General features: G+C 32.8%; 4 protein-coding genes across 4 annotated transcripts in view; 2 read left to right on the top strand and 2 right to left on the bottom strand.

Annotated features, from left to right (window-relative positions):
* Nucleotides 1-1,653, top strand: part of LOC129218761 (actin-binding LIM protein 3-like) — a 63,260-nt gene extending 61,607 nt beyond the window's left edge. The window contains exon 21 of the mRNA XM_054853085.1: nt 1,309-1,653. Within this exon, the coding sequence (XP_054709060.1) occupies nt 1,309-1,422 (114 nt within the window). The 3' untranslated portion in view covers nt 1,423-1,653. The remainder of the gene's footprint in view (nt 1-1,308) is intronic.
* Nucleotides 1,654-23,809: 22,156 nt separating this feature from the next.
* Nucleotides 23,810-24,925, bottom strand: LOC129218760 (uncharacterized). Its single transcript, XM_054853084.1, has one exon. It carries the CDS (start codon nt 24,923-24,925, stop codon nt 23,810-23,812), a length of 1,116 nt encoding a protein of 371 aa, XP_054709059.1.
* A 12,630-nt stretch (nt 24,926-37,555) lies between these two features.
* On the bottom strand, nt 37,556-54,518 carry LOC129219207 (NPC intracellular cholesterol transporter 2-like). The gene is made up of 4 exons (XM_054853532.1): nt 54,446-54,518; nt 53,016-53,126; nt 44,447-44,622; nt 37,556-37,639 (listed from the first exon to the last, which is right to left on the bottom strand). The coding sequence occupies exons 1-4, from the start codon at nt 54,516-54,518 to the stop codon at nt 37,556-37,558; spliced, it is 444 nt and encodes a 147-aa protein (XP_054709507.1).
* A 15,375-nt stretch (nt 54,519-69,893) lies between these two features.
* LOC129218068 (plasminogen activator inhibitor 1 RNA-binding protein-like) lies at nt 69,894-122,402 on the top strand. Its single transcript, XM_054852257.1, has 9 exons — nt 69,894-70,310; nt 90,858-90,999; nt 97,117-97,248; nt 100,572-100,643; nt 100,769-100,813; nt 106,591-106,644; nt 110,780-110,857; nt 115,952-116,177; nt 121,758-122,402. The coding sequence occupies exons 1-9, from the start codon at nt 70,070-70,072 to the stop codon at nt 122,055-122,057; spliced, it is 1,290 nt and encodes a 429-aa protein (XP_054708232.1). The 5' UTR covers nt 69,894-70,069; the 3' UTR covers nt 122,058-122,402.
* Nucleotides 122,403-144,179: the final 21,777 nt, after the last annotated feature.

The raw sequence follows: 144,179 nt of genomic DNA, 5'->3' as shown, positions 1-144,179 counted from the left end.
AGACATAAAGTACAGTTCTGTATGCACAGTATGTAATAATAATAATAAAATTCGGCACTATAATGCTAGTGTGTAGTAAAAAGTACTTTAAAAAGTTAAGATGATGATGACTGCGGCTGTGCAAGTGATCAGATCATTATCAATAATCTCTTGCATGTCAAGAATCTTCACCTTTTCTTTAATTGTATGAAACTTTCTCTTCCCAGCTTTAAATGAAGCAACCCGCTTAGGTGATATTGTATTTCATGAACTTTCATACAGTAAACTCATGGTTATCTTCCATCGGTGTATCCGCAGTCTTTCACACTTTCAAAAACTTTTCTTCTGGCGATAACTAACTAAATTTTGATAAATGCACACATTTTAACTTAACAAGTGAAAATTTGCCAATAAAGACATTCTTATTGATTTCTTCCCTCCCCCTTCTAGTGACATTAAACCTTTCAAGGTCACCAAAACCTGACTAGTTGATACCTGATTTTTAAATTGACAATAGCTGTACGTCTTTACTCCTTACTGATTTTAGACCTACCTTACTGATTTTTATATCTACTTTACTTAGTGTGCAAACAAGTGAACAAACCAGTCTTGAAAAAATTCTCTTTCCCTCTCCTTTGTGTGTTTGGGGTGACCTAGATATATCTCTTGCAATTTTTCTGCTTGCGCAATTTGCTCTCGTATGTGTAGTCTGTTTGCAATAATAAGCGAACATTTTCTAGTTTTACATAACAGTTATCTATTTAAATATAGTTTAAATAAATAAAACTGTTATTGATCTTTTATGCACTGTTTCCTTTTTAGATTAAACATTAAAAATTCAATATCATGGAACATTCTCTGCAAAGAACAAATTTAAAGCTTAGTTCTAATCCAAAAAAACTTCCAATACTATCAGAAAAATCTATAGTATTGCAGCCATGATACTATGGCATAATAAACATGTGTCACATTCACAGATGTAAGAACAACTAAATAACCATGAGTTATGCCTCTACTTGATTCTGACTAAACGCTTACTGTTATATTCATGTTTCATATGAATATTGTCATTTTTGAAATAATAACATACGTGAGATTTTTTACAGGATCTTGAGCAAAAGAAAAATTACTATCATTGGTTCTTTTATGGAATTAAAAAGTACCTGTTTTGCTGTTATATGTTAATTAAATGTTTTAAAAAGCAGTTTCAATCAGTTATTTGGGAGATGTGCTTTAATGTATCTATTTATGCCGGAACTGTTATTTTACTAAAATTAATTTCACATTAGACTTCAATATTATAATTGATATGCATGCATTTTCTTTCAGAGACATCTATCTAATGAAGAATTTCAGGCCTTATTTCATTTAACTCGTTTGCAATTTTATCGTCTACCTGAATGGAGGAGAAACGACCTGAAAAGAAGAGCAAGATTATTTTAATGATAAATTATCTGCATACAGTATTAAATAATTTTTTTAGCTTTTAATATTTATGAAAAATTATATATCATACATTAAATTTTATTCCTGAAATCAAATATCATCTGTACTAAATATTTGGAAACATTGATATTTTTCAGTTGAAATTCTATAATCTGAATACAATTTTTAAGTGTTCATTTTTTTCCTTAGCTTCAAGCACTTCAAATGTTTTCCAAGTTAATTTACAATGAACCTTAAGGCAAATAAAGTGTTCAAAAGTATTGATTTGAACTACAAAATGTATAGTGCATTTTTCATTTATCTAATACAATAATCAATATAACTTAAAAAGTGCTCTTTTGAGTTTCAAATGCACAAAAAGCAGTTTAATATAACAGTTTCTTGAATTAATCACATCTTGAACCTGCTAATTTATTGTGATATTTTTAAAAATATATTACTTAATTACTGTTTCATTGATGTATTATAATATGTATTGCAATTTGAATGATTTTATTAATACTGCATTAAATCTTTGTTTAATAAAATGCAGTGTGTTACCTACTTTGTAGTAAAATATGTTTGAATACACGTTTTAAAAACCGGTATAGAAGAGCTTCCTGCTAATATGAGAAAAGCAGTAAAGTGAATGATTTGAAGTCATGCACTAAAATAATTTTTAATGAAGTGAAAGAAAATAAACCTATAAAAATTTCTTTCAGAGCTTTCATTTTTAGAGAAAAAAAAGTATATGAATTCTCATATTCCCCTATAACGTGGAGTAAAGTTTTGTCTTGTGAGCCAAGGTGAACTTTAGTACAAAAACTATAAATTTGTAATGTAAATGTGAGTTTTTGCTGATATGCTCAGAAATGGTTTTGTGAATTACTTTCATATTTCACTAATATACTTTTTTTTTGGATTTGATGACTCACCAATGTAATTTCTTTTTTTAAAAAAAGTGTTCTATTTGACAAATAATTTTGTTAAATTAGAGTTGTATCTGAAGACATGCTAATATTAGTTTATCTACTCTACAAAGCACTACTTTTTCTGAAGACTTTTTCCTGAGCATTTGTTATCCTTTCATATCTAAAGCTTTTGATTATTTGAATACATTATTTTTAAATTTACATTTGTATTTGTGTATTTGTTGACTACTTTACATTATAATCATGTATGTATGTTTTAGTGTGTATTCTATTCATTTATATGTAAAGATTTTTAGTCATATATTTGCAATTTTTGCATATTTCTTTCATAAATGACTTTGAAAGTTTGTCTCTAAATGCAAACAGATGCTTCAGGGCTATGATAGAGAATCTTGATTAATGCAAAATGCTAATTCACATTGGCAAAGCTGTGTGTGAATGTGGGAATAAGAGCTGAAAGTATTTATATCAATTGTGTAATATTAGAAACAATATCAAATATAGGAAAAAATAATAAAAATATAAATATATGAAAAGTAATAACATCCAAAGTGAATGAAATACAGATTCAAGACTGCTACAAGAAATATGCTGTTCTGAAATAATTTAGGAGATAATGAAAACATTTTCAAATGTAATAAACTCCTAAAAGTGTTGAACTTGGATGGAGGAGTTTTTGGAAGGTTTAATGCATATAAAAAAATTTTATACACTAGAATCATTTTTTTCATGACCTTTTTTTTTTCAAGAGAACGGAAACCTTTTTCAGTTTACTTTTGCTTTTATGTCTGGATTTTTTCTTGTTTTCAGGTTCTACTTAGGGATAGTTTTTCATTCTGCCCCTATGTTTTTCATAAGGTAGTTCCAATTTTACACCTTTGGTATCAATATACTCCATGTCTTTATCATTTTAAACTAATGGAAATTCTCATTGCAGTCTCGAAACAGGTGCTTTCTATAGTATTCTGGCAATTTATTCGTTGTTTACCTTGTGCATTCATTTTAAGTAAATTTTAGCACAAGATAATTCACCCTTATTTTTTGCATATTTAATGGCATGCACAGGATTTTGTACTTTTTTGCAACACATTTGAAATCAGAGAAGTCATAACAATTCATATTTTTTGGACGCATTCAAAATTTTAACCAATCTGTTTGGTTATTTTCAGATTTTCAATCTAAATGTGTAATTACAGGGATGCCAACTGCTCCTCATTTTGCGGAGTTGAGCAAAAGCGGAGAATAGCAAAACTCTGCAGCTCCACAAAAAAGTTATTTTGCTCCACATTTCCCAGCCGAGCGTTTTCAAGCATGACAAAGTGTTTAATGCTGTTTTTTAAAATGGTTATCAAAGCACAAAAACAATTTTAGATAAGTGGGTTTAGTTTTTTTCATTGAATTTTATGCAAAATACTAAGCTCTTCTGCAAAATTTCAAAATGCTCCTCAAAATCACCACAGATGCTCCTCAAACTGTTTCTCCAAGGTTCACAACCCTGGCAATGATTAACTTATTCAACTCCTACTATGACCAATTCAATAAATTTTGAAACTGTTTATATAATGCATTGTACTTCGTGTCTGTAAATCTCCAAAATTCAGAGTCCTTCAAAATGATCATATGCAAGTGTACAAATTTTAAAATTGCTCACCATCTTGTAACAATATAATTTATACTGTAAAACCTGTCTATCACGGCTCCCTACTGGGACAAAAATATTGTTTGGTTTAAAGAGGTGTCAACACCACAGAGGGAGATGGAAAAAAATTTGAAATTAGTCTCATATTAATCTAATTATTATAGATTAATTACTTACACTTTTTTAAAAAAAACTTATTTTGTGATCAATGCTGTATTTTCTCAATTACAGAAAAATAGCAAAATGGAATAAGCTCAACATATGCTTTAATTCCAGGTTTAAAGGAAATCAAACAATTTAAAATGTTCAGAAAAAGTATGTTTGCAAAAAAAAAAGTAATTGAAGTTTGTTTCGAGTGGCTTTTGCTTATCATATTTTCGTAATACATTTTAAGTTCCTGTGTCCTCTGTGTTTTACTCATACTTCGTCATTTCTTTGCAGCGTAAAAATGTCTTAGCTCATTATATTTGAACATCACATAAGCTTCTAATCTTCATTTCTTCAGAAGATTCTTCTACTATCTAAGCATTAAATAGACTCCTTCTCTTTCAGTTTCCCAAAGTGTTATGCTTTCAACTATGTCCTCCATTCTTTTTTCCTTGAAAAGAAACTCAATTGCTGGGGTTAGGTATGCATCACTTCTCAATCATCTGCCTCATCCATCAGGATACGATAATGAGTGGTAGATGTGTCAATAATACATAAAAAGATATTGACAGTATTAACTATTCAAAATCTGTTGTAAGCTCTGAACACCTTTTGTCTCTGTTTTAAAAAATGGACATTTAATGGTTTAACTGCAGTAAATAGACGGGAATAAAAAAAAAAAGTCCGTAAGGATGAGTGTCCGTTAAAAAGGTGTCATTGTAAATATTTTTAATGCACTTGTTTACAAGACTTATTTTTTTTACTCTTTATATTTTCTACATTTAATGTAGTTATTCAGATTTAAAGTGACTTTTATTGCTATGTAGTAATTTTGAATTAAAATAAATCCATTTTTGATATTTTGAAATTGAATGAATATATATACATACATATGCTGTAAATCATTTGCAATACTTTTGATCATTGAAGTTTAAAATGAAATTTTCTATATCCACAATGATGGTCTCTATTTTTTACAGGAAACAATCTGTATTGGTCTTTTCATAGTGAAAGACACTACTTTCCTTATTTACAATTTTATCACTGCCCAAAAAATCTTCATAAGTAATTGACTTTTAAAACACATTTTTATAAGATATTTCTTCCATAAAAATAATTTTATGAAGCATTTTATCATACATATTTATCTAACAGAAAACATATTGTATATATATGAAATCATTTGCATGTGTTCATTATTGTAAAAGCTTTTAATGAGTAAAGGTAATCTTACATTCCTAAATGGCTGATTTTATTTTCCAGTTCCATTCCGTTAACATGTACCCTTTTTTCACATTTTAGAAAAATGTTTAGCTTGCTTTAGTTTTTTATGCACTTTTTTTTTCCCTTTTTTTTCAGAGTGGTTTTTAATGATCTGTTCTGCATTAGAAGCCCTAGTTTTGTTGATAAACTTTATTGTCACGAGGGTTGTTTTCTTCGTTTATAGTTCCTGGTTCATCCAGAAACATAGTGAGTGGACCACAACCTATAAGCCTTGGAAATAATTACCATGTTGCTACATGCTATGAAAGTCTTAGTTCTTATAATTATTTTATTTTTCATGTATTTTCATCAAAAAAATTAAATTTGTCATGCATTGTTGTTTCAATCAGAGAGCCTAAACAATTCAGTTACAAACTAAACAATTATTGTCCCTGTCTTTTATTAAAATTATATTTTTTACAGCGTGTGTTTATTTTAATCATGAGTTGTTCGGAACAGTGGTTCTCAACCTTTTCACTACTGAAGACCACTAGTTATCCTTTCAAATCTTAAGCTAACCACATACGATAGAAAAAATATTTTCAGAACAATATTAGGTGGAATGAGATGAAATAAAAACTGTTCTTCAAAAATTTTAATAACATTTATATAAATGCTATAGATTAATTTTCACTAGCTGTTTGTGGACCACAGGTTGAGAAACACTGGTTTAGAGAATATGATTGCAACACTAGAAGCAACTCCTAATTAGCTTTATGCATTGTATAAAAACAATGATCTTTTATCCTTAACATGTTTTGATGAGTGATCCAGTTAGCGTTTTGTACATACTCCTGTCTCTTAGTGATTTTTTTTTTTTTTTTTTCAAATTTTAATTATATTTATGTTTATTACAAAACTTGTCTTGGAAAATTGACTTGTTTGTGATGCAGTCTTCTTTGACACTGAAAACTCTTCTGTGTTGATATATATCAAACGCTTTTACTAAAATATTTTATTTCAAACCTATACATAAGGATAGTTTTTAGCTTTTTCAATTGTATCAGTTCTTTGAAGCTCAAAAATAATAAGAAAGGCATTGAAATTTTACTATACTTTTGAATAGAAAACACATTAAGTTAGCGGAAAAATGATGTATGCATAAAATTACGTTCAAAATTACGAAGAGTACAGCATAACCAAATTTGTGATAAAATGGTAAACAATATATATATGTGTATATAATATTCTCAGTACTGGTACACCAATCAGAATTAGTTGAATCCTGAATCATGATCAATATTATGTGAATGAGGAATTCATTTTTCAAAAAAAAAAAGCAGTACTGGAACAGCATTCTGGTACGAACACTAAATCACCCCTTATATACAGGGTGTCCAAACAGGGGTGCCCATCCCCCTCCCAAGTTCAATGGCGCAATTCCTCCCCCCCCCCCCCCCCACCAAAAAAAAATCTCCACCTTATTTCCCTTTTTTTAGCTCTCTTTTTTATTTCATTATTAAAAATATATATATATTTAGTTAATTTTTTTTAAATATTTATTTTATTTATTTATTTTCAATTATTATTATTAGTAGTATTGCTACGCCAATGACATACACACACGCACAAACTAAATAAATAAATATAAACAGAATAAAATAAAATAAATAACCTAAATTAAAAATAAATTAATCAATACATTTAAATAAATAAAATTTTAAAAAATCCCCTACCTCCCAAATTTTGATGGCGCAACTTGCGCCATAATCCCCCCTCCCCCTGTGGGCACCCCTAGTCCTAAATGGTCGTTTACAAACTTAACATGCTGGTCTGTCTTATGATGAACAAGATAACATAGTAACATACATTGGCAAACACAATGCTGGCACCAAGTCGGGCACTATCGGATGCGCAACACATCGCATATTTATTACACAAAGACGATTTTACACAAGATTTTAGTTTTTAAGGAAGAGTTAAAGCTGTTGTTGAAATTTTCTGTCTTTAGCTGTCATACACGCATTACAACGACAAAGTACCGACCGTCATAATAATGATCTATTCTGACAAGATTTCACCAATCCCTGCCTTGTCGTTGCAACCTGATTATGAGAGCTGGACACAAATTTTAGCAACTGCTTTACGCTTCCCTTAAAAACTAAAACTCTGTGTAAAACCATCTTTTTGTAATAGATATGCGACATGTTGTGCATCCGTTAGTGTCTGACTTTGTATGCATGTAGTGCACCAGCATTGTGTTTGCGAACACATGTTCCTATGTAAATCTTGTTTATCATGATTTGACAGACCAGCATGTTAAGTTTGTAAATGACCTTTTGGGACATCCTGTATATACATATATACAGTTGGCTCTCTGTTTAATGACTTTCATGGGACCACAAAAAATCGTCCTTAAATAGAATGCTTTTAACATTATGGTGGACCATCTGGGACCGTGAAAAGCCGTCCTTAAATAGAGAAAGTCGTTAAATAGAGCATCGTTAAACAGAGAGCCTTCTGTATGTATGTTTATATATGTATGTAAAATGTTTTTACTGTAGAATCATAAAGCGTTTTGTAACCAAGTTATACTTTTAAAAAAATTTTGTCACTTGGAGCATTTTAATCCTTCTAAATCAGTTAAATATTCATGCTTGTATTCATTCAAATTTGAAACTTTTTTCCCTCCGATATAATTATATATTTCATAGGAAAAAAGAGTTCTAAGGATTTTTTTTTTTTTTAAATACCTGTTCATGCTGAAAATCAAATTTTTTAAAATTCTGATGAAATGTTCTGTTTCTAAATAATTACTCGTGATTTTTCTCAACCAGCTGGTTGCATTGTGGCAGGGGGGGGGACATGAAATTCTTTTGTTTTATATGTCTGAACTTGGCTAGTATAAGACATCTAGTTTGCACGTTTGACTTCTCTTTTAGCCTAATTCATGTACATCACATTAACCAGTATATTTTCTGGTATTTAATCTATGAACCAAAATCGTTTTCTGTTTCATTGTTTGTTATTGTTTCAAAAAACTTAGCAATTTACAAAACATTATGTACAATCAAAAAGGTTTCAAACTTCTTGTTATTTTTGCTAATGATAAAAATGACATTGATAAAGTTAAATAAGTACTTATGTGCTTGAAAAGTAAGATAAGAAATAACTACATTTAATTGCACAAAATTGCAAATTTTGCAGATCTGTAATTTTGTGCAATTAAATGTTATTTCTTATTTTAACATTAATGACACAGAAAAACATGTTTGTACAGGATATATAATTTATCATTTAAAAAAATTAGGTTTAAATAGTTTTTAAAAATTATTATCATTTATCATCATTATCTAAGAATATTTATTACAGATGTTTGGTTGGTAGTTTATATAACATTCATTCTAGAATTACTTTCTTCGTTATGATACATTTTCTTACGCCAATGTGATAATTCTCTTCCTAGTGGATATGAATAATACTATGAAGTTTTATATAGCTTTATAATAGTATTTTAATAAATTTGTGATACTCTGAAACATTTTCTGACTGGCTTTTAGATAGATTAATTTTTTCACACTTTAACTAATATTTTGTGACATTTTTTGTAACACAAATGTTTTGCTAGCTCAACTGCATATATAAATACTTACTATTATAATATTCGCTCTCTAGTGGCTTTGATTAGCATTTTATTAACAGTAATTTTCTTGTTGATGTATTAGTTGTATAAAAATTTATCTTTTATATTCTAATGTTATTGAAATTGTATTCAGAATGTAAAGTTGTCCAATACTGAAAATTAAAAGTTGTTTCTAAAACTTGAGCATCTTTTCTTAATTATTGCATGTATGGAAAAATTCGTTCAGAAATAAAATATAAATAGTATTGGGTATTGAATAAGTTCTCGCTGTTTTCCAACAGATGACGTTACCGGAACTGATTGTGCCAGTTCCTGATAGAGACGCATCTATATACATTTACTATGAGCAAACTAGGAATTCAGTGTACAGTGTATCTTATTTCGTGGAAGTGAAAGCAACTTTTTTTTTCATAGCTTGAATATGTCAATGTTGTGCTAAAAAAGGAGTATTTTATACAAAAAAAAATGCTGTTAATGCTCTCAAAATTCTTGTGGTGACTTATGGCGATCATGCTTTGTCTGAAAAGACTTGAAGAGTTTGGTTTAGATACTTTAAAGCTACTGATTTTGGTCTTAAAGATAAAGAACGCCCTGATGCACCAAAAAGTTTGGAAAGGATTTAGCTTTTCAAACTACCTGAAACCATCACAGAAGATCGCTACTAACTACAATTTAAGTTATTAAGCCGAGCATTGAAGGAAAAACGGCCACTATACGAGCAGAGACACTACAAGGTCATTTTGCAGCATTACAAATCTCGGCCATTTTTTGTAATACCGGTAAAACCTACTCCACACACTATTCGCCAGACATTGCCCTACCAACTACCACTTGTTCCAGTCAATGACACATGACCTGGTTAAGCAGCACTTCCGTTCTTATGAAGATGCCGAAAATTGGATCGACTCTTAAATAGCTTCAAAAGACGATTCGTTTTTCTGACTTGGGATTCAAATGCTGCAAGAAAGATGCGCAAAAGTAGTGGCTAACGATGAACAATACTTTCAGCTACATGTTCTTTTATTTTTTATTTTTTTGAAAATAAAGCATTAATTTTCACTCATCGATTGGGACCGAAAAGTTATGAATGACATTTGTAATGGATTAAACCCTGTTGCGTATTATTTTCCGACTTCCTTTTTCCCCCCTAATACCAAGGTATGTTTGCTACCCTCTGAGTATAGTCTAAAAAATGCAGAACAAATACCTAAATCGTCTACTGTCTGTTAGCGACTAGCGACCGCCGCTACTCTAGAACTTTACTACAAGACCTCTATTTTCACAACCGGTAGTCTGTATTGCAAAAATGGTCAAAAGAAGATATGGAGTTATGAAAATTTTGAGCTAAAAAAAATGAAAAATACGAAATTTAACTATTTACGGGTGAATATCAGAAAAAGTGCCATTTTTGATCATGGACATTTTCGATTTTTAAAGGTACTCAGAAGTTAAAGTTAATAGGGTAGTTTAACTACATATCTGTTACAGGTTCTTTTAAAAATTAGGGGCAAGGTCAAAGTGAATTTTTAACCCCATTTTAGGGGGGGGGTGTATTTGACTGTTACAGATTTGACAAGTAAGGTAGGTGCGGGTAATAAGGCCTACCTAAGGGAGATTTGAAATAATATAAAAACTATTCATCCGAATCAACAAATTGGAATATTAATTAAGCATACAGATCAATTACTACAAGAAACTAACAAAAAATCACCAGTTTTGCAGAAAACATTCATGATATAGAACATTTTTTAAAACCCTGTCATCAGGCCTTATTATACTATGGTAGGATAATAAGGCCTAAGAACTTTAACGCTCTTAAATAACCAAAAAAACTTCTAACATTGATAATTAAGATCAATTGTAATATATATGCATTAATCATGCTTTAAAGTCTTCCAAATGACTAAAAAAATTATTTGTTTAACGACCATTAGGGCACTTAAAATCATCTTTGTCATAGACTGTCACACCGACGCATTCCTTATGATACCACTTGCCGAACTTTAGATATAGTCTCATTTCATTCATCTTATCCTTTCACAAGTGTGTTAAGTACCAAATAGCATCCTTTTCTTTAGTATCATTTCCTTAATTGAGGGTTTACGTCTTTTTTATTTTCTACTCTTTCTTGTTTCTGTCAAACAAGTCTTTGATGATTGGGTTTCTCTGAAAATTAATAGCTTTTCTTCTAACAATTGGTGTGTTTTTTTTTAAATAGTTGGGGGGGGGGGGGGGGGCTTTGGTGTAGGCATAAGCTCCTGAAGTGCAGTACTTTTGAATGGAGCGAGCCGTACATTGTCTTTTTCATCGTCCGAACCAGAACCGTAAACCATGAGGTAAAACTTTTCAGAAAGTCTGCTTGGGATACTACTATAACAACTGAAACAATTAGTAAATAGTCGTAACTACTCATAAACATCCATAATATATTGAGAAATATTTAAAATAAGGTGTAAAATGACAAACATTGTAACAAAAGCAAAGGAGTATAATAAGGGCTTCGGTCAAATTTGGTAGGCCTTATTAGCCGCTGACATCGTGTACATAGAAGTACACAAAAGTGAAATAATTGGTTTATATATATATAATTCAGACATCAAAGATCGATAGAAGCATTGACAACAGAAAACTGGAGCTCAAAACTATAGCTAAAAGTGTAATATTACAATAATTATTTAACATTCAGTTGGGCGATTTTTTATAATTCGTGTTGCACAACCGCTCCGCTCAAACGAATCGCGTCGCACTTGTCGCAACAAGTGAGTAACTTGTCGTGACCAGTATGAAGTGTCATCTAAGATTGTTAGCTACCTACGAATGCAACCTTGAGTGGATACGAACATATAAAATTGAATTTTTGTTGTTTAGGCCTTATTAGCAGACAGGCCTTAATACCCGCACCTACCTTATTCCAAATTTTTATACTTAATGGGCATGACACATTACATGTATAATTTATGTGACTAATATAATATAAATATGTAGTAAATATATGTAATTTTTACCAAAATTTTAATTTATATTGGTAGCCATTGAATTGTACTTTCATAAAGTCTCACGTTGAAAATTTCAATTGAAAAACATTTTTAGAAACTTAAATTATTAATAATAGATTGAGGAAAAAATAGTACACATAAGTTAATAATTTTTAGACTTAAAAAAAAATTATCTTAAAACAAGCTTAAAAAACAAAACCAATTCAAGACAGTCAGAGTTTGGAGAAGGGGGGCAGTGGCGTAGCTGGGGAGGGGCGGAGGGGGCGGTCCGCCCCGGGCGGCACTTTTTGAGGGGCGGCAATTTCTCACTTTTAATGCAAAAAAATTTAACGTGTTTTCCCAATAAGGAAATCATGCTTTTGATCTACTACTGGAAGCAAAAAAGAAAAGAAAAAGTCTTCGAATTGTAAGGTTTTAGTACGACTATGGAAGTACAATTACTCGAATACGAAACGTGTTTTTCTTGTGGACATCTCAGCATTATTGTCTGTTTTTTTTTTCCTTCCTTCTTCTGAACCTTTAGACGGAGAGAGGTGGTAATGTAAAGTCAAGGAACCATGTTTTTTTTTTGCTGTTAATTTTAACTATTACGGAGGAAACAATAAATTTCATAACCTTTCGTTAAATGATGAAGCTACCATTTGATATTAAGTAAGTTCCGGGGAAACCACCGTATTAAAAATAAAAGTATAATGATTAAAGAAAGTCTAAAGTGTATATTTAGGACATCGACTTCAAACTTTAAAATCCCCATCTCATCCAATGTCTCCAAAAATAGCTTAAGGTTGAGTATTTGAAACTTAAACTTCAGAAAAATTCTAAGGTAAAGAACCCAGATGTGCACGAAATCACATAACGTCATCACGGTTGGCTCCAAATTTCGTTTTTAGAGATTTCTGAGGGAAGACCACAAATTTTTTTTTCATCAGTGGTGAAGAGCTTAAAATGAGCAACATTTTTTTCAGGGTGGCGACAGATCAGGGAAGTCAGGGAACTTTATTAATCAGGGAAATATCAGGGAATTTTGAAAAAATAACAAAAAATCAGGGAAAATTGATTTTATGAAGGAAAAAAAATTTTTTTTTGCTTTACAAAATTAAGTATTTTAATTCCCTACGCATTTTCCGCCAATTATCTGCTCAAAAAAAAAGTAAAATTAATGAGGTGTGATTATACACTGCCGCATATTTGTGCATTTTTTTCCCTCAACGTCAAAGTATTGAATCTTACTTATTCATCACAGGATGAACTTCCTAAGATTGTTTCTGTGTCTGTTAGGTTGTTTATTTTACCTAGCTTAAAATTTCCTTTTACGCTTTCAATGCTACGTAAAATAAACAACCATACAGGCAAAGAGGAAGCCTTCATTAATGCCTTAGCTCCTTTGCCTTTATTCCATTGTCTCGAAGTAATTAGCATACTGTAATCAGAATTTCAAGAAGAAATCTTTGGTTTTTGAATTAATACTATAAAAGCTTAAAGATTATTACTTCTTCCTGTTTTTAATTTGATTGATAAAATTGAACTTTCAATAAAAAAAACTTTGTTTTTTGCCGTTATATTATTTTTTATCACCGCAGATTATAAAGGTTTTCTTTTCTTCGGACTTAAGTGATTCTTTTATTTTATAACCAAGTTGTATTCTTCTTTTATATATTTTGAAATTAACTAATTGCTTTTTTATTTCTTTTTTCCCCCCTTCCTTTATAAAGTTTGTTACAAAAGCGATGTAAGATTTTTTTTTCATTACATACTGAAATCATTTGAAATAGAGTTAACTAAGTAACTTAAGTAAATATCTTTATTTTTTATTGTTAAAATGCTGTATTCATTCATTAAAATCTATGTTCTTGATTAGTGAAAAGCTCCATATGAATGGATGTCGAATGGTTTCATCTGTTTTGCATAAATATGTCAATTAGTTATATAAGAATAACTACATTACTTCTATTATTTCACTATTGCTTGTTATTCTTGCAACAATTATTATACTGTTTGAAAATTTAGTTCAAAATAATTTCAATTACTTTTTAGTTTTATCATAAATACACATATGTTTTTAAGAGTGGTTTTAATAGTTTCTTAAAATTCTTATGCTAAGTGGTTTCTGGAAGTAAAGTATTTTTTTTTTTTTTTTAATTCTCTATAATCTTTCCATTGTAGAAAAATTTAATATACTATTTTGTAGGTTTTTTTTCCCCAAAAAAATGACTTGATATGTTTTTTTTTTAACCATTTTATTAAAAAAGTAGCATTTTTTAAAAATATACCTTTAGTTCAACAACTTTACACAACTTAAAACGTTTAAAATACTGCATTTTATACAAACATACTATGGATTTCAAGTAGGGCAAAGAAAGAAAACCATTATCAATGGTAACGTAAATCAGGGAAATTTGGTGAACTTAATCAGGGAAATCAGTTAAAAGTCAGGGAACTTTTTTTCACAGTTCCTGTCGCCACCCTGTTTTTTTAAAAAAAGTGGGAAACGAACCTCCGAACTCTCTCATAACTTTGTCCATCAAACAACGGCTGAAATCGTGTTTTTAGGACGTCATTTTCAAAAAGTTTCAAGGAGAGACATAAAAACTATCTGACTTCCAACATTTTTGGAAACATTTAGAAACTAATGCGTTTTTGATATTGCGTTTTTAAAACTTCGGCATCGAAAAATTTCCTAAGAGCTCCTGAACGTTCCCTATTTTCTTAAACGTCTTCAAAGATAGACTAAAATTGATTTCAAGTTTGAAAATATTTCGGGAGGAAAATTCAGTCTTTGTTGGAGTCAGGGGAGACCTTACACCTCAAGATACAGCCTATGTTTACTTGTTTTTCAATTTTGTTGAAAAGCTTTCCGGACAGCGCCCCCGAACCTTCCCCAATATCTTCACGTATCCAAAGATAGCCTAAAGTTGCTTTTTTTAACACTTCAGTTTCGGAAAACTTCCTTGAGAAGTCCCGACCCCATAACGTCACCAAAGAATGCATAAAACTAAGTTTAATTTTGAAAAAAAGAAAAGAAAAAAAAAGAAAGGAGTTCGAAGCATCTTTTCTACAAGCAATTCTAAAAATTGCTTTAAATTCCGAATTTTGATTTAACTTTTGGAATGTTTCGGTAAGGCTCTGAATTACTTTTTTTTCCGCCTTCTACAAGAAAAATAAAAAGGAAAAAAAAAGTTTTTTTCTTGTTTATTTTTAATACTAAAATAAATACTTACTAAACTTACTTAACTTACTTAATAAATACTTTTAATACTTACTAAAATAATTTTGACTATTTAATGTGTCGACTATTTCCCATCAAAAAGTGCGGCAAATTGATGAACCGCCCTGGGCGGCAGAAAGTGTAGCTACGCCACTGGGGGGAGGTAGATTTGCACAGGTTAACAGATTTACTTTTTTAAAACAAAATTTATCTTTTGGGGCAGTAGTTACGAACGAAGGTATGAATATTTATGCAAAAGAAAAGAGGGTGAAAAAGCAAAAAAAAATTTTGTTAAAGAACTCAAATTTTGTTGAGAAAATAGTGTTTCAGGAGAATATTTTAAGAAATTAAACTACTTTTCAATCATGAGATACAACAAATTCATTACACAAAGAAAGAATTGTGAAAAGCATCGGTAACACACGCATCAGTTCAGTAACAAATGGTTTCTACTCATGTGACCGACATGACGAATTGCCGAACTTTTGATCGCTGAACAATCGCTAATTACAGGTTCGAAAATTAAAAAGCATTATTATTTTCATCGCAGAAAAAATATTTGCAATTATGCAAAAATAGTTTGAGAAATTAATTTATTTCCTGCTTTAATTTGCGCTACCGACATGACGCTTCATTTGGTAGAAACCCCTCATAAAAGCTTCATCTTCAGGCAACATTAGAAGAAAAGAAAAATGATGGAAAGAAGACCAAAGATATGGACGGAAGAAAAAAAAAATCTGCGGAAAGATAAACGAATCAAAGAAAAGGCAACATTATAAAGATGCCAAAAAGCAACAGACAGAAAATAAGCGTCAAAAAAAAAAAAAAAAAAATCAAAGGAGCAAATGAGGGATTAGTCCAGTGAAGAGGATGACAATACTGCCTGCATTTACTGCAGTGAGCTTTACTCGGACTCCGAGGGTGGTGAGGGATGGATCCAATGCATCTAATGTCTACGTTAGGCTCATGAAAGCTGTTCTGGAGCCGAAGAGGAATATAACTATTTTACCTGCGACTTGTGTCAATAGGATTTATATTACAACAAAAAATTAAAGGTAAAGACAATAAAATTTACTGACAACTCATCAATATGTCCTTTTTTACTTATTCTAGTATGTTATGACAATAGTTAACATATGTCACTAAATAAAACTTAGATTTTGTTTCAACTTTTAAAATTTTTATTTTCCCATAGCAATAACATGTCTACCCGGTTTTACCCCACTAGTGGGGCAAAACCGGATAAAATGACTTTTTTTTACGAAACAATTTATAAAAAAAAACACTTATGGTTTTGAAACTGTGGTTGCATTAATAGATAAGTAGTGCATACTTTTGCAAAATTTTGTTCCTTTATGCTAAAAACTGATTTCTGAAAGCCTGCAAACCTTAGGGTCCCGGTTTCACCCCATTTTCCCCTACATCCGGCAGAAAAACAACGCAATAATTTACTTGTTTGTACCTGAATGCAGTGTTAAAAATTCTTTCAGGAATGACTAAAATAGAAATTCATAATGAAATTTAGGTAAAAAATGTTACATGAAAACAATAACTCCCGTTACTTTGTATTAAAAAGTGAAAGAGCAAAAAGTTCCCTTTTTTTAAAACATCGGCCAATTCCATCGGCTTTTCGATGTTTTTTAAGGCCGATGTTTTCTCCAAGTTCGGCACGCCGATGCCGATGGCAAAATAGGTGAACCATCGGCGCTGATGCATCGGTCGAGTCCTATAGTGTTTTTACGTATAACAGCATAACATTTGTATTATTCTTCAATAGCAATGAAAAATATAAATATTTTGTCTTTTTACTTCTACAACCTGTCATTCTTCTACAAGGGCGATAAGTCAAAATCTCATCTGCACGGCCTCTGAAAATTTCAAACTCGAATATTTCCTCGAGTTTTGATCGCAAATGTTTTGATCGATCATTTTTAAGTATGCATCTAGGATTAACAGTTGCGAAAATAGAGGTATTTGCTGGTTAAATGGGGACACGCTGTACACCAGACTAAACTCATGAGCAAAACTATAAGGCGTGTTAGAGAGGACAATAAGAAACAAGAATCATACAGGAACATATGAGTTAGTGAGAAGCAAAAAGATGCAAGTGGACATTTTCAAGTTTTGAGTAAAACGCGTTTTAAGTTCCGGTCCTAGGTATAGGTAGGCCTTCATTGAAAAGTTTTTCTTTCTCATGCTGTATACCAGGGCTACTACTAGTACTATCTTTTACCTCAAAGCAGAGATATTCACCTACCATTTATGCTGGTTATCTCCAAATTTTTATTGGCACTTACATCCCTTTTTATTCTCACTGACTCATATGGTCGCAAACGGCGGTACATGCACACAAAGCCAACAACTGGTGGAAGCAAAACAGGTCAAATTTGCTACCCAAAGAAGATATACACAGCATTTTCGTTTTTAAGAAAGGTTTAGAGCAGTTGTTAAAAGTTACGGCCTGTGGTAGCTCTAATACACACGTCGAAACAAAGGTGCAGCAATCGATGAAAAACTCAAAATGGCTCATTACGACAGTGAGTGCTTTGTCATTGCGACGCATGTATTACAGTTGCAGTCAAAATTTTTAAAAGGTCAAAAAACAAAGAAAAAGAAAATAAACAAGAGAAACAATTCCCAAAATCATCGCCTGAAGATTTTAACCTTAACTATTCTATTCAAGAGAATGACAAAGAGTCCATATACTCTATAACTTAGAAAGAGGACACAGATTTTGAAGTCCCAGAAAATCCCCAACTTCCAAGCACCTTCAGAGCCTGCTTACCGCAGGGGCATGTGGGGCACAGGCCCCTCCTCTTAGATTTCAGGGGGACCCAAAATCCCCTTAATTTATCATGTTAATTAAAAATAAATAATGATTTCACTCAGAATCTAGAGTGCAATGATATCATTGATAGTTTGCAAATGCCAAAATAAGAAAAAAATCCATTTGTTGATATAAATTCGCCTTAAAAATGTGATCACTTTGCAAATCAGAAAACCACTCGAAATTTAGTCTGTATTTATTATTAAAAGTTATATCATAGATCATTTTGGTATTAACCATTTACTGCAACGGGCAAAGTTTAACCACATTTATATATTTATTGTGTACTACTATACCTCTTCTACTTTTTAAATGTATATGTTACATTGTGATATGTAGTGTTCCTGCTAGGCCGTTTTTGAAGGGCGCAGCGCCCTGCCCTTTTCCATATCAGCAGAATGTGCCCTGCCCTTCTTTTAGATCGCAAAATGCGCCCTGCCCTTTTCAAAAATAAGAAATTGCACCTTTTGTTTTCAAAAAGATGCCTCAACCATCGTTTCGACCTGCCGCGATATTGGGGCAATTTTATTTGCCCAGCGATCGTCTGCAAAAACGCCCATGTCTTATCCTTGTTCCCAGAATTTCACCTTGAAAACGGCCCCATAAACAAAAGGGGAAGCAAATACCTAGGGGAAGAAGGGATGAGATTCTCAGAATTCAAACAGGCTTATCAGTAGGAAACAAAGGCATGTTCTTCCCTTCTACTGAGGGTTGGTTTTTGAAAGGTTGTGGGAAGGAGTGGGGTCTTCTGGGAAGGGAGAGATCATTGTTTCATTTCTTCCTATCCTTGATCTTTTGAGAATCAACAATGAGAGAGGGAATAGGACAATTTCCTAACAATTTCAGCCCTTTGTGTCCGTTTTTCGTCTGCACGTGGAAATTAGGCTTAGCTAATTTTAGCGCATTGCTAGTGATTGTGTAGCAATCTTTTCACATGTTTCTGGAAAGTTAACTTTCTGATTGTTTCCTAAGAAGAACATAGTACAAAGCTTACTGGGCTAAAATGCAAGGGTATTTTTTTAATATCTTGGATTTTTAACCCCATCCCCCCCCCCCAAAAAAAAAACCGTTTGAAATGGAAACCTCGCGTTGAGAGGACGTTCATTCAATTCTTTCCTTTTTGCTAAGTATTTTTATTATCTTTGTATATGTGTGTGTGATTCATATAACAGATTATTTAAAACACTTATTGACATAATAAAAAGCATACTTTTGACTTACTTGTGCTTTTTTCTAACTGAAATAATCTTGCACTGTTTCTTTTTCATTCATTAATATTATACAATTTATTTTTTTAAAAAATCACAAAATTAAAATGCTGAAATATTAAATTTTCACAAAAATTGTCTGAGATAAAAATCTTAGCTTGGCCCAAGCTGCTTATGCATTGCATTTAGGAGCGCATACATCTGCCAACACATTTGTGTTATGAGTTTGAACAACTCAGAGACTAGGAAATAGAGCTCAAATAAAATCTTTTTAGTTTTGCAACTTGCTACCACTGCTTTTTTGAAGCACTGCACACAGTATTTTAAGTTAATTATTCTATTTGAAGTGTACTATATTTAAAAAAGGAGAATTTACACTCATCACAATTTTGATGTCTACTAAAATATTTAATGGCACAATGCACATTACTAGGCAGTTTCTTTGGTAGGAAGGGGAGATACGTAATTAAATACTGTGCTTCTTAAATTAAAATTCAAAGGATTTTGAAATGCCTAGAATTTTTTTTTACTCTTATAAGTAGTTAAAATTGTGGCCTGAAAATTGTTGAAAAACATCCAAAGCCAAGTTTCAGCATTAGCTAAATGTTCCTATGGAGTGTGGAAAATGTGCTTAGGTCAGTTGGCATTTGTGGGGGGGGGGGGGTGAACTAACCCTATTTTGAAGACAAGTGCGTTTTCTGGATGAAATTATATTTAATACTAAAGTCAGTGGTGACAGCGATCAAAGGGGGGGGGGGGTCATGGTGCAGACTAGACTGTTTGAATTTTTGCAAGGTGTTTTGAGTGTTATTTATCCTCTTTTTTTTTGGGGGGGGGGGGGTTGAGCACTCAGTACTATTTGAGTGGTGCATCATTGGTCTTGGATGGAGGACACCGCGTTGAAATAGTGCCTTTTTTAAAAAAGTGCCCTTTTCAAAGGCCAGCACCCTGCCCTTTTTTTTCCTAGAGTGAACACTAGTGATATGAGGTATCACCAAATTTAGTATGGTTGTGTAAAAACGCAAGTATCGAAATATTTTACTGCTTCAACATATAAAAAAAGCTGGAATCGGGGGTGGGGGGTGGCACAAAATGATTCCGTGTCCAGTGTCTTCAAAAATCTTAGTGAGGCCCTCGGGGGCCCTGAAATAGAAATGTGCCCCATGTCCAATGTCAGGATGATCGGGTTCTGAGCACCTTTACTTCAAAAGTCTTCCTTATTAAAATTACAGGGGGAAAAAAGTCATGCCAACCCGATGTAGCCAAAGTCTTGTACCCAAATAATTACGAATGTATGGGAAAAACATACGAAAGGTTGAACGAACACGATACCTCTAATGTAAGGTAATCAATAAAGTTCTTGCCGTTTTTGATGATGGAACAAAAAATGGCTTTCAGAAAGTATGATCTATTGTTAGTCCTTAAAGTAATTTTCATCGGTATCAAGAACCTTATGCCTACGTGTCTCTAGCTGCAAAATTCCCTTGTGGTAAAATTCGTGGGTCTTGGATGCAAAAAAGTCCGTGATTGCTTTCCACAGTAGAACTTCATTCGTGAAAGATTTCCCCCGCAGATGATTGTCCACGGAGTGAAAGATGTGGTAATCTGTTGGTGCAAGGTCAGGTGAAAACGGTAGATGGCACAAAGTCTTCCAACCAAGTTGCCGAATATTAATCCATTATCACTCGTGCCACACGTGGACGCACGTTATCATGCAGGAAGAGTACTCTCTTGCGATTCACTGGTGATGGCTCCTTCATTTGTAATGCCTGTTGCACACCTTCGGATTGCTGTGTTTACAAGACATCAGTGATAGTTTGGGACACTGGAAACAGCTCATAGTGAACCAGTTGGCGAGTAGTCCACCAGACAAAGCATGATCTTACGTGGGTGCATAGATGATCTTTCGGTGTAAGGAGCCGTGTCCTTTGATGACAACCAATGTTTGGAACGCTTGGGAGTGTCATACAGAACCCACTTTTCATCACTGACAAGCACTCGATCGAGTATGGGTGCAGTACAGTGCCGAGAAAGCAACGGAATACAGGCTGCCACTCGTTGGTTCTTGTGAATTTCTGACTGCTTGTGCGGAACACACTTGCTTATCCTGTACGACCTTACCTAAGCGGTGTAGATGAAGTTTAATTGTTTTATCAGAAACTTGAAACTGTCTTGCAAGTTCTCTACATATTAGGCTACTGTCCTCATTAGTGGCCGACTCTAGGGCTCCATCATCCAAGGCTGGTGATCGTCCACTACGAGGCTCATCACAAAGAGACAAATCTCCAGATTTGAATTTTTGGAACTATTGCCTTGCTATACGTTCATTTACAGCACTATCCCCAAACGCGTGACACATTCGACAGGTTGATGCAGCTGTTGATAAGCTCATTTTGAAATTGTAAAGCAAAGAACCATCGAATGAGCTCCTTTGACACATCCATTTTTCTACTCTAATACATACGTCCCGCTAGCACTGACCTCGCTCGACAGGTGATTAAAACACGTGATACACGAATTTGCATACCTGACAGCTGCTTGAACCATGTGACACACTAATTTGTATACCATAAGATCAGGTATTTCAATGGCAAAGAAAAAACGGCAAGAACTTTATTAGTTACCTTATATATTAAGATCGGAGAGAGAGGCTGCGTTCCTCCCAGAAGATGTCATAAAGAAATTTCAGCCAAATGAAAACAGACTAATATCTGTTCGTTTAAAGGACATGATAGCTTTTATAAACGACATAAGGACAACTATTCTATTCAAGAGAATGACAGAGAGTCCATATACTCTACAAGTTAGGAAGAAGACACAGATTTTGGAGTCCAAGAAAATCCCTAACTTCCAAGCACCTTTTCTCCAAAAGACTTCCTTATTAAAGTTCCTGGGGGAAATACTCATGCCAACCCGATGTAGCCAAAGTCTTCTACCCAAATAATTACGAATGTTTGGGAAAAACATACGAATGTTTGACCAAACACGATAAAACAGCCTAATATCTGTTCGTTTAAAGGACCTGATAACTTTTACAAACGCCATAAAGAATTGAATCCGTATTTAATCTTTATATATTTCTCAATTCAAGCACATTTTTTATATCTCTATTACAGGAAGTTGAATCGTTATAAATAAAGATTTTAACACATGTTCCGATTCATTTCTTTCTGCGGGGTAAATCGGAAAACCGCCAAAAGATTATACTTACAAATACAAGGTGTTCAAAATGTTTTGTTTTTGCTTAAAATTGCAAGACTAAAACAAGGCCGAAGTTTGTAGCTAAAAAATCAACTTAATTTTTTGCTGTGTTCTATAAGTTGTAGAGTTTCGATTCACCCCGTTACGCTACAAAGATAAAATTCGAGTACTAGATTCAAGGTTCAGCGTTCTTAGCTCTCATTCTTCGATGCATAGCGTAATTTAGTTCGAAAATTGCTTGAAATTTAGAAGTTTTAAACGAAAAGAAAATTAAAGTCTTTCTTCCACCCATTGTTTTGAAAGGAATTAGGTTGCAGAAGTTGTTCATACCAGTCCTATTTAAAACTAAGGCATGAGAAATAAAAGCTGCAGTTCTGGATATTCATATGTATGAACTTATGGCGAAAAAAGAATTTGTATTACTCACAAAGAAAAAAAAGGGGGATGATTCTTTAACAAATCAAGCAAATTCAGGTTAAACGAAACAGATAACATGTGTTGAAACATTTGTCTGAACAATTGGACCGACCACGGAGAAGGAAACAGTTTCTTCGTTTACATCGGAAAGTTGAGCTGAAGGTAATTAGTTTGAAGTTAGTTTATTTCTGTTATATCTGCATTCGAAATTATTTTTTTACTGATTCTTTGTAAAAATGTTCATGTATAACTTTACCTGCGACTTTGATTTTTACTAATTAAGACTTAAAATTGTTGCAAATTAATAATTAATTTCAGATTGCCGAAAATGATTTCTGAAACTTTTGTCGCAACACTTATGTTACGACTTGTTGCGTGTTTTCTTACAAGTCCAATAACTTCAACCAATTTCATTTTTTCCATTTTATTCACAATCACAACACTACTATTATATACCACAACAAACAATACTACTAACACATATATACAACTATTTACAAATGTTGGGTTTAGTTTCCATAATTCCACTCGGATCCTTATTTGATCCGAGCCAACACATACGCGTCTTAACTACACGCAGTGTCCGTTTCATCTGATTGGAATTCCCCTTCGGATAGGGAAGATGCTCTTCAAATCCCCTGCGTAGGGATTATCCCTTTTCCTGTGGCTTAAGTTGCCACATCCTCCCGCCCCGAAATGAGGAATCCAGTCATGTATTGTTCTTAACAATACATGACGTATTAAAAATTTCAAAACCTTGAACATAAATTTCACAAATTAAATCACTTAATATATATTACCACTTTGAAAATACAACACTAACTATTTAACATTAAACTATTACTAAACAACAACAATATTAAATTTAACACAACCACACAACCATTTACTCACAATGTATTCATTCATTGGCTTCGATTTCCAAATTATACAACAGTTGAATTGGGCGTCTGATTATCCCAGAAGATGTTTTTAAAGTCACTGATCTTACCTTCTTGTCACGCCCCTTGTGAACTTCAATGACTCTTCCAAGCTTCCATAACTGCCTGTGTCGTTAATTTTGTTCTGTGATGGATATTCCTTCATATTGGCATTTTTTGGATTAGCTAATATTAGCGCAGTTTCCCTACATTCTACTTCCATTCTTATAAATTCCACTAAATCCGTAATGTCAAATAATTCGTTTGTTTTGCGAGTCCTATTGTAACTTAAATTTAATTCTTCTGGCAATTTCTGCAGAATTACTGGACATAATAAATTCCCGTACGTTCCTGTAGCAACGCCTAACGATTTTAGTGATCTTATTTGCACTTCTATTGCGTCATACATTTTTCGCAACCCTATTACATTAGCACATGATTTAACTGAATCTACAAGCAAAAGCTTATGCATATGAGATGACATTATTATGTCTGAGCGCCCAAACCGTTCCTTTAACAAGTTTATTGATTCATCGTAGTTTTGATCTGTCAGAGAAAAACCTGATACCGCACTACGCGCAACACCTCCCAAATACGATTTAAGATACGTAAATTTTTCCACCTTTGACAATGCGTCGTTATTATGAACCGCGACTTCAAAAGAATTCCAAAAATCTAGGAAATAACTACAATCTCCATAAAATGTTCGGATATTTAATTTCGGAAGTTTAACTACGTTTCTGGTTTCACTTCTGAACGACACATTATTAAGTGCCGCAGCCGCCGTTTGAACATTTTCCTCCGCATCAACAGTTACCTGTTCAATCCTCCTATTCATCTGAATTCCCACTCCCGCTCGTGGTCTATCACATAAAATGTCCAAGTGCCTTTCAATTTTAGATTTCATTTCGTTTACTTTATCTTTATATTCTTCACTCGTCTCTATATCTGCTAGCATATCCTCAATTTCAATTTTAGATTGTATTTCTTCATCACGAGTAATTACAGCTTTTAATTTTTCTAAGAGCTGAGATTTTAGGCTCAAAAGCTCATCAATCTTATCTTCCTTCGAATAATCATCCGAAGTGATTTCTATTTCTAATGTGGTCTCTATTTTTGTCAAATGTTTTGTTAAGGAAATTCTTAGCCCTTTACGGAGCTCTTTTAATCTAGCAAGATCCATGATAAATTTAAACAATATTAGCAATTTAAATTGGGAAAAAATGGGCCTACCTCAATCTCAGCGTATTCGTGTATCCAACTCGAATTTGTGGGAATCCAATGCTAAGTTTTGTCCTTTTGTGTCCAAAATTACTTATATAATCACGTCCGGGTCACCATAATTTTGTCGCAACACTTATGTTACGATTTGTTGCGTGTTTTCTTACAAGTCCAATAACTTCAACCAATTTCATTTTTTCCATTTTATTCACAATCACAACACTACTATTATGTACCACAACAAACAATACTACTAACACATATATACAACTATTTACAAATGTTGGGTTTAGTTTCCATAATTCCACTCGGATCCTTATTTGATCCGAGCCAACACATACGCGTCTGTACTACACGCAGTGTCCGTTTCATCTGATTGGAATTCCCCTTCGGATAGGGAAGATGCCCTTCAAATCCCCTGCGTAGGGATTATCCCTTTTCCTGTGGCTTAAGTTGCCACAACTTTATCAGTGTGTGAGTGTGTACAAGTAGCAGTAATTGACATTTTCTTTTGAATCGGAATGAACTTCTGACGTAGAACATGTAGTTATTAAAAATATTTTTTGATTTGGCATTTTAGAGCTATTTTTTGAAGAATAGAAAACTTATTAACAATGGTTCCAACGAAGAATTTTGAATTGCTTTATCGACAAAAAAGAAAGAAAAAGAAAACATTAACGTACTTGAAATTATTTCATGCACCTAAAAATCGAGAAAATTGTAGTGATTTTGATCGTATTTTTAGATTTTTTAATTTAAGAAATAAAAAATAAGTTATGAATAAGAAAAAATATGTAAATTTCTCGTGGACCTACTCTGACGGAGGATTGAACGGTTGATTTATAAAACGGTGTGATTCAAATAACGAGTTTTTCAAATTGAAAGCGTTTTATTTGCTACTCAAAAGTTAGAACCTCAGTGTTTTTTATCTTGATGCAAATGATTAACAAATAAAAAACTATTATTTTTATTTTTTTTTTTTACTTTTATTTGTTCATTTTTGTATTAAGTACTATTATTATCTTTTTTTTTTCTTTTTTTGGCAACGATTGAAAAGTAGAGCATTTCTTGCGAAATGAACTATATTTTAGTCGGAATAAGTTTTGCCATTAAATAAAAACTGTATAAACTGAGCCAATGTAAAAACTGAAAAAAAATATTTTTTTCAGCTTTAGAAATTTTATAGTTGATAAAGCGGTTGCTGCAATTCAAGTCTATGTTTTTTTTTTTTTTTTTGGTATATGCCCTCATTTGACTGGTTCACGATCTCATTACTTTTCATTTGCTAATTTGCGTACTGATAAACCATACCGCCTTATGTGAATGCAAACAATTGTCGAGTTAAGGTGTTTAAATTATGTGTAGGATGGCGGACTCAGCTTTTGCAAGCATCAATTCTACAACCGTGAAACTATAGTTAGCATTCGCCTATTTGGTCTTTCTTCCAGAAAGCAGTCCTTTGATTAAAAAGCTTTAAACATGTCTTTTTTTTTTTTTTTTGAGAACTAAGTTGTGTTTTGTTAAATAGTTATTCTTTTCGTAATGATGCAGATATTTTGAAAGAGTAACTAGTTTTTCGTTTTTCCAGCATCATGTTTTACACCCACGACTTTCGTTTCATTCAGTTTGAATGAACATGTCGCCTCAGACCAACAGTAGGATAGCTTAGTATTATTCCTGGGATTAGATGTCTTTGAGGCGACATGTGTCTGAGACCAAATGCCCCTGTCTCTAGGGGCAGCGTCACGTATCAGACAACTTCACTTTTGCGCGCACACTTGCTTTAAGGTGACGATGTGTGCTTCTTATACAATATTGTATCTAGACATTGTTTAATGCCCTAAAACAAGTGTGTTGAACATTAAAAACGAAAATGACCCTCAGAATTTTAGTCAAGCTTATTTTCAATTTAAGTATCTTGAATAAAAATTTGGCCTCATGGAAAGAAAAAATGAATTTGAACTTTAAAAAATATTGCAAATATTCAAAAAATTAAACATTCTAAATATAAAAAAAAAATCAAAATAGCGCTCTTACAAAGTTAGTCATCTTATGAAACTGATCACTATTATGGCCTTTACAGTTTTTGTACTTTTCACTCCTCCAAAATGAATTTCACTCCTCTAGAAAATATCAATTAGTATTTTCACACCTAGAAAAGAACTCTATAAATTTGCATTAGTATTTTACGAATTGAATATTTCCTATTTAGTTTGGATCAATTATTCAGTTAATTTCCTTTTCTTTCAGTCACCTTAAACTTACTATTAGATGTTTCCTTTTTGTTATGGTTTTGGAGCGCAGTATGATTGCTTTTGCATTACAGGTAAATAAAATGAAACAGTTTGTATCTGTGATTTAAATTGCACAAGGTAAAAATTATAAAACATGAAACCATTCTTTAACAATTATTTTTGTAACAGCAAGGGCTACTTTACTGTTAACATAATATGTTAGGGGTTTACAAATTATGTATTTATTATTATTTGAAATTATTACTGGACATAAGAAATCTTCTTCCATAATATTTGAAGATTTCTATTACATATTCAATCAAAATGATAATAATTAATTTTAATTATTCTTAAGGCATCATTAAATAAAAGATGCTTATAGTATTGCATTTCAAAATGTGAATATTTATAAGCATTTTTTCATGTGTTTTTTGCTTTAGAAATAAACCTTACGTTTTCTTTCCTGCACGTATAATTAGTGTTTAAATAACTTGTTATTTTTAACGTTCCCTTTCTTGTTATTTTTAAGTACGAAGTAATGTATTTTTTATTATCTTGCAACAAGAACAATCGTTCTTAAAAAAACTGGTCTGCGTTTAAAGTTAACTTTGCCTTGACGTCATACTCGGATACGTCATGTAATAGAATACAACGAATGAAATATCTAATGAGTAAACGTGGATGACCTATGTTTGACCGCCTGTCAAAAAGGACCATTGTATCATTATGTATCTGCAAATAACGTTTGCAGACAAAAATAACATTTTGTGCCGCAAATTAATAAGTTAAAAATTATGAAACTATTCTTCAAAAGTAATTTTAGAACGAAGAATTTAGTTTTTCCTTAATATGGAAAAGATAACGTATCGTGCAGTACAGTATGGCAAAATTATTTATGGTAATAATTAACTCTTGAAATTTATAGCCATGTATTAGGAAAAAAATGTTTTAAATTAGGGAGGATCATTACTAGAGGTGCAAAATTTCTGGAAATTTTGAGCCGGAGGAAAAATTGGGAAGAAGCTAAAAATTGATTTTTGCAAACTAAAAGGAAATTTCCGTGTTACATTTTCTCAGAAAACATAGCAATTGTAAAATATTTTAAAATATATATGAAACCCACATTGTTTTTTCTTTGTAACAGAAATATACACCTAACTTTTAAACCAGTTTTTAAAAAATTATCTAGTACCTTTTCGTTTTTCAAAAGAGCAAAAATTATTCTAAATTATTCTAATCATCATTCAACCGTTAATTTTGAATAAAATGTAATTTTTGTGAATATTTTAACGGTTTTTTTTGACTGAAATTGAAATTGTTTAAAAATTTGCTTTTGTAAAATGAGATTTTAAACGAAAAGTTTTTTTTTTTGGTCAGAGTTGCGTACATTTATACACTCTTTAACAAAAAACAAAATGTCACACCTATAAAGAGTTGACCGAATAAAACGAAATTTTACACAGGTAAGGACAGCATTGATACATGAAAGTGATTACAAAATGAGAGCAGAATGATCATTTATTATGAGAAAAATGCCAAATGAATGGAGTTTTAGTACCTTGGAAAAATCTCGGACGATGTCCCTCGTCATCTAGTTGCACATTTACTGTAAATGTGCTACTAATTGGATCAAACTCGTTGGCTGCCCAACTTACCATCCCACATATGCTCAATCTGTGACGAATCAAGGATAGAGAAGGTCATAATATGTTGGATTAAGATCTGTGAGACCCTTGTTGTGCCTGATCAATCGTTGACCTGTTGAAAAATACTGCCGTGGGATGGTAGAGCGCAGTATCTGCAGAAATGAGTATTTGAGATATTTGAAGAAACGCGTTTTCGATTCCTTACTAACAAACTGAGAAAACACGGAATTTGACGTTTTTCAAGCTTTCACAGGACACGAAATTAGCAGGTTTGTAAAATAAAGCTATAGTACAATAGATAACAAAAGAATAAAAAAAGGAAACATGAAAAATGTGCACTTATTGCGCTATACCTTCCACTGCAGAATGGTTCTGGGAGCCCTGCCATAAGAACCAATACACGTGACTGAAGCACGTCACTAACGTACCGCTGAGCTGTCAAATTATTGTGGATCAATATTAAGAGTCATTTTTTTAAAGCTGGACAAAGTGAATAGATGCCTGATAGTTGACACCTTCAATTTTCCTAAAACTTTCAAGATATTTTACTAGCATTGTGATAAGAAAAAGTGAAGCTTCTTTCCTCTCTAATTTGACTTGTTGGTCCTCGAGTGGAGGTCCAAGTTTAAGATCGTGAGAAAACAGAGCTAAATATATGACAATTCACATGCATCTTTTGTTATTTTTGAATTTATAATGATCATAAATCAATGCTATATTTTTGGGAGAGGATTGCAATTGAGTAAGAGATTGAGTTCATAATTACAGTAGAATTTGTGTATACACTACTCAGTAATAAACTTTTATAAATAAACAAATTTATTAAATAATGCTCAAAAGTAAAATTGCAAATATAACGTCAAACAAAAAAAAAAAAAAAAAAAAAAAAAAAAAAACAGGTTTGTTAAACAATAACAAAAGATGCGGTGAAATGTGCATAATGTTTATATCAGAGCAATTCCACGTCAACTGACAGGATTTTTCAAACTGTCCCCGCTCAATCATCCCCGAATGGGATGAAATTTTATAGAGGCGTAGAGATGTCTTTAAAACTAACCCGATGCCAATTTTCAGCTTCTGAGATCCGAATCCTGAGGATCTAGGTATCTCCAAAATATAGTGTTCCAAATGGCCGATCAGCTTTGTGAGAAGAATTGCCATGTTGTGGTCCAGCAGGTAACAGAAAATTTTATTGCACTGGAAGCATGAAATTTTTCGAGCTTAAAGTACAATTGGCTAATGATTCGTTCTAGTATTTATGTATGAGCACATAAGATTTTGAGTAGCACGCATATAAACTCCCGGAAAACCGCTCTTTTATACTGAAATCATCATTTTTGAGACCATTTAATTAAGTAAGATGAATAGATCTCTTTGTTTTCTGACGTGAGTCTAAAACTACACCACGTAGAGTATAATTACAGCTCTTGCTCAAAGTTATTGACTCAAGCATCTTAGAGTAATTGACCTAAAACTGTGATTCTTTTTGTTTCAAATCATCAACTTTGAGACCGCATTATTAAAAAAAGTTGATTAGTTGCCATGGGTTTCTAACACGGACCTTAAACTACACCATTCGGACTATAACTACAGCTGTGTCCCAAAGTTGTTGACCCGTCGCGAACAAAGTTATTGACCTATAAACTTGGCCATTTTTAAAAATCATCGACTTTGAGTCAGTTTAACTAACAACCAAGAGAAACGAAAGCTATTTTATATTTTTCTTAGTACTAGACTGTGGTGAGTAGTTAATCAAATACTTATTTCCGAGGGTTACTCTCGGCTTAAGCAGATATCTGGGCCTAAACAAGGAAAAAATTTTAAAAAAAGTAACAGTTTCAATTGACCTTTGCCTTCAAAGTCATGAGTGAGCCACCAAGGTATTTATGCTAGCATGTACCTAATATCAAGTAGTATCCACTAGGGATGTGTCGTTCTTGAATGAACTGGTCAAAAAGAACGAATCCCTAAAATAAACGGATTCGTTCGTTCACCTAAAAAATGAACAACCGTTCTTTTGAACGGTGAACAGTTTGGAACAATATATTGATGCATTTTATAAAATGTAACCTAAAGTACACTTTCAAAATTATTTTTTGTTTTATTTTCACCCGTGGCCATACTATACTTTGACACTATATGACCAAAAGTATTGGGACACCTTCAAAAATTCACATTTTATGAATTTCTTTAAGAATAAGAGACCAATTGTTCTGTATTTTTTCATACAAAAGGCATACTCCAGTTGCCATTTTCTAATAAAAACTAAATTCACTATTCATTTAGGGGCCAGCAACAAATTGAGAAAACAAAAATAGGTTTTTGATCATCCTTCATTGTAAACAGCTCGGAATGAGCAATAAATTTCAGAAATAAATTAACAAACTATGTAGAATTTATTTTTATATTTTTGTGGAAGTATCTCTCATACCCACGGAGATATAAGCATTTCTTTCAAAAATACAAATTTTATTTGAAGGTTTTTATCTCATATCACGCCGAGTTTTCCGACAAACGTTACTAAACTTTCAGAATATTTGACAGCATCATGAGAAACATAAAAATAAAATTTGAAGCTAAAACAGTGAAAATTTGATGCAATATGAACGTTTATTAATTGAATTTTTGCAGCGCACTCTCGAAAAATAGCAGTTTATAGCCTTCATAATCCAAAGCGCAAGTAGATCCTGCAACTCATAATAAAATTTCAGCTCAATTTCTTTAAAATTTAAAAAGTTATCAGTGATCTTTAATGAGCCGAATTTCAATAATTCTTGGATAGGCAAGGAATCGCAATGGGTCGTTTGCAAACTAGCAACGCTTTCCTGTTATCGTGCAGAGTATTTATGATAAAACGGATTATTTGCGAACGATCCCTCAAGATTCGTCGCCTATCCAAGAATTAATGAAATTCGGTTAGTTAGATCCCTGATAACTTTTTAATATTTAAAGATATCCAGCTGGAAATTTATCATGAGTTGCAGAATCTATCTGGGCTTTTGTTGTTGAAGGTTATAAATTGCTATCTTTCGCACATGCGCAGTGAAAAATTAATTACTTTAAAGCCTTCAGATTTCATTAAATGTTTAATCTTTGAATTTAAAATTTTATTATTAGGTTTTTCCAGTATCAAATATCCTGAAAGTTAACAAACGTTTAAGGGAAAACTCTGCGTGTTGTGGGCCGAAATCCTTCAAATAAAATTTGTATTTTTGAAAGAAATGCTTTTATTTTCATGAGTATAAGAGATACGTTCACAAAAATATAAAAATAAATTCTGCATAATTTGTTAACCTATTTCTGAAACGTATAGTTCATTCTCAGCTATTTTCAATGAAGGATGATCAAAAACCTATTTATGTTTGCTCAATTTGTTGCTGATCCCCTAAATGCATAGCAGATTCAATTTTTATTTTAAAATAATAGCTGGAGTATGCCTTTTATGTGAAAAAGATTACAGAGAAATTGGTCTCGTATTTCTCTAAAAAACCGAAAAAAATGTCAATTTTTGAAAGTTTCTCAATATTTTTGGTCATAATGCATTTCTATTCAGAATTAGCGCACTATTTCATGCTACTTCAGTTTTGTAAATTTTCTGACGTCACAAGCAGTTTATTTCCTTTTTTGTATAGTAAAATTTAATAACTTAATTGTGTGAAATTTTGAAATGGAACTTGCGATTTTTGGAATGGAAAACATATCTTACCATTCATAAACTGAGAATATCTTACAAAATGAAATATAATTACTTCACTCATCCAACCTGAATCAAGTTTGTTATATTCATTTTTCATAGGCATATTTTCTTACTTTTAGATAATTGTAGTTATTTTTCCTTCGAAGTATATATGTGATCTAATGAAGCATTGCGAAAGGAAGTGAGTATGTCGTGCAAAATGATCGTCTGCAACTTTTTGAAATGAACGAAGTCGTTCAAATGAACGAGCTGAATGAACGGATAAAAAGAATGAACGATGCTCTGATGAACGGATCATCAAAAAGAACGACATTGCCCACCTCTAGTATCCACATTTAAAAGAATTGGCTTGGTTCACTCATCGCTTTTGAAGCAAAGCAATCATATATTTAGCTCATTTTTTTCCACGACTCCTACTTTGACCCCTACTCAAGGACAAACAAATCAGTTTTTTAAAAAAAAGAAACTTCACTTTTTCTTATCATAGTACCACTAACACATCCTGAAATTTTTACGAAAATTGAAGACATCAACTATCAAATATGTCCAGCTTAAAAAAAAAAAGACTCTTAAGGGGAACTATGTATCGTATGCGATGGCACCTCGTAACATCTTCCCATCTGTAGGTGCTGTGTACCGCTTCAGGATTAGGTTTTTCACACTTCCGTTTCTAGTAGTGTTGCGTTCAACGGGAATGGATTGCAACCACATGGATTCAGATCGTCTTCAGCGAAAAATTCAGATTCAGTTTGGATAGTGATGACACTCGTGTTCTTGTGTGGAGGCCCCGTGGTGAGCGCCTAAGTATGGCCTTTACTTTTCAGTGGAACACCGCCCTAGAGTTATAGGGAGGGAGGGGTTCATCACGTAGGATACAATCACTCCTAACCCCTTAATCCACAACACATGAGCCATTTTTTATCAGGACAACAATAGGTCATGCATAGTAAGGGCGTCACCACTAAGCTTCCTCCACTACCATTATCTCTTTCTATGATCAACTCGATTTCCTGATTCGTTACTGATGGAGCCTATCTGAGATTACTTGGAAAAGTAAATTGAAAAGTCTACAAATTTGATCTAATTAATGGCACGTTTACAGTGAACGTGCAACGAGATGGCGTAGGACATCATAGGAGTACTAGACATTCATGCCTTATAGCTCGCCTGTATCACGTCGCGTATCTACTCTCGAGGTAGTTCAAAAAGGTACTAATACCTAAATTCAATCAGGATTTTTTCTTTAATAATTGACAATTTTGCTTTCATTTTGTAGTCACTTTTATTATTAATTTTTGAATCCTTTTGCCTATTTGACAAAAATATTTAAATGTCCCTTTTTTTTTGAGCAATCACGAGTTGTTTATTATCTCCTCACTTGATAAAAGTAGATGTTACTCTGATTTTAAAGATAGGGAAAGGTTGCCGTCAATGAACCACATAACAGTTTTTGTTTTTTAGAAAGGAAATCTAACTCAAATTTCACGTTAATTATAGGAACAATTTCTCAGTATATTTCTCTTTTAATAATAATATTCACTTTCGTGATAAATATACACAATAAAGAATGATAATTAAAACTAAATATTTTAGCATGTGGTGCATTCATAGCTACCGGTTGCTATGGATGGACCATCGAGTTTCCATCAATGGACCACATTCTCAAATTAAAAAATCAAGGCGTAACTTACAAATATTTATAACAGGTGATCAATAAACACTACAAAAAACAATAAGTTATAGAAAAAGAGATTTATTTTCTAAAATTTTTTATTTTCGGATTAGAGGAACATAAAAAAACCCCAGGACTCACACAACACACAGCTGTTGTTATCACATCTCGTCCACCACATGATATTTTCCAACCTGTGCAACACTGTTCTTAGATAATATCTTTTAAACCTCTTTTGAACTGTTGGTTTTTTTTTTTTTTTTTTTTAACCGATTTGAAAATTTTCGTCCGACGCAAGATCTCTAAAATGTCGGAGAATTTATTAACCATTTTATAACTGAAACCAGAAGCTTAAGTCTCAAACTACAAGAGAATATAGTACTAAGACTTTTTGTCTTAATTAAATCTGTGGGACAGGTTATTTTTCTCAGCCTCTTGAAAGGCCAATTCCCCCCAAATATAGTAATTCCAAAAACGTCTTCTCTAGTTTCAAAATATGATTCACTTATCATACCCCTATTTCGGAGGGCTTACCTCCTAAATTTCTAATAAGTGACTAAGGTAACAACAAGCCTGTTTTTATCTTTCATGCGACTGTTTAAAGTTGCTTTCAGGACTCTATATAGTCGGTAGACTTCGTTAAGGTCCATGCCATCATTTGTGTAAGCTACTGTTGCACATTACATGCTCTCACTTTTCCACTAGCCGTATTTTACTATTTTTTGCATTTTTCAGGAGCAACAAAAGTATTTGAAACTGTATTATTGTGCTTTAATTTTTTAATCAATTTTGTTTAAAAAAAATGGCTTGAAACTATAATAAAGTATAAGAGTTTTCATGAATTACTGAATTTTTTTTTCATTACCATAATTATTTTAAAACAGTTGAGCAATTTTCAAAGGTAATTGAGTTGTAGTTACAACAATATTTGTGATTTTCCATGAATGAATCACTTTCTCAGGTGGTCCATTTGTGAAAACACCTAGCGGTCCAATGATAGTAACTGCGTCATTTTGAATATTCTCATAGGTGTTACTGCTATGACGAATCATGAGAAAACATGAAGTATGGGAAATTGCACTTGAAAAGGCACTCTTTTAAGTCAATGTTCACATTTCATTGATAAGTGATATTTAAAGCTTGTTACAACTAAATGAAAATCTCAATAATTAGTAAGATAATGGTAGAAATCGTTTTTGACCGATTAAATATTTAGTTCCAACTTCATAAAAATAATGATAAAGCCGTATTTTGAAGAAAAACTCCATTGGGATAATTAAAACTATTCCTCAAAATCGCCGCACAGCTCTGCGTATGATATGTATTGGAAGCTTTTCCTGTAATTGAGGGATTAAAAATCTTTCGTTTTTGGTTATTTCTCTGCAATCCGTCAGGGAAATTTTTGCAGATTTTTTATTTATTTATTTATTTTTTTTTGTTTAAGCCTGATTGTTGAACATGCGTCACTTGACATAACTTTTATTTTCAAGACAGACCGTGCAAAGTTGGGCGACGGAGCTAGTAAATAATATAATTATGGCCTGCCTTCTACAGAAACAAACATTAAGTAGTGAAAAAAAGAAAGAAGAATGAAAAGGGAAAACTCAATACAAAAACTATATATTTGTTCCACAAGAAGTTCGTACGTGGAAAATATAAAAATAGTTTTGTTTTGTTACTATTATATTCATGCAGCGCTGAATGTATTTGTGTTTTAAATAATCAATTCCTAAAACAAATATAACTATTGAAGTACTTCGAGTATTCTGCAATGAAGTTTTCAAGATTAAAAATATGTTCCTCATGAACGATTGATTAGTGCATAAAAATAGTTGTACTTATGTGAAAAAAAAATGAGTTCTTACTCCAGAATAATATATTTTAGAATCTTTAACTATGTGGAAAAAAGTTTCATTCAAGTTTTGCAAGTTGTAACTGTTTATCTTACGCTTGTTTGTATAACGCGTCACGTGCGGGACAGTTTTGTTTTCAGAATTTTCTCCAACTAAAACTTGTTTAAAGTTCTAAAACTGTCATAACATAAGAGTACTGCAATAATTAGCTTCCGTAATAACATTCACACAAAATAAATGACTTTCCTTTTTATTCAAACTAAAAATATACATCTTTTGCGTCACGTGCGGGACACAAAAATGAAGGTTTTTTTTGTAAGTGTTAGTATAGTTATTAGGACGTATCTTAGGATCTAACGATCTAATAATACGAAAACAATAAAGTTAAGACTTACCTATGAACTTGACTTTAACAAATTCAATCGATTTTTTTATGCGAATCAGAGTTTCAAATTTGACGCTAAAAGGTAGCACGCTTACTCGCAACTGGACTCTTATCCTTAGAATAATGTGTTGCCATTCCAGAAAAAAGAAACTTTGATATCTTACTCAAAACATTAAATTTAACATTTTAACTTTTCAATAACACCAAAATTTTTCATGAATAAAAAGTTTTAAAATTTACCATCCAGTTACCTGTTTTCATGGAATGGCCCAAAAGATGTTTGAAATGTACGTTTTAGCGATTCTTAGTTTTTAGTAATCTTAATAATACAGGTCCTCGAACAATATTAAATGCAATTTTAAGACTACATTTTCTTTTGAAATTTTACAGAAAAAATGCTTTTTGTCCTTTTTATTCTTTTGCCCCCATCCCACCCCCCTTTTTTTTACATTTAACAATTTGAATGTTTCTCTCTCTCTCTCTCTCTCTCTCTCTCTGTCTCTTTTGCATCACTAAAATGGAGTTGGCAGTCCCTTCTTTTCCGAAAATTCGGGACTGTAACAATATTTTTAATGAAAATCATTTTGAGTGAAATGACTGTGTAATTAATTTGATTAAAAAGAATAGATGAAAAATGATACCAAAAGCTTTGCTCTAAAATATTATTTAAATGAAAAAATTAAAAAAAAATAATACACTAATTGTCTTAATAATTTGAGCGTTATTATTTATGTTGTTTTTCACTTTATCCACATGCTTAAATTTGTATAGAGAAAAAAATGGTTATATCTGCTGCATTTCTCCCCTAAATGCAGATTTGAATAAATCAGTTATCCAAAAATAACAAGATAGTTGCATATAAGTACCCTATTTATAGTTCATATTTATAACTGATGCTGTGGTCGTAATTATGTGTGTCTACAAATAAAAAAGTATATATATTTTTATGTATAAGATATTATAATCATTTCTCAACTTAAAAAAAATATTTGAAGAGGAGTCACACAAATATTGTATTTATTTCACAAATAATACAACTGTTTCATGGTTGAGAAAAAATTAACTTTTTAAACTTTTGCTTGATGTTTCGATTATTTTCTTTTGTTTAAACAATTTTAACAGGGATAAGTACACATACAACGTCTTTGTTGCTTGCATCCTTAAGTTGCCATTTCACATCAGCCCGAACCTATATGGGAAACAAAAAGCAATTTATTATGCAATATTGCAACAAAATATTAAAATAACAGAGAATTTTTAGTATCACTGGAGCGGAAAAGAAAGTCAGTCATCTTCATAATATAGTAACTTCTTCTTAACTTTATGTGATGTTTTTTAGGGCTCGACCGATGGCATTTTTTGGCCGATGGGCCGATGCCGATTGTTGGCCGGTTGTTCAAAGATGGCCGATGGCCGATGGCCGATGCCGTTGGCCGATGGAAAAAAAATCAAACAGAAATAAATTATTAAAATTGTCAGAGATTTAAAGGATGATTGATTCATTTCACTTTACTTCCTTTCTACGAATAAGGAATTGCAATCACAAAAAATTTTTAAAAAAAATCAGATTTTCACCTAAATTTTTATTTTACGATCACCCAATTTTAACTTCACAAGTTTTTTCGGCACATCTGTACATGCATATGTACCTAAGAGCATGTAGATGACCGAAATATCCATTTTGAACGCTTCCTCAGTTAATTATCGCAAATTCTCTTGTGATGTCTTCATGCGCGTAAACTTACGTCACTCAAAAACGTTATGAAATAGTAAGTTGAAAACTCATACGTACGTAGTATGATCTAAAGGTTAGAGGGCAAGTTGTATAAAACCTTACCCCGAATAGTTCACATTACCGAAGCAAATCTATCTACAAAATTGTCACCTTGAACGACTATGCACTTTTGCCAATGTTCGTATAGCTTTTAGAAGCGCTCCTGGAAGACATTTTCGCAACTTGCGCTGCTGCTTTAACTTCATCGTAGGGAAGAAGGCGACTTTCATGTTGAGGATGCACGGTTCGATTGGTCAATACTCTGATATGACAAACAAATAACATAACGCTTCGTCGGACTTAGCTCCGTGTGACTTTTACCTGTTCCCAGCAAAAAACATTTGCTTGGACGATGCTTTCCTACGTCAGGAGAAGATAAAGCTGCATCATAGAAGGTAGCGAAAAATGGCTTTCAGAAGTGTTTCCAAAAGTTATATGAACACTGGCAGAAGTACATAGTCCCTCAAGGTAAACTTTTGAAGGTGGATGTGCTCCTGTAATGTGAACTATTCTGGGTAAGGTTTTATACAGCTTGTCTCGAACTTTTGGATCGTACTACGTACAATCTATATAGGGTGTAGTTATGCTTCTCCTTTTTTGACTGCTGTACAATGAAAGATAAAGAACAACAGCCAAAAAAAAAAAAAAAAAAGAAAGAAAGAAAGAAAAAAGGAAGAAAAACAAAAAGACTGTTTAATAAACAATTGATTTTTTTTTAATTGAACGTATAACTAAGATTTCAGTAATATTGTAATGATGTATGGATTTAAGTTCACTAAACATAGTTAAAAAACATTAAATTATGTTGTTAAATCATTCAAAAAAAAACTAAGAATAAAACTATGAAACCGTCAACAAATTACGCAATTAAATTGGAAAGATTGCAAGTAGACATTTTTTAGTCATCAAATTAAAAAAAAAGATAACAGATAAATTACAATACTAAATCATAAAAGAAATATTATTTTCTTATTTAAAATTTATGAATAGAAAATTTTGCATTTTTCAAAAAACTAAAACAGTGACATAAATTTTGCTGGAAAAAAAATTGCCATGAAAAGAGCGAGGTTCTTAAAACGCAGCTATAAACAAAATCAATATTTACACAAAGTTAATAACTGAATACATATGACTGCTTGATCTGATGTTTGCATACATAATATTGAACAATTAGATTGTTTAATCTTTTATGAAGCTTTACAAACAAGTTCAAATTAAATTGTTCAATTTAACAGTAATTTTCTGAAATTTAAAAAATTGCATAATAGAAAATCCTTGAAACTTTTCTATAAAAAACGAAAATAACTTATTCATTGATTTTATATAAATACATAAAAATAGTTACAACAGAAAAAAAAATCGATCGCTATTAATGATACAAAAAAGATGGCGCATTACGAAATGGAGGGGGGGGGGTCACCCTCTGATTTTGCAGTAACTCACACTTCGGCCCCAACCTCGGCCTAATATTTGTAGTACAGAACCGCTAAAACCAACACCTCGGAAGAGTTTCTGAATCTATTTCAGCACTTCCAAAGAAAAAATTCAAAAGTCCCTTCGATTTCCGAATTGTGTCACCATTCAAAACGTCTTTCTTTAATCAATTTCTTAAATTAATGCTCTAAATTCTTTCTAAACAATAGATAAAGTTTGAAAAAGAAATCTCTAATTTTATGAATGGTGATAGTTTTAAACTACTCAGGAGTATAACTAGAGTTTAATTTCAGAAATTGAGGGAGTGGGAGGAGGGGCACACAAGTGTTCTCGGAAATTCAAAATAGTCGTAAAAAATAAAGTTCAAAATAATCATAAACATTGAGCAAAAAAACCCTTCCGAAACTTGCACCCGAGTTTGTATTGGCTTGCAGTGGCGGATTTAAAATACAGAGTGTTTTAAAATGAATAGCGGGGTTTTGCCATCTCATATTTGTTTCCATAGTCTCCAATTCGGCAATATATCACCAAATGACCGTCAGTCTGAGACGCTATCTTAGTTTTGCATTGAAATAAGTAATTAATAACCACAAAAAATGAGTAAACAGGCTTTTCAGAACACCCGATCGAAAACAAAAAGGGAAGTGCACAACTGGAACGTACGCACACCCACACGCCAAAACTTATCCTTCTACAGTTTACCATTTTGGAGTTATGACTTATGAGAGATACTACGTACATCCAGCAGCAAGAAACAACGCAATAATTAACTTGTTTGGTACCTGAATGCAGTATTAAAAACTCTTTCAGGGGTGACCCAAATAAAAATTCATACTGAAATTTAGTAAACAATTTTATATGAAAACAACCTTTACTTTGTATTAAAAGGTAAAACATGGAAGGTCTTTTTTTTTTTTCAAAAACATCGGCCAATTCCATCGGCTTTTCGAAGTTTTTAAGGCCGATGGGCCGATTTTCTTGCAATTTAGCATCGGCCGCCGATGCCGATGCCGATGGCTAAATTGTTGAACCATCGGCGCCGATGCATCGGCCAGGCCGATGCATCGGTCGAGTCCTAATGTTTTTATTTATTATTATTATTAATATTATTTAACCTTTATGTGTCTATTAAATACATCTGCTTATAGCAAAAAAATGTGTGTGTATATATATATATATATATATATATATATATATATATATATATATATATAGTTAAAATATTTAAAGGGACTACGTTCCAGTTAAAACCTGCTTATTTCAAGCAATTTTATTACAAACAAATCTCTAAATTTGGAGTTAATTGTATAAAATTATTCTGTACAAGCATTTTTTCACTGAAATTCGCAATCTATGTCAGTCGGCTTTTATATTTATTTCACAGAAACTTTTACTTTCAAAAATATTGTCATTCATTTGCTGCGACACCCTCAAAACTCGAAAATTTTGATTTTTTAGGTACAATTCACCAGTCTATTCACTGCATCCAATTAAAATCGACCCTGTCGTTACAATTAATATTATTTCGATTAATATTACACAGATGCCAAAAAAGATTATTTTACTTTCTTCTTCAACTACAAAAACATTCGATTTTCTGTAGCTACTATTTTAATGCTCAACAGGTATTATTCCTCTTGACTAATGTGAAACGCTTTGTTAGAATAATGCTTTTCTTGTACTGAAGCGTTGGGTCATTATATTTATTTTTTCATGACAGCTTCACTTTTTCGTTTTTTTATTATTTTATTTTATTTATTTATTTATTTTTTTTTTTTGGCGAGAGATTGAAAAAAATATATGCATGGAAGTTGATATTATTTACCACTCGCAATTTAAATCTTAATTAATATTAGATTTTAAGTTAGAGCATCAAGCATTAACCGCTGTCACTGAGATCAGTATTACATTTTTAGGTTAGCAAAAATATTTATAAATGATGTATAATATAATTGAAGACACCGAATGAAATAAAATGGAGTACATAATTACGACCCCCCCCTCTCCCCCTTTTTTTTCTTTTAGCATTGTACCTCAAGTATGAGCTATTTTTACACTGAAGCAGTTTAATTTGCTTGAACTTGGAAGAATTTTCCTCAATCATTAATAGTAACTAACCAATGTCCTTTTAATTATTTAAAAAACATTTAATTGCATCTTACTGTTAATTAATTATGTCTAAAAATATGGAATGAATATTTCATTTTGCATACTTTAATTGTGTAAAATACAATCAACACGAAGTTTTATATGCAGTATATTGGTACTATGGACGTATGGTATTATAAAATAACACTATCGGCATCGTTAAAGAAATAAGGCACATTTATTTATTTGCAGAAAATATTTTGATTACTTGATGTAACGAAGTATTGTTCAGTCATTGGTAGGCGTCATAAGTTAGTTATTGTCTACGACAGGGGTTCTCAACCATTCTGGCTCTGCGCCCCTTTTGAACGCTCATGTAAGGTTCACGCAACCCACCCTCCCGCCCCACTAGGGGAAGTTTTGCCGTCAATGAACCGTTCCATGACTAGATCGCGAAGATATTTACCGTACCAGAGTTTGTGCAGAAGCGTAATCAGTTTTAGTATCTTCCTTTGTCTGAAAACTATCTACTGCACAGTCGTCGATTAGCTAAAATTACTTCATCATAATTTTAATCGATCAAAATGATTTCTATACCATTATCTTACTAATTATTGAGATTTTCATTTAGTTGTAACAAGCTTTAAATATCACTAATCAATGAAATGTGAGCATTGACTTAAAATAGTGCCATTTCAAGTACAATTTCCCATACTTCATGTTTCCTCATGATTCGTCACAGCAGTAACACCTATGAGAATATTCAAAATGACGCAGTTACTATCATTGGACCGCTAGGTGTTTTCACAAATGGACCACCTGAGAAAGTGATTCATTCATGGAAAATCACAAATATTGTTGTAACTACAACTCAATTACCTTTTAAAATTGCTCAACTATTTTAAAATAATTATGGTAATGAAAAAAAGTTTCAGTAATTCATGAAAACGCTTATACTTTATTATAATTTCAAGCCAAATTTTTTTATAAAATTGATTAAAAAATTAAAGCATAATAATAGAGTTTCAAATACTTTTTTTGCTCCTGAAAAATGCACAAAAAAATAGTAAAATATGGCTAGTGGAAAAGTGAGAGCATGTAATGTGCAACAGTAGCTTACACAAATGATGGCATGGACCTTAACGAACTCTACCGACTATATAGAGTCCCGAAAGCAACTTTAAACAGTCGCATGGAAGATAAAAACAGGCTTGTTGTTACCTTAATCACTTATTAGAAATTTAGGTGGTAAGCCCTCCGAAATAGGGGTATGATAAATGAATCATATTTTGAAACTAGAGAAGACGTTTTTGGAATTACTATATTTGGGGGAATTGGCCTTTCAAGAGGATGAGAAAAATAACCTGTCCCGCAGATTTAATTAAGACAAAAAGTCTTAGTACTATATTCTCTGGTAGTTTGAGACTTAAGCTTCTGGTTTCAGTTATAAAATGGTTAATAAGTTCTCTGACATTTTAGAGATCTTGCGTCGAACGAAAACTTTCAAATCGATTTTTAAAAAAATCCCAACAGTTCAAAAGAGGTTTAAAAGATATTAGCTTAGAACAGTGTTACACAGGTTGGAAAAATATCAAGTGGTGAACGAGATGTGATAACAACAGCTGTGTGTTGTGTGAGTGCTGCGGTTTTTTTATGTTCCTCTAATCCGAAAATAAAACATTTTAGAAAATAAATCTCTTTTTCTATAACTTATTGCTTTTTTGTAGTGTTTATTGATCTTATAATATTTGTAATGTTATAAATATTTGTAAGTTACGTCTTGAATTTTTAGTTTGAGAATGTGGTCCATTGATGGAAACTCGATGGTCCATCCATAGCAACCGGTAGCTATGAATGGACCACATGCTAAAATATTTATTTTTAATTTTCATTCTTTAATGTGTATATTTATCATGAAAGTAAATATTATTATTAAAAGAGAAATATACTGAGAAATTGTTCCTATAATTAACGTGAAATATGAGTTGGATTTCCTTTCCAATAAATCAAAAACTGTTATGTGGTTCATTGACGGCAACCTTCCCCTATATGTGATCAATACAATTAGTACTATCAGAATTTAAAGCTGAAGCTGTTTAAGATAGCTGAAATTTAAATAAAATATAGATAATTTCTAACACAAAATTTAATATTGCAACTCTTAACTTTATTTTGAACATATTATTAATAGAACACATGAAACTAATGAATTAAAAACTAAATACAAATCAATTTGAGGTATATAGGTTTAGTTAGTTTTAATACCAGTCAATTTTGCAAAATGAGTGGAATGCTGCCACTATTTTTAGCCTTCACAAGTTTATGAACATTAGATTGTGACTGTGACAAAGCACAATTCAAGACAATTTACATATCCAGCTCAGTATTTTGACTTTAGATATGCTAATGCTGAAAATCTAGACCCAGAAATATGTGCACATTACCGCTATATCAAAATACCTCCATAATATCAAAAACATTTACATGTGACTAAAAATTGAGTAATTTATTAAATTATAGTAAGTTTTACTGCTTCACTTTATTATTTTATACGCTCACGACCCCTTGAAATTCCTCTGTCCCCCCCCCACCCCCCGGTTGAGAACCGCTGGTCTACGATACCTAATAAGTGATGAGTTCGTTGTTCCTCAATCAATTTGCAATTATTTGGTTCATGTGTAATCTTCGGATAGTACTTACGGAAGGATACGACTGGCGAACTTCGATTTCATTTCCGTAACTGTAAGTCTTTCCGGATTCAATCGGGCAATCAACGCCTTCCTCTTCACATGCATCTGAGTTCGGAATTGGATAGGGCATGGAAACTCCACCTACGACTCCATGGACCACTGCTTTCAAAGACTCACTTTCGGTCACTGTCAAAATATTTTACTTTTTTAGAAAATAATTATTAATTGCAAACAAAGGAGAGACTATTAGAAAATCAGAAATTATTTTAGATATGACTTGCAGAAATACTGTCGGCACTCTCGAAACGTGTCGAAATGCCGTTTCTGTGAAAAGGGACTAGCTCTTTTAAGCAACACGCGTCCCTTGTAAATCATTAATTTTTCTTCAAACTGACTAAAAACTGGAATTTCCCTCTCATGAATCAAAACATTAAACTTCGTTTTAAGTTACTAGTAGCAAAACAAAGGAAGGACGGTTAGTATGTCAGAAACTTTTAAAGACAAATGCGGTTGACGCCCTTATAACGAGCCAAATGACCGTTTCTTTGAGAAAAAGACCTAAGCACAACATATCATTCGCAAACCGTTGTTTTTCCTTCAAAATGACTAAAAACTGGAATTTCCCGCTCATGAATCAAAACATTAAACTTTGTTTTAAGTTACTAGTAGCAAAACAAAGGAAGGACGGTTCGGTTAGTATGTCAGAAACTTTTAAAGACAAATGCGGTTGACGCTCTTATAACGAGCCAAAGTACCGTTTCTCCCGTTCGTAAAGACATACTAAGCTTAAAGTATCATTCGCAAACCGTTGTTTTTCCTTCAGAATGACTAAAAACTGGAATTTCCCTCTAATGAACACAAATGGTTTCAAATTTCCATCTTTGTTTGCCTTTTGATACACAAGTATGCTTACAGAGCTTCTAAAATACTAACTTTCGTCAACAAAACGTGGGGTAATTAAGAAAAAAATAAAAATCGAAACTTTTGAGATGAAATAGAAGTTTACTTAAAAACGTGATTTTTGTAATTAGTTTATTATTCATACATGTATAATGTTTTGCAACTTATCCTATGAGAACAGTTTCAGGAACCGATTAAAAACTGCTTCACACTGTAGGTAGTCTTTAAATAAGTCTATGAAACCTTTAAAGAATGCTACAATGTTTTTACGATATAAATTTGTATGATTACTTAATACACTAATATCATTTTCCACTTACTTTTCGGATTATCTGCGAATTCGGTTATCGGTGATTACCATGCTACCCTATTCCGCAGATAGTCGGAAGTTTACTGTATATGAAATTAAAGTGCATCAAGGACGTAGCCAAGGGGGGGTCCATGGGGTCCGGACCCCCCCCCCTTCCCGAAAGACCACTGTCTGCTTTTTCTCGGTTGTTGCACCTCACGACAACAAAAAATTTCCAAAGAGAGAAATTTTATGAAACCCGGTATTTTCCCCTTAAATATTCCCATTTATCGACAATTTTCCCGCGTCCGAGTCAATTCAGAACACGAGAACCTCGTGAAATAACTGCGGGTTCCCAGTTGCCGCCGGTCTCTTCCTGTGTCGCGAAGAATCCGTCCGAAAACGACGAATTTCCAATTCAACCCAACTGCGTTGTGACCTTGAAATTCGGCCCCTCTCCCTCAGCCACCAAATTGCTATCGGCAAACTAATTGAAAACAAACATTCCCCAGTCTCATTGGGGTGGTTTTCTTTCTTTCTTCTTTTCGTTTTGACTCTTTTCCCGTTTGGACTTGATTTCCTAGACACATGCTGCACGAAGGACAGCCAGAGTGAGGTGCATCCCTGGTGAATTAGTAATTGAAATTCCTATTATTTTCTGTTTTAACACACAGTTTTTTTCTACCACGCGCTTATAGGAAACATATCTTGAACAAAATTGTAATCAGAAGAAAATTAAGTGTACATAAACTAGGTAAGTTGCAGTGTTTCCTTTTAAAGTTTTCTTAACAATACGAGCAATTTATGTGTTAATATGTTTTCCCATTTAAAAACTAAGTTCCGACAGCAACGAAAAAAAAATTCTACACATTTCGTGTGATTGAGGATGAGAAAAAATAAATATTAATTATTAATTTATTTTTGAACTTTATATTTTTGGTATGATTTATTTCAGATTCATTTTATATTTTGATTAATAATCTTATTTAAACTTTTAGTTTATTTTTAACAATAATAGATTACTTATCTCCCCGGAAGCTTACAACTTTTAAACTGTAATCCTGAAAAGTTCGGGTTTTTTTTTTTTTTTTTTTGAACATAAGTGAATAAATAAATTTGAAGTTGATGCAACGAAATTACTTTTCGCTGTATCAAAATTTTATGAAGCGAAGAATGAAATTGAAAATTACTTGAATATTTTACTGTAATCAGTTTATGAAATTGCAAGTTCGGCCATATTAACACATGTAATTTAAAAGTAATTATTAGAAATTCGTACTTTTAAATCTTACTGAAATGTGAGTCTATGGTCCCAAGAGAAGAGCAGCTAGTCATTTTTAACTGAAGAAAAAAATCTTTCTTCGATGTGGTTCCGTTTTTCAAGAAAAGCATATTTGTATTTCTTTCATTGGAATAAATTTTCTTATTAGTATTTACCGCTTTTTTACTGAGGAATTATTTAATAAGCGTCTATGCATCCATCATTAGTAAATTGCGGAGGTAGTATTAAACGTAACAAAAAACGGATATGTGCATTTAACTATAAAATTACTAGGTGAAAGTTTCTGCTATTTACTGCGCATACAGTGGCTCCCAAAAGTCTTCGTACACCTACGACTTTCAACGAAATAGTCCCCAATCAATTGGTTAGAATTAATATTTCGGAATAGGTATTTAATTATAAGATCTATGATCAATTTTTAACAAAACTACATGAAAAGTTTTTAAAAAATATTAAAACTTAATTTTTTAAAAATCAAAAACCAAAAAGTGCCGGAAATTTTATCTCACAAAAGTCTTCGTACACTTTATAAAATGTCTATATATTATTGAATAATCTAACTTTTGATTAAGTTATTAATTAGTAGAATATCATACAGTATTCATAACACCTTTTAAACGTCTGGGAATAGATTTCATTTTTTTTCTTTCTTTTTTTTTGCGTAATTTCTGAGTAAGTGTTCTACCACACTTCGAGTCTTACTGTTTCTAGCTCTATTTTCGTTTTAAAGCCCTATTTTCGTAATCTAGCCTCCAGATATCTCTAAATACGTTACATTAAGTTAAAATCTGGAGATTTAGGGGGTATTTTTTAAACTTTAGGACAATTTTCTTGGCACTAGACGCAAATGTTGAAAACCGTGTGCTTCTTATCGTTATCTTGATAAAAAAACAAAGTTGTTTCAATAACCAAATTTTTGGCTAAGAGTTCAAAATTGGTTTTTAAAATATTTAAAGGAACAGCATGATTCATTATTTCATCAAAAAATTACAAACTACCAAGTCCTGATGCTGTTATGCACCCTCACACTAGAACACCTCCACCGTCCTGATTAACTGATCCAAATAAGTTCTTAAGATTAAGTGCCTTTTTTTTCCTTCTACTTACAGTTATACAACAATTTAACCAAAAATGTTGAATTAATTTTTATCTGTAAGTAAGACGTGATTCTAAAACGTTTTTAGCTTATTTATAATTGATTTTGCGACGAAAAGCGTAATTTTTCTGTTTTTCGCACGACCAAGAAAATTTCTGCGGGAAGAGGTCCCATTTAATCCAGCTAATCAGAGAACTTGGCGAACAACTTTAGGTGAAAATTAAATGTAATATGTTTCATTTAACTCTGTAGAAACGTTTACAGCACTCAAATGTGTGTTTTTCATAAATTCTTTAACTTTAAATCTTCGATCACGTTTCGTCAAATTTGCCGGTTGACCTTTTCTTACCTTGTTTTCGGTCCGATTCCTTTCTTCAAAGCATTTTATCAAGCACTTTACTATACAAACAAATAAATTAACTAATTTAGAGACATTTCAAACCAATTTACCACTACTGTGGGAAAAAAATTCAAATTTTGAATGGTGTTTGCGGTTTTTTACGAATACCAGCCATTTTACACTAATAAGCACAATATTAAGGAATAAATAAACAAAAAATTAAAGCCAAATGACTTAAAGGGGTCAACACAATGCAAAAATATTAATAAAACTGCATATGACAATTTTAATCATGAATTTATTCGAAAATATTTGAGTGTACGATGACTTTTGTGGCGTGTTATTTCTCTGTATCTTCGTTTTCTGACCCATTTCAAAAAGAAGATCCGTCAATATTTTGAAAAAAACAATAGGTTGTATTTAGAATGATATAGGAATGATGTGAAAAAATATTGGACTTCATATTCGAATTCAGTTTCGAGTTATTTTGGTTTTACTAAAAAATTTCAAAGTGTACGAACACTTTTGGGAGCCACTGTATAATTAAAACGAGCTGATGTGTGCATCACATGACTTCCTTTTACTCCAATTTAATGTCATTTCCCCATTATTCGCTATTTTAATGTGATTCAATATTTATTCTCTAAATATCACCAACAATGGCCAAATTGAAACCAAAAAAAAAAAAATTCCGCCAAATTTGTCGCCAAGTTGGCGACAAAACTTGGCGACCAAAAGACTGGCGATATATCGCCAAGTAAAGTCAGAACAAACAACGTAAGTAGAAGCACAAATTTGTAAATTACAGCAGACACGTGTTTCGGCGTTACAGGGAACGCCAAGTGTCCGACAAATTATAACGCCACTTGAGTTTACATCGAAATTAACAATGATTTCCCCCCAAAAAGGTGCAAAAGACCCCCTTAGGAACATCCGAAAGCAACCAAAAGGGGAGGTGCACAACTAGACCCCACTACGAGTCTATGTACCAAATTTCAACTTTCTAGGACATACCATTTTTGAGTTATGCGAGATACATACGCACATACGCACATACGCACATACACACATACGCACATACATACAGACGTCACGAGAAAAGTCGTTGTAATTACCTCGGTGATGGTCAAAATGGATATTTCGCGTGTCTATACATTCTTAGGCACTTTTCCGCATGTGGTCGAATCGAAAAAAAAACTCAACATTCATTTGGGGGTGAGCAAAATGGAAATTAAGGGCGATTTTTGAGTGAAAATTTTTTCGCGAATACAATACTTCCTTTTTTGTAAAAGGAAGTAAAAAGGTCAATGCGAGGTACATTTTCTTGTGTTTTTCACGTCTATATTAGATTTTTTTTTAACTCTTAATTTCTTCAAGTTAAAATTATTTGCTATTTCTTGCAATAGAATATATTTTACTAACATCACATAAAAGAAAGAAAAAAAAAAAGTCAATACCTACGTTATAAAATATGATATGCTTTCGAGAATACATGATGATTACAAAATCGCTCCTAGAATGGAAGTTATACCAATTTGAAAATGAAAGAATCAGAAGTGTTATTATTGTTAGATGAATTTTGGAAGGTAGAGTTAAATCATTACTGGATTTTTAACCACAATCATTTTAAGATTTTTTTACAAAAGATTGTCTTTAGGCTTTTGAACATCAGATGACTGTTGAGCAAAAAATTTATAAACTGAGGCTATAAGAAACCTATAAGTTTTGATTTCAAAAATTGGCTAGCTTTATGCATATTACATATTGTTGAAAATGTATCTAATTTAATGCTACTGTATTATCGCAATCGCAAACGGGACGAAGATTACCTTAATGATCAAAATTTGACGTTTGACTCCAAATCATGAAATTTTCGAGTCGAACACTTGCTTACTGCTAATAAAGACAGTAAAGTAACCAGGTTATAATCAAATATTGACACGATAATTCGTAATAGAGTATATTGCCATTTTCTCTGTAGTTGTTTACAATTATATTTTGAATTTGAAAAAGACTGATTTGTACAGAATTTTTTTTTGTATTGGCAGAATAAACTGAACTCGTGTTTGGTGGTGAGATAGGTGGGTGCGATGCCTCCTCTTGATCTTTTAAATGAAACATCAAATTGAAAACATCAGAGGAAAATCGCCAATAATGTTTAAATCATTCATGACCTTATAAAAAACATTCATAAAAAGCAATCATTTGCATTTTTTCCAAAATGTTGTTAAAATAAAAATACGTGGATGCTTAATTTTATTCACCATACATTCCATTACTCGACAGGTAAAAGATCAGGTATTCGTTTGGCTTGACAAAATTAAACCCCTAGTGCAGTTTCGCACCGAAGAGAGCTCAAGTGTCTCCATCTGGTGGAAACTCGGCATCGAAATTTCCTGTGCAGTCACATCTGCGCCTTAATGGTAGCATTTGAAAGACTAGATGCCATATCGGTGGTTCGCACTAGATCCGAAAAGGCTAAAGCCTCTAACGAAGCCCCATTAGAAAGAAAAAAAAATACCATAATGGATCCTAAGATAGCTTATTTTACCAATTCGTTTTGCAAAAAAATAATAATAACGATTTTAAAAAAAAACGGCAATACGCATTTTTTTTTTTTTTTTTTTTTTTTTTTTTAATGATTGCAACAAGGAAGTCTCCATCCATCAAAGAGTTAATAGTTTGTTCAAGTTTTTAAATGATGGTTAGAAATGATAATTAGAAAACGGATAAAATTAGAAACTTCATTCAATTTCGTATAATCAAAAGAATGTTATAAAGTAGATAAATAAAGAACTAGTTCAAGCTTTTTAAATGAAACCTTGCTAATATTTTCGTCGAGAGGGTGGTTGAATTTTGCCAGAAATCTTGTTCAAATCGGACAGGGTGGCGGAATTACGTTATATTGCATTCATATTTATACATTCGACTCGATAGATATAGATTTCTTTATTTTTTTCAAATAAAATGACTTGTACATATTTTGTTGAAATATATTACAAAGCTTTAATATTTTATTAAACTATTACCTGCGTTTTCCAAGTAATCCATAAAACAGTTTCGTTTTCCGATTTTCTTTTATTGTGAACTTTTTATTAATAGGAATTATATCACTCATTTTCAAAGCATCAGAACAGAGGAAGCTTATGTGATGGAATTTTTCTATCCATGTATGAAAACTTAGTATGGGAAATCTTTTAGTTTAATGTTAATTTTATAAACTGACAATAATTTTTTTGCCACTTAATGTAAAATTTTTGTTAAATAATTTTTTAATAAATGCTCTATCAATTTCAATTATTTAATTAATTTTAGTTAATTATCATATTTTAATAATTAGTTTTAATTGGATTTATTTTTTAACGTAAATATGAGCTACTAATTTTGCTTTAGCATGCCTCCTCTTTTGAAGTTCGTGAAACCTTGGACCCCCCCCCCCTTAACAAAGTTCTAGCTACGTGCCTGCATGTAAGTAAAAAGAGTTATTATACAACTTCAACTTGAATTAACTTGAATTAACTACTTTAAAACACTGCTGGCAAGATTTTTTTTTAAAAAAGTGCTGTTTAACAAATTGCAAAAATTAATTACGCATCACTTATGAATGATAGATTTTTAAAAATATGTACATCATTTTTAGACATCAAAGAGTAAGGTTTCTGAAACTGTCATGAAAATTTGAGAAGTCAGGCTGAGAATTTTTTTTACTGTTCATTTGACATGGAATGACACAAATCCTTAACAAACAGGGCATTTGATTAGTTTTTAGGGCTTTTGGTCACAAAATATGGCTTTTGGAGGGGTCCCTAAAAGCAATACTTGAAAACAGGACCTTTACATGGGCTTTTCCGGGCCCGTGGGAACCCTGTTGTTCTTTATAAAGCGACTCAGATTTTATAACTTTACTATTTGGATTTTAAAAACATTTTCGTTCAAAAGACAGTGATTTACTTACTTAAATTCCCAAATTTAACAAAGATATCAGTTTGTAAATTATAGTTATTTCTGAATTGATGCCCTCAAACAATTACTCTATTACATAAAATATTTTTTGGTTTTAATGTATTGAACATTTATTACAGAGCAGTTTAACTCATTTTAGTTTGAACTTCACGCATATGTTTAAAGGACAAATTATCGATTCTGTCATTTTGATATTATATTTTCGACAACATGGTTTTTAAGTATGTTCGGTCAGCATTCACTGCGGAACAAAAAGAGGGGAACACGCAACTCTAACTAAAATAAAAACAAAAATTTGCGATAGAGTTGCTGCATTTATTGAGTAAAATGATTGAAAAATCTACATTATGAAGCATAAAGTTTTTTTTTTCTTAGAATTGAAAACCTAATACAGGATTTCAAAACAACTATTTTTTACAAGCAGTCGAAAATAAACGTGACGTTATTTTGAAAAACTATTTTGGACATTTTTGTAATAACAAGAGAAACTAATTAGTAATAATAAATTTTAGCATATTTATACTTAAAATTAAAAAAAAAATAATTTTTTTTATTTACTTTAAAATGTTCAATAAAAGATGTATGCTTGGGAAATCCTGGACATCCTACAGTCATAAAGGAACAACAATGCAAAATTAATGTTAGTAAAATTAATTATGCTAGTAAAATTAAGCAAAGAAAGCTTTTAAGATACGTGATGCGTACTTACTCGATTCAAAAGATAGTTTATAAGTGTAGGTTTCTCCACGTTTTAGCTCACAGACGTCGCTGTCTTCACAACCGCTAAGGTAAACCTCTTTAATTTTTCCTGTTTTTGAACCTGTAAAAGAACCGAAAACTACCTTTGAGAGCTGTAATATTAATTTTAGCAGGAAGTATAAGATTAATTGCAACAGTAAATAAAATATATGATAAACACATTAATAAAGCACAAAATTCGCAAATTTTGTGCTTTTTGAATCGTGTTTTTATTATTTTGATATTTCAACACAAAGTTTTTTTTTTTTTTTTCATTATTGTAGGTTAGTTTGCTTCGTACTAGAGCAGAGATATTCAACCTTTTACACTTTGGGAAGTCCCTTTTAGCTTACCGTGTTCTGGGAGGAAATTCTTGATTAAAGCACAGAAAAAGTAGGATAACAAAGCTTTATCCTTCTTAAATTTAAAAAATAATTATTGCATAGTTATTTTATAGCAGTACGGATATCTTAATAAAATAAAAAGTGGTTAGCTAGCTGATTTTTTTTTCTAAAATTTGTTCTCTGGATGGTGAAAAAAATTAACTATAATTTAAGTTAAGGGAAACTGTACAGTTATTGGCTACTTAAGCGATTACATGACTGTATGTTTGAATTTCCAAAAATTAAATACTTTTACATAAATAAAAGTTACGTTTTATGATAGTAATTTATTTATCTGCTTGAATTGTTTTTAAAAACTTTAGATATATTCTGAATAAAATTAACACAATAATAAAAATGTGAACTGCACAGTAATTGCCCGTCATGATATTTTTTCGATTCATTTTTAAAATCATATCAACTGAAATTTCATTGAATTTTTAAAGCAAATTTTCAAACTCAACGAGTCATACATCTTTCACTGCCGGTTCCGGAATAACATTTCGCGTGAAAGAAAAGAGTTTAACAAAGACAAAAGTTGTCAGGAGTAAATCAATTTTCCTCAGACATCTTTTTTTTACATAGTGCCATTTAATATTGACGATAGAAAATTGAAACATCATGATCCATTGATTAGGGTGTTTAAAGGGGGGGGGGGAATGTCAAAAGGCTGCATCCACGCACGCCAATATTGCAAAATAAAATCCAAAAGATACAGAACTGGCAAGAACTGACTTAGAAAGAAATCTAAGCTCTAATACTTTAAGCTTTAAGCAATGCTCTTCTAACAAAGTTTAGTTGCATTTCATTACTGAACAAGCCAATTACTGTTTTTCGGATGAGTGGAAAAATGGATATTCTGTTTGTTAGCGGGCGATGTTCGCTTGTTTGTTTGTTTTTTCTTTCTTTTTTCCCCCAGAAATTTCCGGCTTCTAGAAAAACTAGACTTTTATTACAGAAATTGTAATAAATGGATAACGGAATTTGTTTATTGTTAGCAAAGAAACATGTTGCTTACCACAATCGGTGTATTTCAAAGCCCATGCCTGAGAGAAGAGAAACAACATCGACAAAAGAGCGAAGCAGTTCATTTTGAAAGGAGAAATCCAATAGTTTGATCTGATACTGAGCGCAAAACACTTGAGTCTGAGCTTTTCTGGAATTGGATGCGGTATTTAAAGCAAAATCAACCCTTGATCCCGCATTAGACTTTTTATTAAAGCCATCATGAATTTTTCCCATCAACAGAGGTCAATCAACAAGTAATTCAAATAGTCATATGCTTACCCTCATGGAAGTATGCGAATACTTCCCACATTTCGCCGCTAGTATCTGATTGTGTTGGTTCATTAACGGTAAAATGTAAAGATTACTTCTTCTTACACGAATAAATCATGGAATCCGCAGGACTCGGGTACTAGAGGTTAGCGTACTAATTCCATGATATTAGTGCTTATTTAATTTTGTATGAGCCTTCGTTTAAGTAATTGATTAAAAAAAAATGTAGACTGCTTTAATTTTTCTTTTCCTGATTAATATTGATTTTTTTTTCCGAGGATGCCTACTCCCACAAAGGCAAATATTTATTAATATTATTATTGCTGCTGTTATTATTACTTTCATTACCTTTCTTTCAGTTCTGTGTATGTATTTTCACAGCATCATTCTCTTGGAAACTTCCTGATTTTGGGGTACGTTTTTGCTATTAATGCAATAAAAATGTGTTGTTTTGGAAGTAGATAAAAAATAACCCTAAGCAGTAAAAACGATTTTGTTTGTATCTTGATAAGTTTACTTACTAATTTTGAGTCGAAAAAAAGGAATATGTAAATGATTTTGTTTATTAGCTCTTGTTTTCAACCTACAAAACAAGAGCTCATTAATTTGAAGGTAAATTGAAAAAAAAAAAAAAAATGTGCAATAAATATAATAAAATAGGTCCTGTTTCATTAAAAAATGTTTATTTTTCAGAAATCAACGGCTGCTTCCAGCCTATTCATGGAAACGTGGCATTTTTGATTGCTTCTTGTACATTAAATAAGGAGCATCTCTTGTAAGAATCCAGTAGTATTCGGAGAGCATTAACTCAGCCCAGTGACTCTGTTGCGTTTTATTGAAGTGATATCTTGGATGACACCTTCATCGCTCGCTTACAATTCCAATTATTTTGACAAAAATCCAGATAGAAGTTGAGAAAATGGAGTTTTAGGGACAAAGATAGTCGAACCTTTTTATCTCAAACCTTCCTATCTCAAAAACCACCCTGTGTCGCAGTTTTTAAATTTTCCTGCATTTATAGCATACATTTTTTAAAAATATTATTTATAAGATTCACAAAAAAGCTCCTCATGCTCAACACAGTATATCATGATGCTTACAGATGTAGGGGATAAATAGCAATTGAAATATTGTAAAAACATAAGTTAAGAAGATGACTGAAATATAAATAAACAGTTTACAAATTAAAGTAATAACAAACCAGAGAAAAAATAGTTTTAAGGCTTTTAAATATCTTTAACAATAAGAAACCAGATGGTACCAGTACACATAAATGAAAGCAACATGAATAAAACACAAGCGTTCATGAAAGTCCCAAACAAGAAAAACACAGCTCACAAATTTAAATGACAAATAAAATTATAAAAAAAAATTATCTTTACGAACAGTAAAACTTAAGAAGAGACAAAAAGCATTGCCTTTAAAATCAACAGTAATATATTCCTTCAAGTTTTGTGATACACACACGTAATCTAACGCACCATATTTTTTTTTTATCCTAAATATATTCGGTAGTTAGAATAAACAATGATTTAGACCAAAAAATATTAGCAGTGTCCCCGAAAGGGGACTGAGTTTCAGAAAAAGTCTGACTTTTTGCTGTATTTCAAAACGTAACTTGGGATTCTTGTCCTAATAGAGCACAAGAAAATAATTTTAAACTAATTTTTAATCTTATGAGACCAATTGTTTTTCTCCCTTTGTAATCATAGTAAGAAAGTTATTTTAAAGCAAAAAAAGTTGGTCACATCGATATGATTTACTTGTATGTTAGATGAAGTTATTTTAGGGTGGTGGTTATGCCAAATTCGCAACTTGATCGCGTTTGTGTGCTGGCACGTAACAATTGCGATGGGATGCGCAGAAAAGTATCCCTATTTCTATAGTGTCGAATCTACAATTTGATATTTTCGGGAATTTACCAGTAGTAAAAACTGCACTAAGTTGGAACGACGGACTCAAACGGTAATACAAAGCTATCCCTATCTAACTCCAGCGCTGCGTCTGAATCGAGAACGACTGAAACAGGACCCTTAAAGTTAACTTTACCTACTAAGTAGTAGGGATACAGTAGAAACTTATTTACCGGCACTCATACTATCTGTTCTACTTGGTTCAGCTTACCGCTAGTTTTGATAACAATTTCCTATTACTCCACTATTTTATCTCTTTTTTCCCTAAATTAAAATTTTAATGAAATATCACATTAAGCATGTTTAAATGTCTTCAATATCTGTAAAACTAATATACTAACCTAACCCTGCGAAATTAAACTTTTTGAAAATACAAAATTAGTTTTTGCTGATCTTTATATTGTTTGGTGTGTTAATTTCGAAAATGACTTTCATTTTGTTCCATCACGTCAGGATTTTTTGCAAAATTGATTTTAATTTTTGTTGAATCTTCCATCAAAAAGTATTCTCTAAAACAATTTATCTGGAAAAAGTCGTTTTTTTTTCCATCTAAATATACAGAAAATATCATATTCCTTGTAATACATATTGGTTCTTCAGCAATAAACTCCTTTTTACTGATCTAAATGACAATAAAAAGATCGAAAATGCCAAATTTTACCTATCGGCGAAGCAAAAAATTGGCTTACTTCAGAAATAAAAAATTTTCAAGAAAAAAATAAAACCGTTTGATTGTACAGAAGATTGATGCAGATTGCCTTTTACTAAGTTTCATCAAAATCAAAAATGGTACGGCAGGAGAATTTCTGAAAAATTGTTGATTTTGTATGGAATAATCCTGTAGCCAGATTGCACGAATCTCCTCCGAGAGAAAGAAAAACTTAAAAGTACACTTGTGTTTATACTTTTTACATAATTATAGTGCTATAATTATAAATTACAATGCAGATTCTTTAAAGAAATCACCAACATACTACTTTAATATGATTTGTTAAGGTGTAATACACATGAAAATGGACGATTGATCATGAGGAGTGAATGATGTGCATAAAAATTTAAACAGCTTTCAAAAAGCAAAACATAAAATGTTTCTACTTACATATGTTTATATTTACATAATTCGATGTAAAAAGTTTAAACTCAAGATAACTGAGTTTTTTTTCTCCCATCGGAGAAAAGGACATTCCAAACAAAATAAACAAATTTCGAAAAAAATTTGTGCCGTATCATTTTTGATTTTGATGAAATTTGGTATGCAATCTGCATCAATATTCTGTACTCCCAAACGTTTTTTTTTTCTTTAAAAAAAATTTATTCCTGAGATACAGCTATTTTTTGCTCCTCGGATGAATAAAATTTAGCATTTTTTACCCTTTTTCCTCCATTTAGATCAAGGAAAAGTAATTGATTGCTGAAGAATCAACATGTATCACCAAGAACAGGATATTTTCTGTATATTTAAACAAAAAGACGTCACTTTTGCCAGAGAGTTTTTTCATCATTTTTCCTGAAATCAACACTAAAAACTACATAAAATTCGGTCATTACTTTTCTTGTATTCCTTTCATTGCAGACCTGTGATATTAAGATTCAATATTTAACTACACATTTTTACTAAAAGTAAATAGTTGATCATTATATTTAAAGCTTCAACAATTCAGTGGCTCAACTAGAGAGGGAGGCACAGGGCCCGTGCCCCCCCCCCCCAAAAGGGTGAGTAGAATGTTTTTCAAAAACATTTCTTATAATTAAAGCAAAGAATAGAACGTACCTTGGGAAAAGGAAGTTTTTTTAATCAGGGAAAAAAGAATACCTTGAAAAAAATCTAAATTTCTTTTGAAAAGAACCTTTAAAAAAAGTTTTCGATCGTGGCGGATTATTGATCAGTTAGTTATATCCCACACCTTCCTCCCTTTCTTTTATTCCTTCCCCCCCCCCCCCTTGTTTTTTCTTCCTCCTAGTCGGTCTAAAAATAAGAAAGTCTTCACGATGCTACCCTTCGGAAGTCCCCTTCCACCGCCAAAACCTTTAAAGAGCGTCTCAAATCTCGTTTTCCAGGGCTTCAATTCCGAAAAGTTTTCAGGGGAGAACTACTTAACACTTCGCATTTTAACAACATCGAGAATCGTTTAAGTTTGGATTTATTAATTCTTTTTTGGAGCTTCAATTTTGAAAAATTGCCAAAACCCTGTCGTTACCAAATATGGTCTCGTCACTTTCTAAGACGTCAATCAATTACGAAAATTTTCCGGATAAGGATTTGAATGCTCCCGTTGGAAATCTAAGAATGAAAAAATTACAATTTCGAAAAATATAAGGGGGAAAGGAGGAAGCGTTTAAATCTTTCATCACTGAATATCGCTTAAAAACTTCGTTTTCTCGGACTTCAATTTCGAAATATTTTTTGGGAAAGCCCCCAGAACCCCACTGCTCGTAACATTATCAAAGTTTAACAGTAACTGCGTTTTTAGAACTTCAATTTCGAAAAATTGGGCGGCGGGGTGATCGATTTAGATCTATTTTACAAAAACAATTGATCAGGGACAGATCCAAGAAGCCTTACCGTCAACAAATATCGCCTATAATCACGTTTTTAAAACTCATAACTCTAAAAATTTCAGCAGAAGGCCCTCGAATCTTTCCTCCGCATAGCATCAGAGAATTTTCCGAGGGAGAACCTCCAGACCCCTTTATTAGACAGCGAAAACTTTAAGGGTACCCCCTATAGAACTATTTTCTGGTTGAGCCATTGCTGTAAATATAATTTTCTTAAGAATTTGTAATGCATTAAATTTTTGATAAGAAGTAGAGGATAAGTAGTAAAATGCAATTTTGATAGTTTTTTTTATGAGTAATTTCATATACCCCCCCCCCCCTCTTCTCAGGGTTGTTCAAAAATACATGTAAAAAAAGTTTCTCCTACCAGGACACCCTTCAATGTTTTTAGACTTGTAGATAGCAATATGCTGAAAGAATTTTAGCTTCCTATTTCAACTGAAAGAGGGTGCTCAACCCCCTCCCCCAAACTTCATCAGTATGGGGAGGGGGTTTAAAAAATACATTGAAATGAAAAAACAAGCAACATATTATAATAAACACGAGTATTATGCATATACATCGCAATAAAATAATTATTTACAAAAAACAGCTGGGGAAATTAAATGTTTCTAAATTTGTGACATTTTCTATGCTACAGCTAATGTTAAATTGAGGAGTCATTGACCAACGTCTTAAAATTTGAGTAAGAAGCTAAAACTTTTACAGCATAATACTATTAGTAAGTCTACAAAAATTAGGGGGTATCCTGGACTGTAGCTGAAAAAAGTTTTTTTGAACTACCCTAACCCCTCCCCCTAAACATAACGGCTAAAAAAGTTCCCCTCCCATCTCCATTATCTGGCTCCGCCACTAGTTCGTAATGAATTAAAAGTCGGTTGATCAAAACTGCACGCCAATAATATTCGCCATGTTGTTTGAAAACAAAGTGCTCTATATTTTGCTAGATATCATTATATGATGCTGTCGAAAACTTAGCAATATTTTTTTTTCAAATGTTTGAGCTTTTTTAAATACGTCGCGGGCGTCTTAGCAGCGGGAGATTAGACTTGATTCGGGACTGTTTCGTAACTTCAACTTTTAATAAGCAATTTACTTCACTTGATACACCCCAACCCCAACCCCACCCTCTTTATCGCTAAATATGTAATGTGAATATATATGCAATCGTTTTTGAGGAAAATGAGTATAGTACAATCGACAAGGGTGCCCCCCTCCCAAAAAAAAGAAAAACATTGCCCGTCAAAACACCCCCTAAAAATTTCAATAGAGCAGTATGTGCCATTACCCCCTCCCCCCTAGGTGGGCACCCCTGCTGTCGAACTCGCCTATAACAAGAACATAGGATTGCTCGTTATACCCGAGTGCTCGTAAATAGTGAGATGATGAAAAAAAAATCATACAAATTCATCATAGTTTTTTTTTCTATTTTTTAATCACTGTAAAGTTAAAAATAGTTAAAAACAAGTTGGTTACTTTGCTTTGAACTGTCTGAATGCCTCTTTCTTATGTCATAGTTTTTGAGGAATACTCATGTACACACATATATAATTTTTAAATGATTCTCTACCCCACAAATTAAAAAAAGTACTGTCATCGCTTGTTCTCAAGATTTATGATTGATCACTAACTTCGGAGGCTGAGCTGGAAGTCAATAAGCATTTTACGAATCACAAAAACATTGCTTGCTATAAACGGGGTTTGCTCGTTAAAAACCAGTTATGCTCCCATAGACTCAATATTGTACCAACCAAGTGTTTCCGATTTCCTCGCTAAATCCGGATTCTTGCTAAATCAGGGCTCTTTATAAGTAAACTTGCTAGGCGTCCCGCTTTTCAGACAAAATCCCGGTCAGATTACTTCACTTTCAGGTAAAAGACAAATTTGATTATTGATCACCAAAAAAGTCGAAAAAGTAATTAACTGTGAAGGATTATTTAGGATAATTATCTTGTCATTTGTAACATTGCCCTCTAAAACTAATATCGGCTTAGCTTTTGAGGATTTTTGCAGCAAGATTACCCCCCCCCCCTCCCCCACAAAAAAAAATTCTAAAAAAAACTCCAGTTTACGAAAAGTGGATGTAAATATTATTCCAATTCTTTTTCCTCTTTCAAAGTGTTCCTTCTTACTAAAGTAACTTGTAAATATTCACCTGTAGGAAATGAAATGCTTGAACTTATCTGCTTGTGTCATTAATTATTACTCCTGGTTTAGGTTCGTAATTAGTTACCATTTATTCATAGAATAGCATTGAGAACGAACTACCCTCTAAAACCAGCTAGGAGTGTGTACCCTTTTGAAAATTCGCGACGATGGGGCGGGGGGGGGGGGGCTTCCGGTGTCCCGGTTGAGCATTTCAGAAATCTGACAAGCCTAGTTTTAAGCGAGTTCGACTGTAACAACAAAAAGTTTCTAATCTAAAAATATAACGAATGCAATTATAATTAACAATTTTACATGCTTTAAAATTACAAATCAAAGCGATTATGAACATCAACGAGTCTTTTATGCAGTGTGCTAACCGTAGATTCGAAAAGCATTCAACTCAGCTGTCTGCCAAGGTCAGTAGAAGTAGTTTAAAGGTTTCATGACTCCATGCTTTTCCTGGCAGTATTGCAAATCATACGAGTCCGAATAGGGCGAGATCTCACTAGGCTTGACCTACCCTCATCGAGTTTCCTAAAATTGTTACCATAGATGAAGAGTAAACATTGTAAATAAAACGTGAAAGTAGGAATTTCTACCTCTTTCACGTGAACTAATCAGGGTTGAGAAGTGCCTAAAAATAAGTCATTTACCCTCATCGAGTTTCCGAAAATCGTTATCGTAAATGACGAGTAAAAGATGGAAATAAAATGCTTTAGTAAGGTTGCCTACCGTTTTCGGGTCGCTAATCAGGGTTGTCAGGGTATAAAAGGTTTTCAGTGAGGGAAATAATTTACCCCTCATCGAGTACCCGGAAATTGTTGTCATAAATGAAGAGTAAAAATTGTAAATATCTGCATAAGGGAAAGGTTCATATTAAGAGGCGACATGCAGGAACGGGAAGAATCAATACTAGAAAATCAATAACTAGTCTGCGAAATGAAGAGACCAAAATGACAGAGTATGCTTTTTATTTCCAAAGCCACTGTAAAGTTATAACCGAGTTTTCAAAACTAACTCCATAGAACTTGTAGAAAGGTTGTGTAAAGCAGAGATTCAGACAGCTGAACATAAACAAATACGTTTAATACGAAACATGGGGACATACATACAGCAAGACATAGAGAAAAGTAGTGAAGACCTGATAAACAAGACTGCGGCTCTTTAAATAGAATAGAGGGCAGATTTTCGGCATCCAATGATGTTTCACAAATAGCAATAAGCTTTCTCCTAAGTCCGATGGTGGATTAAAGAAGAGATTTCGCGAACTCCGTGGAAAGCTGCAAATGTCTCTTCCAATAAGAAATAAGCACAGTTCTTTCTTTTAAACCAATAGAGAAAGCGATTACATGCAACAAACTAATGAAGTTTTGTATGTCGCTGTCACTGACACAGAGCAAGACGATATCTGAGCACGTCAACGGAAGATGAGACAAGTTTCGGGATAGGACGGAGAAGCACTCAAGACACTGACGCATGAAAGCTTTCCTCTCCTCAGCCTTCCTTAATTTCAAAACAATGAGTTCCGCATAGTTGGAGAAAACCTGCATCACATGATCACAGTGAAAAAGCTCTCGGAATCTTTTGCTCTAAATAAAAGGGGTTACCTCTTGCTGACATGGCGCTTGGTAATGTCTCCATAGGAAAGAGTTGATCCATCTACCCGGGTACGCTACATTTGCTGTATCTATCATGACAGTCTGAGATTATGTGGATACAGTGCTGCACCTGGTCATGCGGAAACTCCAATCTTTCCCAGCCAATCACAATGTCCCACCAGGCGCACATTGCAAGAATTACTCTCACATCATCATATGTCCTCCACGCAGAGCCTCGCACAGCGGATACCGTCGAGCGTCTCTCATTGTGTCAAGACATACTTCACTAAAAAAGTTTCTTCACAATGCGGAGTCTTTCTGCAGCTAGAAGAGAAGGAATATCTCCATATTCTCCTTAGACGTCATCTGCGCTGCCCCTGTTTAGCAGCCCTAATGCAACTTTCTCACTGTTAAACAGAGTCTGGAGCAGAGGCGTCCTTCTCCATATATATACAAATACAAATACAAATGTGAAGACCAGCAACAGGCTCTGGGCCCAGCTAGGCTGGTCCTAGTCAATTAATTAGTCCCCAATGAAGATCAATGGCCCTCTTAAAGCTATCCACCCCCTTGCTCATTACCGTCTCTTCCGGTAAGCTATTCCAAGTGCTTACGACTCTGCTAAAGTAGTAGTTTTTCCTGATTTCCAAGTTAGCCTGAGATTTAAATAGCTTAAAACAATGACCCCTTGTCCTGCTTTCCCCGCAAAAATTTAATCCATTTACATCTTTCATTTTGATAAATTTAAATGACTGAATCATGTCCCCTCTGACTCTCTTTTGCTCCAGGCTATACATGTTAAGCCTATTAAGTCTGGTATCATAATCTAAATCTGAGAGTCCCCTTACTAATTTAGTTACCCTTCTTTGAACCCTTTCCAATACATAAATATCTTTCTTCAGATAAGGCGACCAAAACTGAACAGCGTACTCCAAATGAGGTCTTACTAAACTCCTATATAAAGGCAGAAGAACTTTCTTAGATTTGTTTGAAATAGATCTATTGATAAACCCAAGCATTTTGTTGGCTTTGTTACTAGCAATACTGCACTGTTGACTAAACTTGAAGTCCTGATTTATTAAGATACCCAGATCCATAACATTTTCTGCCTGATTTATGTCGATTGTATGTTATATATCTTGTATGTTATATATCTTGTCGATCCGTTCTACTCCGGCAGCAACCAGTTTCCTCACTACTCCCACGTATCACTTCACCGCAGCAGCATGCAAAGGATTCCTCCAACAAGCATTTTGGATATCGTTTGTGCTGTTGGAGTCCACGTCGCAGACCAAAACTTGTCGAATCAGAAAAACATTTTAAAAAAAAGATAGTACATCGATAAGATAGTACAAAAGATAGATAGTAAAAAAAAAAAAAGATAGTAGTAAAACAAAATACATTAACGTACCTTAACTAACAGCACTATTATTTTGTAGTTCAATAGTTTCATGGATTTTTTCTTCGTCATTCAAAATCTATTTCTTTTTGAAAAATCCTAATACATTTATCTGTTTTCTCTTGGACATAGTTCAAGCGGTGGAAGTAAGATTCGTAAAAACAAAAAACCAGTATCAAGAGAGACAATGACTGAACATGTTCCCTTGTTTCCTAGAGTGACGCTCTACAGAAGAACAGGCGTCATCATATAGACGGTGCCACTCTATATGATGACGAGCTTCAAAAAATTGGCGGCTCTGAATGTATGATTTCGATGGTTTGTTTCCCCCGTTCTCCTTAATGATTTGCATTTTTGCCCGTTAGACTTTTTCTTTCTTGGTGAAGATCTTGAGATTTTTGTTTCATCATATTTTCAAGTCAAAATTCAATCCCAACAAGAAAGACAATATTGTTAAAAATTACTTATTCCTAGAAAGGCAGAAAAGAATGTTTTTTTGTCTCTGAAAAATTTTGCAAATATTTACTTGTTTTGTGAATATTCCTTAGTTGTTTTTTTTTTCGGTTAATTTTGGTAACTGCCCGGTTATTTTCTTGACTCAAGGGGGGAGCGATCGCCTCCATCCACCCTTGTATTCTTCCTTGGGGGTGACAAATGTTATGAACTGAATGTAGTACCGGAAAACAGCAGAAACCTAACTAACTTGGAAATGAATCGATTTCCCTAAGTTTGGGGGAGGGAGAGAATTGACACCGACTTACTGTATGATGGGCCTGCTTTCAGTTTCAATGCCACTAATACACATCGTACATACATTAATACATACATTATTTGAATGAAACAGTACTTACAAAAAGTTGTCTAACATGTTATTATTAAAATAATCATGCTGGCAATGGTTTATTTCATATATCTCATTCCATGTGCTAGCAAATTTGATACAAAAAATTTAAAATCAATTACAATACTTTTGTGTTATCCCCTTCCCTGACACAGCCAGTATTTTAGTGAGAATTGAATAAATATTTTCGTGCTTGAACAGTAAAGGAAAATGAAAAAATAACATGAAAAAAAGCCCACATTTGCTAGAAACTATACAGACAGGTGTTTTGCAGCTACAAGGAATTCCTTTTTCAGTGATTTTTTTGGATGCAAAGACATCCAACAAAAACTTTTGTAGGAAATATTTGCAACCCAAAGACGGATCCAGAAATGTTTCAAGAAGGGGGTGGTTAATTTTCTAACTTACCTATTTCTACGTACCTGATTACACATGTTGGGGGAGGGGAGGTATTCTAAAACTGCTTTAGAACTTCAATTTTGAAATCATTCTGGTGGAATGCTTCGAAACTCCCTCCTGAGATGTCTATAATCGTGTCTTTCAAACTTGACTTTTGCTAAATGCCCGAGAGAAGGTTTCCAAATGCTTCCTTCTAACATCGCCAAAGATCGTCTAAAATTGCCTTTTTGAAACTTCAATTCCAAAAAGTTTCTAGGAGGGAGATTTCAACCGCATTCCTTTCCTTCACGTCATCAAAAATAGCCTACACCTGCGTTTTGGAACTTTAACTCGGATAAATTGCCAGTGCTGGGTCCCTCAAAGGAGGGGCGATCGCCCCTCCCTTATATCCGTCCTTGTTGCAACCATAAGCTCACTGCTTTAGCATTGGAAAAGGAGTTCCTTGTAACTCCGAAACACGTGTCTATATAGCTTCCTGCCCGGTGGGCCGCCGGTCATGCTTCTGGCCAATCAACTAACAGCAAAGTCCTTCCGGTCTGTCTACTAACAGCAAAAGCTACTCTTCCCCAGAGCCGTCGCCTAGAGGGGAGGGGGGATTTTCTGAAATAAAGCTGCAAATACACTCTGTCGCAAAAAAATATATGCACCCAGAAGAAATTGAGCTACACTCACGAAACTTGGCAGGCATGTAGTGTATCAGGAGATAAGAAGATGATTAAAAATTCAGAGTAAAAGATAATTTTATTAAGCAATTACAGCATGTAAAATGTTACAAATCAGTAAGTAGTAAAGCCATCTCTGGCTGCGATACAAGCCAAAACACGACGTGGCATCGAATCAATTAGGTCATTTATGAACCCTGCGGAAGATCATGCCATAATCTTTGAAACTGCGTCGTTAATTCCCCTGTATCCCGGGATGGCTGCAGTTGAACTCGCAGCAGTTCCCAGACATGCTCTATTTTCGAAAGGTCTGGCGACTTGGCAGGCCATGGGAGTGCGCCATATCTCTGAAGACAATGTTGAGAGAGTCGCGCAGTACGTGGACGAGCATATTGTCCTGCTGATAAATAGCACCTGGGCGACTTGATTGCATAGGCATAACAATCGGCGTTAAAATGCTGTCCACGTATCTGCGAACTGTCAAAGTGCCTTGGAGAACAAGTAGAGGTGATCGTGTGTTCCAAGAAATCGCTCCCCACACTGTCACACCTTGTGCAATGGCTGTATGCCGCTCGACAGCAAATGCCGGATCAGAGCACTGGCCAGTGCGCCTCCACACATGTGCACGGTGATCATCAGCACTGAGACTGAATCGGGATTCATCGCTGAGGATCACACGTCTCCAGTCTGTTACTCCAAGCTGCCCGAGGTCGGCAAAAATCCAGTCGACACTGCCTGTGATGGGGGGGTCAATGGCAAGCGTCTTAATGAACGTCGGCTCCTTAAACCGACTTCGGCCAGTCGTCTCCTAATGGTTTTCCCTTGATACCACCGGATGCCTGGAAGGAGGTAAGTGGCGTTGAATCGATGCTAGCGACGTTGTCGGTGCCGACGTGGCCGTTCTTCTGATTGCGCGATCCTCGCTTTACGCTTTCATTTGTGTTTCTGGGACGCCCTGACCCTCCGCGACGGTAGACTCTCCCTTCCGTGATCCACTGTTGCCAACACCGAGCAACTACCATATCACTCCGACCGAGGTGGCGGCCGATACTCCTGTTTGACCAACCTGCTTCTCTGAGGCTTATTATACGGCCCCTATCAAACTCCGTCAGCTGTTCGTACTGTCGCCGGTTACGTCTTAGAGGCATCTTAAGCCACAATACAGTCTACTGAAGTCAACAGATTCGATTGAATAGCCCTACGGCACAAGTAATCATGATTTTAAGCTCTCCCATCTGTGCAACTTACATGCTCATAGCGCGCTTAGCCTTGTTTCATTGGCGCTGAAAATTTAATCATTTGCATATCGGCTACCAAACTGCATTCGTGCCGAGTTTCATGATTGTGGCTCTAATTCTTCTGGGTGCATATATTTTTTTGCGACAGAGTGTATTTTTAGTTGTCGTTTGTGCAATAAAAAATAAATGAATTACTTAATAAAAAACACAGGGAAACCTTAGTGGTCTTTAAAAGTTAAAATACTTTTTGTCCCTTTGACGTTTTTAATTATGAAATGACAATTCACGATTGCTATAAAATGCAACTTTCAACAAGGGCCGACGAGTCATGTCAGCTTAATTGGAGACTAGCAGCCTGGCTTGGAATTGAACTTGTGCGAAGGATAAAATATCCTAATGGTAAAAGTTGTAGAAAGGGGCCTGTGAAAAAATTGACCTATGTCATTTTTTTCATGGACCCACTTTTGCTCTCGGCAACCCTTTTTATAAAAATTAGAATAAAAGTAATTAAAAGTATTTTTTCCTTAAAATTAAAAAAAAAAAACGCAATCTTAAAATATTATTGGGGATCATGAAAGATTCTACATTATTAAAAGATATTATTAAAAAGAAACGGCGACCAAAATGTGCGGTTCAAACATTTCTTAACGAAAAATAAAATATTCTGTACGCTGTGCAGAAGCTACAGCATACAGTACGCTGTCACGGCTTCGAGCCCCACAGTTTAAAAAGAAAATAAGTTGATAGGCAGCACACATATTTACAAATTTAATACTTTTTAATAAAAAAAATATCATCGCGAAAATTACAGCTAAGTGGAGAAAAATACAAGTACAACCGAAATAAGTTTTAAATAAGGGAAAAAATCAAAATACAGTGCAATAAATAGCAGTATTGCAATGAACGTTCGCACCAGTAGTCTTAAGTGTTTAAATCTAAAAATTCAAAGTAAAGCAAAGCTTAATTTGTAAAGAAGTGGCATTTAAAATAAGATAAAGTAGGGGAGGGGGGAGATCAAGGTATTGCATAAAAGTACTACATCAGCTCAACATCTTAAAAATTCTTTTATTACCAGCAAAATTACAACAATGACGAGAATTTAATTATAATTTCTCATGACAGTCGTAATCCAACTTGTACTGTTTTTCTAGGTTACTTCAAAACGAGGAAGTAGTATAATAACTATGCGGAATTTTATCATGCCATCAAGTATTAAGTCATCAAATTAAGTAACAGCGTTTGTGGATGAAAGCAAAGTAAAATTGAGGCAAGTATTGCATATTTAAAAAAATAAAACCAGTTGTACTTCCAATTTAAATTGAAGACTACTGCATATATATGCTACTGTAAACAAAAACGAGTCTTGCATTGAGTTGCCAAATTTTAAACATAACATTTCATTAATTATAAAATAATCTATGCATTTCAAATAGACGCCATTGATGTTTTTCTGCACTTTCGAGAGATTTTGTGTATGAGAGCTCGAGATCAGTTGCAATTTTTGCAAGAGAATCGGGGCTGAAGGCAATCGCAATGATATTAAATAGCGATCGCATCGGTGCATTGCGATCGACCGTGTTTCACTTGAATCCTTGTGCAAGTACCGGAAAAACACGTCTTTAATGTTATGGTTTTGCAAAGAAACTACCATGTGATTTCTTTTATTTTGCATTTTTATAAGCTGAAAAAAAAATCTGTTATTTCGCAAATAGTTTCCTGGATCAAATAGACTCTTCTATAAATACATCTACGCATTTTTTTTTTTTTAATGTTAAGTATTGATTTCATCAAAGAATAATTAATGGAAGAATCTCGATTTTACGTTCCCTTGAATTCGAATGAGTTAAATACCGCTCTGACCTCTGACTCCAGTATCATTTGTTTAGCAAACGAAAATACTGTTATGCAAATATGCTTTGTGTTCTTTTTAAATAATTGTTAAAAATTTGGCTGAAAAATAATAAATGAAATAGTTAAACTAACTTATCCCTTCGTATTCCCCCCCCCCCCTTAACTAAGGAGAGGCCAGCCAGGCGGCAGCCCTTAAAATCTGCTGCTGAGGGGACAAGACAGACGAGAGGCTATAATCAGCCGATAGTCGGAACTAGGGGCTCCGACTCAGAATCGGAGCAGTATAAATTTTATTAGATAGGGAACCTTTGCTCTCGGTGGTCTTGGGAGAGGAAAAAAACTTTCTTCTCCATGAATTCAACAAATATTTATAGTTTGTTAATAAGTGTTCTATCAGGAATTAAAATACATTTTTTCAATAATTTCTTTCACTTATTAAACATGTTTTGTAATGAGGATAAAAAAATATTTTAGAGATTTGATCATCCACTTTCACTTGAAGTAAATGTAAAATTTGTGACCGATAAATTAAATGTTTTGTGATTGACTAATTTTCGTTTCGTTATAAAAATATTTTAGTATGCAATATTAATTAACGACATAAACAAAGGTAGCTTTTTTTTCCCCTCTCCCAAAAAATCTTGAAGAAGACCTGCTTAAGGAATATGCGCCATTGTGAATGAACTCTCAACTGGTGAAGAGCGTTAGGCTTAATAATTTGTTATTTTTCCATCGCTTGACCAAAAAGGTCATTTCAAGATGGAAAACGCATACGGAATTGGTGTAAAAAATCGATATGAACTGTTTTATGATGAAGATGTTGATCCTCTTGAGATAATTCGGCAGCAAGAAGCCGAAAAAGAAAAACGCAAAACAGATAAGACGCACAGCAAAGACAAGACCAAAATCACGAAATCGGGAAAACCTGTAGCGGCAGGAGTACCGAAAAAATCGAAAGAAAATGCTGTAGTCATTACTGCTAAACCCGCAGAAAATACAGGTGAGCTTAAACTTAAATGTTAAGTTCATTCTTCCTGGAATCTAAGATTTTACTCTATATAAGTTTTTTTTTTCTTTTTAAAATCCCAATAAATCCAGAGTAATTTGCATGGTTGAAACAGTTATTTGTAATATGTGCTTGTTTAGTTTTGTCAGATTTCTTAGTATTTGCAATCACTTCTTTGATTTTCGGCGATTCGGTTTGCACGTGTTTCTGTTGCGTGATTTCGACCATCCATGTTTTTCACTACAGTAGAATTATGACTCATTTTTAGCCATCGGTTATTTAACCATATTACATGCGTTGTTGTTGTTGTTCCACTGATATCCAGTAGATATTAACAATATAAATGAACATTTTTAAAGCACTTTCATGTTGGAATATTGTAAATTAATTATATTCTTGCTGCTTTGAAAGTAATAAGCTTTTTTTGTCTCTTAAAAAACATTTCTTCTCTGAACAAAAAACAGACAAGCAATAAGTGTATCTTGCAAATACGACGTCGCATTTGCAAGAATCCATTTATTGCTTGCTGCTAATGAATCTTAGGTATTGTGAAGCAAAAAAAAAAAAAAAAGTGAAATGAGAGTTTTGTATTAAAAAATCAGGATAGTTGTTCAATTATTAAGTTAATTCTCCATGCTTTGAAATCGGAAACTTCTTTTACAAACTATGCATGAATTCGTAACATTTGTTCGTAAGTGCTGACGACATCCATAAACATTTACATAATTTTCCTTACTGGCTGACAAATGCGAAGCATTCGCGGTAGGTTGAAAGAATTCAAAAACTGGACGTTTTAAGTAATTTTTTGAATAACAGCAAAAATATGGCTTGTTTGTTTACTTTTCGCTTATGGCGGTGAAAAAAAAAACTTTTAAATACTTCAAAGTTCGATGAAATCATAAGGAAGTTATGGATGTACCCACACATCTTTGAAAAATAATATACTTAATGTATGCCTATGTTATATACTTTATGGGATATTAAAATTTACCATTTTAAAATCAAGTTTTTTTTTTTTTTTTCTGATTACATTGCGACAACATGATTTAGGACCCTGTCTCCAATAAGTTAAGCAGGGGTGTTCCATAGGCAGAGTTAGATAAAATGAAAAGCTTTTTGCAAACACAAATCCTTACTGGAAAATTTTCTGCAAATTATTTTGCCGAATTCACCCTTTATTTTAAATTTAAATATTTCTGCAAAAATAAATGTATATTAACAATTGTTTTGACAAAAAGACAGGGCAAGAATGATAGACAAAAAAATATTTGGAAGAAACAGAAATAAACTGTGGGATTTTTTTTTTTTTTAATTTCTCCCTTTTTTAAATTAATGTTGGTAGTTTTTAAAACAATTCTGTATAGTCAAAACTTTTCTACGAACGCTGTTTATGCATTTGTCTATATTATGCAAGATTGCTCATAGGGTAGATTCCATATACGCCATATACAGTCGGACCTCCATACATCAAAGTGCAAATTGCCAGAAAAAAAAATCGATAGATAGAAACAATCTTAGTTTATCATAAAAATCTCCTAAAACATTAAAATTTAAGCTAATTTTCATGCATGAAACCTAGTTTCTAGTTTATAAGAGGATTAAATGAAAGTTATTAATCAAAAGGTTAAATGTGAAACATTTACTGAACACTACATTGTTTCTATAAAATCAACTAATGTCGTTTCATGTTTTTGAGGGAAAGTTTTCCATAAGTTTCAGCACTTTTATTATAGCTTTCCGATTTCTCATATTAGCGGGCACTCTGCTTGTGGAAATACTAAATTTACCAGAAATTACATTTTGTGCCTTTATACATCTTCATTTTACGGCAATTCAACTTGATCCGTCGCAACATTAGGGGTTGTGACAATGTAATCGAGAGAGAAGTGAAAAATCAAATCTACTTAACTTGAATGATTTTCACTGAAGCTTAAAAGACTAAGAATGATAATCAACAGACAAAAGAGATAACTTGAAACTGATTTTACTATATTACTGGTTACAATTAAGATTTGAAATAAACTTCGAGAATAAACGACCTATCTACACACCTCTCAACCTTATATTCCTTATGAGTTTCTTAGCAACCCTTAGTAAACATAATTTTCTCCCCTAACCTTTATTTTTCGTGAGACAAACAGTCTAAAGTGAAAAAAAAAATCTGCAATTGTCTCGAAAAAAATCGATATATAGAGATTTTTTCGATATATAGAAACACTTTTTCTATGTAATGAACGTGGAAATTTGCTGTGATTTCGATACATAGAAAGTTTCAATATGTGGAAGTTCGATATATGGAGATTCGACTGTACTCTCAAGCATTTTTTAGACATATGATCGCATGAACACCCAGTGGCAGAAGCACCACGACGTCCTCGCGGACAACGAAACCCTATCGCGTACAGTTCTGTTTGAGTTTAAAAAAATAAAAGTTTTCCGCAAAAAAAAACAAAATTGTCTGCAGAGAAAAAAAAAGTTGTCTGCAACTGTCGGACAATCATTTGCATGTACTGGTGACGCAGGGAGAGAATGATGGCACTCGCGATTATTTGTTCGCCCGCCTGTAGTGGTACGTATAAACCAAAACAAAACAATCTTTTTCAAATTGCTTACTGAAAAAGCAAATCTGAAATCGAATTAACGCATATTTCTCTGTGCAAAAAAAAAAAACTCATTTGTCAGCGAATTGAAATGTGATTGCTTCAAATATGGTTACCAGCTTTAAAATTATCGTTCTAAAATTATTTTACTTTAATAAACTTTTTATTTACCGTTTTTATACTTTTAATGCTTTCATTTTGAAAATTGCAATCTGATTGCATCCAATATGAAAATTGAACTTTTACTCTTTTTTTTCAAGCTAACTTCGCTTTATATGGAGGCAAATAAATGAAAAGTCTGTGAAAACCATCATTTCAAGATTTCAAAACGAAATTCAATTTTTGTTTATGAGTCAAAAATTTAACTGCTGAATAGATGGTTTAATTTTAGTTTTGGGTCATTCCGTGTCAAATCAACACACTTTTAATTAAAATTTTACCTCACCCTCTCAGATTTTGATAAAATTTGGCACACATATAGTGGGCACTAAGAATAACAAAAATACAAAATTTCAAATTTTTATCTTGAATAGTTTTTTGTGTACGGCCTTGTAGAGTTTTCAAAACATCGTGAAAAAACTACAAACAAGCAATTTTCAAATTGCTCTAAAAGCTGTCAAAATTGAGTTAGAGAGGTGGGACCGGTGTTATTTTGTAGCTTTTTTAATGCTCTTTTAAGAGATATGCAACATGTCCTATGTAGTAGCAAAAGTTTTTTTTTTGATGCAAATCAAATTTTTGATTTTGATTTTTTTTTCAAAAATTACCACTTTTAAAATATTCAAAAAAATTCTATAAATAGACAGTACTTTCATAAACTGCCATGCAAAGTTTTATGATGGGATGGTAATGGGAACTATGTCAAAAAAAATTACTACTGACTCCTATTTTTCATAAATTTCAGATTTTGACATAATTATCTTATTGTAACAAAATATTTTGTAGTAAATGCTTTCATGACAAATATGAATGCATTGTACTTTAAATTCTTCTTATAAAATGTTTGTAAAAATTAAGGCAAATAAAACACCAAAATTTAAATAAAATTATATCAATTTATGCTGTATGAAAAGTTGATAAATTTACAATAAATATTGTTGTGGCTAAATAGTTTGATAAGCAAGTATTATTTGAAAAAAACTTTTCCCTTCCATTCACTTGATCCAGTATCTGCAGATCTAGCAAGTTGGTACCTTTCTGTGCAAGTTAAAACAAACACCAGTCTGCCACATGGCTCCCCATGTGGCAATCTGGGGAACTGATGTGATATACCCCACCCTTGGCGACTTTTTCCTGTTGGCGCCAAGAAAGCGTCGCCAAGAAAACGATGTATGACGACATATGTCATACATCGTTCTTATCGATGCTTTTTTAGCGCCAACAGGAAAAAATCTGATAAAAAAACATGATCAAAGCACAACAAAAAACATCACGAATATATGCTTCAAAAATGTACAGGGCCGGGGTTTTTTGTAAACATATTAAAATACAATGAAATAAATTATTGTATTAATTACAAGTCGAAATTAATGCATTAATTTTTTTTTCATCATTTCTCCGGGATACGAGCCCTCAGTCTCATAGTACTTTCGTAATGAGACCTCGGCTCTCCGGCCCTGCCTCGGTCTCATTACGAAAGTACTATGAGACCTCTGGCTCGCCAGGACCTCGCTCCGCGCGGTCCGTTATCCCTCCGACTGTTAATATACATTACAGTCGGAGTATGGTCACAGTTATGTATATTTTCATGGAGACGCCCAAGGGTGGCTCCTTTCGTTCAGTGTACAATAATGACACAGTTTTAAGTGTGAAATATGCACCATTATTGTGCAGATTTATTAATAAAATTCAGCATTTTTAAGAGTACAACCAAAAGAACTTTCAATTGTTAACATAAAATTCAGTACCTAAAGGAGGCACGTTAATAGAATGTCTAAATAATTCGTGGCATCGATAAGAATTAACTTTTAGAACAAAATAACCGTACTATTTCTGTAAAATTAATTTACATACGGGTCATTCCACGTCAAATCAACCACAAAAATGGGATTTTAACACCCACCGTCTCGGAATTTGATAAAACTTGGTATACTTCATCCCTTTATGGTTATAAGCAACCCCCTAATTTTTTTTCTTTCAATATCAATTCGTTTTGATTTTATAGCCTTTTGAAATTCGGCGATTTTGCATTTTTTATCATTTTTGAGACACTCAAACTGAGAAGATGTTGTTTATTAAAAAAATTGTTTCTTGGTAAGTAATGCTATAATCTTTCAGAAAATTTTTGCATAAAATGTAAAGACTTTGAACATGTTGATTAAAAATATCTTAATAGTTTTAGTTTACATAAGAAATTTTTAAAAAATTAGAAAAGTGAAAATTTTAAATTTTTTTTGTCAAAAAAAGGTGCTGACATAATTCTGAATTTCAACAAGAGGGTCAGCTTTAAAAATCATAATTTTTTAAAAAAATGATCATGAATATGTATTCTAACTTATCCAATAAAAAACATTAGGGGACTTTGAGGGATTCTGCCCCCCCCCCCCCCCCCATTCTGAAAAAAAAAAAAAAAGCAGGAAACATCATACAGACAATCTCTTCCATATTCTTAAAAACAGAATTGTCAGCAATTACGACAAAAATTCAAATATACAGTGTGTTGAACATTGGGACTCAAATGTAAAAAAAATCTAAGCTTCTTTTTCATTTGAAATAACTTAAAATATGGGGTAGTTCCACCCCAAATCTACCGTAAAAATGGGATTTTAACATGTACCACCTCAGATTTTGATGAAACTTGGTATACTTCCTTATTTTGTGGTAAAAAGCAACCCCTTAGTTTTTTTTCTTTCAATCTCAATGTATTTTGATATTATATACTTATAAAATTTTTTGATTTTGCATTTTTTGTCATTTTTAAGACATTCAAACTGAACTGTTGTTTAATGGGAAAAAATTGTTTCTTAGCAACTAATAAACTTACCTTTTTGGAAATTTTCATAAAAAATGCTAAGATTTTGAATATTTTTATTAAAAATATTATAATAATCTTGGTTTATACTAAGAATTTTTAAAAAATTGGAAAAAGAAAATTTTTGATTTTTTTTTTTTTTTTTTGGTGAAAAAAGCCATTGTCAAATTTTTAACATCAGGGTCAGTTTTAAAAATCATGTTTAACAATGAAAAATGATCATGAGTCCTAACTTCCCCTATGAAAAAAGTTATGGGTCTTTTAAGGATTCTGCCCCCTCCCCCTCTTCAGAAAAAACGAAGGCATCAGAGAAAAGCTCTTCTATGTCTTTGAAAACAGAGTTCCCAACAATTATTTCTTTAAAAAAAATAGTATATAAAGTGTGTTTAATATTGAAGTCAGACATATAAATTTAATATTTAAGCTTTTTTTTAAATTTGAAATAGTTAAAAATTGTTTGAAATATAGACATTCTGAAAATAAGGTATCATGAAATTTAAAAGTTACAGACAATAATATCTGCATACAGATTACTGCATTTTAGTTAAGACAACGAAAAACAAAAATAAACTCTTAACACCAATTTACAATCATGCAGTTTCTAGCACTTTCAGGATCCCCCCTCCCCCTCCCACCTAAACCCTTATGTTTGAGAAAAATTGCTTTAGTGGAACTGTATTTTGTAGTAAGTTACCGCCTTAATTCTCCTGGCTTGCTAATTCTGTATTAGTTACCAGTTTGTTTGGTTCTCTTGGCTCCCTTAAGAGATTTTTCGCCTCCAGCTCATGTGATTCCTATTCCGGGCTGATGAGTGCTAAAAAGCACGGAACTGCAGTCCTCGGATGGAATAACTGAGCTGGCGGTGTATTTTAAGTATAGTGGAACTGTTTTTCATTTTAGTGTTACTGCTGTACAGCAACAAATTCATCCTTTTCATTTCTTGAAAATAGTTAACACCCCTTAAAAGTTAATAGCTTGATTGCTTAGTAATAATATGTTCTAAATAAAGTAAATTACCTTCCCCCCTAACTTCATAGCAAATGAGGAAATAAATTGCATCTCTCATATTCAATGGATTTTTTTATATTTTTTAATGAGAATAAGAAACTAAATTAGTATTTGCAAGGGAAAAAAACATTATTTGTCCGGATTCCCCCCCCCCCCCCAACATAACTTGCATCTTTTCCTCAACTGCTTTTGGGAGTGTACACTAGTGCAATGCAATTAAGTGCAATAAATAGAATAGAGAAAAGAAATTAATATAAAATGTGCTAATTCAAACTACAACGGAACCTCCATAACTCAACAAACCAAGGAAACATGAAAAAATTTCGACTTAAGTGGACGTCAACTTATTGGGGTTCTAAAATTTTAATTCCTAAAGAGTTTCTCTGTGTACAACTTACTTACTGATGCTTAATATTCACATTATGAAAACTAATTCCAGTAAAGGAATTTTCTATTCTTTTCATTTTCTTTCTTTGAAAAGTATATAGTAAAATCAATAATATATTTGAATATATTGTGAAGCATAAATACATAATTGTTGAAAAGAGATAAAAGCTTCTTGTTAGTCATGTCTGTTAAAGATAAAAAGTCCTGCTCACACTTATTTAGAATACAGGTATAATGGTGCCTTCTTTCTCTACAGTTTGGTATATTTTATCCTATCCTTTTAGAATTGCACTAACAGCACAGAGTGGTTGCTTACTCCCCTGGATAAAAGATAGAATTCTCTAAAAGAGATTTCCTAAAACTCTGAGAAAAAGTTAATATGAAAGAATGTTGGTAGCAAAAATTGAACTAGAATAGCAATTGGGTGTGGACTGATAGGGGGTTCTCGCAAATGTGTGTCAAGCTAGATAGATTTTCAGTCATTGAATTTGGCATTGGGCCAACCCTAAGAAAAATAAATGTCCAGTTACAGGGGTTATCAGTGTGTCCAGTTACTGAAGTTTCACTCTATTTAAACAGGAATATTTAGAGTAGAATAATTATAAATCATTTGTATAAAATAAAAAGTGGCTTTAAACAACATACCGCAATTCAGGGGCGGATACAGAAAAATCTTTTGGAGGGGGCACGGGAAATTGAACTTTTCTGGGCTAATCTGTTTGATAAGCGGAAAACAAATCCATGTTTCAGTTTGATATTGCATTAGATTAATGAAACAAGTTAAAAGCTCTGCGAACTAGAAATGTCTAGCTTCGAATTTGTCTTTTAGTCTGTTCTTTGCCCAGTTGGTTAGAGAAATCATTACTGGACAGATATCAAATTTTTACTTGTATTTGGCCTAGATCTGATTACATACAACACAATAATTAGAATGACATACATATTTTCTAATTTTTTAGTAGGAAAACAGACATAAGGTAGAAGGAATTTAAGAACTATGAGCTGGTATTTATAGGATTTGTGATACTTTGCATTAATTGCCTAGTTATAAATTAGAATTAGATGATTTCTCTTTTAATTTCTATGTTGTCTTAATGCATACTAAACAATAATTTTTAGTATGCATAAATTGTTGTAGGAAAATTTCGAATTTCGCGATAACCTGTTTTTATTGTTTATTATTATTTTATTTGATTAACTACTTTCAATTCAAAAAAAATCTTGAGTATTAAAATGTTTAAATTTGGGTTCAAACACCAATGTATGTCATTATTCAAATTTTTTTTTGATGCTATTAGTAATTAGCTAAGTTTGTAAGATTGTGATCGATTTTTTTCTTTTATCAAAATAAGGGGGGCAAGGGGGCAGAATCCCTCAAAGTCCCCTAAAGATTCTCATTTTATATGTTAGCACACATGTTACTGATCATTTAAAAAAATATATAAATTATTTTAATTTAGACCCTCATGCCAAAAAATTAAAATTTTGAAAATCATTTTTTTATTGAAAAAATTTTAAAATTTTCAGTTTATTAATTTTTTTCAATTGCTGAATATAAATTCAGATCTTTGATATATTTTTTTCTAAAATGCTTGAAGTCTTAATGTATAATGTGAAAATTTTCAAAAACTTTTTATCTTTAGTTGTTGAGAAATAATTTTTTTTGCAAACAGCTGCAGTTCATTCTGAGAGAACTGTGAATGACAACGAACGCAAAATCTCAAAACTTTGAAGGGTCATAAAATAAAAACAATTTTAAATAGAGAAGAAATACTTTAGGAGGTTACATAGGACTATGAAACATAGAAGTATACAAAGTTTCATTGAAATCTGAGATGGTGGGTGTTGGGGTGTGGTTGAACTGACATGGGAATGACCCATACAGTAAAAATAAAGTTAAAAACTACAAGAACCCCTCAAGGATTTGTAAAAACAAAGAATTTTGGAAGTGAGAGGTTTTTTTTTGAATTCTAAAATAAAGAACTTACCTTTTTATATGGTATAAATATTCACACTCAGTCTAAAACAATACATCATATGACAATGGCACGTTACAGATACACACCACGTTGGAGTTAACTTTTAATTAACCTTCAAGTTTGAAGAAACTGGCATTTTCTAATGTTTTTACTTCAAAACACAACTACTGAATTTAAACTAACACAAAATAAGCATTCCTGTAAGGTATATTGCACGAAACAACACCACGTATCTCTCCTGCGTGAAACCCAAACAACCCAAGTAAACAAGTTTGAACAGATCTGTAAGATTGCCTTCGGGTTGCTAAACACAGGTTAGTTTGGCCAGGGATGCCATGCATAAAAAATTATCGCCTCATTGGCGAGAAAAATATTTTAATTTTGTGCAAAAAAATCGAATGTCGCCAAATGGGGGGGTATATCACATCTGAACCCAATCTGGTATTTCTTCTAACTTGCTCAAGCCAGACTCTCCACAAGCATTCATTCAGTGACTTGAGACCTTGCTAACAAGTAGTGTTTTAAATTTTATTACTGTGTTAAGTTATCCATTCCATAATGTAAAATAGTTGTGATACCTCACATAAAAGAATTATTACTTTGAACTTCAGTATTTCTCATGTGTTAGCGAATTTAATCTATGATTAGAACTTGTAGTTAAAAGGCAAGTTTTAAGAATTTTTTAGAAAATATGGAAACTAGGTAAAAATGCAGTACTGTGGTAAGAGTTCAGTGTTGTAATCCATTGAAGAAAACAAATCATCGTGTTCGAGATAGAAAAAAACTGAGAAATGTCACATGTTGGATGACAGGTTCATTTCCACAAATACTTGATGGCTCCATGATTTGTGATCAGTGTAGAAAAGACCTAACTAAGTTAAAAAATAGTGCCCATTAGTGAAAAAAATTCTGAAAATGAAGATTCTCCTGAGTTGGAGGTGAATGTTCCAGACGAAGATCCAAACTTTGCAACAAGTTCAGTGATTGTTCAGACACTAAATACTTCACTTCAAGAATTAGGTGTGTCCCCGATTGATAAGAAGAAAATTACTTCCAAGCAGTATGCTTCGACTAAAGTAAAAAAAATCTCATCTTTGAAACGTAAACTCTTTGTTGCTGCTGAAAATTCTTCATCAGATAATGATACTGAAATTGACCAGTCGGTTCTTCAAAATCTGAAAACCAGCTTTTTGAATTGTACAAATAGATCCAAAAAAATTATGATTCTCACATGTTTACCCGAGAAATGGAGTGTTAGGAAGATAATGCGTGAGTTTAATGCTCCAAACTACTTAGTTCGACAGTCAAAGCAAATTTTGAAAGAAAAAGGGTTTATGGAAGGTCCTAATTCAAAGCCAGGGAAGTGTTTATCAACAGAAACAGTCGAAACTGTGCATTCTTTTTACGAAAACGATGAAATTAGCCGGGCGATGCCAGGAATGAAAGATTGTGTAACAGTTACTCTGCCAGATGGAGGCAAGAAAAAAATGTCAAAAAGACTTATTTTGTGTAATCTAAAAGAAGCTTATAATCATTTCAAAGATAAGCACCCAAATATAAAAATTGGTTTTTCTAAATTCGCGGAATTAAAACCAAAACGCTGTATATTAGCTGGGCAGAGCGGCACAACTCATCAAAACATAAAGTTGATGATGGAAAATGCTAAGCTAAATTCACTTACAGATGGTAACTTGAAAACCTACAAGGATTCTATTGCAAAGATGCTTTGTAACCCATCAACAATAGATTGCAACATGGGGAACTGTGAGTATTGCCCTGGAGAAACTGCTTTACGGAAAATTTTAGAAACTTCTTTTGAAAATAACTTAATTGAAAAAGTTCAGTTTCGCCAATGGATGTCAGTCGATCGCTGCAACCTAGAGATGTTTGAGAAAACCTCAGACGAATTTATAGATTTATTTTGCAGCAACATGCCTTCTTTAGTCCGACATTTTATTGCAAAGCAACAAGCAGTCTTGCATAATATAGACCAGAGGTTTCCAACCGGTGGTTCGTGAACCCCTAGGGGTTCGCGAGGTGCAGGAAGGGGGTTCGCGAAAATTTCGGTGCAATGCCGGATTTTTCCTAGTTTGGTAAAAAATTATAAAATATTCAATTTGCACACATAGTTACTATTTTTTTTTTTTTTTTAATTTGAAAACGCGCCAGACTCTTGTATTAAGCTCAAAAAAAAAAAAAATCTTTCAGCGGTTTTATAATCTTGGTTAAAAAGAAATTTTCTCATTTTTTTTTCGATAGACAACAAAAAGAGATATCCTTCCTTCTTTATTGCGAGGCGCCATGCATACACGTTGTATTAAGCTGTGGCGGGGATCACGATGACCTTAAAAACGCGCCATCGCGTGGAGTCAATCAAACAATATACATAATATACATATGTCGAAAAACAAAGAATTCTCAAACAATGCATCATAGGGGTATTATTTCTAATCTGGTTGAAATATAACTCGGGAATTTCCGTCGAATTCAGTCATCGAATAGCAGACATGACAGCAAAAGGCTCCAAACTTAAAATTTATTACTGGATTTTAGAAATCTGTTCGTTTTCAAAAATATATAACATCAGCATGCTCATAGTTCTGGGGAAATAGTTGTTACGTATTTAGAGATACTTTAGAGATGCTTGAAAACAAGTGATTTTGTTTGCAATTGGTTTTGCTACGTGAACTTGCTACTCTGTTTGTGAAGTTATGATCGTGTTGGTAATTTTTATGATTTAATAACTTTCTGCTGCTATGGATCGATGGTTGAAAACTGGTAGTTTGGTTGAGCGACAAATGGACAAGCAGTCAATCGATCAACCCTCAACATCAGCAGTAACTTTCGAATCAACACAGGATATTGAAATAGATAGCTGTAATGAACTGCCGCCTTCCCCGACTAAACAGAAAAGTCAACTAGGGGAGAAAAAAGGAAAAAGCGAAAATATGACAGTGACTATTTACAAATGGGCTTTTATTTTACTGGAGAAGAGTCTGAACCTAGACCGCTTTGTCTTCTCTGCAACGAAGTTCTAACGAACAGCAGTTTGAAACCGTCACTTCTGAGAAGACACCTCGAAACAAAGCATCCGACGCACAAGGACAAACCTATCGAATATTTTAAAAGAAAATTGGAATATAATAAAAAGTGTAGTCTCTACGTTCCTGTTACAATCCAACGAAGATAGTAAAATGGCCCTTGAAGCTTCATATCGAGTCAGTTATAGAATTGCAAGATCTGGACAGCCACATACAATTGCAGAAAATTTAATTGGACCGTGTGCTGAAGATATTGCTAAGTGTATGCTGGGAGAAAAGTCAGCAAAAAAAATTGACCTGGTTCCGCTTTCAAACAACACAGCATCACGCAGAATTACTGATTTGGCAAGTAATGTGGAGAAAGAACTTGTGAATAGAATAAAAGAGAATAATTTTGCGATCTAGCTTGATGAGTCGACTGATGTAGCAAACGCTGCAATATTACTTGTCTATGTTAGGTATATTTTTAACGATGCAATTAAAGAAGATGTACTATTTGCAAAACCTTTGAAAACCAACACAACTGGAGAAGCAATTTTCGAACTGGTCAACAGTTACTTTGATGAAAATGGAATAGAATGGTCTTTGTATGTGGGTGTGTGCACGAATGGTGCAAAATCAATGACAGGAAAATTTTTTGGCTTTGTGGTGCGAGTAAAGAAGATCAACGAGAAAATTGAATGGACTCATTGCTGCATTCATAGACAAGCATTACCATGTAAGCGTATTCCCGCAGAATTATCCGCTACTTTGAATGATGCGGTAAAAATTGTAAATTTCATAAAATCACGTGCCACAAACTGCCGTCTATTTCACGCGCTTTGTGAGGAATTGAGAAGCCTTCATGTTACTTTACTTCTTCACACAGAAGTTAGATGGCTTTCCCGTGGCAAAATTTTGACACGCTTATTTGAATTGAAGTCAGAAGTCCAAGCATTTTTTGTTGATCATCCATTTCACTTGTCCACTTGCATATTCGATCCTCTTTGGATGCAAAGGCTTGCATATTTAGCTGACATCTTTTCAAAATTAAATGAATTAAATCTCTCCTTGCAAGGTGCAGTTGTTCATATTTTCGTTGTATATGATAAAATTGAAGCTATGGTAAAAAAAATTGAATTTCTGGATCCAATGCCTGGAAATGGGTGAGTTTTCTTGTTTCATTTCTCTTAGTAGTTTTTTATCAGAAAACTCAATGAAACTTGATGAAAGCGTTAAAAGAAATGTATGTGAACATCTGCAACATCTTGAACTAACTTTTGACGAGTATTTTCCTAATAGGCGTAACTTCCCTCTCTCAAACAACTGGATACGCAATCCTTTTGAAGGAAATCCATGCTTAGAGAACACCCTGACATTACCTGAAAAGGAAATGCTCATCAAGTTATCCTGTGATAATTCATTGAAAACTACCTTTAAAGAGCTCTCGTTAATTGACTTCTGGCTCAGTGTAAGAAATGACTATACCGTTTTGTCCAAAAAAGCAATTCGAATTTTATTACCATTTTGTACAACATATGTGTGCGACAAAGGATTTTCCTCCTATACTTATCTCAAAGATAAATACCGAAGCAGATTGAATGCAGAGCCTGATTTAAGACTCAGACTGTCAGACATTGAACCAAACTTTCAGTTTCTTTGTTCCGTCAAACAGCCACAAATATCGCATTAAGGATTTTTTCCCCAATTTAAAGTATGCTTAAAAAAATAGTTGGTTTATAAAACTTCTTGTTTATAATTTTTCTTGTAGATGTAGTTTTAACTTTTATTAATGTTTGCACTTAATGATATTTTACAATTATATTTTTGTTTATTGCAATCAAATGCTGCAAAAAATGGAAAGCAAACATGCTGTTTTTTTATTGTTTCTTACATGTTACTAATTTCAACATCAGGGGGTTCGCGAACTTTTTTGCCTGTTCCAAGGGGTTCGCAAAGAGAAAAAGGTTGGGAACCGCTGATATAGACGAACGCGCGAACGGCGTTCGCAGAAAATTTTTAGCTCTGCAGAAATTTTTTTTCAAACTGCTAACGTTGATTTAATTTTTTTTTAATGGAATTTTTAAGAAAATCCTAAAGTTTATTTCGGTTAAAGTCTTTCTCCAAAAGCCTTTTGAAGCACATGTGTAAAAAAAATAATGGTTTCGGCAGTCTTCTTCAGTTGGTGAAAAATAAGAACTAACTATATGTTATTGTAAAAAAAATAAATGATTTAAAGCATTTTTTTTTTTTTTTGTCTCTTTCATATTAGAATACAAATTAAATTTTTTATTCAAGGATGAGTCAGGCAAAATAATTATTTGCAGAAAATTTTCCAGTTAGGATTTGTGTTTGCAGAAAGCTTTTCATTTTATCTAAGTCTGGCAACAAGCATCATTCCTCAACAACATTAAAGAAAACATCAGAGAGTCAGAATTTGTAATTACATGTGATTTCTCTGAAAATTACAGCATAGTTTTACAGGATGAAGCCCAGAGCTACCACTGGACTAGTCAGCAGGTCACCATTCATCCCTTTGTGACATACTTTAAGAACGGCAAAATTGAACACTTGAACTTCGTTGTCATTTCTGACTGCCTAGAACACAATACAATCGCAGTCTACACTTTTCTCAAGAAACTCATTCCTTATTTAACAAATAAGTTCCAAAAGCTTCCAAAAAAAATCTATTACTTTTCAGATGGTTCTGGCGCACAATACAAAAACAAGAAAAATTTTTTGAACCTTTGTCTTCATCAGAAAGATTTCGGTATTGAAGCCGAGTGGCACTTTTCGGCCACGGCGCATGGAAAAGGGCCTTGTGATGGAGTAGGCGGTTCAATTAAGAGACTGGCAGCTCGAGCAAGTTTGCAGAAGCCATACGAAAACCAGATCCAAACACCAAGAGATCTTTTTGAGTGGGCAGTCGAAAATGTTCCAAAAGTAGATTTTGCCTTTTCCACACAAAAAGATTACATTGAAACTGATAAGATTTTACAGCCCTGATTTAAAGAAGCCTTAACAATCAAAGGTACACAGCAGTTCATTCGTTCATCCCTAAAAGTGGTTCAAAATTATTAGTGAAGTACTTTTCAAATGATACTCAGGTGTGGGAAAAGGAGGTAACGAAATCTCCTGAGAAACTTACATTTGAAGATATAAGAGGTTACGTTACTGCCGTGTATGACAACAATTGGTGGCTTGGTTATGTATTAGAAAAAAACGAAGAACAAGATAAAGTTAAAATTGCTTTTCTTTATCCAAGTGGACCAACCAAATCTTTTTCCTACCCCAGGCATTCAGATGTAATGTGGGTCTCTGTTGTGAACATACTAACAAGAGTGGACCCTGTTACATACCTGCCAAGTCTTCGGGATTTCCCGGAAGTTTTACGGATTTTTATGTCTTTTTCCGTTTTTCCGGTTATGAGCAAAATCTTCCGGATTTTTCACGTTTTGTAGGAAAAAAATTGTATCTCGCCAATTTTGGCGCTAACGATTCTTTTGTGGAACGTTTTAGGCCAAGTAGCCAAGGAAAGGTTGCCGTAGGAGAATGGCACGAGAAGAAGTGAGGCAAGATTATGACGTTACGGAGTGATACAGCGCATGACTTCATCGGGATCCAATCAAAGCAAGTGTCGCACCTGGCAACTAGGGGCACAATTTCGGCGCCGATTATCTTCTCGTTCTCTCAGTTCGAGCTGTTTGTGCTTTGTTCTGTTTTTAAAATGAGTACCAAATGTTATTTCCAAACTTTTAAAGAAAGCAATAAAAGTAATATTTACTAAACGAAAGTAAGTTCAATTGATATGAAATTCATAACTAATATATTGTTAAATGTAAAGAGGATAGGGGTCCTGTTTGATTTTATTTTGCGTTAAAATCTTGTGGATAAAAATAAAAAAATCTTCCGGATTTTTTTTCTCGGAGGTTGGCAGGTATGCTGTTACTCCGACAGGAAGAACTTACGCTCTTCTAGAAAATGATATGGACCAAACCCAATTGGCTTTTTCAAAATTTAAACAGTGAACTTCTGAACATGGACCTCCTTCTTTACATAAAATCTGATTTATACTCAACAATTTCACTTCTTTAACCTTTTTTAAGTTAGTAGTAATTTCTTATTTGTTTAAAATTAATATTTTTAGTTCTGTGTAAATTTTCAATGCAGTTAAAATAATTCTCACCCTTCTATATCACTCATAAATGTAAAGGCTTATAAAATCTGTTAATTATTGTAACGCTGTCGACTAATGATAACTATTCATGTATTCACCAAACAACAAAAGTATGTTCAACTTGTATTGTAGATTTCTAAAACATCATTATGTTATACAGAACTAGCAGTTTTGCCCCAAAACCAGTTTATATATAGCCTAGAAATATAGGTTTTATGAATTTATTATGAGCACAGAGTGTTTATTTTATAAGCAATTTAATGTATATTATATATAGGGTATATATAGTTTTATGTCAAACCTCTCTTATGGTGTGTCAAACGTCCCTCAAGTGGGGAGGTTTGACCCAGTTTGAACACTCTTGAAAAATCTTTAATAAGAAAATAATTTTTAACTTAAATAAATAACAGCAATGTAAAAAGTTGCTTGGATGTATTTCCTTTCGAAAAAAGTCAACCAGGATTTTTTTTAATTCAAACTTAAAAAAAAAAAAAACCTTAGTAAAAAGTGGGTCAAACCTCCCAGTTTCCCCTACTCAAGTGATTTTTCATAAAATCTTATATCACTACATTAAAATTATTACTTGGTCAAAACTGTTTTTATGAAAATTTTATTGTAAATATTTATTGTATTTGTATTTCATGCAGCATAAATTGATATAATTTTAAATTTTGGTATTTTATTTGCCTTAATTTTTACTAATATTTTTATAAGAAGAATTTAAAGTACAATACATTCATATCTGTCATGAAAGCATTTACTACAATATATTTTACTACAATAAAATAATTATTATTTGGTCAAAATCTGGTATTTAAGAAAAATAGGTGTCAGTAATTTTTTTTTTTTGACATAGATCCCATTACCATCCCATCATAAAACTTTGCATGGCAGTTTATGAAAGTACTGTCTATTTATAGAATTTTTTTGAAAATTTTAAAAGTGGTACTTTTTGAAAAGAATCAAAATCAAAAATTTGATTTGCACCAAAAAAAAACTTTTTTTACTACTACATAGGACATGTTGCATATCTCTTAAAAGAGCATTAAAAAAGCTACAAAATAACACCGGTCCCACCTCTCTAACTCAATTTTGACAGCTTTTAGAGCAATTTGAAAATTGCTTGTTTGTAGTTTTTCCACGATTTTTTGAAAACTTTACAAGGCCGTACACAAAACTATTCAAGATAAAAATTTGAAATTTTGTATTTTTGTTATTCTTGGTGCCCACTACATGTGTGCCAAATTTTATCAAAATCTGAGGGGGTGAGTTAAAATGGGTGTGTTGAGTTGACATGGAATGACCCTTTTGCTGCAACTGTGTTGATAGTTATTAATGATATGTTTATCATAGGCTTCTAAAATGCAAATATCTAAAATAATTTTTAAAAAATTCTTTTATGAGCCGTTTTTATACTTTTGGAGCCTTCTCTTTGAGAATTGAAATATCTTGGCATCCGCTTTGAGCATCGGATTTTTCGAATTTTTGATGTTTAGTTCGCTTTGTTAAGAGACTAACAAATGAATTCTCCTTTTATTTTTATCAAAGTCACGAAATCTAGATGTTTTTAACGAAATTCTGAGATTGTTAAGAGTTTCAAAGAGTTAAATCAGGGGTCTGTCCAGGATTTTTCACAGGGTCCGTTTTTTGTGAAAAATAAAATAATTTTGTGAAAAATCAATTAATTTTGTGAAAAATCAATTTTGCAAAAAAAAAAAATTTTTTTTTTTTTTTTTTTTTTGTAAAAACTCAAGTTTAGACCCCTGAGATGGTGGAAACTGCATCATTGACACTTAAAGTAGAGTGTTTTCTCTCTTTTCTGTTGAGAATATCATTCTTGAGTGTTTTTCTAGTGTTTGGGGAGAGAGGGAGACATCGCTCACTGGGAGATGGGCACCCCTCAAGTATCAATACTTATCTACCGTTCTACATCATGTTAAATTATACTAGAAATTTTATTTGTATAGTATTTAAAATAACTGTAAGAAAAAAAAATTCAGTCAGGGGTTCAGCATTTAACTTTTTAACCCAAGACACTGTGGAAGAGCACAGAGTTTCGTTTAAAACTTATAAATTCCATGATTTTTACAAAAATAAAAATATATTTTATTTGTTTACCTCTTAACTAAGCGTACTAAACATCGAAAAATCAGATTCCCATAGCGGATGCAAAGAGATTGCAATTCTCAAAGTGAAGGCATCAAAAGTATAAAAACGGCTTGTAAAATAAATATTTTTGATAAAATTATTTTAGAATTGCGTTTTAGAGTCCTATGATAAACATATCATTAATATCTGGACACAGTTTGAAGCAATAATAATAATAATAATAAATAAATAAATAAAATAAATAAACCATCGATTCAGCATTTTAATTATTGACTCATAAAAGAAAATGGAATTCCACTTTAAAACTTGAAATAAGCTTTGTTACAAAAATAAAGAGCCTTTTCATTTATTTGCATCCTAATAAAACGAAGTTAGCTTGAAAAAAGAATAAAATATAATTCTCATATCGGATGTAAAAAGATTGCGTTTTTCAAAATGTAGACATCTATAGAAAAAAAAAAACGGTAAGAGTTTATTTAAAGTTAATTATCCTTTTTTTAGCATCGAAAAACCAAACCCACATAACTTTCTCCCAAAATAACAGTTTAACATCGCACTGCCAGATGCTAAGTGGCGATAAACAGTTAAACATTGCACTCCTAGACGTAAGTGGCGATTAGTTTGAATTTGGTAACTCTATCTGAAGCGATCACATCCCCCTACCCCCTACTATCCTTTGCAGTTCTAAGTTCATTTCGCTGTATATTATTGATTATTAAATCATGAGTGGGGAGAAAAGTGCTTACTATGCCTATTCAGAGAATGTTGACGCTTTCTCAAAGAAGTTTACAACACCGCTGCATAAAACAAACAAGCAAAATTATAAACCAAACTGACTTTCAGCTGTTAATTTTTTTTCAAAGAAACAGGAATTATATTTATTTGGCCGTAGTAATTATTTATGGCTTGCAGAAGCATCACTCGAGTGCCTTTTTTTTTTTTTTCTTTTGCAAAATTAGCTGATTTTGTATGTTGAGTTCTCTAATTTAACTTTAAAAAAGGTTCCAAACATTATCGTTTTTAAACAGGAAATATGCTGTATTATTTTAATTTGAGATTTGCTCTTTCAATAAACAATTTGTGAAAGATCTGTTTTTGTTTATCAGAATTTTGTGAAGGGTCTGTTTTGGTTGATCGGGATTTTGTGAAAGATCCGTTTTGGTTGATCGGATTTTTGTGAAGGGTCCGTTAACGGACCCAAATTTGCTCTGGCCAGACTCCTGTAAATGCTCAACCACTGTTTGATTTTTTTTCTTTTTTATCAATTATTTAAAGGAAATTAACATTATAAATGGAAAAAAGAAAATGAACAATTATTTGAACAATTGCGGGATTGGTCTTTTAGCCCCCCTCCCCCCAAGATTTTGGAAGCAATGTATTTCTAAAATGATAGCAATATTAACTCTCAACACCAATAATTTTTCTTTTTAAATGGATTTGTAAGAAGATGTATACACTTTCAAACTCATTGATAAATGCCCCCCCTTGCCCCCCCTCCCCCGTGGATATGTCCATGGTGCCAGAAGTGTCTGTTTTTTATTTGAGAGTTGGCACAAAAGTATTTTCAGCCAAATTCTTAATTAATTATTCAATTGTTGAGAGTTTGTTGTATCCTTTTCAACAAAATTTACTATGGAAGTTTTATGATTTTTTTACATAATTAATGGCAGAATATTTTAAAATTAATTTATTAACAAAAGAAGGCACATCTTATTAGACATAATTATTATGATCGTTTAGCAAAACAAGCTTCTGAAACATAAACAAAAGAAAAAAAGCCTTACAATTTTTTTAAAATTGAAATATTTTTAAGTGTGTTGATTTTTTTTAAGGGGAAAAATAAAAAATTTTGGTTAATGAGTAAGCACGCAAAGATATCAAAGAATTACATATTTTATGAAACTGAAAAAAAAAAAAAAAATTATGAATGTGATGTGGTTTAACACAATAAAAATTTGAGGTAATTCTATTTTTGGAAAAAAAGATAAACAGGCCCACACCCACTAAATTCAGGGGCGAGCCGCCACTGTGTGTACTCTACTAGTAGGTTCAATTATAGTTGATAATAAATTATAAGGAAAAGGAATCATGTTAAATGCTAGATTAATTTAAATAACTATGAATACTTGAAAAAGAATTCATTTCCTAATTTTAGATATTTATGGTGATACTCAAAAAAAAAAGTATTCATGCTTGCAATGAAACTTAAGATTTATAGAACAAAATTTTAACTATCTATGTAGTTTTAATTTTCATATATGCTTATCAAACTACATTTTATAATATTTAGAAACTCCTAATAAGACAAGAGCAAGGCCTTTCAATGACAGAACTGTGAAAAATACCCGAAATTTTGAAGAACCAAAAGATATTGAAGAAAGAAAAAATCTACGCAATCGGGAAGAACATCAACCAGCAAATTTTGAATCAAGGTATTCATTTTCAAATTCAGCTGTTCTTTCTCATTGATTTATTTTGTTTAATGACATTCTTCCCTTTTTAACATTACAAACCTTAGCCTACAAGGTTTATATCTTAGCATACGAGGTTTATAGTGTTTTGAACTTTGCTTTAAAATGGGTTGAGAAGCACAAAGGTAGAGAACCAAATTGTTGAATGCTTGAGCACCTTAGTGGCCAAAGTGAACCTACATTCAACTCTAGAATGGGAGATCTCCTGAAATTACATCATTCTTCTGAAATGTAGCCTGTTCTGTTTCATTTGATATCCAGGGCCGACGCCAAGGGGGGGGGGGTGCTACACCCTCCCAGTTTTTCAGAAGTGTGGCCGCCAATTCCATTATTGTGATGCAAAAAACAAAGAAAAAGAGAAACTCTTCGTCGTTTAAAAATATATAATAAAAATTATAACTAAACAATTAAAATAATAGTGACAAAAAGCATTTTTTATGAAAATTAGAATAGAAAATGTAATCTTAAAATACAATTTAGGAACATTCATGAAACACTTTTATTAAGATTATCCAAGGGTCGCGGAAATGTACGCTTCAAACATTTTTTAACGCAAAAAAATGTATTCAGGGCACTATTCACTAGGCCACGGCCACAGAGTGGGTATGTCCGGCTAGTCGGAAACTATGGGTCTGGCTCAAATTACAGTATAGTGCATATAGTAAAATTAGCATAATGAGGAAGGACCGGCGACAAAACTAACGTGGTTCACGCTTTGTCTCTCCGCGGCCCTGGTTATACAAAACCAAGGTTTTTCAATTTTCATTGAAAAAAAGATAAATAAATAGGGTAGCTTCATTGGGGCCGCCGAAACATTCCCATATGTAATTTTTTTGATGAAAAATATGTCCTGCAAATTGTTGTTAAGTGGAGAAAAATGCATGGGTCACCGAAATATATTTCAAGTAGAAAGAAAAAAAAAAACAGTTAATGCAGAGAGAGATTAAAAGTATTGCAATGAATACTCACACTAAAAGTTCTAAATGCTTGAATGTAAAAATCGTAAGCAAATCAAAGCTTGATCAAGAGATGCAGGAGGTATATATAAAATAAAATGAAGTGGAATAAAGACCTAAGGTATCGCAGAAAATTACCACATCCGTTCAAAATGTTAAAAGTTCTTTTTCTGGGGCTGCAGACTCATGTATTTCAAAGAAACAAAAATATTAGGCTGGAAGTTGAAAATTTTACTATGGAAAATGCAAGCAAAAATCGTTTTCGGCGAAGGAAAATTGAAAGAAAGTCTTGATACAATATTTTTATCAATAATTAAAATTTAAAATGAAGATAAGGATATAGCCGAACAGAGGGAAAAGCGATGAACTCCAAACATCTCTTTTTATGTCCCCAAAGCCCAAAGGATGTGAGTTTTCAAAACTTAGGTTTTTAAAAAATTGCAGGAAAGCGTTCTCCAACACCACCCTGGCCTAACGTCATTAAAGATGACCTACTACACATGAGTATTTAGGACTGCAATATCAAAAAACCTTGAGAGTGCTCCCAACGTAACCCCCGATAAAAGCCCTCTCAATTACTCATTCATCGTTATTCCAGATGGAATAAATTACGTCTTTTGGACTTCAATTTAAAAAAACTTCCTGAAGTCTCCCGAACCTGTCCTCCTCCTAATATTACCGAAGTTCCTCAAAAACTTCATTGTTAAGGCTTTGATTCAGAAAATTTTTCGGGGGAGATCTCTTAAACCCCCTACTATTCTAACAGTATTGAAAATTGCCCACGACTCCGTTAACTGAATTTCAATTTTGAAAATTTGCCTGGGATTGGACTCCGAATCTCTCCACCCATTAACATTACCAAAAATCTTCTAAAACTGCCTTTTCTACAGATCAAAAATTTTTCGAGAGAATGCTGCTCTCTCTCGCCAACACCATCGATAAACGTCATAAATCCAGCTTTTAGTGCTTCAATTACGAAACATTTCTGTGCGTGAGTCGCTTCAAAACTCCCCCCCCCCCCCCACCTTTCAACGAAGGTTGACTCAAATTACGTTTTCGGAGCTTTAATTTCAAGAAACTTGCGGTGCACATTTTAACAAAAAAAAAAGCCTACAATCGCGTTTCTGTGGCTTTAATTTCAAAAATTTTGTGAGGATGGCCCCTGCGTCTCTCTTTCCCTTAATATCACCACAAGTTCGTCTAAAACTATTTTTCGTACTATAAATTTCAAATTTATAGTACCAAATTTATAGTAACCCGGACCCCCCTTTACCTGTCACAATCAGAAGTAGTTCACAATTGCCTGTTAGGAGTTCAAAATTTTGGAAAATATCGGGGGACAACCCCCAGTCTCTTCCTCCCTTAACATCACCATAGATCACCTAAAACTGCGTTTTCCAATGACAATCTTGAAAAATTCTCGAGGGAGATCCCCCCGGACCCCCCTCTCTATCCTGAACGTAATCAATCATTACGTACGGTTCTGTTTTGGGAATTTAAATTTGGAAAAATTATCGAGAGAGGCTTTCCTGCAGAGATGAGTTCGGGCTCATTTTTGAGAGCCCGGACCCACCCGAGCCCGAAAATTTGTAACAGAGCCCGTCCAAGCCCGAGTGATATTGTCTCGGACCAAAAGCCGAGCCCGAAGGAAACTTTCTTGCATCAAAAACTGAGCCTTCTGCAGTCTGACATGATCTCTCTGTTAATGAAAAATGTTACGTCAAATGTTCTTCATTAACAAAAGTTTCTAAATTTTCTTAAAATGCTCCACTTCAAATGCATTAGTGTATGACATATTGCAATAGTAATTGCAAAAAAACACTATAAATAAGCGTTAATTTATATACTTATTTGGGAGGGGTGGGGAGGTAAATTCGACATTGATTGAACTGATTTAAATGTTCCTTTCATTTTTTCACAGAAGGAAAATGTTTATTTCCTTTGAATTTGTATGGAGATTGGCGATTGAATATCTGTGCTTGAGCCCGAACCCGAAACCTCTTTTCAGTTCTAGAGCCTGAGCCCGGCGGGCTCGGGCTGTCGGCCCCAGGTTGATTCCGTCTCATCTCTACTTTCCTGGACCTCCTCTCTCCTTCCTCCCCAACTTATAATACAGTCTAAAACTGCGTTTTTATATCTTCAATTTTGAAAAAATTCCAGGGGTTGCCCTCCGACACTCACTATTTCTGACTGAATATTATCCTTTAATATGACTATCCCTGCTAATCCCAGGGATGAGAGTTTTCCGGCTTTTGCCGGAATTCCGGCTTTTTCTGTTAGTTTTTAAGACCTTTCCTCCCTTTTTTGCCTCTTTTAGTCCTTATTTTCCTCAAAAATCGGAAAAAAATACAATTTTTTGAAATTTTCGGTCCCCGATTTCTTACTTGTGCTATTTTTTTCTCTTGAATCTTAATCCTCCTCGATATCTGCCAAAAACGTACGTTTTGGAATCAAGTGAACGACGTCAAACACGTGCTGCACCAAAAGTTGCATGCCTCGTTTGAGATTTCAATCTTTTTGCATCCTGAAAGTATTTCAATTATTTTTGTTGTGGGTGGTTTTTTACTATGTACTACCTTATATCTTCTTATTTTATTCATCATTTCAATAATATTTTTATTTCTTTAATTTATTTTAGAAAAAAATGCAAAACTCAATCAAAAAATGTGGCTTAGCACCCACAGTCTCGGAATTTTTTGGTAACTTGGCATGGTTATTTTTTTTGTGTATTTAAGAAAGGGTAAAAAATATTTATGGTGAATCTCAAATGGTTTAGCTTTACAACCTGTTAAAGGTTTAGAAATTTCATGATTAAATGAGGCAGTTGCAAGTTGTTCTTTTTATTCCAATATTAGAAAGCTCTCAAAAACAAATTTTGGGTTCCAATGCAAGGAAAAAGATAACCAATCGTTTATGTACATATATATTTATTTATTTTCAATTCTTACTATGAAAAGTATGTTCTGTCACAAAGAAATTTTAGATTTTTTTCTGTTGTAAAGTTTTACTTTACAAACAGATCTAATTTTAAAATTTATGTTCTCACTCGTTTAACACTATAAACTCAAATGTTTTTAATGAAAAAATGTATTTTTCTCTAAAAAATATGATAAGTTGACACTATTGTGTGATGCAGCCAAGATTGACCTCTGTTTTCCCCAACCCTTTGTTCAAGGACTCGGGAGTTAGAAATTGTTGCCTCTTTTTCAAAATTTAGATTTATTTAGGAATAAACACCCTTGCAAAGAAATGGTGCAATGCAGAAATTATACAAAATTCTTACTCATACCTAATTAAATACGTATTACCTTTAAAACTGGTAAATTATACATTTTTTGTTGATTTTTTGAATACCATGGCTTTCAGGTTCTATTTTGATGCGGTTTTGGATATCATCCATTTCACGATTTTTTTTTTTTGGATATAATCCGTTTTACAATTTGGGGGGGGGGGGGATTTCCTCCTTTTTGCTCTCTGACCACTCTCATCCCTGATAAAAGAACTGACTTTTTACTGTATTTTAGAAAAAGCGTTACTATTTAACATAAGTTACTGTTATGAAGCACGAAATCAATGAGCAATGATATGGGGGCATTCCATAGAAAACGAATTTTGTCCCGCACATAACGCTTCATTTATTTCATAAAAAATAATAATTTAAAAGGATGATGAATAAAATTTTGTTGCCTAAGAAATCACAAACACATGTGACTTCTTAAGCAAAAACTTTCTTCAAAGATTATTTCCTTTTTATGAAATATAGGAACGGTCGTGGGCGAGACAAAATGACCATTTTCAATAGAAGAGGCATTTCCATATTTTTTTCCAATGGTTTAAGTAATTATTTCTAAACTAATTAGATATGTTTTCTTTACTTTGGAGCCATAGCTTTCGAAATCTGCAATTTTTGTCATTGCTGTATTAATAGAGCAAAAATATGAGCTTATTCACAAGCAAGTTACCAGAGGTTGACTTTGAATGTCCTGCACATGATGCATGTAAATAAATTTTATTTTAAATAACAAAATTGTTTAATAAAAATATAATTGTGACAGGAGTATCTTTGTATCAAATGTAAAGATTAAAAAAATTGCTTACCCCTGTTTCATTCAAATATTAAGAGATATGACAAAATGTTAATGAAATTTAAGCATATTTTTGTCTTGCATATGATGGTGGAATGGCCCAATACATGAATTAAAATAGTAGGGTACTTAGTGCATTACTGCATTATAATAGCACTGAACAGTAGATATCGTAAACTTAATTATAATTTTTTAAATGATAAAGATGATGGTTTATGCAATGTGGGAACACCCCTATTTCTGGCCTGTTTAAGCCACACTGAAAGAGCAGCTTCCATTTTCATGATGTTTGTATTTTGCTCAGACACTTACTTTGCGATCTTCAGTATTAAAACTAAGTTCTGAACTTTTACAGATTTCCTTTACTTGAATTTGTACGTATCAAAGATAAACTCTACCTAGTTGTCGTGCTACTTTCGAAGCACTTTATTCAAAGCATATCGTTCAAGCATATTGAGAATCTTTACCTTTCCTTGCATTGTCAGAAACTTTCTATTTTTCTTTCCACTTTCGCTAACTTTAGATGAAAGAGCTCGTTTGGGAGCCATATGTAGAATGAAAAAAAAAAACATTAAGAATCGGACAGGTTATTTGTATAAACTAAAGCAAAGCGTTGTTTATACTAATACAGTGTGTAAACTTCCACTTTCAGTGATGTTAAAGGATGAAAGTCCATTCACAAAACCAATATTACATATTTAGTGTCAACGAAGCCCATTCTAACGCTCCGCCACTCCTTTCCGAAGAATTTCATGTTGCAGGCGAGCAATTGAGTCAGCAATAAAAAATTCATTACTCGTGAAAAACTCGTGTTATAGCCATTTCGCGTAAGTTGAATCTTGTTGTAGCAGGATCCGACTGTATTGTTGTAAAAAAAAATTTCATTCGTTTTGGTGTAGCATAAAATTAAAGCAGAAATGACTTCCTCCTTCAATGTAATGTAACACTTGCTGTACGGATGATGCTTTGCTACTGTTTTTGTTTTTTTTTTTTTAATTTGAACCATTTTTACTATATGTTTATTACTTTTTTAAAAGGGATGGAGAAAGGAGAGGACGTGGAGGATTTCGAGGGCGTGGGCGGCCACGCGGAAGAGGCGGTTTTTTTAACAACTTTGAATCACGGCCTCCTCGTCGTGAATTTGATCGCCACAGTGGAAGTGAGAAAAGGTGAGTGTATACGTCAAAGTGCCTTAAATTTAAAAGTTTATAGTTTTATCAAATCCTAATATCTGATACTCATTTTTTTCTAGAGATTATGTTCCAGATTTTAAAAAAATTAAAAATTGGGGATTCCCTTATTAAAATCATTCTAGAAGAAACATCTATATTTCTAAAACACTTATGCGTGGCGCAAAACGAGCCCTTATTTCTTTCTCTCCGTTGGCAACGTTCTGCTTTGTTTACGTACGATCGTTGTTTGCAAGTGCTGCAGACTCGCTTTTAGCGTTAGACTTTTGATTTTAGAATGAGTGTTTTCGATCATTTGAATATAATTTACAAAGAAAAGAGCAGTGGACTTGGGAGTCTTTAGATGAAAGATTTAAACTCTGATGGGTCAGAAATGCTGCCGATAGGATTAGGCGCACAAACGCACTCCGTGAACCGCGAATTGCAAATCGAGTGAGTTCTTTAAGTGTTTCCAAACATATTTCCGGTATAATCATGCACTTTACTGGAGAAAAGAGTTGAACTAACACTAATAGTAATAAAACTGGAGAAAATATTATTGTATTTTTTTAAAAAATGCTAAAAATAACACTGATACTTATCCTTGAATACCACTTATTTTATCCGATAGTTACGTGCCTTTTAAATTCAAACATGAACAATTTCCTGTTAGATTAGCATTCCCAATGACTATAAATAATGCACAGGGTCAAACTTTTGATAAAATTTGTTTAGATTTGACAAAACCACTTTTCAGTCATAGATATATATATAAGTCATTCAAGAGTCAGATCATTTGATTGTGTCTCTGTTGTATCTGAAAACCCAGAAATTTCAACCATGTATATAGAGAAGTATTATGATTTTATTATTTTTTTTATTTTTTAAAATCCTTTGCAAAGCCATTGTTGCTGTTGAAAGGTTTTTCCCTTAACCATAGTGCTTACAAAAAATCAAGTTCCCTACTTAACAGGGCTGCAGAGTGGGAAGGAAAATGTCTTACTCCAACTCCAGGATTTTTAAAGACTCTGACTCCTTTACCCAAAATTAGTCGGACTCCAGCTGTGACTCCGCAAATATCTGCAGAGCTGCGAATTTTGAGAAAAAATTACTGACTCTGTCTCTTGAAATTTTAAACCATTTACTCTGACTCCTTTACCAAAAAACCAGTCCGACTCCGCAGCTCTGCTATAGCTTGACCACATATAAACCGTGCTTCACTGTATTATGTTATTCCGCATAGACTAAATGAATATATTGGGCAGTTTTGCAATGCATTGAAGTTAAGAACTAAGCCACAGTGACAAAGTAAAACGACATATTGAATCGTGAAACCTGATTTTACTGTTAATATGTTTTCACAAAATCATTTTGACTCTCTGCTTTATTTATAGTCATTAGGAAGGCTAATCTCACAGAAAATTGTTTATGTTTGAATTTAAAAGGCACATTACTATTGGATGAAATAAGTGGTATCCGAGGTATGACATAAATAATAATAATCACTAATTTTTTTTGCTACAATAATATTTTTCTCCAGTTTTATAATTATGTCTTAGGTCAACCCTTATTCTCCAGTTAAAGTGCATGATTAATCCGTAAAAGTGTTTCGAAACACTTGTGGAATTCTCTCAATTTGAAGTACACGGTGTGCATTTGTGCACCTTAGCCTATCGGCAACATTTCTGACTGATCTGCTTTCAAATCTTTCATCTGAAGACTCCGTAGCCCACTGCTCTCTTCTTCGTAAATTATATTCAAGTGCTCTAAAGCCCAGTCGCTCAGTTGTAGCGCTTCACGCTTCCACACTGCAGATCCGGGTTTGATCTCCAGGTCCAGCATGATTGACTCACTCAGCCGTTCATCCCTTCAGTGAGTCGATAAAATAAGTACCAAGCTTACTTGGGAACTAAACCCTGGGGGTTCTGCATTAGGCTGACCTCTTAACCGGAACATCTGCCTAGCACCCCAGAGCCCTTGGTCAGAAGGATTGAGATGGGTACAGTAGGTGTTAGCCCTCATGAGCTGTCGTGCCACTGGGTTTGGTTTTTTAACTTTAAAAACACTCATTCTAACATTTATTACTAAATCACTGCTTTCAGAGAATGTCGGAAGTTGCTTGCTCTTTGCAACTGTAAGACGTTTTAAAACATAATATACACACATATTTTGATATTTTGACACTGAACATAGTATAATTAATGACCATGAAATGTTTTTAAGCTGCTTAATCTTTACATTGTGTAAACACTGTAGGGTTTTTTTTTTTACTGCAATTTCTTTTGCATTCAGTAAATGTAGGAAACAAAGATTATATTATGTTTGTAATTCCTATTCCTATTCAGAGTCACAACTGACTACAACTGTATTTATGTTGAGGACTGCATACTAAGTGCCTTGCCTCGATTATTTTATATACCGATAGATGGCAGCACCATCACCGGATCGAACAGTTAATGAGAATTTAGAACTAGTTCAGGAGCTAATAGCTACTTGGTGCTAGCACCCCCAGAGGTATCGTTTCACTTGGAGGACATTGAGACCACAAGCATATTTAACGTCGCTCAGTCCCCTTTAATGACGACGGTGGGTCTTCGACCGTCGAGGTTCGAACTCAGAACCCTCCGGCCCCGAATCCGACACTCTACCGATCAGGCTACCACGGCCCCATGTTTGTAATTTTAGTACAAAAATTTTTCCTTGCATACTTCTCTTAAAAGATAATGGAATTGCAAACTTATGCTTTATAATAATCTAATGCACGAGAGTTGCATGTCAGAGTAATTGTCCCCTTTAAATGTATGAAAATCAAAAGTGTTATGAGATGCATATAAAAAAAAACACTACCCTTTTTTTAATACAAATAAAGCTCGACTAATAACTTGGTGAGCGAGTGTACCGAGCTCGCATCGCAAAGCGATACGAAGGAAACTGCGTAAGCAGTTCTTAGGGTTGGCGAGCGTTAGCGAGCAGGGGGTGATAGCCCCCTAGTGTATTATTAATGCTGCATAGTAACAATTCAAGAGTGCGATTACAGTTTTCTGTTTGATGTTATTCGGTCTTGAGTAGTTTTCCTTTGCAATTTCATTCTTATGTAATTAATTGTACCAGTATGTATTGTTACAAAGTTATTTTAAATTGTAGTTATTAAACACTTAAACCAAAATTAACGTTTTATGTGTCAATTTATAGCAGCTTTATTTTAAGTTTAAGAAAGAAAGTACAAATATCTGAGGCAAAAAAAAAATTCTTCAGGGTGCATGATTTTTTTTTTTTTTTTAATGTATTTAAAAAATCTAATTTCAACAATTTTGTTTATTTAGCTCTGTTCGGCCTGTTGAGAAGAGAGAGGGAGGAGGTTCAAATAACTGGGGAGATGTTAAAAATGACTTCAGGTATATTTACATCACTTTCTGAAGTAAAAAATGTGTAGTGTCCTTGCTTAAATTCATGTTTCTTGCATAAATAACTATTGCATAGTTTGAAGTTTTAAAATGTTACTGATTTGTTTTTATTATAGCAATCGCAAACGAGAATCTGATACTTGGATGGATGATGAACTTGAGTAAGTATTAATTTTCTTATTAGTTTTCACTAAATTTATGAATATTTTGCTTTACATAGGCTAACCTGACTGGTCTAAAATTTATTATTAAGATTTTCTAGCTTTTAAAATTTTCCTGCTAAAAGTTTTGAAGATATTTAGCAGTGTTCAAAAGTCATTAGGATCTCCAAAATATAGTGTTCCAAAATGGCGGATCAGATTTGTGAGAAGAATTGGCAAGTTGTGGTCAAAGTTACAGAAAATTTTATTGCACTGGAAGCATGAAATTTTGCGAGCTTAAAGTACATTAGGCTGTTGATGATAGTATTTATGCGAGTTTGAGTTCATAAGGTTTTGAGTAGCATGCATATAAACTCGTGAAAAAATGCTCTTTTATACTGAAATCATCATTTTTGAGACCACTTAATTAAGTAAGATGATTAGATCTCAAGATTTTCTGACATGAGTTTAAAACTACACCATGTAGAGCATAATTACAGCTCTTGCTCAAAGTTATTGACTCAGGCATTATTGAGTAATTGACTAAAACTTTGAGTCTTTTTGTTTCAAATTATCAACTTTGAGACCGCGTAATTAAAAAAGTTGATCAGTTGCCATGGGTTTCTAACCTGGACCTTAAATTACATCACTCGGACTATAACTACAGCTGTGTCCCAAAGTTGTTGACCCGTTGCAAATCAAGTTATTGACCCTTTGAACTTGGACATTTTTAAAAAATCGTCGACTTTGAGATCGTTTAACTACTAAAGTCAAGAGAAACAAAAGCTATTTTAGGTTTTTCTTAGTACTATACTGTGGTGAGTAGTTAATCATGTACTTATTTCTGAGGGTTGCTCATGGCTTTAGCAGGTATCCAGGCCTAAACAAGGCAAAAAAAGCAGCAGTTTCAATTGACCTTTGCCCTCAAAGCCATGAGTGAGCCACCAAAGTATTTATGCTAGCATGTACTTAGTATCAAGTCGTATCCACATTTAAAAGAATCGCCTTGGTTCACTCATTGCTTTTGAAGCAAAGCAATCATATATTTAGTTCTTTTTTTTTTTCCATGACCTTAAACTTTGACCCCCTACTCAAGGACAAACAAATCAGTTTTTTAGAAGTAGAAACTGCACTTTTTCTTGTCGTAGTTCCACTAACACATCCTGAAATTTTTACGAAAATTGAAGACATCAACTATTAAAAGTGCCCAGCTTTAAAAAAAAGACTTAGTGCACCATTTAGGTACAAGGGAAAAAATCTTTTTTAATGGCTTTTGCAAATAAGTTTTACATGATGTTTTAACCAAAATTATTTTTTAAATCATAGATTAAAAAGCAAGATATTGATGATTCAGCACTTATATTTTAAAACTAGTGTTATTCTTTTTTTAGTTCATATTTTTTAGTATAATACATTCTGTAACTACAAAATCAAAACAAAAACAATTTATTGCATTTAAGTCAATTATTGCACTGCATTTTGAACACTTTTTTTGCACAAATGTCGAAAAATTTGGTATATGGGGAAAAAAACTCATGGGTACAAATTGAAAATTTTAAGGAAGAATTTAATTTCTACATAACTAGATTAAAGTTAGCTGTATAAATAAGTTACATATTGTCGCCTCAGAGCAACAGTAGGATATCTTAGTGTTATTCCTGAGATTAGATATCTTAGTGTTGCTCTGAAGCGACAATATATATTTATACTTGAATCAGTGTTTGCGCTCAACTATCCGTAACCTTGGTCCCTGGGACCCATTAATGAAATAGCTTTGGGTCCTTTGGTGGAAAAAAATGAGTCCCTTAAATTTTAAATAGAAAATCTTAGTGTATAAATGAATAATATAAAAATATTTATACTTCGGGGGGGGGGAGAAGGCATGAAATAAAATAAATTGGTTAATTTTGCTCTATTTTTTTGTGATTATCATTGTAAAATTATTTTCAAATAATACACACACTTGCAAGACGTAGTAATGTGAGAAACTATTTGGTCAGTTGACCCACTCAAAAAGTGTAATTCAGTTGCATCTGAGTTTATTTCAACCACTCGTAAAAAAAAGCATTCAATTTGTCAGAGTTTATCTTAATTTGTTGGAGGTTTTAGAAAATCAAGACTTTAATTAGGCAATACATAGAAATAATTGGCAAGTTTGACATTAAATAGTACTATTCTCTTTGTGTAACAAGGTCATGAAAATTTTTATGAAGTCATGAAAAAGTTTTGGAAAAGTCATGGAATTTTTTTATCCGAAGTGAGTATGAACCCCGAGTTCAGAACTTAGTGTTTAGCGCGATCCGCAAAATGTTCGCCATTTTTTTTTCTTCCCTCCTTTTATTAGGGAAGCAAAATAATGATTTTCAAAAGTAATTCTGGTTGCATGAAAGCAAAATAGCTATATTTTTACTGTAGTTGTCTTGTATTAATCCTGAAGATTGCATTGAAACCACTCTTACTTTTAGTCTTTATTGTTATTTTCATTAATTTCCTCAAGATAGAAGTTGAGGGAGAGCTTATTCTTAGAATACTGTACAGTGGGCTATTTCTGAACATGCAATATTTTGGTCCCTAAGCTCTGCCCAGGAGATCACTGTAAGCTCCAGTCTTATCACTAAAATTCTATTGACTGGACTACAATAAGGGTGTGTTTGAATTGCTGATAAAGAGATAGGGTCATTTTAATCCCTTTCTGTTGATTCTCCTGGTCATGAAGCTTAAAAGCATTTGATAAATAGATCTTTAGCATTTTCCCCAATTTTTTTCTGGTTATCTTTTGGGTTTTCTGGGATCTGATTTTTCGCAGAAGTTGCCTGTGTCCCTTTCTGGCGAATTTGCGTAAAAAAACCCGCTATAGCGCGTAAACGCATGCCCTTCTGAGTGTTCACATTGAATAAATATATTAAATAGTCAAAAAAAAAAGAAAAAAAAACAACGCATTTTGTTCTTTCTGTTTTTGATATTTTCTCATAATATAGTTTCTCAAAAAATAGATTAGGAGAGTTTAGGACACAAGGGTTTTGAACAGGATGGTAAAAAGCTTGCCAACTCTGCTTTCATTTTCACACAAGCATAAACTAAACACAGATAAATTTGGCTACTATTATAAAAAAAAATAATAAAATAAAATAAACTCATGCAAACAAATTGAAATTTTAATCAAGAATTCAACTTGTATGTAACTAGATTAAAATCAGCTGCATAAGTAAGTTAAATGTTCACCATTGAATAAATGTTCAATCTAAAACATTACTTTGATATATTTAATTCTGTTTTTGATATTTCCTCACAAAATACAATATCTCTGTTGGGACTCGCGTACTACCGTGGATGAAATACCCGAAGTTCAAGGAACTAAAACGGGTTGTTGCAAGCCCAACAGAAATTGTGGTGTGATCTGCTCGGGGGAAAAATGGAATTGAAAAACACATTTAACAGTCAAAAACAATTTTATTCAATAACAATAAATATATCTTAAAATTTGTAATATCAACAAGGGTAAATAAACTACTTTTAAAACCCACAAACATTTTGACTGAAAATAAAAACCCCCACAAGAACATTTATAGGAACACATTATATAATACTGTATCGTTCAATTCCAAAACTTAACGGACTAGTCAACGCTAGTCCACCTTGAGTCCATTGCCTAAAAATAGAATAGTCCTGATAATATTCAAGATGAAAGTTCATACCGTTCAGGATATTCACTCTTTAATACTTGGCATATCAAAACGTGAAGGCCTGATCCTTCCATAGGATCCTACGTGAAAGTTGATTGCAGCCCGTACCACTCGTGGCCAGCCGCCATGCTGGACCTTCCATAGACTTGACCTCTCGGACACCAAGAACCGCCACATCCGGTGAAGAACCCTTACACGCGGATATCCAGTCCAGCCAGACTCCAGGACATCTTTTAATCCAATCCAGCGTGAACCTTCGATGGTCTTGTGAAGCCTACGTCCAACAACATCAACTTCCGTGAAAGAAACTCCACAATCTTTCACCTTTTCATCCTTCACCACCAAAATGCCTCAAGGTGACCAATGGAACCTGCCCGCTCTTTTAGCCGGGCACAACGAACTTATTTCCTACTTTTTTCTAAAAATGAAGTCCACTCAACAACGTGGAACTGATGAGAAACTGGAGCACACCGCTCCCAGTAACCACCGAACTGCAGTTACGGCAACATGTATCGAAACTGATAAGATAAGAATAACAAGAGTAAGAGATTGATTGATTGGGTGCACTCACTTAAATACATTTCCCAATTCCACCTCGTGATGATGTGACGTTTATCGAATCACATGCATAAATTATCACTGTGAAACAACACCATTTATATTTTAACTGTGAAACCTTTTAAAATAGTTGTTCACATGCACTCAGCAAAACGTTACTCAACTCGGTAACAGTGACGTCACATCATCGCGTTGTGTAAACAAATGCATGATTCTGTTGGAGTTTCTACTTTGGGGAACAATTCGTCCGCCGGTTAGGTAGTGGGATAATTTTCAATTTTTGTAATACAATGAATTAAGTTACTAGAACTTCTTAAACCTTTGGGAATTGTCTTCAAGAACTAAAATTTCATATTTTTGCTAACAATCTCTAAAAATATAGTTTTGGACAGTTGTTGACAGGACGATAAAAACCAGGGTTTTATAAGGATATATACAGTCTTGCATAAGATGCGCAAACGATGTTCGCAGAAAATTTTTGACTCTGCAGAAAATATTTTTAAGCTACTAACATTAGTTTGAAAAAAAAAAAAACAAAAAATCCCACAGTTTATTTCTGTTTCATTCAAATATTTTCCTCTTTGCTTTTTTCTTGTGCAGAATAGATCTAAAAAATAATGATTTCTTCTTGAAATCGTGATTATGGAACGCAAATTACTCAAAGACTAAGACTCAAGACAAAGGAGCTAACGGTTGCAAATGGAGACTACTTCTACTATGACTGTATGATTGTTTATTTTACATAGCCTGAAGCGTAAGAAGAAAATTTAACCTATGTAAAATAAACAACTTTACAGACTATGGAACAGTCTCTATTGGTGAATCCTGCTGTATATTGTTTCAAATCGTTGACCTTGAGAAAAAAAAAGCACAGATAATCCGCAACTCAATAATTTTACTTTTTCCATAGATAATACATGGGAAAATACAGTATTTATTTTTTCGGAAATACTTAATTTTAAACAAATGAATAGTTTTTGTTGATTTGTTTACACAATGAAATATCTTCATAAATTTTTCAAGTAAAATGCAGGTAGCTTATGTTTTATTTTAGTCAACAACTTGAGTAGTTTTAGATCTACATGAACTTTTTCATTATAAAATGAAAATAATAATAATCATCATGTGATTGATATTTGGCAAAAAATAATGGTTAAGACAGTTTTCTTCAGTTGGTGAAAATTAATCATAAACCACATATGTTATTGCAAAAAAAAAAAATTGTAAATGATTTTAAAGTATTTCTTTTTTATATTTCAATATTAATTTAATTCTTTATTCAAGGATGAATTAGGCAAAATAATTATTTGCAGAAATTTTTCCAGTTAGGATTTGTGTTCGCAGAAACCTTTTCATTTTATCTGAGTCTGGATATGTAAATTTTCTTATATGGGTTTGTTTGGGAGGAATGTTTTACACTGAAGTTTTATCAAAAATTTGCTTTTAATGATATTTATGTGCCATATCATTATCTACTGATCAAATAAATAATATGTTATTACGTTATATTTTTTCCTCCTTCTTAAGATACAACTAAGATATTTATTATTATTGTAGCACTCCTGCTGAAAAAATGAATGATACATGGACTGATACTTTAACTCTTAATGAGTAAGTTTTTGAATTGTAAATTTATGAATGATGCTTGATGTCTTTCTTGTGTTACTAATTTTTTGCTTATTTTCCTAAGAATTCAACTTAGTAATAGATAACTGAAATAAAGACATTTTTAGCAATTGCTCAAAACTAATGAACGACAAAATGAAATTCATTTTGCTCCCAAAATCTTTGATAATTGTAATATTAATGTGTACACTGAGTAAAAATTGTAGTGTTTAGTTCAAAGAGAACTTTTTGAAATGGATGCTACTTACAGGGGATCAGGGATGAGATTTTTCCGGCTTTTGCCGGAATTCCGGCTTTTTCTGTTGGTTTTTAAAACCTTTCCTCCTTTTTTTTTGCCTCTTTCAGGCCTTTTTTTTCTCAAAAATCGGAAAAAAATACGATTTTTTGAAATTTTCGGTCCCTGATTTCTTATTTGTTCTATTTTTTCCCTTTGAATCTTCATCCTCCTCGATATCTGCCAAAAACGTACGTTTTGGAATCATGCCAACGACGTCAAACACGTGCTGCGCCGAAAGTTGCATGCCTCGTTTGAGATTTCAATCTTTTTGCATCCTGAAAGTATGGGTGGTTTTTTCCTATGTACTACCTTATATCTGCTTATTTTATTCGTCATTTTAATAATATTTTTATTTCTTTAATTTATTTTAGAAAAAATGCAAAACTCAATCAAAAATGTGGCTCAGCACCCACAGTCTCGAATTTTTTTGTAACTTGGCATGGTTACTTTTTTTGTGTATTTAAGAAAGGGTAAAAAATATTTATGGTGAATCTCAAATGGTTTAGGCTTTACAATCTGTTAAAAGTTTTGAAATTTCAAGATTAAATGAGGCAGCTGCAAGTTGTTCTTTTTATTCCAAAATTGTATTAGGAAGTTTTCAAAAACAAATTTTGGGTTCAAATGCAAAGAAAAAGATAAGCAATCGTTTATATACATATATATTTATTTATTTTCAATTCTTACTATGAAAAGTATGTTCTACCACATGAAGAAATTTTAGATTTTTCTCTCTGTTGTAAATTTTTACTTTACAAACAGATCTAATTTTAAAATTTATGTTCTCACTCATTTAACACTATAAACTCAAATGTTTTTAATGAAAAAAAATTTTCTCTAAAGAATATAAAAAGTTGACACTTGTGTGATGCAGCCAAGATTGACCTCTGGCTCCCCCCACCCTATGTTCAAGGACTCCAGGGTCAGAAATTATTGCCTCTTTTTCAAAATTTAGATTTATTTAGGAATCAACACTCTTGCAAAGAAATTGTACAATGCAGCAAACAGTACAAAATTATTACTCATACTTGATTAAATAGGTATTACCTTTAAAACTGGTAAATTAGCCATTTTTTGTTGAGTTTTTGAATATCATGGCTTTCAGGTTCTATTTTGATGCGGTTTTGGATATCATCCCTTTCACGAAATTTTTTTTGGATGTCATCCCTTTACAAAGTTTTTTTGGATTTCCTCCTTTTTGCTCTCTGACCACTCTCATCCCTGATGTGGATGCTACTCTTTTTTTTTTAAGTAGAATATAAAAAGTTCAAGATAATTTGGGTACTCATGCCACCTTGGATTATTTAAAACTTCCATTATTTTGAACAGTCTTCCCAATTAAATTTTTGTACGATACAGGGACTTGGACCTTTTACCAAGGCCTGGCTTTGCTTATAACTCTGCAACTGGACCACTTAGAGGTTTCGGGATTTCATAAAATGATTTGCTTAATCTTAAGGTACAACTTAACTCTGAAATATTAAAATTCTAAAATAAAATTATTATTTCGGTTAGGATGAAAAACAGTAAATTTCATGTAATTTCCCCATTAAATGTTTAAGTATCAAACCCATTGTTGCAAATTTTGTTGTCTTGTAACAGTGGTGTTAATAGTAAACATAATGAAAATTTTGATTCAAGGCTTCTCTGAACCAAGCATAAAATTTGTTCACTGTCATTATCAATAACGGGGCTAAGTATCCACCACCACCAGGGTTGGCAAGTTTTTGCCAGAGGCGGAAAAAACCACGGTTTTTACCGCCCGGCAAAAATAGGTTTTTGCCAAAGTGGCAAAAATAGATTTTGTGTTAACAATTTACGGACAGTTTTTTTTCTTTTATATAAAAGTAAAAGCATGAAAAGATTTTGATAAAAGGCTTTGCCATTTTCTGTAGAGTGAGCTAGTATCACTAAAATGTAGAGTGAATATAGAATGCACATATTGATCAGCTTGTTTTTTTCTTCTTTTTAAATTATTCTCTTGGCTATCCATTTTCCCAGTAAGTGAGAAAAAATGCATTATTTCTTTAGTGAGGAAAAGTTAATATTTTTCTATATTCAAGTAAATATTCTGTTATTAATTAAATAACTTAAAAATCTTAGTGGGATCAAAAAAAAAGTGATTAATTATATATATATATATATATATATATATATATATATAATTAGAATTCAATTTTTTTATTAACTTACTAAGCTTAAGTAAACATTCTTTGTTTTAGCATTGAAGGAATTGGCTCATTCTGAAAAAATTGTTTTAGCAAACATTTAAAATCTTAAGTTTTGCAATCCCAACATTTGTTTTTTATTTATTTTTCACTTTATAAATTAGAAGTAACATGGAGAGACATAACTAAAATATTAAAGTGCATTATTTATATTATATTGTCACTATTTCTTGATTAACACTACAATGCTACTTTATTTGCAATTAGGTTTTTGCCATTTTTTCCATTTTTGCCGGTTTTTTCCATTTTTGCCATGGTTTTTTCCACTGGCCCGGCAAAAATACCTTTTTGCCGGCAAAAAGCCTAACCCTGACCACCGCACTAGATGCTTTATCACAAGTAACTTGTATGTTTTGAACCATAAATTAGTTTAGGAAACCTTTAATATTTAAATGGTTTTAATTAAATTAGCAAACAAATAAATCCTAGAGAGGAACAAGGATTAGACACATATATAGGTTTTATGGGAAAAGTTGAGGTTTTTATGATGGTAACAGAATTCTATTTCAGAAATGCATGTACACTAAAAAGAATAAAATGACAATTTAAAAAAAAAAAAAAAATACTGAGCACTTTTAATAGCGCACTCAAAAGGACAAACTAACTTTTCTAGGTCAGAAAGGGCAATTTAAGTATTCGTGTAGTTTTCAAAAATTCCAAGAAAATGATTCCACAAATGAAGAAAAGTGCAGTTCTAGTCATTTTAAACCAAACTTTCCAAATAAGAAAATTATGCATGTTTCAACACTCAAAGTTATGATTGAAAGCTAGATAATGATTAGAAATTCTCTTCATGACTTGAGCCGCACTTTTCTTCGTTTGTGGTGTCATTCTCTTGGAATTTTTGAAAACTACAGGCAGACTTATATTGTCCTTTCTGACCCAGAAAAAATATTTTGTCCTTTTGAGTGCACTATTAAAAGTGCTTAGTTTTTTTTTTTTTTTTAATTTAGTTATTTTTAATACAAATAAAAATTCAGTTTTTTATGTAAGAAACTGTATTATATAGTTAAGAAATGGATTTTAACTGTTAGAGGTGGTGTTTACTAGTGACTTAAAATGATTGGTTATGTTTATAAAAGTTTTTACACATACCCTTCTCCACAACGCAAAATTTCAACTTATGCGAAGGATCTTGGAAAGCATCCCTTGCGTAAGTCGGAACTCGGCTATAACAAGATCATGAAAAAGTCATGGAATTTTTTCATCGAAATAGAGTATGGTCCCTGTTCTGATTTGTTGAAAGAATACTTCGCCATAGGAAGTGACGCAAGTGACTATGAATACGTTAATGCTCTGCATAGAGTTACAGAGAAAAATTCTTAATAACTGCCAAAAACTCTAGTCAACTTCTTAACACTACATTAATTTATGTGTTCTGTATGCATGTTCTGCATAGGTATTGATATAAGTATGCATTAAACTTATTATATAATTATAACTATATGTAAAACGACTGTCTACTACTGTACATCATTTTAAGCTATTCTATCTGCAAAAACAAATGGCAGCTAAGTTACATAGTATTGTGTTAAATGTTACAAACATCAAGTTTTTTGAGATTATTGCATAAGTTGTGCAATGTACTTAATTTGATTTATATTGTTTTCATTCAAAGCTTGCCTAATACTGGTAAAGAAGAACGAACTCCAGAAAAAAATACAGAGGACACAATAACTGAGAATATGGAATCAAAGTAAGTAATATTTTCACTAAGTATCATTTTGAGTCGCCTTTACCTGAGCTAAGTAATAAAAAATGCATTTTAAGTATAATGATTTCTTTATACCAATTTTCTTTATTTTACAAACATTGATAAGCTAAATAAATGATAAAATAAAGCATCTGAGGAAAAAAAATGATATTTTGCAGCATCTTATGAAACGTTGCCATTTTTTGTTTTTGTAAATGTTTGGTTGTTTTTTTTTTCTGAAATTGTTTTATAAATATTTAATATAAAATAGCATTACTTTTTTGGAACTACTGAAATTCACTATTACTTATTATGCAATGAAGAAACATGTTCGCCTTGGCAAAATTGGCCACATTGGTTGGGTTTTGAACAGGACAGGTGCTTTTTACTGTCCAAAAGTGTCTTAAATTGTCCAAAAATATATTAAAGCTAAAGGGGTGTAATGTAATCACTTTGTATTTACAACAATATTTGTAATGCATTAATATATAAATATTAATGAGCATGAATATTTAATACTTAATGAGTATTTGATAACTTTTTTTTTTTTTTGGTGTGTTCATTTAAAAAATATTTTATTTCATATTTTACGTCATATTTTAATGACCAATAACTATAACATAAAAACTTACTAATGTAAGGATTTAGTAGTGTTATGAAAAGAAATTCACAACACTACCAAGACAACTGAACTAAGAGTCGGCAGATCAGATACATGCCATTTTTGATTTCACTAAAATTTTTACAGTGGTTTCCTTGAATGATTTTAGTAGACACATATTTTTTTTTTCTTCCAAAAAAAATTTTTGTGACCTGCAAAAATTCCAAAAGTTAGTCCCAACTTAGGGTTTTTCTCAAATCAACATTTTTTGATATTAAATTATCTTTGCGCATTGAGCATCAGCAAAAGTACTCTTTGTGATTACAACACGATATTTAGTGCCTCAAATGAAATATATCGTAGGTTTTATGGCTGACCTTCAGTGCATCCTGGCAGGGGTGGCTAAACTGTGCCGAAGAAAGTGAAAATGTGTCATGTTTGAGGCATCCTGGTTCCATGCACTGAGGTTCAACCATAGTTTTTGCGATTAATTTGTGTAGTGATGTATATAAATTAATAAATAGGCTCATTAAAAGCATGGTTAATGCTCACTGCTACAAAAAAAATAGCAGTTTTGTCATCAAAATATGCTAAAACATGTACGTATTATCAGCCTGTATCTCGGTGCACTAAGGGTCACTATAGAACTTACTGCCTACATTTCAAACTATAGTTTGTGTATTTTCACAATCAAGTGACAAAACTATGGGTAAATTTTTTTCAAGAACACAATACATATTTCAATACGGTAAAATGAACTATTTAGTTTTCAATTCATTCAAAATATCTGGGTTTAAACTTTCCTCTTCCAAATACTGTTTAAAAACTATTATGATCAAAATATTACCATAAAAGAGTTACAGACCTGCAGTTAGACTGATTATGCTTTCTCGCGTACTTTATAATATGATAACTGGAAGCAAAGTTAAAAAAAAAAAACTTATTATTACGGTAAAAGCGTAAGTTATTTGTAACACTAATTTGAAGGTGTTTTAGGTATGTATATTTTTAATTATTTTAATTAAGATAGCTTTTTTTCCTTTGCACTGTACATTATAGTTCTTGACATTCATTTCGGCTGTACATTATAGTGACAAAAATAATTTTCTCTACACTAAACTACCATGATAGCAAACAATTATTTAGTCATATTTTATTACTTATGATAAAAGCATTGCTATGAAATTATAAAACAAAGGTATAGTTGCCTAACTGACTAGTGAGACAATAAAAAAATGCAAGACAAAGCATTGTAACTTGAGTACAACTAACTGGATGCGTCGTTAACCCTTATGCAATTTCTTCGTCTTGAAGTGCATTTTATGAGCCTGCAGAACCATTGCCCATAGCTGTGTCACTAGTTTGTGAACAGACATACACTCTAGTTTGAAATGTAGGCATCAAGTTCTATACTACCCTTAGTGTACTGAGATACAGGCCTCTAAAAAGTACATTTTTTATCATATTTTGATGTTTTTCTTTCTATGATGCCCTAATATATTTTGATGTTAGGGCATCATAGTCAAGAAAAGAAAATGCACAAAGGATGAACACTTTCATTTGCACTCATGTGTAAATGTCGCACAATTTGGTTACTACTATGAAAAAAAAAACTCATGTTCAAATTGAAGATTTTAATGAAGATGTCATTTTTTATGTAAATAGATTAGGGTCATTCACACATTTTATTATGTTTTTGATATTTTCTCACAAAATACAATTTCTTTAAAACTTTAGGACTGAAAGGTTTTGACAGGACGGTAAAAATCATAGTATTTACTGTAATGTCCGAAACCTTGCCAACCCTGCTCTAATAATGCTAGCTGTTGCACCTTATATGCAATAAAGAGTCATGAGTCTGTCCTTATACCTCATAAAATCTGCAGCAAACTTGCTAATCTGGGTTTAAAGAATTATAAGGTAGATCGATCGAATGATGTTAAAATTTAACTAACCTGTGAATTTTAATATTTTGTTTGTTTTCTAAATTATTTAAAGTTTTTATATGATGGCAATGTGATGAATCTTAATTTGCTATCCATTTACTTCTTTCACATCTGGTTTTCATACATTATCATTTTACACGTAAAGTCATCGGAGGAAAAGCTTTGGAAGGCTAGTGGCTTTCCTCACAATGCTTTTCATCCAAAAATTCACACTTCTTTGCATTGAAAAAGGGGTTCTTTGTAATCACAAAACACATATCTGCAGTAATTTGCAATTTTTGTTCTTTAACCCCTTGAGGACCAGCGCATGGAAAAGGAAGCGCAGCTACGGGACCGAACGTTCCGAAATGGAACGCCGCCATCGGCCCGAGCATTTACAACAGTTAAGCCTAACTGAACAAAAATATTCATATAAAATCAGCATATCAAAATAATGACTTGAAATTTTAAATTTGCTGTAACAATGTACTACTGATTACTAATTATTAATATAAAGACTATTACATTATTAGAAGGGAGTGAAATAAGTAGAATACTAAAACTTGAACTATGTGCACAAAGTTAAATAATATGTGCACAAAAGCAAAGTTAGAGTTAGACATCTTGAGTGTGCAATCAAAGAAAAAGAAATGTAGCAAAAAAATATGTAAATTTAATTAAAACAATTTAGGTCAACGAATTTAAACTAGTTCAATTCCCACGCAACAAGTCTCAAAATTGCTTCATAATTCTCTCGAAAACATTCCCTTTCACTCACTTCGCTAACCATTTTTATTGCAATGTTCCAGTCTCCAAATGAAAAAGAATAAATAAAGAAGAACAATATCAGAAAGGATTCAAAAATAATCATAAACTTCAGTGCCGCTTGAAATCATTCCTGTATTCTCATCGAACGGGGAATCCCAAAAGTCTGGAACACATACGCAAAAATATTTTAACCATCCTTCCCTCCCCCATAATTTATTCAGCTAGATGTATATCTCTTTCAATTACTCGTAACAAAAAAAGAGAAGCAAAGATATAAACAAGAGCAATTGAGACCTCATAAATCATTCGCGCAGAGCAGTGATTCACTAATGTTTACATAAAAAAAAAATCTATCCCATTGAGAGGCCCAAATAAAAAACTAAAGCCTATACATGAAGGTCAAATACCATGTGACTCGAATAAGATCAAAGTTATAGCCATTTAGCACCATCTATTATCGTTTAAATATTCATTTAATTTGTTCCATTTCGAGAAAGCGTATATGTGACGCTGGGACGTCAGCGTCGATCAGAGCACGTAGCGGTTACGTGCCGCTGGGCTGATAAGAGAGGAATTGTTGCGTAGCGTCCGCGTGACGCTGGGTGCGAACGGGTTAAAACATTAGTAAGTTATTCATTTAATTTTCAAGCACAAAGGTATTTATTCATTATAGTAAAGTGTTTAAGCTTTTTACCTTTCATTACCAGAGTTTCTATGTGTGCACCATCCACATCCAATCATTACTGAAGTTCATACCATGTTCTAGCCAGCATTTACTGTGACAATTTCTGCTACTTGAATAATTTACCTTCAAATCTTCAATGCTAGCAAAGCTGCAAAATTTGACACAAATGAACACAAAAAATATTTGTCATCCATTGAAGTATTATTGGGCAACAGCATGATGATAGGACAATTATTGCTTTTCTATACATTTTTGAAGTGAAACTTTTCATGCAAGGACTTTGAAATTCTGATTGGCAAGCTTTTTGTGTGATGGAAGTGATGTAGTTGTTTTTTAATTGTTGTCTAAAACATCAAAAAATAACAGTAATTATGAAGTTAAAATACTACAGCTTTTTATTGCCAAGAACGTTAAAAAATATTAGTAATTGTAAAGTTAGTTTGCTACTCTTTTTTTTTTTTTGGTGAATATGCTTAAGCACAGAAAAAACAAGAGCTCAGCGTGAGGGAAAAAATGTGTCTGAAGTAAACAGTTCAAAACGTTAAAAAAAAAAGATAAAAGTTTCATTTCTATAGTGTGCGTTTATGACACATTCTTTTTTTTTAATGCTCAAAGGCTTTTGAAACACTTTGTATATTAACTTTGTCATCAAAAAAAAAACTTATCAGAAATATGTTTTTTTGTATTCAATTAACCTTATTCCCCCCCCCTTTAACAATAAATAGTATGATAGTAAACTTCTGGCTTGGTATTTGATTACAGCATACTTAAAATACCCCGAAAACATCGTAACTTCAGAGGCAACAATATCATCAGAGGGTCCTTGTAGAGAAGAACAAACGTCAGTGACACAGCTGAAACCGTTGACTATGATGGTTTAATTCTTCAGTAAACTATTATTAATAGGCATTTTTTCATGGTTTTTTACTTACTCCCTTTTCTCAGATAAATCATATACTCTCGAGTAAAATTTAATTTTGACAAAAGTAAATCTTGTTTTCACAGATACATTATCAATGTTTAAAACTGATTTACTTCTTTTTTCTTTCTTTTTTTAAATTTATTAGTTCCTTTTTTTGACACTGCATGTAAAACGTTTTACTTTTTTTTTATCATAGAGAAAATGAGCCTGGATCAGAAGAACATGCTATTGATGAAAGTGTACGTGAAATGACTCTTGATGAGTGGAAACGGGAGCAAGAGGCAAAGCGAGCTGTTCCAAAATACAATTTGCGTAAACCTGGCGAAGGTGAAGATGGAAATCAATGGAAGAAACTTTTTATGTTGAAAAAGAAGGTTAAGGAAGATGAGGATGATGAAGAAGATGATGAAGAATATGTTGATGTATGGTTTGCGCTTTCATATTTTTTTTCTTCATTTTCATATTTTTTCTTTACTTTAGTATAAATGATGGGTTTGAATACAATTGCTGCTAAATGCTATTCTTGGGCACTGCTTCACAGAAAAGGTAAACTTGCTAAATTTCGATGTGGTCATTTTTCAACCAAACAATGAGCTTCTGGATAGTCCTAGTTTTTGCTGTGTAATTGAATTTTCTACCCTGAAATACTAGAAATATTTTACCAATATTCTCACTCACCCTTTCTTCGCTCTAGGAGATTCTGTTGTCACCCTAAGGTGACTTCAAACTATTTAGATTTATAAATTTGTTTACCTGGATGCAAATATGTTTAAAACGCTGTAATTATTTTATGTGATTAATATGTTATATCAGTATTGTGCTGAAAATGAATCCTACGTTACAAACATACCCTCTTCCATACGTTATTAATTTTACATTTTCCCAATGTATTCAATTACACTATAAACACTATTTTCAGGGCGTCTGCACAACTGTAAAGTCATAGATTTCAACTATGATCAAAAATAGTAATAGAAAATCATGATTTTCTGCAAAAAAATGCTCAAAAATCATGGAAACTTACAACTGGTCATGTATTTTGAGTTCAAGAACATGCATGTTTATTGAATTGTACACATAAGGTGCGAAATTTACACATTCTAGCCCTTGCACACATTTCGAAATCTGATTGCCTCTGCTTCTATGATACGTGCTCTTTTTTTTTACTGTGTGATTCTACTGTTTGGATATTTATTATTACAGTAGGTGCCGCTTAATGTGATCTGTTAATGTTATCATTCGCTTAATGTTATCAGAATCACGAAGTCCCGGAACACTTGTATTTTAACACACGTTAAAAAAGTCGGATATTCTAATCAGCGTCTTCGTTTATTGTTATCACTTTTTCATAAACTTTCAATTTTACCTCCATTTTTGTTCCTCAACTAACAAAAATACATAGGCAAACCCTGGGGAGACTAACTTTCTGTGTAGCATTTTGTGGTTTTCAATAGCAGTTCAAAATTTTTCTGGGAATGAAGCTACAGAAAGTTCACCCCCAGTGATGTAGGAACTCCATTGTAAGCTGTTAAAGAATTGTGTCGAGATTGAAAACAAAGCGAAGTTAAATTAAAATTTAAACAACAAGCAAAATCATTCTGGAAAAGATAGAAAAGCTGAATGTGATTTGAAACTGATTTACAAATGTCAGGGAAAACGGTCATATTTTACTTCACCTATTACTATGTGATTAAAAATTGCATAATTTAGCTTTAACTATTTATAATTCAGATAGTTCCATTCTGTTAATTTACTAATTTATAATTTAAAACTGCGTTCAGTTGAGTCATTGCGAATTTAATTTGAGGTTGTCAAAATAAATGCACCTTAATTAGAAAAAAATCATTATTTTGTGTCTCCTGGATTCTTTTCGGTTATTGTTATCAAATTATATTTGTCCCAAAGTGATCACATTAAGCGGCGCCTACTGTATGTGTTGGGCATTATTTTCAACTCTCCTATATATCTAATTGTGTAGTTTAAAACTTTTATACTTCTACTTTTGCCGCTCTCATTATACTCAAAAACTTTTAGTCATTTGCATCCGTGTTGATTCAAAAGACGCATAAAAATTATTCATTTTCTGCAGTGTTTTAAGTTAATGAAGATTTTAAAAAATAAAAGTGATCTAAAGAATTAAGAATGTTTAGGACATCAGTAAAGTACAAAAGTCGGGGAATGTTCAAGGGTAAAATTAAAAAAAAAAAAAAGGATTTTTTAAAAAATATTTTGTACCTATTATACAACTTGGGTAAAATATCTGGTTTGTCTGGTAAGTTATTTTTTAAGTACTTAAGTTTAATATTTTATTTTTTATATATATATATATATATATTTTAATTGTAAACTTTATTTTAGCAATCACTAAATTATTGCTACTCGCAGATTTTTTAGAATAGCTTTGAAAGATTCAAAAAAATATTCATTATTTGTTTATAAAATACAATTTATATTGAAAAAAAACTAAAAAGAAATAAAAATCAAGCTTAAATGTTTTGCTGTTGACCAGTAGTTTTGCATCATGATTGTTACATGTTTAAAACTTCTTTTATTTTAAAAAATCATTTTGCAAAAAAACTTTTTTTCAGTTTGGTTGAAAAATTGTGTATCATATCAGATTTTTTGGAGAAAAAACAATAAGTTTGTTTACATGTAAATTCTTGCCTATAGCACGGATGAGATTTTTCCGGCTTTTGCCGGAATTCCGGCTTTTTCTGTTGACTTTTAAAACCTTTCCTCCTTTTTTTGCCTCTTTCAAGCCTTATTTTTCTCAAAAATCGGAAAAAAAAATACGATTTTTTAAAATTTTCGGTTTCCAATTTCTTACTTGTTCTATTTTTTCACCTTGAATCTTCGTCCTCCGCGATATCTGCCAAAAACGTACGTTTTGGAATCATGCCAACAACGTCAAACACGTGCTGCGCCGAAAGTTGCATGCCTCGTTTGAGATTTCAATCTTTTTTGCATCCTGAAAGTATTTCAATTATTTTTATTGTTGAGTGGTTTTTTACTCTTTTCTACCTTATATCCGCTTATTTTATTCATCATTTCAATAATATTTTTATTTCTTTAATTTATTTTAGAAGAAATGCAAAACTCAATCGAAAAATGTGGCTTAGCACCCACAGTCTCGATTTTTTTTTTTTTTTTTAACTTGGCATGGCTGCTTTTTTTGTGTATTTAAGAAAGTAAAAAATATTTATGGTGAACCTCAAATGGTTTAGGTTTTACAACCTGTTAAAAGTTTTGAGATTTCATGATTAAATGAGGCAGCTGCAAGTTGTTCTTTTTATTCCAAAATTGTATTAGGAAGTTTTCAAAAACAAATTTTAGGTTCCAATGCAAGGAAAAAGATAACCAATCGTTTATATACATATATATTTATTTATTTTTAATTCTTACTATGAAAAGTATGTTCTACCACATAAAGAAATTTGAGATTTTTCTCTCTGTTGTAAATTTTTACTTTACAAACATCTAATTTTAAAATTTATGTTCTCACTCGTTTAACACTATAAACTCAAATGTTTTTAATGAAAAAAATGCATTTTTCTCTAAAAAATATGAAAAGTTGACACTATTGTGTGATGCAGCCAAGATTGAACTCTGGCTCCCCCAACCCTTTGTTCAAGGACTCGGGTTAGAAATTGTTGCCTCTTTTTCAAAATTTAGATTTATTTAGGAATAAACACCCTTGCAAGAAATGGTACAATGCCGCAAATTGTACAAAATTATTACTCATATTTAATTAAATATGTATTACCTTTAAAACTGGTAAATTAGCCATTTTTTTTTTTGTTGAATTTTTGGATATCATGGCTTCCAGGTTCTATTTTTAAGCATTTTTGGATATCATCCCTTTCACGAAATTTTTTTGGATATCCCCTTTTACGTAATTTTTTGGATTTCCTCCTTTTTGCTCTCTGACCACTCTCATCCCTGCTATAGAAAAATTTTGTATGATTTATTGGAATTCAAAAAATATTTTCAAAAATTTTAGATTTATGCTACTACTCTTGGTAGCAAAATAAAAAAGTTGAAACTGCAATTATTTCATGTGTATCACTTGTGATTGTTGCATGAATTGTTTTCTAATTATAATAGTAGCTGAACTACAGTCGTCCCTCGCTACTTCGTGCTTCGATTTTCGCGGCTTCACTACATCGCGGTTTTTTATAGTTTTTTTTTTTTTCAAGTATAGTAATTAGCCTTTTTTATGAGCTCGTGTATACTTTTTCTACAAAAGAATAACAAAGTATATGTCTTTTAAGTAAGGTAAGCTTCTAAGTAAGGTCTGATAGGCTAGTTGTACTAGATGAGGGAGTGGAGGTATAAAATCGCCGAAGAAAGTATAGGGAATCGCTATCTCATTTTAACCGTTACGCACTAACTGGAAAGTATAAATCACTGTATTATTACTAGGGGATAAATACATCTGTAAATGGTGTTCAACAATGTACTAGCTTTTTAAGTTGCATACATAAATGTAGAGGAGGAACGGAGGCTTCTACGGTCGCTAACGGGCAATTGATTCATCATCGAACAAGTTGAGGTTTTTTCATAGACTAGTAGTAGTGTGTAAGGACTGCGTGTGTGTGTAGTTTATTTCGCAATAATTAACAATGATATCTATCACGTCTAGCATATCTAATTTTCTCATATTTTGTGCAATATATTAAGTAATACAAATGTAATGGTGGATAAGGGTGCTGTTTTATGTCTAGGGGGCTCTAACTATGATAAAAACCTATTTAAATTGCCGTAAGTGTTTTATGCACTCTAATTAGAAAAATGTTTACAGAATCCTACTTCGCGGAAATTCAGTTATCGTGATAAAGTCTGGAACGAATTAACTGCGATAAACGAGGGTTGGCTGTAGTTACATTTCACTTTAATGGAATTCTTAGAAACATATATTTAAAGCATGGATCAAATGGTTGTAATTCAATTTTCACTAAATACTAGTTTAGATATTTTTGTGAAAAATTAAGTGTTTTTTTATCTGGATAAATTACATCCTGTGAGCCATGGAAAGTTACAAGCAAAAGTCATGGATTTCGAATAAAACAGATACTCTGTATTTTTAAACTGTTTGTGTGGTGCAATTCACAAGAGTTGGTGTCTGTTTAGTCAGGCATCTAAATTTCAAAGCTAATAATATTCTCCAAAACTGATGTTAGAACATCTGATCGTAAAGACAAAAGTATTGCCAAGCCGGTAAAAAGTTTGAAATATTTTCCAATTAAGTCAGTATAAAAGTGTAAAAACAAGACGCTAAATGGAGATAACTTAAAAACACCCCATTTCGAGCTATCATTTTTTCTAGCTATCGTTTTCAGTTCAAAGTTCAAGTCTGATTTGTGCTTGATTTTTTATTTAAATCATGATCCGGAGAAAAATCTTATGCAGCATTTACAGGGGGCCGGTGATTGCATTTTCAAAGAAATCTGAACAACAACAGCTGAGACATTTAGCTTTTGTTTTGGCTTTAATAAAACAAACAAGCTGAATTATAGAAACAAAGCAAAAGTGCTTCTTTTAAAAGAAATAAAACGATATTCGAAGAATTAGTGTAAACTAACCCTCTAATTCAAATTAAAAAATTATCAAGCTATACACAGAAATATATGTTGATTTTATTACAGATTTTCTGTTTCAATAAATTTGGAAGGTCCATTTTGGTTGATTAGATTTGTGTGAAAATCCGTTAATGTACCCAAATTTCCTAGGACCAGACCCCTGACTCATATGTATTCCCTAACTACTTTATAGTATTATTTGTTAAACTGAGAATTATTTATCTTTTTTCATTTGCTATAGAATCAGTAACGCTATAACAAAAATTAAAACAGCCAGGGAATAGGGGAAAGAACTAATGAACAATATCACTTATGTGTATTGTGAAAAGCTTTTATTTTTAAAAAAAATTGTATTATGAAAAGAAAAATGTTAGGCACAAGTTTAGACATTTTGCCATTGTCTGACAGTATTCTATTTTACAGGAAGAAGAATTTGCTCGAAGAGGAAGACAGCGTCAACTTGTGGACATCCAGATCAATTTCAATGACTCTCGGCGTGGACGAGGAAGAGGGCGCGGTGTACGAGGTGGTGGCATTGGGCCAAGGAGTGGCATGATGGCAAGTAAAGAAATTCCCCGAGAAGAACGAAGAGAGATGGGGCCAGGACCTGGGGTTGGAAACCGCAGTTTTGGCCGTGGAAGCATGAAAATGAATAAATCTGGCCACCAATCTGCTCCAAGAGTGGATGACTGGAATGATTTTCCGTCTTTGGTTACTGCTTAACTCCAGCCAAAAAAATGTAGATTATATTCCTAAATTTCAACTGATGTACACATGGCAAATCCTTATTTGATTAATGTTCTGTGGAAGGCTTCAGTCAATAAGGACAGCTACAAATCCTGGCAATACTCTCTTGTAGACTAATTTACATACCTTATCTTACACTCTTGAAAGACTTAATGGTATGCATGCCAAGGTGTGCTACACAAAGAACTTTGAACTTGATTTCTAACTTTATTCAAATGGTCATGTTAGAAATATGAGCAAAGTAGCATGTTCTGTCAAGTTCTTAATGTAACAAATTTTCTGGTTTGAAAAGATAATTAAAGAGTGTTAAGTTTTGTGTAAGCGTTTTAAAAATTGTTTTCTAGTCTACCATAGCTCATATTGTTTGTCTGCAATATCTAGTAATGATTTTGAAGGAATAATTGAATTTGTTCATGAATTGTTCTGAAATGCCAGGAGCATAATGTATATTGGACGAAAAATAATTGTTATGAAGTGCAGAAAATTAAACATGCTGAATTTAAATCTTGGGTTTTGAGAAATTTTCAGGAACAACATATTTTCTTGCACTTTATGTCAACAAATAAATTACACTTTTTTTACTTGTGTGCCATTTTCCCTGTTATTCTTTTTAATTTAATGCAACCATACTAGAACAAGGTTAGTGGTTGTTGCACAAAATAACGAGCTTCATTATTTGTATATGTTTGTATAACTGCTGCATTGAACTGTGACTGGTAAAATACTTTTTAGGTGTTAAAAGTGAATTTTTGACTTCATTTGGGAACTCTCAGTAATTGCGAACTGTTATTGGAATATAATGATTATTTGAAAAGTTTGAAAGCATTAGAAGAGTTCATACCACTGATAAAGCATCCTAATCAAAATTGTACCCCACAATAAAATCCTGAGAAAAGCTCCACAGGGACCTGTAACATAGCAGGCAAAAAAAATTTTCTCCTTTGCGCTTTGATTTGTTGGGTTGTTTGTAAGCAATTAATTTGCAATTTGAACTTGCAACACTTGAAATCTTCCTAGAATTTTACTTTCAGTATATATTCATCCTTGTCATAACATCTGCTACAGGCATAAAACATGAATAGCAAACTGAAAATTGACTTACACTTGTTCCAAATTAGTTTTCAAAACTTAGATTAAGCGACTGCACTATAATCTTTTATAGTGCATTCAGGGAGAAGTGTTAAAGGAAGTAAACAAGGAGGGTTGCTGTTTAGCACCAACATATGCCCCTTTCATGAATTACTCGTTGGAATGGAGTTTCTATTCATAAACAGTTTTGATTGCTGTTGTTTTCTACATTCCAGCGTAGAGCAGACAATAGTGTTGCCAAGCTTTGTTTACTTATACTATCTCTTCTTGTTGAATGCACTATACAGATATCCCATGGAAAATGATAATTTTGTCCCACACATGCCTCACATATTTCATTAAAAATAAAAATTTAAAAGGGTAATGAACAAAAATTTTTTGCTTAACAAATTGCAAACTTATGTGTGAACAAAAGATTTCATCATTTCCTTTTAAAATTATTACTTTTTAATGAAATATATGAACCGTCACATGTGGAACAAAGTGACTACTTTTTCGTGGAATGACGCAATACTTAATTTTTTTCAACGGTTCAAAACCATTATTTCTCAAGCAATGAGATATGTTTCCTTTACATTGGAACTTTTACTCCCAAAGTCTACAATTTATTTTGTCAAAACTATATTAAAAGAGCCAAAATGTTAATTAATTCATAAGTTACAAGAGGTTAACTGCCAGAAGTATCTTTGTATCAAATTTAGCCCATTTCAGGCCAAGCATGGAAATTTTATAAAATGTGGTAATATTTCCTTAAAATTGGGTTTAAAATACATCCATTAAGACACAAAAAACGTTTCTTGCATAAAAAATAATATTTAATTAAAAAAATATAAAATGGTGCGTATACGCACCATTGGCCAAATCAATGAACAAATATTTCAGTGGAACAATATTATTCTTAGTCGATTTTTTTACATTTTCAAATGAAAATTTTTGAAGCATTTTGGATGTAAATGGACTGTGCATTTGAGGCGCAAATAAATTGTGTGGTTTTTGTGCACTTGACATCATCTGCGGGCTTTTTCTTCTTGTTCATTTATGGTATATGCGATTCTATCCGTCCGTATTTCTTTCGGTAGAGCTGTGAATGATGGACATCCCTTGTTTGGATGTGTTATTTGTACCGTATTTTCACCAAATAGATTGTCCTCGAATTCAGCTTTTAATAAGGCAATCGCTATGTATGACCTAAAGTCTGTAAGTGGCATTTTTGTGTTATTAGCAATTCTATGTAGCTTCCATGAATTCACTATCACACTATCAATAATATTTGTAAATAAGGGCCACTACCATTTTTTGCTTTGAATTCTGATCTGGTAATTTGCTACAGCTGTCATGCAGGTCAACGCCTCCCATATACTTATTGTAGTCCAAAATAAAGTTCGGTTGTGAAATAGAAATTTCCTTTCGTTCACTGTGGCTATTCGTTTGGCATTTACAATTGCAAAACGGTCCTATTATTGGTAACAATCGTTGCTACATCATTGTCATTCTATTTGATAGCCAATATCTTTGCATCCTTGTTGAATGCAAAATCATAGGAACCCCGAGGTTTTTTTTTTTCATATTCCCCGAGTCATCCAATACACATTCAGCAATGCGATTTTCGCGAGCTGTTCCAAATGCAAAAAAAAAATTCAAAATTTCGAATAAAAAAAAATTCGAATAAACTAGGAAGAAAAAAGTAATCAAAATATATTTTGTGCATTTCAGGTTTTGGAGCAACGTTAAGTAATTTCATAACAACACTTGTTCCTAATGGCATTTTTTGTTGATTACTGCTAGTCTCAGCACCTCCATATGAAATGAATTGGAAATGGTATCCATTTGATGAGCACAAACATTGAAGTTCGAATCCAAACCTTACTAGCTATCCCTTTATGAACATTTTTGATGAATGCCTTCCAAAATAAGGCACCATCTCTTCGTCAATTGACAAATTTTGAGAAAAGATTCCAAATTGTAGATACTTTCTTTTTATATGCAGGAAAAATGTGCGTAATTTATCAAACTTGTCTGTTTTATCAAGGCAAGAGTTATCGGATAAATGGATACTTTGTTTTATGTTTTTAAATCTGATTTGACTCGTGCTTTTCCAAATTATTGGCAGTCCTTTATCCTCATCTAAAGACCAGTACATATCTACTTGGGGAAGAGAATGGTATCCAGAAAGAATTAGTATGCCTAAAAATATTTTCAAATCGGTTGCTGAAAATTTGAAATCGTGAATATTATTGTCATTAGCATATTTTTTTGAAAAAAAAATGAGACAAATCTATGAAGACACATGATTTAGACACGTCTATTAGACAAATTTAAATGAAATAACAACAATTTGCAAAAAAAAAAGAAAAAAACGTAAGATTCCTTGCATAAAAACTAGGTTTTCAATTTTTGCTTATTGTTCATGCATTCGGCCAATGGTGCGTTTACGCACCATTAAATTTGAATAACAATTTATAAGATTTTTTATGACGTTATTTTTATTTTATCTATAGAATTTACAACTTTAACCCATTATAAGAACGTGTAATTAATCTCAAGTGGATAAATTATGCAATTTCAAAAAGTCGAATTTGACAGAAGACGTTTCAAGGTAAAAAACAAGCATAGTTTGACATTTTCTCTAAAGAAAGTGCTTGCTCCATATAAATTACTATTTTATAGATGCCTTCAAAACCTTTTAAAATAGCAAAAAAATACATTTGTAAAAAATATACGAAACAGCGTTAATTAAAAATTCTTTACTGAAATGGTGCGTATACGCACCTTTGGCCGAAAATGGGTTAAAGATTAAAAACTGATTACCCCTTTTTAATTTAAATATTAATTTAATTACAGAATGTTGATGAAATTTTAGTATCTGATTGTCCTGCATGTGATGCTGGAATGGCCTATAATTATAGTATCTTGTTTATGCTGATGGTAATTTTATTATCGAAAAGTATTCATACAAAAGTATTCATACCATGTTATGCATTTCACTAGAAAAATCAAGAGAGAAGCAAGAGTTTCATATTACATTATCAGAAATAAACAGTACAAAACTTCGTTCCTAGTTGTTGAAACTAGAGTTAATTCTATACCTTTTTATCTGAAACTGGAAACAATTAATTGTACAGTAAAACCCCTCTATTATGGACACTAACGGAACAAAATTTTTTGTCCCCAGAAGAGGAGTTTAATAATGTTGTATGCCTGGGAATCGAGAAATTAAAAATTGTCCGCATATGAGGGGTGTCCGGTAGGAGGGGTTTTACTTTATTGAAAAAGTAAATTCATCAGTATCAAAAACATACTGTTAGAATTTCTCTTTCTCTTTTCAACATTTGCAAGGTTGCTTCTAGTTTGTCTTATGTTCTTCAAAGAGCTTTTGAATGGAGAGAAATTCATTTTCACAACTCTTAATGGTTGCAATTGGATACATTTTCTAAGAATTTTATATGAATGTCCCTTTTTTTCTTCCCTTTCAGTTAAAATAACCAACTTAACATTGATTGCTAACTAATTGATAGCAAATCAACTAAACTAGTATCCGCCGGTAATTCCCCTGGTTAATAAAATCAATTTTCGAAGGAAATTCTTAAAAATAGTTGAAGAAAAGTGAACTCAGTTATGTTGATTGCCTAAATAAAACTTCTGTAATGCACAAAAGAAAAAGTTGATTTTTATAAAGATACTATTTTTAACCGCCCCTTACTCAAGATAAAATGCTTTCACCAATTTCTTTTTCTGAAGATAACATGATAATTAGAAAAGCTATTCATGTATAATCAAATATAGTATTTCTGAAAAGGTTTTTATTTCTTTTATTCTTGTGAGCATGCCATATCTTTGTCAATACTTGACCAAACTTCATAAGTGAGGAATTTTAAAGATTTTTTTCACCGCTTTCTTTGAAAAATTAATTCACGTTTTGGCTGTTTTGTCAAAAAACTGATTTATTTTTAAAATTACACACTGCTATAATGCAGTGTTTCTTTAATTGGATTCTACCACCCCAGAGATCCATAGGGATCAAGGGTTCTAAGAAACTTGCTTTTTTTTTTATCAAAACATTCAATTTAGTCACTTAAATAAGGCTTGAGTGAAGTGTTTAATGAGATTTCCAAAGGAACAGATGAGAAAATGTCAATTGTGGATTAAAAAGTTTTTGTCACTGTGTGGCCTTGAATTATGTCACATCTTGAATAACTTTTATTAAAATGGTACTTGATTCCCTCTTGCACTAGAAATTTAAAATGATGCCATTCAGCAAAATTCTGGTGCAATTTAAAAGATGAGTGTTTGCAATGGTCACAAGATTCCTTGTTGACCCTATTAGTATTTACAACTAAATTTAAGTTCTCAACTTATCTGTCAACAAAAACTAAATATCACTACAGACTTAGTGCTGAATCTAATATGAGAGTGCAACTTTCATCCATAAAATCTTATATGAAAGTTGTATCTGTCATAGTAGAAAATAAGTACCGCTCATATCATTAAAATTGAAAATTTTCTGTGGAACAAGTTGTAGATGTTTAGAGAAATATGTGTTAGTTTACTAAAATTACTTTATATTTCTTTAAACAAAAAAAAATGCTTTTGTTGAAGATAAACCATTCTTAGAATGTTGCATACAAAAAGGATAAAATGGTTATAGCATGAGAAAAAGAATCCACTTATCAAACAAATTAAGAACCGCTGCTTTAAAGTGTAGCTCCATGAAATAGAGACCCTTTGTTTCAGTTGGTTAGAGCATCGTGCTAATGCGAAGGTCGTGAGTTCACAGCCCCATGGACGCCAAAAAATTTGGTTTAATGACTTTTTTTTTTAAAGATGAATTCTGATCAAATTCCCATGAATATACAATCTATATTCATGGCAGGATTGTGCGATTCATAATAAATCTCAGTTTAATTTTGAAAAGTATTTTAACAAAACTCGTCTATTTCCATTTATTTTGCTATTATATTATGCATTGCTTCAGTATATATCATTCCGAGATGCAGACCCGTTAGCTCAGTTTGTATGGAGTCGTGCTAATGACATGAAGGCCATAGGCACAGTGGCGTAGCAACAATGTTTGCTGCCCAGGGCGGGTCCTCAATTTGCCGCCCTTTCGTTGTTGTCATGTGCCAGCTAGGCTGGCAATTTGGGGTGCGCTGCTTCACTTTTACAATTGTACCAATTAGGAGTGAAATCCGACTTCCACAGTACACATATGTCATGAGGACCCATTAACGGGGCAGTTTATCCATACACAGCACAACACATTCGCACAAAGGAAGGACAGGAGAGAGAAAGTACAGTCATGCCCGAGCCGGGATTCGAAACTAGGACCTCCCCACCGCAGTCAGACTACTCTGACCACTAGACAGGGCGGGCGGCCCCTTTCGTTGTGAAATAGCCATAGGCAATTTTTAGTAAAGTGAGGGGAAAGGGCGAGTTGGGTTTGCTCCCGATTTTTTTCAAAACTAAAGGCTCTTTTAGTGTTTCTTTGTGGGGATCGGTGGGCACTGCAAGGAAATTCTCCGAAATCTAAATTGTAAAATGCAGCTTAGGCTACTTTGGAGAGGTTAAGAAAATCGAGAATGGTCGGATACTCGAGCCGTGGTAGCCCGATCGGTAGAGTGTCGGATTCGGGGCCGGAGGGTCCTGAGTTCGAACCTCGATGGTCGAAGATCCACCGTCGTCATTAAAGGGGACTGGGCGACGTTAAATATGCTCGTGGTCTCAATGTCCTCTAAGTGAAACGATACCTGTGTGGGTGCTAGCACCAGGTAGCTATTAGCTCCTGGACTATTTCGAAATTCTCATTAACTGTACGATCCGGTGATGGTGCTGCCATCTATCGGTATAAAAAAAAATAATGGAGGCAAGGCACTTAGTATGCAGTCCTCGACACAAATACAGTTGTAGTCAGTTGTGACTCGAAATCGGTCGGACACTCAATTCGAAAATTTTGAGCTCTGAAATACGATATTTTAGGCTTTCTTTGGCAACGTAATTGCATTCGTATTGTAACGCAGTTGTAGGCGTTAGGAGAAAGAGGGGCGCTGAGGTTTGTAGCTGAAATATTTTTAAAATTGAAATCAATCTTAGGGGTATCTTTGGTGGTTGGGTGATGGAAAAGGGAAGGTTCGGCTTTTTTCTTTGAAAATTGTTCGGCACCAAAGTCTCAGAAACGTAATTCTAGGTTATCTTTTTCTTTGGTGACGTTAAAGGGTTCCCTAACACCTAGACAAGAATGTTGTGGAGCCAGACGGATCTCTGATAGAAAATTTTCATAATTGACGCCCGATTTCCCAAAATCTTTCTTAAAGCTGAAGTTCATTTTAGGCTATCTTTGAGGAGTAAGGATTAGCGCGCTCTTCCACTCACGCAAATTTCGAAGAACGAAAGTTTGGGCTATCTTTGGGAACGTTCAGGGCCGGACTGGGTGATCGACAGGGCGCGGGAAAGCTGAGTTGAAGGGCGCCGACTGAGCCTCCATAATATCTAAGAAATTAAGATTTAATGCGACCATTTTTAAAAGGATAAAAAATCATTGAGAAGCAAATAAAGCCCTTTTTTGTTGCTGAAAATGTCTAAACGAGGTCATATTTTTTGCAAGTTCAAAAATAGAAGAGACCTCCCCCCTCCCCCCAAAGAGTGTTGGTACATCCCCTTAAATATTAATGATTACCCCCTAGAAAGAGACTCCCATAAAAAAAGAGACGAAAGACCACCAAAATACACCCTGAAAATTTGAATAACGTCGCGGGGGCGGTTGGGGGGAATAATTTTTAATTTCGAAGAAGGAGAAGTTTTGCAAAATGTTTCTCAACAGAAACTTTTTCCGAAAATTCGTTGCTTGTTCGTCTTTCTTCTGAAATGCATCATTCACTAGTTCAATAGCATTAAGTAACAACATCTCTTGCAGTGATACTTTTTTTTTGTGTTGTCGATTGAATTTTTTTCACTGGTCTCTGCTGTTGTTTTAAAACATGACGCTATCATTTTATTACATGAATTTGTCGGTTCTTTAAGCTGACGAGGTTTTCTCTGTGCGATCAACATTCATGCTCAGGTTTTTTTTTTTTTTTTTTTTTTTTTTTTTTTTTTTTTTTTTTTTTTTTTTTGTCCCTGCATATGCTAGTTTGTCATTTTCGACAAAATGCTTCTGCAATTTAAAATTAAAAAGAGATGTATGTACATGACAATTCAAACTGTTGTCCGTTTTCAAAGACTGTTTTAAAATATTTTTTTCCACTTTATTGTGCTAAAGTTCAAAACTCAAAAAGAATAAATTAAAAATATCATTTCATAAGTAAATTTTTTTCTTTGGATTGTTAAAAATCCAGGGCCGATCCTAGGGTGTCGGCCGCCTGTGTGCAAAGACCTGATGTGTCGCCCCTGAAGAGCAATTTGCATGTTTTGACTATAACGCCCATATAAATCTATATAAATCTTTCTTCAAATTTCTGTATCAAGATCTAATTAAAAAAAAAAGAAAAACAAAACAGAAGAAGGATGAATTCATGTAAAAAGTTAGAAAAAACTCCTTAGGTACAATTTATATCTTTGAAGAAAGTAATAGGTACAAAAAATGTACTAGTCGTAAAAACGCATTTTATAGTCTGTCTTTGGTGACATCAGAGGAAAGACGGAGGAGGAAGAAACAGGGTGGGGGGGGGGGGATCGCATCCAGAAAATATTCAAAATTGGCTTATGAAAAAAGCTGTAATTAATCTTTGGTTGTGTTTGGTTGCTAGGACAAAAGAGTCGGGAACATTCAAGGTCCATGGAGAAATTTTCAATATTGACGTCAAAAATTGCAATTTTAGGAGATTTTTCGAGATTTGAGGGGAAAGTAATGTTGGAGTTCTTTCCTAAAATTCTTTAAAAATTGATGTTAAATTGCAGCTTTTTTTTTTCTGACCTTAGTTTAGAAAGGATTGGCGCTCTTAAAGAAAATTTTCTGGAACGGAAGTTTGGAACAAGCAATTTTGTGTTATCTTTGTTGACGTTGTTGGAGGGAGGGAGATTCGGTCGTCTCCTATCGAAAGTTTTCAAAATTGAAGTTTAAAACTCAAATTTAGGCTGTCTTTGGTGACGGTAGGGGGTCTGGCATCTTTCCTCTGTTAATTTATCGGCACTATTGTTTCAAAAACACATTTTTCGCTAGATTTGGACACGATAGGGGAAAATACTCCGAACTGAGAGAAATATTTTTCGGAATTAAAATCAATTTTAGGCTATTTTTATGAAGGAAGGGTTTTACGGCTCTAAAAAGCACAATTTTGTACTATCTTTGGTGACGTTAAGGAAACCGAGAAGTTTCAGCGGATCTTTCTGAATATTTTTCGATATTAATATCTGAAAAATAACTAAAGACTTGTCTCCGATTGATGGGGGATGCCTTATGTCCTAGCGCCGTGAAAATTTACGTAAGCTATCCGGAATTTTTTAGAAATGGATGTCCCAAAATCGTATTTTAGGCATTGTTTGATAACGATGGGACAAAGAGCGGTTGGGGATTCAGTGTGCCCTCAAGAACTGTTTTTTCAAACTGAAGTCAATTTCAGGCTATTTTAAGCAGGAAGGGTTTGGTGGCTTCACGGAACCATCTAAAAACGAAAGTTTGAGCCATAGTGATTACGTTGGAGAAAAGGGGGATCCGCGGTATTTCCCCCAAAGTTCTTTGAAACTGATGATTGAAAAACGCAATTTTGGTTTGTTTTTGAATACGTTAAGTGAGAGGGGGTAGGATTGAGGGCCGCTAATTCAGACCATATTTGGTAGTAATGTTAGGGAATGTATTTCAGGGGCCTCTACCGCAAATTTCGAAAAGAAATTCGAAAAATGCCATTAAGCAATTTTTGATGACGTTTGGAAGAGCTGTCCCCAGAAGAGACATTTTGGATTTTAGAGCGATCATTTTTAGGCTATGTTTGATTAAATTTAAAGTAGAAAGAGTGAATAAGAGACTGAATTGGATCTTTAAGATCGATGGTTCAACCAGCAAAATTTTCCGAAATTGAAGTCCTAAAAACGCAGTTTGAAGCCTTCTTTAGTCTTTAGGCATCCTTTTGGATCTTCGTTTTGGAGCTACACTTAAAATTTGTAACCCGGGGCAAAGGCCCTGTCCTCCTACTTGATATGTAACCGGGCAGTTCATTCGTGATTTTAATTAGAAAAAAATGCTGTAAAGGGGGAAAATTAAAAATTTTAGTTCGTTGATTATATATGTTTGACTCTCAGGGGAGTAGCAATTTTCCATTGTGTCTACAGTCTCCGCGCATCCACGACTGCTGAGCACAGAATTTGTAGTTTGAAATACTTGCGAGAGTATTCTATCAGCATAGTTTTTTTTTTCTTTTACATAGAATATGTATGTCTTCATTGTTAAGGGTCAATAAAAGCTTGGAAGGCTGGGGAAGGCTGGGGATGAGTATTAGTGGCCTTTAGAAGGCACGCTTTCATGCTTCGGGTGGGGGGGGGATAGATTTCCGTTATTGCCCCTCCCCTGCTGTATCCATGCCTGATTACCAGTTCTGTCACAAATTTTGCAACCAAATGAAGCATGTGAGTCTAACATTCCATTTTTCTCAATATGCTAAGCTGTTGGAAAATTGGCAAACACTTTGATAATTGAACATTTAAAATTCTGCATATTTATTCGACTTATTATGTCATCTTGTGAGAAATTCTTGAGGAATTTTGCTTGATTAAAAGAACTACATGATGCCGCCTGCGGCCGCCCCTTGCTTTGGCCGCCCTTGTGCGGTGCGCACTCTGCACACCTGCTAGGATCGGCCGTGTAAAAATCTTTGCATCTCTGCATGGTGCTCTTTTAAAGCATTTTAGTTATGCAATTATTTTGAGAGTAGGAGCGAGTGGTAATCAGGGCTGTATCCAGAGGGGGGGCCTGACGGGCCCGGGCCCCCCCCGAAACCCGAAATGTTTTGTACTGTAAAACAGAATTTTTTTTTTTTTTTTTTTTAATTCCTAATGTCAGAAAAGGAAAATAACAAAGTTTTTTTTTTATTCTTAATTTTGCTACTATTCAAAATTTATAATATATTTTGCAGAAATACAGAAAAAGCAGTTCTAGTTCTCATTAGCTGCACGGCACACTTGAAATTCAGACCTTTAATTAGGACTTCCTGCTATCTTTCCCAATTCAATTCAGGGCAGACCAGGGTTAAAGCAGGCTCTTTGTCAGTTTGGTAGACTTTTCAAGTTTACCAAACTGACTTCTGTGCACTTCCTCCTCCAGGGGCGTGCACAGTAATTTTGGGGCTGTCACAAATGCTTTTTTTTTTGGGCCCCCTCCATATTGTTTACCCATATTTTTAACCCTAGGTTTAAAAATATTGAGCCCCATTTAAGCTCGGGCCCGGGCCAACAGGTGTTCCTTCTCCCCTCTGTGCACGACCCAGCCCTCCTCCCCTAAAACTCTTATAAAACTTACACTGTACTGATTTCGAGCCGGGGACTCCCCAAATATTGGGCCCCTAGTTTCCGATTAGGCGAGTATCTTCTTACCAAGATGTGCCAAATTCAGCTCCTTGATACATCCTGAGAAAAAAATGCAAAAATCACGATTTTGGCGTTTTTGTAGCATAATTTTCAAGATCATTTTTGTGACTGATATGTTTCTTGTCTTGCATTTATTTAATGACGAATTCAGTATCATGAAAGTTCTTTTGTTATTGCTTGTTTTTTTTCTTACTTCTACTGCATAGTTAATACCCTTAGTATGAGTTAAAAAAAACACTTACTCTACTCTCTTTCATTTTCTGCACTACTTGTGATTGAAAAAAAAAAGTTTGTTTCGAGAAATATTTCGTTGCATTTATTTTTTACTTAAGACGGGTGCGTCTTACAAAGTTATAATCATTTTGTAAGACTGTGCAATCAACTTTTGAAAAATGTAAATAAAGAGCTTCAAATAATTTCCCCTGTTCGGGAGTCTTTGAAAATTGTTTAAGTTTTTAAAATTCCTTGAAAAGTTCTTCAGTTTTGTATCTTATCAAGAAAATAAAGTATGAATTGTCCAAATGGCCAGAATATTACTCTTCCGTTCTTATTTTCTGAATGTCTACACCATTTCTTTTAAACTATTTTGTACAATTTTCATACTGTAGGGCATTTAATGGGAAAAAAAGGGGGATAGGGGGAGTGATCAAAAACAAACTTCACTAAAAGCCGATATGAGCAGATGACGGGGTGCTTCTCTTTTCTCCTTTCTCGTTTTTCCTCTCTGTCCATTAAGTTCCATGATTTGTCGAGCAAGCAATTTTTATTTTGTTTGATCTTGATTTGCAAAAGAATGTATAACTTTTAAAAGACTTTGTTTGCCTAGTTTTTTTCATATTTTTGAAGTCTCAATCTTTATACATAAAGGGCTAATCTCTGTCCGGATGTCCGGGGTAAACTTCAAAACTACAGGAGGGATTTTTTCCATTTTTTCACCATAGATAGCTACATAATCGGGGAACAACTTAGGCTATAATTTATTGCTAAAAAACTTAGTTTAAGAACGTCGTGATCGAAAACTGTAAATGTCATGTAATTTCCACATCAAATGATTAAAGATTAAACCCATCGTTTCGAAAATTCGTTGCCTAACAACAGCATTATTAAAAGTAATCTTAATGTAAATTTTGAATCAAGGCCTCTCTGGAGTAAGCATGACATTGATTTCTTAGGAATTGCATCCTCATCTTTATACATAAAGGTCTAATCTCTGTCCGGATGTCCGGGGTAAACGTCAAAACCACTGGAGGGATTTTAACCATTTTTTCACCATAGATAGCTACATAATCAGGGAACAACTTAGGCTATATTTTTTTCCTTAAAAACTCAGTTTTCAAAAGTTATGGTGGAAAACAGCAAATTTCTGTAATTTCCCCATTGAATGATTAAATATAAAATCCATTGTTAGGAAAATTCGTTGCCTAACAACAGGAACATTAAAAGTAATCATAATGTAAATTTTGAATCAAGGCCTCTCTTGAGCAAGCATGACATTGCGTACTTAGGAATTGCATCCTCATCTTTATACATAAAGGGCTAATCTCTGTCCGGATGTCCGGGGTAAACTTCAAAACTACTTGAGGGATTTTAACCATTTTTTCACCATAGATAGCCACATAATCGGGGAACAACTTAGGCTATAATTTATTGCTAAAAAACTTAGTTTAAGAACGTCGTGATCGAAAACAGTAAATGTCATGTAATTTCCACATCAAAAGATTAAAGATTAAACCCATTGTTTTGAAAATTCGTTGCCTAACAATAGGAACATTAAAAGTTATCATAATGTAAATTTTGAATCAAGGCCTCTCTGGAGGAAGTATGACATTGCTTTCTTAGGAGTTGCATCCTTATCTTTATACATAAAGGGCTAATCTCTGTCCGGATGTCCGGGGTAAACTTCAAAACTACTGGAGGGATTTTAACCATTTTTCACCATAGATAGATACATTATGAGGGAGCAACTTAGGCTGTAATTTATTCCTTAAAAACTTAGTTGTAAAAAATTATGGTGGAAAACAGTAAATTTCATATCATTTCCCCATTAAATAATTAAATTCGCAACTCCAATAAATTATAGGGGGCGCAGCAGCCACTGTCTAATGGCGGATGAAAAAAGGTGAAACAAACAAATGCCATAACTTATAACTTGCTTTGACGTTTAGTGAATGACAGTACTTTTTCATCGTATTTGTGCGAAGCTTTCTTTTTTATTCTTCTGAAATTACATTACACCACAAACTGCTTGAAGCCGGAAATTTACCCCAAAGAAAACTCGTGGAATGGAATATTTTACCTTTTTCTTTAGTATTGGTAATCACCGCAAGGTAGCTTATTCGAGCTTTGAAGTTGCGAATATGAAACCCATTGTTACAAAAATTCGTTGCCTAACAACAGCAATAATAAAAGTAATCATAATGAAATTTTTGAATCAAGGCTTCTCCGGAGCAGACATGAGTTTAAAGTCGTTTAAACATTTGGAAACTCTACTTTTTGTATCCTTAAAGAAACATAGTATAGAGCTTTTTTTTTTCTTTTGAGTATGTACTATTTAATTAAATAAAACGCACGGTTTTTTCAGTGACCTTTGTTTTTGTTAGTTCATATTTTGGAAATTCTTCAAATTTTTATATGCTTAAATTCCTGCTTTCGTTTCTAAATGAATATTCGTCGTTCTTTATACTTATTGCTATTTTACTTTAATGGGTAAGGAAGAAGCTCGATTTTTAATCACGTCAAAGTGATATGTTTTGAGTTCTTTCAGTTAAAACAGAAAACGAAAGGAAGTAGCGATTGTTTCTTATATTTATTTCTGACCCAGGCAACGCCGGGTATTTTTGCTAGTTACCTAATATAAGGCCTCAAAATACAGATTTTTTTTTTTCGAAAATTTCTCGGGAAAAAAACTTTCGGACCCCCTGAAATTATGGATGTTCGACATCCGACTTAAAGGGACACTCTCCTGTTATCCTTACCACTACAAGGTGAATAAGAAAAATAATAAGAAATTAAAATGACAACGTCCAAACAGTGGAATCATTAAAAATCGAAACAAAAAGTCTTCAATGTTAACATTTTTATGCGTTTGTTGTGTCTATATGTGTGTGTGTGTTAGGGCAATGTGCTAATCCGGGCCCCTCCCGAAAAAAATTTCTGGATACGGCCTTGGTGGTAATGAATATCAGGCCATTACTAGTTTCTATAAATGTACTTTTAAAAAAAAAGGTATGTTTTTGGATGAATAGCAATACAAAAAAGGAATTCAGTCATGAAGGGGAAACTCGATTTTACAAATTGGGTAAATCAAGAAATATTATAATTTATCAAAAATGAAAATTAATAAAGAGTAATTAAGATGAAGAATTTAGTGCGGATATAACATGAGACATGACATTAGTGATTAATTGATTTCAGTCCTCAAAATCAAAAGATTATTCGAATTATGTTTACGCATTTGTTTTGTACTTATAGTATTGCTTGTTTTTTTTTTTTTTTTTTTTTTGGCATCTCACATCTGAAATGTCAAATTTTATACGAATTATGCATTTGTAATGAAATTGGCTTATGTATGCTATAAAGTAACTGCTACCATGAAAATGAGTTAAAATATCATTTTTTTTCTTAATGTTTGCAAGACATATTTTTTATAAATAAAACATAAGTAATACCTAGCGTCCTTAAAATCTATTTTTAAAGTCTGATTTTTTTTTTTCAAATCCTATATTTATTTATTAGTAACATGATCATGTCATAACAAATATCTTGGGGGAAAATACAACCAATCGAACTCTAACTTATCCAGTGCACCTGATCGCCTTTTTGCAATACGTAACAAATAATATCATTTTAATAACACTGAAACTATTGGGAAAAGCTTGAAATTAAATTATTTGAGAAATCATTTTTTATGTATGGATATACATTTAAAAATACTATTATTTTTTGTGACCATTATAAGGAATAAATGAATTGATTTGATTAATCAATAAAACTTTTGCAAGAAAATTCAAAGATTTCAGTTTAAAAGAAGAACAAATAAATTTCTTGACCATGTTCAATTTCCCCCGCCTCCTTTTTTCATTTAAGAATTCCTTATTTTTTTTAAGTAAAATTAAAATTACAAGTTTTTTGTTAGCATAAGAAAACAAGAGGGTTTTTCGTAATGATATTTTTTCCTCCACATTCTTAAATCAGGATCTAATTTCTGAAAATTCATTTCAGAAATTCTCGCTGTCCAAAGTGTTATATTTTTAAAGTATATATATAGCAAAAACGAACATTTTAAACGTTTCTATTCATTTTCATGGCATTGTTGTCTTAAAGTTTCGAGAACTTTTTGAGTGTCAGATTTTGTTTTTGAAAACTGGCGCGACCGACCTAGACAGAGCCGTCATAAAAACTACCAATCATATTAAAAACAGAGGGACGATGAAAAAAAAAAAGTTCAAGGACAGGCTTGATCTTAGTAGTTTTTACTTTTTAAAATAATAGTTTTCAATTGATAACACAAGACCTTTCAACTTATCTGAGTACGTTGTTTTTTTAACCATATGTATTTTCGAAAATTTTGCAATATCATTTGTCATTTCGCAGCACATAGATCATAATGCCATTAATTATGATTCATAGATTGTAATTCTATAATTTAAGATTATACATGAAGGAAAATATTTTCGCAATAAAAAGAAAATGAAAACTGAAACGAGTAACCTACTGTTGAAAAGATCCTTGACTTAATATATCCAATTTTGCTGCCGCTTCAAAATTACTTGTTCACTAATGCAAAAATCTGATCCAAATGACTCTTCGATTCATGTAAGTAACGGCAATTGGACCCCTGTAGTCTACCTGCATAAAATTTATCTTAGTTGTCCTCCCTTGTCCAACAGAAATCCACTGCTATGAATCCCCCAAGCATCGCAGATCCTTATCGATATAAAGCATCTTAAAAGGCGTTATTTAAAGCCATAAAACAAGTGTGTGGTCTACATGTATGCTCCCTTTTTTCTGCTTACCAAAAGATAGTTAGTCAAAAGCTCTTGCACAGTACAAGAATGCTTCGAAAGACCCTCATAAAATGCTTTAATGGTTAGAATCTTTAGCTTTTATTCTGTGAAAAAAAAAGTGCTGTTTATGTTTTAGGCTTTATACTATCCTGATATGTAAAAACTAACCGCAGATAGAAAACGAATAAGGTTACTTCGATATTTCTCACATTCCATTTCTAATATAGTCTTTCTTGACTCTTATTAATATTTGTAATACCAGTAGCGTCATGGGTGACACTCGGAGCGGTAATTAGTGATGTGTCACCCCTCCCCCCCCCTCTCCCTCTAAACGCAAAAAAAAAGTTTTTAAATTCTATGTAAACATGAAAATATTACAATTTTCAGAAACAACTGTATTTGTGATTTGTGAAAAACAAAATTTTATGTGGGATAATATACATAAGGCAAATAAAAACTATGAATGATTTTTATGTAACTACCCAAGACGCATGTGTGCGTCGAGAGATCAAAAAAGTAAGGGTGTCTGTGAAATTGTTGGCCTCGTAATTACTTTGAACTTATTTTACACACATGGAAAGCTAATGGGTTTTCAGTTTTTTGTTATAAGAGGTCACTACTAGGTCTAAGTATTGACAATATGAACCTAATTCTGAGTATAGTAGTACGTATTGATTCCATGGTGTGGGGTGGGAAATATTGGGGTACGGGCGGACCTATCCCCTGTAAAATTTTCAAATTAGAAGTCTTAAAAATGCATTTCAGCTTCATTTTTATCAAAAACTTGTAATTCCACTTTGGGTATCACCCCCCCCCCCCCAGACAGTCAAACCCGAGGCGGACCCCCCCCCCCCCCTCTTCGCGACGTCACAAGTAATAGCTTTGCGTTTTACTTATTAACAACATCGTTATACATTCCTTCTTCAAACTCAAACTTCGTTCCGCTCATAATGAATTGCGTTGTTTCATTGATGCAAAGTTTATCAATAATAACCTTCACGAGTCAACAGGATAGCGAGGGGTGGGGGGCGCGGTATCGAGCTTCATCTGAGGGAAACACAGATGAAAAAACTTCCCAAAATGATATAAAGGCAGCATAAAATGTAGTAATATTATGATTTTATGCAGGAATTCAAATATTAATATTTTTAAGGGAGTATTGTAGCTTTTTTTTTACATGAGGGCGACAACCCCCCACCGCCAGGGCAATGACGAACCTCCTCCAAATGCTACGCAGCGCTCCCCCTCCCGAGAACTTGACCCCCAAAATGAGATTTAAAAAATCTCTTAAGTTAACTCCTAACAATTTCAATGCCGAAGGTTATGCCATGACCCCCTTCCTTTGTACACACATCTGGCTAAAAAGACAGTGAAAGAATTAAATCCAAATAAAAAAACTGGAATATGTTTTGAACACAAAGATCTTGAACTTGTAATGATTTTAATTGACAAAACTTAGTTTAAAATCGAAAAATGTTTTATCTCTAAAATTTTTCGGCATCTTTATTGTGTTTAGTCCAGTAATTCCTCAAATGTGCCCAGGGGAGCCCTGCAGTCCTCCTAGGACCACATCGAAAATTAACTATTTTTCTCAATTAATTTAGACTTATTATTTGTGAAACTTTTTTTTTTTTTTACAGGATAAATAAGGGCTATTCAATGCAGATACACGACTCGTATTTATTTTTGACTGCCAGTTACAAGTCATACTTTTATTTTGGGAAGGGCGCTATGCGAATATCTTAGTTCCAAAAAGGGCGCTATGACTCCAAAATCTAGGAATCACCGTGCAGTCTTGTCCTAAAAGTTATTTTGTAAAGTGACAAAAAATACGACATCTGACTTCTGTCATCGTGTTCATCCATCCACTAAATTATTGCTTTTATGCGGCTTATTTCGACATTGGGAACCGGACATAACGTCCAGATCCATAACGTCCACGGACATAACATCCATGACCAAAACGTCCAACGGACAAAACATCCGAGGGACAAAACGTCCGACGGACATAACGTCCAATGGACATAACGTCCAACGGACACAATGTCCGACGGACAAAAGGTCCAAGGACAGAACGTCCACATTTTTGGACAGCTAGGACATAACGTCCAGTTTTCTGAGCAGGCTGGACAAAACGTCCAGATTTTAAAGTTTTTCCTTTGTCTCAACCACTTTTAATGAATTTATTTGTGTTTGTGTGATATGTGATGTAATTACCAGCAAAAAACGAGTTTTTAATATAGAATGAGTCTGTATAGGCCCCCCCCCCCCTCCCCCACACACACTGACATGATGGAAAAACAAAATTTAAGTATTAGGGTCTTCCTTTTTTTAATGTAAAATGTGTTTTACGACAAATGTAGCGTAGAGACGGCCCCCGTATTTTCACGTGATTTTCCGCTTTTAGGCACATGCTTGTAAGAATTCGTAAATCTTCCCCGCGGGCTAGCGGGGATAGTTGCGAATGGCTGCCTCATGAAGCTTTTTCAGGAGCACAGGTCACTTGAAGGTCAGTGATTGTAGTGGGAGAGAAAATTTTGCGGATGGGAGGGTTTTTTAACAGCTGATTCCGCGTAGAGACAGTAAACAAACCCCTTTCAGTACTTGCGGTGTACGCGCGTTGTTTATCTTCTTTTTTCTGTGTCTACTTGTTTTTATTATTATTTTTTTTCTCTTATTTTTTTTCTGTAAAGTTTTTATTCATTTTATTTTTTCTTTATTTATTACCATTATTGTTTTAATTTTTTAATTCGCTTTTTAGTATTCCGTACTTTTTTATTACTTTTTGTTATGGATTTTATTTATCACGATGTCTAAAGATTGTAATATTCTACGTAGAATTTTTTTCCTGTACGTACGTTCATTTTACATTGTTTTTTTTTTTTAATTAAATTGACTAGCGCAAACTGTAAAGTCGAACATAACTATTAAAAAAATAAATAAATGACTAACCACCACTTTGTGGAAATGCTCCCTCCCCAGGTGGTTCAAAAATACATGTAAAAAGAAAGTTTCTGTTAGATAACGAGATCCCCCTCAATAATTTTAGATTTGTGGATATCAACCTACTGGAAGACTTTTAGCTTCCAATTTCAACTGAAAGCAGGTGCTCAACCGCCTCCCCCAAACTTAATATGTATGGGAAGGATGGTTTAAAAAATGCTTTGAACTGAAAAAACAATGCTACATATAATATACTGTAGTAATATGCATATACATAGCATCAAAATAATTATTTACAAAAAAAAAAAAAAAAAAAAAACAGCTGGGGAAGTTTTATATTTCTAAACTTGTAGCTTTTTCTATACTGTGGTAAATGTTAAATGAAGGGGTCATTGAGCACTCTTAAAAACTGGAGTAAGAAGCTAAAATTTTTACTTTTTTTTACCTTTTTTTTCCATTTTCAATTATTTCAACCAAATTAATTATAATACATATACATTTATCGCTTTAATAACACAGTGAAAAAAAAAAAGAGGCCAAACATTTTATATTCAGGTGTAACATTTTCAACTTAAGTTTTAAAAAAAATAGCACTTCAAATCTTTTTAGTTTTAGTGCATATTTTAGGTACTTTCAAGTGGTTATATAATCCAGGATGTAAGTTCACAAAAAAAAAAAAAAAAAATTAAACAAAAAAATTTCATTCTAGTCAAAATCTTGAGGGGGGGGGGGGCTCCTTTGCACCCCCTCTGTGTTTGTCACTGTACCACAGTTTATGCTGTACTACATTTTTTCTGATAAAACTTTAAAATCTACACATGTTTCCTTCATTTTAACTGAAAATGCCATTAGTACTTAGGGCAATATGTTAGTGCTATGTAATGAGTAGCTTTTAAACTAGTTTTGAATAGCCAATATTTAATCTCACCTAAATTGTTGGATGTTTAGATATAAATATATCTTTAATCATTTCTCTTAGAGTAAAAACCTATAAAACCTTCCATGTTTGCATTCATATATAAAAACACAGAAAATAATTTAATTCTGATAGCATATATCATTAAATTTGGTGCTAAACCAGACTATCTATCATCACATTTATTGTCTTCATAACAGGATTTGAACTGTGAATTATATATGATTTTAACGGTATGTGATATAGAAGCAAAGGGGAAAAATAAGAAACTTAAAACATATGATTGCACAGGAACTGGATGATGGGAAAATTCTCATTTGATATTTGAAAACAGATTTAATAATTTCCTTAGGAACACTAACTCCATAAATAAATGTTTTATGTGGCAAAATCTTTCCTTACTAGTGAAATAAAATGACTAAATAATGCTATTCCAAGGCACAACCAGAAATTTAGACATTTAAAAGAACTACCAATCATTTACTTAGAGACGCAAAGTAAAAAAACAATCCGAAACACATCTGTTAAAGAAATTTAGTTTGAACTTATGAAAATATTGATAGAGTTAGCCATGTTATACTGTATTTTGAAAGAAACTCTTCATATGCCACCAAAACTTGACCACGGAGAGATGGCGGGTGTTCTTGAAGCCGAAACGTCATTTGTGTCATTTGAAATAGGTTGTTTCTTGTTATTTCGCAATAGATAGGATAAGTGGGAACGCCTCTCACTATTTGACACTTCAGACCTAAGCAATATCAGATCAGACCTAAGCAATATTTCAGTTATTTTACTAAGTAACGACTCATTGGGTTCAAAGATTTTTAATATTTTAGTTATTTGTCAAATAAAAACAATTGTTTAGACCAAAATATTATATATTATAGTTATTCATTAAAAAAAAAAAAAAAAAAAAAAAAAAAAAAACATGCCTTCATATTTACAATATTAGAGTCATTGCATGAATAAAAGCAAATCAATAGACCTAAATGACAATATTTTATCTAAGATTCAAAAATAAAATTTCATTGAAAGAACATCAAATTAAACAAAAATATCAAATTAGTCTTCGGGTCAAGACTCCCTACTTAGTTTGGGTCAAAGCTCCCTAGTTAGCTTTCTTTTGTTTACTTTAATTTTTTAGCAACTTAGATCTAAGTTATATAAAAGTACTCTATATAAAGAGATAGGCAGAAAAGAGACTAAAGCATGCATACTTTTAAAATTCATTTCCCTCAAAACTAGAGGTTAAAATCTAAAAAGTTCCAAAATCTTCAAACTTTACTGTTAAGGTGCAGTATCATTTAACACTGAATTTCTTGAAAACCACTGACAATTTCGAAATGGTTTCGCCCTGCAAAAAAACTGTTGTGTGACTACTCAACCAATAATATGACTAAAATTTTCCCTAAATATCCTTTTCACGGCAAAAATCATCATGGGTCAAGTCTCCCTATGGGTCAAACATCCCTAGTTCCCCCTATTACAAATGATGATATTTTCGCTTCAAGGTTTTCCGCCATCTCTCCGTGGTCAAGCTGGTACCAGTAAACGTCTCTTCTGGTTATTGTCGCCAAGTTATTTTGGGATAGAATGCAACTGAACTTATTTGAATTTGAACTCCTGAGAATTTAT

Source organism: Uloborus diversus, chromosome 3, assembly GCF_026930045.1.
Source record: "Uloborus diversus isolate 005 chromosome 3, Udiv.v.3.1, whole genome shotgun sequence".
NCBI classification, from domain to species: Eukaryota; Metazoa; Arthropoda; class Arachnida; order Araneae; family Uloboridae; genus Uloborus; species Uloborus diversus.
Note: the sequence above shows the minus strand (reverse complement) of the source record. Positions and strands in the feature narration are given on the sequence as shown.

What these genes read in the sequence shown, in the direction of transcription:
- LOC129218068 (XM_054852257.1), top strand. Translation starts at nt 70,070, where the DNA reads ATGGAAAACGCATACGGAATTGGTGTAAAAAATCGATATGAACTGTTT. An exon ending in TGGATGGATGATGAACTTGA is followed by an intron (nt 100,814 to 106,590) that starts GTAAGTATTAAT and finishes TTATTATTGTAG; the next exon opens with CACTCCTGCTGAAAAAATGA. An exon ending in GATACTTTAACTCTTAATGA is followed by an intron (nt 106,645 to 110,779) that starts GTAAGTTTTTGA and finishes TTTCATTCAAAG; the next exon opens with CTTGCCTAATACTGGTAAAG.
- LOC129219207 (XM_054853532.1), bottom strand. Translation starts at nt 54,518, where the DNA reads ATGAACTGCTTCGCTCTTTTGTCGATGTTGTTTCTCTTCTCTCAGGCA. An exon ending in TTTGAAATACACCGATTGTG is followed by an intron (nt 53,127 to 54,445) that starts GTAAGCAACATG and finishes GTTCTTTTACAG; the next exon opens with GTTCAAAAACAGGAAAAATT. An exon ending in TAAACTATCTTTTGAATCGA is followed by an intron (nt 44,623 to 53,015) that starts GTAAGTACGCAT and finishes ATATTTTGACAG; the next exon opens with TGACCGAAAGTGAGTCTTTG.
- LOC129218760 (XM_054853084.1), bottom strand. Translation starts at nt 24,925, where the DNA reads ATGGATCTTGCTAGATTAAAAGAGCTCCGTAAAGGGCTAAGAATTTCC.